This window comes from Anolis sagrei, chromosome 2 (genome assembly GCF_037176765.1).
Source record: "Anolis sagrei isolate rAnoSag1 chromosome 2, rAnoSag1.mat, whole genome shotgun sequence".
Lineage (NCBI taxonomy): Eukaryota > Metazoa > Chordata > Lepidosauria > Squamata > Dactyloidae > Anolis > Anolis sagrei.
Genome location: NC_090022.1, coordinates 16906713 through 17049199, shown reverse-complemented (window position 1 = coordinate 17049199; position 142487 = coordinate 16906713). Strand labels below are relative to the sequence as shown.

The 142487-nt window shown below is 43.6% G+C and overlaps 7 protein-coding genes and 1 pseudogene across 9 annotated transcripts in view; all 8 read right to left on the bottom strand.

Moving 5' to 3' along the window:
• Positions 1–7305, bottom strand: part of LOC132765706 (zinc finger protein RFP-like) — a 10252-nt gene extending 2947 nt beyond the window's left edge. Inside the window, exons 1-6 of the mRNA XM_067465509.1 lie at positions 6898–7305; positions 6266–6281; positions 3872–3954; positions 3290–3520; positions 2069–2091; positions 1632–1750 (exon numbers count right to left, since the gene is read on the bottom strand). Of these exons, the coding sequence (XP_067321610.1) occupies positions 1632–1750; positions 2069–2091; positions 3290–3520; positions 3872–3954; positions 6266–6281; positions 6898–7305 (880 nt within the window). The remainder of the gene's footprint in view (positions 1–1631; positions 1751–2068; positions 2092–3289; positions 3521–3871; positions 3955–6265; positions 6282–6897) is intronic.
• A 6057-nt stretch (positions 7306–13362) lies between these two features.
• Positions 13363–30119, bottom strand: LOC137096335 (zinc finger protein RFP-like; annotated as a pseudogene).
• A 4029-nt stretch (positions 30120–34148) lies between these two features.
• On the bottom strand, positions 34149–51400 carry LOC137096342 (zinc finger protein RFP-like). The gene is made up of 7 exons (XM_067465501.1): positions 50949–51400; positions 42449–42544; positions 41094–41324; positions 40039–40061; positions 39549–39667; positions 37198–37230; positions 34149–34815 (listed from the first exon to the last, which is right to left on the bottom strand). Exons 1-7 carry the CDS (start codon positions 51354–51356, stop codon positions 34295–34297), a joined length of 1431 nt encoding a protein of 476 aa, XP_067321602.1. The 5' UTR covers positions 51357–51400; the 3' UTR covers positions 34149–34294.
• A 4924-nt stretch (positions 51401–56324) lies between these two features.
• On the bottom strand, positions 56325–68956 carry LOC137096295 (zinc finger protein RFP-like). The gene is made up of 7 exons (XM_067465399.1): positions 68440–68956; positions 65123–65218; positions 64587–64817; positions 63410–63432; positions 62920–63038; positions 60643–60675; positions 56325–57031 (listed from the first exon to the last, which is right to left on the bottom strand). The coding sequence occupies exons 1-7, from the start codon at positions 68842–68844 to the stop codon at positions 56514–56516; spliced, it is 1425 nt and encodes a 474-aa protein (XP_067321500.1). The 5' UTR covers positions 68845–68956; the 3' UTR covers positions 56325–56513.
• A 3987-nt stretch (positions 68957–72943) lies between these two features.
• On the bottom strand, positions 72944–86519 carry LOC137096343 (zinc finger protein RFP-like). The gene is made up of 7 exons (XM_067465502.1): positions 86075–86519; positions 81236–81331; positions 79893–80123; positions 78835–78857; positions 78345–78463; positions 75963–75995; positions 72944–73578 (listed from the first exon to the last, which is right to left on the bottom strand). Exons 1-7 carry the CDS (start codon positions 86480–86482, stop codon positions 73058–73060), a joined length of 1431 nt encoding a protein of 476 aa, XP_067321603.1. The 5' UTR covers positions 86483–86519; the 3' UTR covers positions 72944–73057.
• Positions 86520–91682: 5163 nt separating this feature from the next.
• On the bottom strand, positions 91683–100074 carry LOC137094763 (zinc finger protein RFP-like). Its single transcript, XM_067465393.1, has 7 exons — positions 99551–100074; positions 97401–97496; positions 96876–97106; positions 96698–96720; positions 96208–96326; positions 94230–94262; positions 91683–92418 (listed from the first exon to the last, which is right to left on the bottom strand). The coding sequence occupies exons 1-7, from the start codon at positions 99956–99958 to the stop codon at positions 91898–91900; spliced, it is 1431 nt and encodes a 476-aa protein (XP_067321494.1). The 5' UTR covers positions 99959–100074; the 3' UTR covers positions 91683–91897.
• Positions 100075–101073: 999 nt separating this feature from the next.
• LOC137096354 (zinc finger protein RFP-like) lies at positions 101074–111372 on the bottom strand. Its single transcript, XM_067465518.1, has 7 exons — positions 110939–111372; positions 109271–109366; positions 108731–108961; positions 107598–107620; positions 107135–107253; positions 105817–105849; positions 101074–103501 (listed from the first exon to the last, which is right to left on the bottom strand). The coding sequence occupies exons 1-7, from the start codon at positions 111344–111346 to the stop codon at positions 102981–102983; spliced, it is 1431 nt and encodes a 476-aa protein (XP_067321619.1). The 5' UTR covers positions 111347–111372; the 3' UTR covers positions 101074–102980.
• Positions 111373–113520: 2148 nt separating this feature from the next.
• LOC132765707 (zinc finger protein 420-like) lies at positions 113521–129121 on the bottom strand. Of its 3 annotated transcripts, none has more exons than XM_067465360.1 (2): positions 129053–129121; positions 113521–115699 (listed from the first exon to the last, which is right to left on the bottom strand). In XM_067465360.1, the coding sequence occupies exon 2, from the start codon at positions 115499–115501 to the stop codon at positions 114788–114790; it is 714 nt and encodes a 237-aa protein (XP_067321461.1). In that variant the 5' UTR covers positions 115502–115699; positions 129053–129121; the 3' UTR covers positions 113521–114787. The 3 variants fall into 3 exon arrangements, with proteins under 3 accessions (XP_067321461.1, XP_067321460.1, XP_060615968.2); XM_067465359.1 differs by lacking the exon at positions 129053–129121 and adding an exon at positions 119760–119854; XM_060759985.2 differs by lacking the exons at positions 113521–115699; positions 129053–129121 and adding exons at positions 124110–125770; positions 126743–126862.
• Between the last annotated feature and the right edge of the window lie 13366 nt (positions 129122–142487).

Below are 142487 nucleotides of genomic sequence, written 5' to 3'. Positions count from 1 at the left end.
CTTAGATATGTCTCAGTGTATGAAACAATGAAGGCTGCTATCTAGAAATGCCAGCCAACTCTCAGACTGAAGTTAAGACCAGTAGATTTCATTATTTGTGGACTGACTACAATGCTCTCGCTAGGAATCACCAGGCTTTCTAGTATGACTCCATGGTCAGCTACCTCCAAAGAGTGTTCTTACAGCGGACATCCGTCCTGGCCACTTAAGTCAATTGGTTCCACAGTTTCCTATGAAATCTCCAGTTTTCCTCAATAAACTGGAGATTTCATAGGAGATTGTGGAACCATTTTGATGGTGATTGCTCAAATGACAGGGTGCAGATGCACATGGACTTTCCTTCACACACTTTTGTAGGAGTTTCTTGTTTAGCCACCATGGTTAGAAGCTCGCTTCAAACTGCACTAAATGGTTAATGTCAATGGGAGAAAAATCTAGAAGACCTGGAATTTCCTACAGAGAACACCTCTCTAGGGATCACTAGGTCCTCCAGCGTGACACCAGGCCAATGCCTGATAGAGGTTGGCTATAGAGTCACACTGGACAAATGGGTTTAATGGCCTGGCTCCGGTGGACATAAAGGGATTAATCTTAACACACCATAAGGTTCTCTCAGGTGTTGGCTGGTCAATAGATCTATCCCCAGGTCACATTAGAAAAGGAGTATCACAATGCTTGCCATGACATTTAGGGTGGATCTACATGCTATATATTCCAGATTATCAAAGGAGTTAATCCACGTTATCTACTTTGAACTGAATTATCTTCACTCCCATATAATCGAGTTCAAAGCAGATAATCTGGATTTTGTTTGGCAGTGTAGATGGGGCCTTAATGCCCCTTAAAAGCCTTGGGATCTTGAAGGAGCCCCTCTACTTACATACATATGCCTCTCCAAGTATTAGGCTCACACTAGTTTCATTTGGACAAAATAAAACATTTCTTAAAATCCTCAGGACCAAATTCCACAATATGTATACACATGGCTTCAGATGGTTTTAACATTTCTCCTTGTTGATCTATTTAAAGAATTTCAGTCTGTTTAATACAATTCAAGGTACAAATAATTTAATACATTAATACTGATTGTATTAGTACACCAGCAAGAAATCTCATGGTATATCTGGTGTGTGCGTATGTATACATTTGTGCAATGTAATTGGAAGACACATTGACACTATAGAATGAATGCAGTTTGGCACCAGTTTAAATGCCACAGCTCAATGTTATGGAATCAATGGAGTTGTAGTTTTACAATGTCTTTTGGCCTTCTCTGCCACATAATGCTGGTGCCTCGCCAACTACAACTCCCAATATTCCATAGCGTTCAGCCATACATATTATAATGGTATCAAACAGTATTAATTCCACCGTGTTGATGATCCCTGAGGCACATGAACAGGTTTAAGTTGGTCAGGGAATTCTATATGTATATTTCATTTAGCTTCACAACTGAAATTTCAATCCACACATGACATAAAAATTAAAAAAAACAATAGAACAGAATAGACAAAATATAGTTTTGTTTCAAGTTTAAAATAAAATTGGCTGTTTCCTTACCTTAACTTTCCCAGTGCCATTCAAACCAGTGTTACATCTCCCTGAAAGTCCTTGTAGACAATCACGCTTACCTCTGAATTGCTTCATGACACCCTCCAGAAAGGGATTTATATCACAGAAGTCCCAGATCTTCCATTTGAGAGCAGGAGGAAAAGCCACAGGGGTCTCAAATTCCTCCTTTTCATTATAACTGCAGGAAAAAGAAAAATATCACAGGGTGCATCTTCTATAGAATTAATGCTGTTTGACACCACTTTGGCTGTCATGGCTTGATGCCTGGACTTGTTTTGCAAGGCCTTTTGCTTTCTCTGCAGTGATTGCAGTTAAAGGGTGGCCAAACTACTATAATTCCATGGTGTAGAAACATACCCACAAGATCACAGAGTTGGAAGGGGCCTCAGAGGGCATCAGGTCCAACACCACCATTCAACCCCAGACACCCATTTCTGCAAGAGGAGAGGGATGTGCTTCACATGCAAGTCCAAGCTTTTGTGGGAGAGTAACTTACCCCTGTAAGAAGCTTCTGATGTCCTGTAAATGAAGAGAAGAAAGAATTCAGGACAGGCATTTGCAGTGAGATTATGTGCATATTTACAAACATGTAATGTTTCTAGTTAACTTTTTAAAATCATGGTTTAATCATGTTCACCCATAGCTGGGGCTGACAGATGGGAGCTCACCCCATTTCACTGATTCAAAACTTTAGGTCAACAGTTCAGCTGGCGCAATGGTTTAACTCATTGTAGCTCCGTGGCCCTGAAGTAAAGCTTTGCCTCCACAAAGAAGGGTAGATTTACAAAATGGGTCATCTACTTCAATGCCATGGTTTTGCAAACTTTTTTTGGCAGAGTTTCCAAAATAATAATAAATAATAATAAACCTTTATTTATACCCCGCCAACATCTCCCGAAAGACTCAGTGCGGCTTACAAGAGGCCAAGGCCAAATACAACAGTAAAACTACAGTATAACAAATACAACAATAAATAAACTCATAAAACAAAGCAACAAACATTAAACAATAAGAATAAACATTAAGCAATAACACCACGACGCAATTAAAAATCTAAGACCGGGCCAAATGTAATGATTAAATGCCCTGCTGCTGCGTGGAGATCAGGACCAGAGTTAGATCGAACGATTGTATTGCGTGGACTCGGTATTCCACTACAGCCATGTTATCACTGATAGGAGGTACATACCAGGTTGCGCAACTTTGACATTACAGTTTATTGTCGAAGGCTTTCATAGTCAGAATCACTGGGTTGTTGGGTGTTTTCCAGGCAGTGCAGCCATGTTCTGGAACATGGCCATACAGCCTGGAAAACACACAACAACCCAGACATTATAGTTGTTTTCAATTGTGCAGTTCATGGTCCAGTGACCATACATCTAAACACCCTTGTCAACTCACCTTTCTTCACCATTGCTATTCCTTCATTTTAATTTTTTTTTGTGCAGTTGAGAAATCCCTGCATTTTAAAAAGGCAAATACACACATATATATATATACGAGAGAGGAAAGCAGGATGTCTTTTGCACACTTTAGTTCTGCGTTCAACACATTTCTTCCATACAGACTGGTGACTAAACTTATGGATCTTAGACTGTCATATTCGTTCCTGGATTATAAATATCCTGTCTGAACATTCCCAATTTGTATACATTGAACCATGACAAAGCTGAGGTGTCACTGTCTCATTCTTCCATGGGGACAATATGGGCCTTACCTGGAGGAGTTCACTTGCCGGCTGCTGATGCTTCTCTTCCATCTCTTGGATGAGTTTCGAGAGAGAGGAGAGTTCTTCAGAGAGTCTGGTCAGATGTTCCTCCCCTTTGGCTGAAATCTCCTTCTCCACCTCTTCCATTTTTGCCAGCAGATTCCTCTCTTGTTCTTCAAGGAACTGATGCATGAGCCTGAATGCAGCCACAGTGTTCTCCTTCTCTCTCTGGGTTTTCTCCTAGAATAAAGGAAAGGAGAAACAGGAGTGAGAGGCAGAAAGAAACTGTCGCAGAACTGAATTCTCCACGTGCCCTTGGAAAGTGCAGGGAGAAAGTGCAGGAAGGAGACGTCAGGCCAAATACGCACCTGATGAACCTGGTGGAGATTACCAAGGAACTGGGGAGAAAAAGTGTTGCAAAAAGACTGGCAAGGGCCCACCACTGGAATGAATCTGGTTCAATACTGTCTGTAGGCTATTAGGACTTTATACATGATGAGTATTTTTGGCAAAGCACTTTCTTCCCTGTTTATCCAGACTCACACTCAGAGAGATCATACTTTCCCATTTTCCAGTAGGAATGTCACTTACAAGCAAATCCTGACTTTCCCACGCTGCATCTGCTTTGTAGGCCAGAATTTTCTCTCTCTCCTTCTTCAGAGTCTCCAGCAAATCTGATCCTAAAGAGGAAGACAAAGTACTTGCTCACTTCTTTTGTGTAAGGTTTACAGTTTTTCTAATAAAATGCCTAGCAATGAGGGCTGGGCTTTAACACAACAGGTTAAAACACCAGCTGCAGTAAATCTTGTTGATCAAGAGGTTGACAGTTGAAAGCCCGGGTCAGGATGAGCTCCTGACCTTTAGCCGAGCTGCCACCTACCTAGCAGTTTGAAAGCAACATGTAAGTAGATAAATGGGTACAGTTTAAAAGCAAGGAGGTATTTTAAAGGCACCCATAAGGAAATGCCAGAAAAAATTCATCTATTGTTCAAGCAGGAAGTTTACAAGGAAAGCTCTTTGGCAGGGAGATTGAGTGACAGCACCCCCCTGTGGCTGGAACCAAGCACGAGCCTCCAAGATGCTGAAGAAGGGAAAGCCTATATACCGTTTTATTCCAAAGGATCTCTAGTTGCTTAGATTTGCACAAGTTCTGTCACAAAGACCCAGTTGTAGGACCTCCTTGGGAACCCCATAGGTCAGGCACAAAACCCCATGAATGACTCATGCCAACAAAACCCTATGAGAGTGTTATTATAGATCAGAAATTATTTGAAGGCACACAACATCAAATTGTTCTTCTTTTGAAATAAAGAAAACGCATAGCATATCGAAAAGAGATCTATTAATGTCCAAAGACGTTCTGTAGTCATTGCACATATTTCAAATCTGTTATTGCACTGCACAATTCTCTGAAAGCCTGATCTCAAATCCAAGTTTTTGCTTTTCTTTTAAAGACTTGGAGGGAGGGAACTGATCTAATGTCACTGGGGAGAGAGCTCCATAGCCAAGGTGTCACCACTGAAAAGGCCCTGTCCATCATCCCTACCAGTCATGCTTCTGAGGAAGGTGGGACTGAGAGCAAGAACTCCCTAATCTTAATCTCTGTGGTGATTAATAGGGGGAGATACGTTCTTAATCTACGATCTTAATCTTCGAGGCGGTTTCAATGGAAATAAAGAAGTCTCTGTGGAAATTAGGGGAGCTTTTGCATAATTAAAGCTTGTGTGCCAGTTGTGCTGGTAGCTTGGGAAGTTTGACTTGGCCACAGTGATCCATGCTCTTGTTGCAGTGCAATGCACTCTATGTGGGGTTGCCTTTGAAGACTGTTTGAAAGCTTCAAATGGTCCAACAGGCAGCAGCCAGGTTTCTCACCGGAGCAGCGTACAGGGAGCACACAACTATTGGATGTGAGGGGGATCTGGTGCACCATCTGTCACCCCATTGATCGCCAGGGTTGATTCAGCTGATCTGGCTGGCTAGGCGGGTGTCCCTTTCCTCCCTCACTGCTCCATGTGCATTCCTCCCGAAGCTGAGCACTTGGTGGAAGAGGACAACATCCCAGGGATTGAAGGAGTGTACCGAGGTTTCCAGTCTTCGGTCCCAGGTATACGATAGCTGCGCTCCCCTGCTAGATCCTCCAAACAAACAACTCCCCTGTTATGCCATCTCCACTGGTCCCAGTGTTACTGAGCACAATTCAAAGTGCTGGCTTTAGCCTATAAAGCCCTATACGATTCCGGCCCAGCTTACCTGTCCGAATGTATCTCTCTCTATTAACCATCACATAGGTTACTATCATCTGGGGAAGCCCTGCTCTCAGTCCCACCTGCTTCGGAAGTGTGGTTGGTGGGGATGAGAGACAGGGCCTTCTCAGTGGTGGCTCCTTGACTCTGAAACTCTCTCCCCAGTGATATTAGATCAGCACCCTCCCTCCTAGCCTTTAGAAAGAGAACAAAGACATGATTATGGAACCAAGCTTTTGACTAGTAAAGTAACGCCGTACAAGACGAAAATATGGAGTATGTGCAATCGACATTTGGAATGGCCTGGGCTACAAGTTTGGATCATGTGATTTTAATGTTATTATTAGGTGTTTTAATGTTTATGTTTCATGTTTTAAACATCCTCTTTTCTTAGGCTGAATTGTCTTACTGAATTTATTATTAATTATTTATTTATTATGAGTTTTTATATACCGGCCTTCTCCACCTCCTAAGAGGGACTCAGGCCAGTTTACAACAATATAAAACAGCATCCACATAATACAAAACAATTACATTAAAAATACATCAGAAAAAAAATACATAGGTCAGGTCGTCAAAAAGTCATTGTTCATTACCATCCTCCCGTGTGATCGGAGTCATTACCTCAGTCTTCAAATGCCATATTCCATAGCCAGGTTTTTACTTGTTTCCTGAACGACAGGAGGGAAGGGGCAAATCTAGTCTCTAGTGGGAGAGAGTTCCAAAGCCAAGGGGCCACCACCGAGAAGGCCCTGTCCCTCGTCCCCACCAACCACGACTATGAGGGAGGTGGGACCGAGAGCAGCCCCCCCCCCCGGAAGATCTTAATAACCTTGATGGTTCATAGGGGAGAATCCGTTCAGACAGGTAAATTGGGCGAGAGTGAATTTATGCTTAGTTATATGTTGCTTGATTTATGATTTGGTTTATGCATGTAAGGCATTGAATTTTGCCATTATTTTTTGTAAACCACTTTGAGTCCCTCCAAGGGTGAGAAAAGGGGCATGTAAATACTGTAAATAAATAAATGAATGTCTGAAAAAGAGTTGCCAAATATCAAGACCTGGGCCAGATTATCAATTTTGTGGGCCATCTCCAGGTGGGAGATAAGGGTGCAATTTCTTTATTTTTTCATGGGCTCAGCTGCAGATAAGATGAAAGGGCTCTATGCAAATTTCCAGAAAACCTACTAGAAGTCAAGCTTGGTAAAATTGGCACACCTTTAGTCATTCCATGAGTCAATGTACAAACACTCTTGGGAGAAGTGCTGTTGGGTTGCAATTCCCATTATCCTAAGTCTGGCATGGTGGAAAATATTGAATAGCTAACCACAAACCTGTATTGTAGGGTAGTCTCTATTTTAGCAGTTCCTACCTTGTACTCCTTTGATGCCTCATCCAAAGGGATCACCTGGTGGTTTTTGTGCTCCTTCGACCTGTCGCACACCACACAGATGGGGGCTTCGTGGTCCTTGCAGAAGAGTTTCAGGGGCTCCTGGTGCCTCTGGCAGACTTTGCCCTTTTCTTCCTCTTTCTGGCTCCCCAGTTCCTTGGCGATCTCCACCAGGTTCGCCAGCTGCCTATTTGGCTTGACGTCTCCTTCTTGCACTTCCTCCCTGCACTGTGGACAGGAGGCCTCTTTCTCCTCCCAGCATTGATCCAGGCAGGATTGGCAGAAATTGTGCCCACAGGAGATGATCATCACAGGCTCCTTGAAATACTCCAAGCAGATGGGACAGGCAAGTTCCTCACAGAGCTTCTTCATAGAGTTTCCAGAGGCCATGGCTATCCTTGCTGCAGAGTCAAGACAGAGCTAATAGTTTTACTTTCGTTTCTCAGACTTTCTCTTCCCGGAAAGCAGCTGACGACTCCACCTCTGCCCAGCCTCTGGCGCTGCAGTGTCAGAGCTCTTCCAATGCCTCACCCTTTGGGAAACTGAACATGAAACCCTTTCCTTTCTCTGCCTTCCTGGGCACCATGCAACTTATTCTCTAAGCATATCACTCCCTTGCTTTGAAATGCTTCTTTGGCTACTGGTGTGCTTCCAGGCACAATTCAAAGGGCTAGTTGTGACCTATAAATCCCTTTGCAGCTTAGGTCCAGCCTTTCTAAAAGGCCAAATATCCCCATTCTTTCTCTTGGCCTATCTCCATTTGCATGCTCGTGTGCCCCCCATTGTTGCTAAAAAAAAAAAAAAAAAACAAGAAAAAAACAGATGGGTAGGAAACTAAGAGATAATAGGGTCCAGTTTGGGAGGCAAAAGGGGTGTATCTTGGTGAGTGCCGGTGTTTGGCGAAGCACGGGACTCACCAAGAGAAGGCTGAGTATCTTCTAAAACTCCAACTCCCATGAATCCATAGCATTGAGCCACGGTGGCTAAAGTTATGTGAAACCCCATTAAATATACTGTGTAAGGCCTTTGCACACAGCCATCTAACCCAGAATATCAAGGCAGAAAATCCCACAGTATCTGCTTTGAACTGGGTTGTCTGAGTCCACACTGCCATACATTCCAATTCAAAGCAGATAATGTGGGATTCTATTCAGCTGTGTGGAAGGGGCTGTAGATGCACCCTGGGTTGCAGCAGGGAGAGAAAGACAGGTAAGAGGGAGGAAGGTGGGAGCCCCAGGGAGAAGCAGGATCAGTAGGGCATAAGCAGGCATCTTAGGGTCGGGGTGGCCTTGGGAACCAGAATACTAAGGGGAGGGAAAGGCTGGCTGGAGGGTCTTCTTTATCTAACTCTGGATTAATAAGAAAGTGATGTTGGGAGCCCCCGCCCAGCAATTGGTCCGCACCACAGCGGAGAGTTCCGCAGTTCCTGGAAGTCAGAAATTGGAAAAACGGATGGAATGTGCCCCAGTCAACAGCTCAAACTAGAACTGCTTTCAACCTTTTTACTTTCCCCCCAAGCCCTGACTTTGTAACTAATCCCTAATAAAGGTACTTGAGTTTTGCAACTTTAAAACTTTTCCGCTTGTTACTTTGTGTCCTTTCCTTGCCTGAAACTTCTCTGCAGGAAATTAAACCCTTTTCCAGGCTCTGGAGAGCCGTGAGCCTGCCGGGGATGCCCTTGTGGCACCCTCAGGAGGCTGGATCTGCGGTCGTTAAAACCGCGGATACTGAAACCGCCATTTTGGACCCCCTTATCTGCTAAAACTTCAAGATGGCGGATCGGCTCCGTTTTAATTTTATATTTTTCTGCGATTAACTCTAAGCATGACTGCTATATCGCTTTTCTTGTTTTGGACTCCTCCGCCTGGAAAATAATCATTTTGTTTTAAGAAATATAATTTGACAGAGATCAGCTGATTGTCAAACTCCACCGGCTCCGCGCAAATAGCCCATTTCTCCTGGCTGCCGTTCATTCCTGCCAAGCCCCGCTGCCGGGGACTTGCTGTGGATGCCCCCAGGAGGCCTCTGAGGAGGGGGGCCGGGCAGGAGGCCAGTCCTTGGGGAGGAGTTGTAGTTCCCCAAGGGCTTAGCCATGGATGTTGCCACAAATCAACCCAGCGCCCAGCTGCTGTCTCAAACCAAGGAAAATGGCTTTCCGCTGCCTGTCTTGGACTTCAAGCCACCTCCGTTTCCGCAAACTTTCCCCAGGGGCTGCGGACCTCAAGTTTCTAATAAATATTAATAAAATGACTAGGATGTGGGCTGGGAAGGGATCTTTTTCTATATAAATTCTGTATAAATAATAATGTATGAAATGTTGCCCGTTTCCCTGCCTTCCCTTTGACCTTTGCCCTACAAAAGAGGCGACCAGGAACTGTTGATTTGCTCGAGGGGGAACCCCTGCCTCCCTCGAAATCTATCATATTGATTAACCCATCTGCATGGGACAATAGCCATTTATGATTCCCTTATCTCGCCCTCTGAGCATGTCTAGTGAGATGAGGAAATCTATGAGACCCTGGAAAGAAAAGATTGAAATTACAAAGGGCAATGTTGACCCCCCCGGAGGTCCGTGGCCCGGATCAGTTTATCTTCTTCACCCAAACCCATCAAAAGACAGGAAAACCTTTGTTTATAGGAGTCACACCCTGCCTGCCAAAGACAAAGCCTCACATTCCAGCTGGCAGGCAACTCCTAATCCCATCATTTCCCCCCATTGTCCACGGCCGTCCCGCCTCCTCTCTTCTGATTCGTCCATCCTGGGAAGCGAGCGGAGGACACGGATTGCCCTCTGGAGGCGAAGAAGCACGCTGATTGGTTCGAAGCAGGGGCGGGCCGCCAAGCCTCCTCCCAGCTGTTTCAGCCCCAGCCAATCAGCAGGAAGCCGGCCGGCGAGGGGCGGGCGGGACTTTTGAATTGTTTTCCTCTGTATTTTTCCTATAAATATGCCTGTATTCTTTGTATTGGTATGCTTGTGGTGGATCTATCCCTGCAATGCATCCGATCTCAGCTGAATCGCAAATAAAGAAACCTCGGTTGCTGAACTTCTTCCGCTTTGGTGGGGATTTATTATTTTTAATATTTTTATCACTGAAATTGGCTTCGCTGGCCTCACCAAGGTTTCCAGGACCCTCTTTGGTGCGGTCCTTGGGGATCTCCTCGGCAGGGGATCCCCCCCTAAAAGCAGCTTGATATCAAAAGGACCCTAGTTCATTGTGACATTGGACCTCCTAACTTCTGATTGTGTACATTGTGCAAGGAAGGAAAAAAGACTCCTATGTATGTGCATGCGCCTGTTGACTTAAGTTTACCCCATGGATATCACACAGTTTTCTTAGACAAGGACTCATCAGAGATGGATTTGCTACTTTTTTCCACAGACATGTAACCTACGGCACATAGGATTTACTTTTGGGCTTCCACCCTTAACAGGAATGGCACTGCTTAGCATCCAAGATTGGAAGGTAATTGGGTGCCACTCAACATTGTCAAATGGGATGAAATCTTGGAAAATATTTGCAGTCTGTTGTCTATATATGTAATGTGCAAATTACTGATTGTTGGATCTGGTAACATCTGTGGTGTTGCCTTCAAATCAGTTATCCTTAAAAAAAATGAAAACCTATTTTTTGAACTGAATCAGCCTATAAACAGTCCATCTCCTGTGAATCCCTCCAAAACACCTGGGGACTCACAGGTTGAGAACCACTGCTATAGACAGGCCACCTCCTGTGAATCCCTCACTGCTGAACATACAGACCCTGGAAAGGTCCACCTGCTATATCATATCTGATTTGTATCTATAGTTGTGAAAAGTGAAGAAAGCAGGCAGGAAGAAAATCAACTCAATTGAAATGTTTTGGAATCAGCCACAGAAAGCTCAAGATACAAATTTATTTATTTATTTGTTGTATCAGGGCAACCAGTCAATTGTATTACATTTCTAACAGAACAAAACAAACAAACAAACAGACAAAATACATATTTTGCGAGTTTGGTAGTTGATTAAATGTCCTTTGACCAGTATCTGGCCACTTGGAGTGCTTCTGGTGTTGCTGCAAGAAGGTCCTCCATTGGGCATGTGGCGGGGCTCAGGGTGCATTGCAGCTGGTGGTCAGTGGTTTGCTCTTCTCCACACTCGCATGCCGTGGATTCCACTTTGTAGCCCCATTTCTTGAGGTTGGCTCTGCATCTCGTGGTGCCAGAGCGCAGTCTGTTCAGAACCTTCCAAGTTGCCCAGTCTTCTGTGTGCCCTGGGGGGGGGGGGTTCCTCTCATTTGGAATCAGCCATTGGTTGAGGTTCTGGGTTTGAGCCTGCCACTTTTGGACTCTCGCTTGCTGAGGTGTTTCGGCGAGTGTCTCTGTAGATCTTAGAAAACTATTTCTAGATTTAAGCCGTTGACGTGCTGGCTGATACCCAAACAGGGGATGAGCTGGAGATGTCTCTGTCCTGGTCCTTTCACTATTGGCTGCTACTTCCCGGCGGATGTCAGGTGGTGCAATACCAGGTAAGCAGTGTAATTTCTCCAGTGGTGTAGGGCGCAGACACCTCGTGATAATGTGGCATGTCTCATTAAAAGCCACATCTACTGTTTTAGTGTGGTAAGATGTATTCCACACTGGGCATGCGTACTCAGCAGCAGAGTAGCATAGCGCAAGGGCAGATGTCAAGATACAAATAAATGTGTCCAAATCTGGACAGAATCCTCCCTAGAAACCAAAACAAAGGTCTGTATTGTGGACATACCAGATCAAGACAGGAAAAGAGGGAGACCACACTATGGGTGGATAGATTAAGGCTGAATTTATATATTCCAGGTGAGCAAAACAGTGTGGTACTATTACTTCCCTCAATCTAGATATTATGCTATTGATGCTACCTAGAATTGCATTGGGCTGTTTTAGCTGTTATATAACACTTGATTCATGTTCACCTTGTGGTCTGCTAAGACCCCTAGAGCCTCTTCATATGTACCGCATTCCACATAATCTGTTTGAATGGTTTTATGTATGTGTTAGATCAGGGGTCCTTAAACTTTTTAAACAGAAGGCCAGGTCACAGTCCCTCAAACTATTGGAGGGCCGAATTATAATTTGAAAAAAACATTAATGAATTCCTATGCACACTGCATATATCTTATTTGTAGTACAAAAAACACTTAAAAACAATACAATAATTAAAATGAAGAACAATTTTAATAAATATAAACTTATTAGTATTTCAATGAAAAGTGTGGGCCTGCTTTTGGCTGATGAAATAGGATTGTTGTTGTTGTTGTGTGCTTTCAAGTTGTTTCAGACTAAGGTTGACCCTGAGCGAGGGCCAGGTAAATGGCCTTAGAGGGCTGTATTCGGCCCTCAGGCCTTAGTTTGAGCGCCCCTGTGTTAGATACTGTGGTGGGCAGAACTAAGCTCTGAGGTATTTCACAGTCAAAGGGATTGAACAGGAGTTTCCCAGTGCTAGAAAGGAAGGAAGTCACTCCAAATCCTCCCCAGGAAGCAGCTTCCTCTTGGCACATTTCCCCCTTTCGCCCACTATTGGGCCTCTTCAAAATTCATAGAACTGTTGGTAAAGCTGAACTCCACTTCTAATGCTCAAGGGCCAGGGCTTCCCAGTTCTCAGTGTATATTCCACCTTTTTTTTTTTAAAAAAAAAAGTGGGCTTTAATCGCATGTTTAAATCTTTTTTGCTATCCATCGACATTCTGTTATCCATTCCTGACCTGAAAGTAAAATAACTGCTTTGGGAGACAGTGATTGGGCATTCAGACAATGTGGCCAATCCAGCAAAGTGGATGTCGGAGGATCATGGCTTCAGTGCTGGAGGTCTTTGCGTCTTTTGGAATGTGGGCGCTCTTCCCAAGAAATTTGCAGAATGTTTTAAAATTATTTAAACTTTTAATCAAGTTATTTGCAATTGATTTCACCTGGTGCAGATACACATAAAAAGGCATCACATAGTCATATTCTTGAATATTGATGTTAACAGTTAGATCAGTGGTTCCCAACCTTTGGGCCTCCAGGTGTTTTGGACTTCAACTCCCAAAAATCCCAGCCAGCCTACCAGCTGTTAGGAACTGTGGAATTACTGACTAAATATGAACTTGGGTCTTTTATTCCCTCTTTGCTGTTGTCATTGTTGCTGATCTTTCCAGAGGGAATAAGTCCCTGAATCAGGCCCGTAGCCAGGATTTTGATTCGGGAGGGGCTGAGTTTGATTCAGGGAGGGGGGGGGGGGTTGCTGAGTCGGAGTGAAAGAGGGTCTACCCTAGCAAACCTTCTGTATCGTTGCCCCAATACCCCCATGCATATGGGATATATTGAGCATGGCGATCAGATCATGATATGAATAAACACAACAGTTTAAATAATGTACCAGTAAGGCCTTCTCGCAGACCACCATGAGAATTTCGGGGGGGGGGGGGGCTGAAACTCCTCAAGCACCCCCCCCCCCCCCTCGGCTACATGCCTGCCCTGAATGGTCCATGGGTGGTGCAGAAAGCCTTCATCATTCACACTACAGCCTCCCAGTCCCTTTTTGGCAAATATGTAAAGAGAGAGCAGGAGGAATCCACAACGAGAGGAAAGAGAATGAATAGTCCCAGATCTATGGAGATAAAGCTCCTCTTGCATCTCAGCTGCTTTGGACATTGCTCCCCATCCTTAGGGAGAGAGCTTCAGTTGGCATTTTTTATTCACAGAAAAGATGGGAAGGAGGGTCTCTCCTGAGAAAGAGGCTGGTGGGTATTCGAAGATCAGGGCTGCTGAGTCTGCATCGTAAAAGGCAACCCGACCCCCTTCATAGTTCAGTGTCACCCGAACCCTTTTGGGCTCCTCATACAGAGTCATACGTAGGTACGCACCATTGTCAGAGGAGGACCAGTAGTCACTCTTGTTCTTTCCCACTGGCCAGATACCAGCACAAGGACCAAAGCTGACTGAGTCTTTTCTCAGCACAGACTTTCTGGCAACTCCCACAGACCATTGTTCTCCACTCTTCACAAGGACTTCCCAAAAATGCCTGCCTCCTGTGAATCCCTCTTGGCCCAGCACACAAGGATAGCGAGTGAATCTCTCAGGATTGTCAGGAAGATTTTGCCATTTCTCTCCACATGTCACATGCCTGTGATCTTCAGAGAGGATGAGCACAGGATTGGCTGTGTCGGGATCCAGAATCACATGTGCTGTTGGTGGTGGAAACAGATCAGGAGTGAAGTGAGAAAGAAAGAAAGAAAGAAAGAAGTTAAATGTAAATTGCAGGAGGGTTCAGCTTCTATCTTGCATTCTTATGAAATGACAGGGAAATCCTCCCTTGTTTCTTCAAATCTAGATAGGTTCAATGTTACATTATATCCCTTCTTCATAAGATTAATATTTGAATGTCTGGTGATTTGAGCACTGGATTTTGATTCTGGAGACCAGGGATTGATTCCCAGCTCAGCCACGAAACCCTCGAGGGGCCTTGTGTCATTGATTCACCCTATGCCCTGCCAGCAATGACACTTCCCCATCACGCATCTTCCACTCAATGGTATGGAGAAAGAAAGAGATTTGGACTTCTTGTTTGATATAGCAATATTATTGTATCCTAGCTAATGATAACTACTTTCATTAGGAGAAAAATATTGTTTTCAGATCTAAAACATTTTGCAGCATTGGTCCAGCATAGTAAATTGTTTAATTTAGAAGGACATAATCTGAGATTTGGCTGGCATGCATACTTATGATATGACAAAGCTAAAATAAATTCAGGAGCACTTTGCTGAGAATTTGGGGTAAATATATCCAGATTATTTTGTTTTTTATTTGTGTTTTTTGTGTTAAAATTTGATTTTAAAGGACAAAAAAAGAAGAAATTCTTTATTGTAATTAAAATGGGCAATCTTGGGTGCTGGTTGTTATTTTTTAAATCTCTGGGATATTAGAGATTTGAGTTTCCTTTGAATGTCATTTTTATTTGACCGGTTTTGACCTGTCAACTATCCCGATATTTGCTGGAAAACAAACTCGGCCAAGAGTACAAGGTCCAACAAATTCCTTGCTTGCCTTGCAGACAATTTCATGGTCCAGAAGGTAGAAGAGGCAACAAGGGGATTGGCTACTCTTGATCTCATCCTAACAAATGCGGAGGACCTGATCGATGCGGTCAAAGTGGTAGGATCCTTAGGGGCAAGTAACCATGTGCTCCTGCAATTTGAGGTACAAAGGAAGGCCGAAACTAAGACAAGTCAAACCCGCACTTTGGACTTTAGGAGAGCCGATTTCCAAAAAATGAAGGAAACACTGAGCAGCATTCCGTGGACACAGATACTAAAAGACAAGGGAGTTACAGATGGATGGGAATTTCTCAAGAGTGAAATACTCAAGACGCAATTGCAAACCGTGCCAACAAAGAGAAAAAATAGGACAAGTGCAAAGAAGCCAGAATGGATGTCCAAAGAACTTCTAACTGTGCTAAGACACAAAAGAGACATGCACAAGAAGTGGAAAAAGGGAGAAATCACCAAAGAAGAATTCAAACAAATAGCCAACACCTGTAGGGAAAAGGTCCGCAAGGCTAAAGCAAAAAACGAGCTCAGACTTGCCAGGGACATTAAAAACAATAAAAAGGGCTTCTATTCTTATGTCAGTAGAAAAAGGAAAAACAAAGAGGCAATAGGACCTCTTCGCGGAGAAGATGGGGCAATGCTGACAGGGGATAGGGAAAAGGCAGAACTACTTAATGCCTTCTTTGCCTCGGTCTTCTCACAAAAAGAGAGTCTTCAACCTCAGCAAGATGGAGTGGATGAGGGATTGGAGGACATCCAACCCCAAATTGGGAAAGAAGTCGTCCAGGAATACCTGGCCGCTCTTAATGAGTTCAAGTCCCCAGGGCCAGATCAACTACACCCCAGAGTATTGAAGGAACTAGCGGAAGTCATTTCGGAACCATTGGCAACCATCTTTCAGAGTTCTTGGAGAACGGGAGAAGTTCCAGCAGATTGGAGGAGGGCCAATGTGGTCCCAGTCTTCAAGAAGGGAAAAAAGGATGACCCAAACAACTACCGTCCGGTCAGCCTCACGTCGATACCGGGCAAGATTCTGGAAAAGATTGTTAAGGAAGTGGTCTGCAAACACTTAGAAACAAATGCAGTCATCGCTAATAGTCAACATGGATTTATCAAAAACAAGTCATGCCAGACTAATCTGATCTCTTTCTTCGATAGAGCTACAAGCTGGGTAGATGCGGGGAATGCCGTGGATGTAGCGTACCTGGATTTCAGTAAGGCCTTCGACAAGGTCCCCCATGACCTTCTGGCAAGGAAACTAGTCCAATGTGGGCTAGGCAAAACTACGGTGAGGTGGATCTGTAATTAGTTAAGTGGACGAACACAGAGAGTGCTCACTAATGCTTCCTCTTCATCTTGGAAAGAAGTGACAAGTGGAGTGCCGCAGGGTTCCGTCCTGGGCCCGGTCCTGTTCAACATCTTTATTAATGACTTAGATGAAGGGCTAGAAGGCATGATCATCAAGTTTGCAGACGACACCAAATTGGGAGGGATAGCCAATAGTCCAGAGGACAGGAGCAGAATTCAAAACGATCTTGACAGATTAGAGAGATGGACCAAAACTAACAAAATGAAGTTCAACAGTGACAAATGCAAGATACTCCACTTTGGCAGAAAAAATGAAATGCAAAGATACAGAATGGGGGACAATGCCTGGCTCGAGAGCAGTACGTGTGAAAAAGATCTTGGAGCCCTCGTGGACAACAAGTTAAACATGAGCCAACAATGTGATGTGGCGGCAAAAAAAGCCAATGGGATTTTGGCCTGCATCAATAGGAGCATAGTGTCTAGATCTAAGGAAGTAATGCTACCCCTCTATTCTGCTTTGGTTAGACCACATCTGGAATACTGTGTCCAATTCTGGGCACCACAATTCAAGAGAGATATTGACAAGCTGGAATGTGTCCAGAGGAGGGCGACTAAAATGATCAAGGGTCTGGAGAACAAGCCCTATGAGGAGCGGCTTAGGGAACTGGGCATGTTTAGCCTGAAGAAGAGAAGGCTGAGAGGAGATATGATAGCCATGTATAAATATGTGAGAGGAAGCCACAGGGAGGAGGGAGCAAGCTTGTTTTCTGCTTCCTTGGAGACTAGGACGCGGAACAATGGCTTCAAACTACAAGAGAGGAGATTCCATCTGAACATTAGGAAGAACTTCCTGACTGTGAGAGCCGTTCAGCAGTGGAACTCTCTGCCCCGGAGTGTGGTGGAGGCTCCTTCTTTGGAAGCTTTTAAGCAGAGGCTGGATGGCCATCTGTCAGGGGTGATTTGAATGCAATATTCCTGCTTCTTGGCAGGGGGTTGGACTGGATGGCCCATGAGGTCTCTTCCAACTCTTTGATTCTATGATTCTATGATTCTATGTTTGTTAATAAATATTGATGTGAGCAGAATGTGAGAACATTATTTTTGGGACTACACAAGCCCTGTGGTTGTGATTGTTGCAGGATTTTGGAACATTGGGAGTTCTCAAAAATGGACTTTTCTAAACTTAGGCCTTTTTACCCCCATCAGGCTTTTTATAATGATATCACACTGGGTGGGTAAAGTGTGGCCCGTGGGTTATTTTTGTAATCTGTGGACCGCCTCCCACCAGCATTTTTAAAAATACAGAACAACCTTTACGAGGGGATTTTATCCAATTGGAGGCTTCCTGGGCTCTTTAGGATCAAAACACATTCTTGCAATTTTCCTTTAAAAGTATTATTTTCCCTCTAAAGTCCCTTGGAGTGCCAATATGCCCCCCACGTAGCCTTCCACTGTTGCCCCAGGCTTAGACTGTGGGGTATAGTAAGATGCAGGATTATTTCTAAAGACAATAAGATAGGAAATTCACCAAGGAGGTTCTGCTATTCATGAGAAAATCTAAACTCATCTAGGGATGCATCTACACTGTTGAATTACTGCAGTATAAAACTGCCATGGCCAATGCTGTGGAATCCTGGGAGTTGTAGTTTCACAAGTTTTTAACCTTCTGCTGATGCTTCACCAAAATACAACTCCTTGGATTCCATAGCTTTAAGCCATAGCAGTTAAAGTGGCATCAACCCACATTCAGTCTATGGTGTAGATGTCACCTGAGAAATAGGGAGATTGGTTGGTTGGTTTGGTTTGGTTGGCTCTGCTATATTTTTGTGGAATCATGGTTAAGGCTGAGTAAAAATATTTAGGAGAGTCCAAAAAGAAAAATAAATACAGCTAACTCAAGCCTGACTTCTCCCTAAAAGCCAAGACGAGTAAACAAAGACCATTGTAATTTGAACCAGCATGACCCAGAGTTGGACTAGGGCTCTTGGAGACCAGGGACCCTATCCTGCCTCAGAGAGAATGCAATGGCAAACCCTCTCTGAAGAAAATCTTTCCTGTTTACCTTTTTGTTGCTGAAGACCAGATTCCAGGGAGTCTAAAGAGAGAAAGGAAAGAGAGAGACTTAGTAGGACATGGTGACTCTCAGAAATCAGGCGGAAACAACTCAAGTTGGCTGAGATCCTTCACCCAAGAGATGAAGCATAACTTCAACCACCTCATATAGTTATGCCTCATTCAGGAATGGTGGCATTGGTTGTCCAATGTGCATCACCGCATTGACATGCAATGTCGCAATGTGCAGTCTCCATAGCAGTATATCAGGGTAAACTTTGGACAAAAGTGACTGAGTGGAAAGGGCCACTCTTCCCTAGTTCACACTGGAAGGTGACAAAGGATGGGTTGCAGGAAAGAGAGCTCTGCCTCCTTCATCACTTAGATATGTCTCGATGTATGAACAATGAAGGTTGCTATCTAGAAATGCCAGCCAACTCTCAGATTGAAGTTAAGACCAGTAGATTTCATTATTTGTGGACTGACTACAATGCTCTCTCTAGGAATCATCAGGCTTTCTAGTATGACTCGATGGTCAGCTACCTCCAAAGAGTGGTCTTACAGAGGACATCCATCCTGGCCACTTAAGTCAATTTTAAACTCTATTGAGGAAAACTGGAGATTTCATAGGAAATTGTAGAACCATTTTGATGGCGATTGCTCAAACGACAGGGTGCAGATGCACATGGAGGACTTTCCTTCACACACTTTTGTAGGAGTTTCTTGTTTAGCCACCACGGTTAGAAGCTCGCTTCAAACTTCACGAAATGGTTAATGTCAATGGGAGAAAAATCTAGAAGACCTGGAATTTCCTACAGAGAACGCCTCTCTAGGGATCACTATGTTCTCCAGCGTGACACCATGGCCAATGCCTGATAGAGGTTGGTTACAGAGTCACACTGGACAAATGGGCTTAATAGTCTGGCTCCAGTGGACACAAAGGGATGAATCTTAACATACCATAAGGTTCTCTGAAGTGTTGGCTGGTCAATAGACCTATCCCCAGGTCACATTAGAAAAATGAGTATCACGATGCTTGCCATGACATTTAGGGTGGATCTACACGCTATGTATTCTGGATTATCAAAGGAGTTAATCCACATTATCTACTTTGAACTGGATTATCTTCACTCCCATATAATCGAGTTCAAAGCAGATAATCTGGATTTTGTTTGGCAGTGTAGATGGGGCCTTAATGCCCCTTAAAAGCCTTGGGATCTTGAAGGAGCCCCTCTACTTACATACATATGCCTCTCAGAGTATTAGGCTCACACTAGTTTCATTTGGACAAAATAAAACATTTCTTAAAATCCTCAGGACCAAATTCCACAATATGTATACACATGGCTTGAGATGGTTTTAACATTTCTCCTTGTTGATCTATTTAAAGTATTTCAGTCTGTTTAATACAATTCAAGGTACAAATAATTTAATACATTAATACTGATTGTATTAGTACACCAGCAAGAAATCTCATGGTATATCTGGTGTGTGCGTATGTATACATTTGTGCAATGTAATTGGAAGACACATTGACACTGTAGAATGAATGCAGTTTGACACCAGTTAAAATGCCACAGATCAATGTTATGGAATCAATGGAGTTGTAGTTTTACAATGTCTTTTGGCCTTCTCTGCCACATAATGATGGTGCCTCGCCAACTACAACTCCCAATATTCCATAGCGTTTAGTCATACATATTATAATGGTATCAAACAGTATTAATTCCACCGTGTTGATGATCCCTGAGGTTTAAGTTGGTCAGGGAATTCTATATTTATATTTCATTTTGCTTCACAACTGAAATTTCAATCCACACATGACATAAAAATTAAAAAAACAATAGAACAGAATAGACAAAATATAGTTTTGTTTCAAGTTTAAAATAAAATTGGCTGTTTCCTCACCTTAACTTTCCCAATGCCTTGGAGCCTTTCATTTCCCCATTCAGACCGGTCTTACATCTCCCTGAAAGTCATTGTAGACAATCACGCTTACCTCTGAATTGCTTCATGACACCCTCCAGAAAGGGATTTATATCACAGAAGTCCCAGATCTTCCATTTGAGAGCAGGAGGAAAAGCCACAGAGGTCTCAAATTTCTCCTTTTCATTATAACTGCAGGAAAAAGAAAAATATCATAGGGTGCATCTTCTATAGAATTAATGCTGTTTGACACCACTTTGGCTGTTATGGCTTGATGCCTGGACTTGCTTTGCAAGGCCTTTTGCTTTCTCTGCAGTGATTGCAGTTAAAGGGCGGCCAAACTACTATAATTCCATGGTGTAGAAACATATCCACGAGATCACAGAGTTGGAAGGGGCCTCAGAAGGCATCAGGTCCAACACCACCATTCAACCCCAGACACCCATTTCTGCAAGAGGAGAGGGATGTGCTTCACATGCAGGTTCAAACTTTTGTGGGAGAGTAACTTACCCCTGTAAGAAGCTTCTGATGTCCTGTAAATGAAGAGAAGAAAGAATTCAGGACAGGCATTTGCAGTGAGATTATGTGCATATTTACAAACATGTAATGTTTCTAGCTAACTTTTTTAAAATCATGGTTTTTTCATGTTCCCCCATAGCTGGGGCTGACAAATGGGAGCTCACCCCATCTCACTGATTCAAAACTTCAACATTCAGGCCAACAGCCGACGCAAGGATTTAACCCATTACAGCATCGTGGTCCCTGAAGTAAAGCTAGTTGGATGAAAAGGCCTTGCCTCCACAAAGAAGGGTAGATTTACAAAATGGGGCATCTACTTCAATGCCATTGTTTTGCAAACGCTTTTTGACAAAGCTTCCAAAATACTGTTAAATGCAAGTCTTCAGGCTCCAGATCTGGGGAAACTGGAATATTTCAAGGCCACGCACTTGAATACATGATGAAGGCAATGTTGGTGTGGTGAGGAGTCCCAGACTGAGGTGAGTTCCAGCTTCAGCCAATGCCCTGGTGCTGGGTGGCGATCAGTACCAGAGTTAGATCGAACGATTGTATTGCATGGGCCCCCATTCCACTATTGTCATTTATAGGAAATACATACCAGCTTGCGCATCTTCGACATTACAGTTTATTGTCAAAGGCTTTCATGGTCAGAATAACTGGGTTGTGTGTTTTCCAGGCTGTGTAGCCATGCTTGCTTGCTTGCTTACTTACTTACTTACTTACTTACTGAGGGACATGAGAGAAGCCTCCTCGCAGGATTGCAAGACATCCGGGCGTCCCCTGGGCAACGTCTTCGTAGACGGCCGATTCTCTCAACCCAGAAGCAACCAGAGATGACTTGAAGCATGCAAACAAGGAAGCAAAACAACCAACGGTCCTTTTCAGGACCAACCATGACAATAATCGCAATCAACATCGAAGGCATGTCAGCTGCCAAAGAACAACTGCTCTATGAACTGTGCCGAGATAAGAAATGTGACGTGCTGTGTGTCCAAGAAACACACAGGGATGAACGACAGAAACGACCCAAAGTTCCAGGAATGATCCTAGTAGCGGAAAGACCACATGCGCAGTATGGAAGTGCTGTCTTTGTCAAACCAGGCCTCCAAGTCAGCAGTGCCCACAACACTGAAGAAAACAATATCGAGGTTATAACAGTAGAGCTTAATAACATCACCATCACCTCTGTGTACAAGCCCCCAAATGAAGATTTCTGCTTCTCCTCCCCCGAGAACTTTGACAGGCACCAAAGGGCGGTAGTAATTGGTGACTTCAACAGCCATAGCCATGTATGGGACTATGCCCAAGAGGACAGAAATGGGGAGGCTGTCCTGTCCTGGTCTGAACTGCACAAACTATCACTCATCCATGATAGCAAGCTCCCACCATCCTACAACAGCGGGAGATGGCACCGAGGTTATAACCCAGACCTCTTATTTGTGAGCGACAGCATCGTACAGCAATGCACCAAATCAGTGGGACCACCAATCCCAAACACACAGCACCGACCAATAATATGCCAACTGTTCCCAACAATAAGGCCTCAGGAAGTTCGATTTAAACGAAGATACAACTTCAGAAAGGCAGATTGGACTAAATTCTCAGACATGTTAGACGACATGATCACATCGGTCGCGCCAATCCCTGAGGAATACGAACATTTTATTGAAATAGTGAAAACCTGCTCACGGGCCTCTATACCGAGAGGCTGCAGAACCCACTACCTCCAGGGCATTACTCCTGAAACAGCTGCCTTGTTGGAAAACTATTACAGGCTCCACAACGAAGACCCATTCAGTGAGCAGACTCTTCAGGCAGCGCAGAGCATTGTGTCCTCCATCTCTGAAGCCAAGAAAGAACAGTGGATCAAGTTGATCACAGAGGTCGACATGGGCAGGAGCAGCCAGAAGGCGTGGAGGCTGCTGAGACAGCTGAGCAACGATCCCTCACAAACTAATACCCATGCCAACATAAAGGCAGATCAGATAGCACACCAACTCTTGAAGAATGGGAAACCCAACTTTGCCACCAAAGTAGGAAAGAAACCAATAGCCAGACAACCAGAGATTGAGAACAATAACCTCCATGAACCTTTTACATCTACTGAATTGGACATGGCTCTCAACAAATGTAAGAATGGCAAAGCAGCTGGCTTGGATGATCTACGGATGGAACAAATCAAGAACTTTGGTCCAAAAGCAAGGCGCTGGCTGCTGGAGCTGATGAACAACTGCACTGCATCCTGTCAGATCCCCAAAATCTGGAGGAAAGCAAGAGTCATCGCCATCTTGAAGCCAGGCAAAGACCGTAATGACCCAAAAAGCTACAGACCAATCTCCCTGTTGTGCCACCTCTACAAAGTTCTGGAGAGACTTATTTTGCATAGAATTATGGAAAATATAGACCCCTGTCTGATCCCACAGCAAGCTGGCTTCAGAAAAGGCAAAAGCTGCACATCGCAAGTGCTGAACCTCACCCAGCACATAGAAGATGGCTTTGAAAGGCAGCAGATCACAGGAGCTGTCTTCATAGACTTGTCAGCAGCCTATGATACTGTGAACCACCGCCTCCTCCTGAGAAAAATGTATAATATCACAAAGGACTACCACCTCACCCGCCTCATAGGAAACCTGCTACAAAACAGGAGCTTTTTTGTTGAGTTCCAGGGCCAGAGAAGCAGATGGCGGAAACAGAAGAACGGCCTGCCTCAGGGGAGCGTGCTTGCTCCATCCATGTTCAACATCTACACAAATGACCAGCCACTGCCAGAAGGGACAGAGAGTTTCATCTATGCTGATGATCGTGCCATTACCGCTCAAGCAGGGAGCTTTGAGATGGTAGAACAGAAGCTCTCCGAAGCTCTAGGTGCTCTTACTGCCTATTACAGGGAAAACCAGCTGATCCCTAATCCATCTAAAACACAGACATGCACCATTCACCTTAAGAACAGACAAGCATCCCGAGCTCTGAGGATTACCTGGGAAGGAATCCCACTGGAGCATTGCAGCGCACCCAAATACCTGGGAGTCACTTTGGACCGTGCTCTGACCTACAAGAAGCACTGCCTGAACATCAAACAAAAAGTGGGCGCTAGAAACAACATCATACGAAAGCTGACTGGCACAACCTGGGGATCACAACCAGACACAGTGAAGACATCTGCCCTTGCGCTATGCTACTCTGCTGCTGAGTATGCATGCCCAGTGTGGAACACATCTCATCACACTAAAACAGTGGATGTGGCTCTTAATGAGACATGCCGCATTATCACGGGGTGTCTGCGCCCCACACCACTGGAGAAATTACACTGCTTAGCCGGTATTGCACCACCTGACATCCGCCGGGAAGTAGCAGCCAATAGTGAAAGGACCAAGGCAGAGACATCTCCAGCTCATCCCCTGTTTGGGTATCAGCCAGCACGTCAACGACTTAAATCAAGACATAGTTTTCTTAGATCTACAGAGACACTCGCTGGAACACCCCAGCAAGCGAGAGTCCAAAAGTGGCAGGCCCAAACCCAGCACCTCAATTCATGGGTGATACCAGATGAGAGACTCTCCCCTGGGCACTCAGAAGACTGGGCGACTTGGAAGGCACTGAACAGATTGCGCTCTGGCACCACGAGATGCAGAGCCAATCTTAAGAAATGGGGCTACAGGGTGGAATCCTCGGCATGCGAGTGCGGAGAAGAACAAACCACTGACCACCTGCTGCAATGCACCCTGAGCCCTGCCACATGCACAATGGAGGACCTTCTTGCGGCAACCGCAGAGGCACTCCAAGTGGCCAGATACTGGTCAAAGGACATTTAACCAAATACCAAATTTACAAAATCTGTGTGGTTTTTCTTTCTTTCTTTTTTTTCTTTTTCTTTTTAATCTCTGTGTTTGTTTTGCTCTGTTAGAATTATAATACTATGGTTGCTGATGACACGATAAATAAAAAAAACTTACTTACTCGTGGCCATAGAGCCCAGAAAACACACAACAACCCAGACATTATAGTTGTTTTCAATTGTGCAGTTCATGGTCCAGTGACCATACATCTAAATACCCTTGTCAACCTGCCTTTCTTCACCACTGCTATTCCTTCATTTTAAATTAATTTTTTGTGCAATTGAGAAATTCCTGCATTTTAAAAAGGCAAATACATGCACACACACACGCACACACACGCACACACATATATGAGAGAGGAAAGAAGGATGTAAGGATGTCTTTTGCAGACTTTAGTTCTGCGTTCAACACAATCCTCCAATACAGACTGGTGACTAAACTTATGGATCTTAGACTGTCATATTCGTTCCTGGATTATAAGTATCCTGTCTGGATGTTCCCAGTTTGTGTACACTGGACCATGATGAAGCTGAGGTGTCACTGCCTCAGCCACCTTTGGGGACAATATGGGCCTTACCTGGAGGAGTTCACTTGCTGGCTGCTGATGCTTCTCCTCCATCTCTTGGATGGGTTTCGAGAGAGAGGAGAGTTCTTCAGAGAGTCTAGCAAGATGTTCCTCCCTTTTGGCTGAAATCTCCTTCTCCACCTCTTCCATTTTTGCCAGGAGATCCCTCTCTTGTTGTTCTAGAAACTGGTGCATGAGCCTGAATGCAGCCACAGTCTTCTCCTTCTCTCTCTGGGTTTTCTCCTAGAAGAAAAGAAAGTAGAAACAGGAGTGAGAGGCAGAAAGAAACTGTCATTGGGCTGAATTCTCCACATTCCCTTGTAAAGAGGCCCTTCATACAGAAAATGTCAATATCCAGTAGAGAAAGACTCACAAGTGCCCGCCACTGGAATGGGCCTGGATCAATATTGTCCATTTTCCACTGTCTGTAGGCTATTAGGACTTTATACATGATGAGTATTTTTGGCAAAGTACTTTCTTCCCTGTTTATCCAGAGTTGCACTCAAAGAGGTCATACTTTCCCATTTTCCAGTACGAATGCCACTTACAAGCCAATCCTGGATTTCCCGCGCTGCATCTGCTTTGTAGGCCAGAATATTCTCTCTCTCCTTCTTCAGAGTCTCCAGCAATCCCGAAATCCGATCCTGAAGAGGACGGCAAAGGCCTTGCTCACCTCTTTTGTTCAAGGCTTACAGTTTTTATAATAAATAGCATAAAAATGCCTAGCAATCCCAAGTGTCCAATAAGGAAGACTAAGTGGAAATGAGTGAAAATCAGTTTCTGAAACAGAGTTGCCAAATATGAGGACCTGGGCCAGATTATCCCATTGTTGTGGGAGAGAAAGGTGCAATGTCTTCATTGTTTCTGGGCTCAGCTACAGATAAGACAAAAGGGCTACATGAAAATTTCCAGCAAAGCTACTATTTATTTATTTATTTATTTATTTATTTATTTACTTCACTTGTATACCGCCATTCTCAGCCCTAAGGCGACTCATAGCGGTTTACAACACTCAAGCAAAACAAGGCGAACAATCAAGGCAAAAATTCAATGCAACAGGTACTTAAAAACAGTTAACATAGGAACAGGTTAAGCAATTAACAATAATAGACAGTCAATCAATTGGCGTCTCATAACTAGAATCATGATCCAAACTCGTCAGTCGTAGTTCCATTTCCTGAAATTCATTGCACTTTGTATTCAAACGCCTAAAAGCCGTTACTAGAAGCCAAGCTTGTTAAAATTGGCACACCCTTTAGTTATTCCATGATTCAACACACAAAAGCTCTCAAGGGGGTGGAGATGTCTATGTACTTAGCACTAGGACCACACCTTCTGCTCTGCTTTGTATCCACATTGAGCCTAGAAGAATGGAGGTTGGAATCTTTAACTCATCTCCTAAAGGCACATGTGTTAATAAACTCAAGGCCCACAGGCCAAATCCAGCCTGCCATGTGGTTTTCTGTGGGATGCTAGACTAAAAGTCCTGTATTTCTCATCATGACAAGAGCCAATGGAATTTGTGGTACAGGAACAGGCTGCAGTTTGTTCTATTTAGTCAGGATATTGGGGTGTGAATTGAGATATTAGGATTGTGGATATAATGCCTGATGTTAATATGATGTCATTTCACCTTTCCCAAATCTCAGAGCCACAAGTGCTGTTGGGTTGTAATTCCCATTATCCTCAGTCTGTAATTCCAATTATCCTCAGAAATGAACCACCTAAACTGGGCTCTACAGGCCAATGGAGACTCCGCCTCAGACATCAGAAGAGCTGCAAGACTGAGAACAAGCCACAAGAGTAATGACAAAGATCCACCCAGAGGAAAAGTGTTGTTGTCATACATCCAAGGGAACCACTGACCGCATAGGAAAGCTGATGAGGAAACGCAACATACAAACTATCTACAGACCCACCAAGAAAATCCAATAAATGCTACGTTCAGCAAAGGACAAGAGGGATCCTCTCACTTCTGCAGGAGTCTACCGTGTACCATGCAGCTGTGGACAAGTCTACATAGGGACCACCAAACGCAGCAGCATTGCCCAAACACGAATCAAGGAACATGAAAGGCACAGCAGGCTACTTCAACCAGAGAAGTCAGCCATAGCAGAGCACCTGATGAACCAACCTGGACACAGCATATTATTTGAGAACACAGAAATGCTGGACCACACCAACAACCACCATGTCAGACTACACAGAGAAGCCACTGAAATCCACAAGCATGTGGACAATTTCAACAGAAAGGAGGAAACCATGAAAATAAGGAGCCCCCGGTGGCGCAGTGGTTTAAAGCCCTGTGCTGGCAGGACTGAAGACCGACAGGTTGCAGGTTCGAATCCCGGGAGAGGCGAATGAGCTCCCTCCATCGGCTCCAGCTCCTCATGCGGGGACAAGAGAGAAGCCTCCCACAAGGATGACAAAACATCAGAAATCATCCGGGCGTCCCCTGGGCAACGTCCTTGCAGATGGCCAATTCTCTCACAACAGGAGCGGTTGCTCCTGACACGACAAAAAAAAAAAAAAAAACCATGAAAATGAACAAAATCTGGCTACCAGTATTAAAAAAAACCTCTAAAATTACAACAGCAAAACAACAGAGAGGAAACAATCTGGGACATTTAATCACCTCTCAACAAAAGATTGCTCCAGGCACTGGCAGGCCATTATATGCTAATCAAGGTGGTCAGTTGAAACATTCACACCTAGCTCCAACAGAAAAGAGTTCTTTGTCCCACCCTGGTCATTCCACAAATATATAAATCCATTTTTCTAGTTCCAACAGACCTCACTACCTCTGAGGATGCTTGCCATAGATGCAGCCGAAACGTCAGGAGAGAATGCCTCTAGAACATGGCCATATAGCCCGAAAAAACCTACAACAAACCATTTATTTATTTATTTACCATATTTGTATACCACCTTTCTCAGCCCAGAGGCGATTCAAGGCGGTTCACAGTCGGCAACAATTCAGTGCCACAACAATTAAAAAACAAAACAGTGATGAAATACTATTAAAACATTTAGCACATAATATAAAAACAGTACAAAGCCATAAAAGCATTATCATAAGTGTCTCCTTACTAAAGTCATTATCCAATGGTGGATCATTCAAAGTTGTGGGAGTTGTCAGGTGGTTGTTGTGATCCTTGATGAAAATGAGTGACACCGCAGCCTTAGGAAATAGGGACTTCATTTCACTTGGCCCTTGGGTGCATAGATCAGAGAGTTGGAAGAGAGCAAAGGGCTCTCTAGTCCAACTTCATCCTGCCATTCATGAACACACAATCAAAGCATTCCCTGACAGAAGGCCATTCAGCCTCTGTTCACAAATCACAAGAGGAGGAACTCCAAGAAAGCAAATTCCACCATGAATCTATTCTTGCCATTAGGGAGTCCTTTCCATACTGTTCCATAACCAGGGCAGAGACCACAAGCGAGCACTAGAGAGAGAGGGATAATCCATGTTATGGGGCGAAGGGTGGGGTGAAGGAGAAAAGCTATTTCCTGTTATTCCCCCCCCCCCCCTGTAATTCTGCCCACCCACATCCTCATTGTGGAAACAGCCCTCCTTTGTAATATAGGAAATGGAGAGGGGGAATAACCAGCAAAAGTTGGGAAATGGTGTTCCTCCTTCAACTTCTCCCCTGTAAAATGGACCATTCCACTCTCTCGAGCACCACCTTGTGGCCTCCACTCTGATAATGGAACAGTATTGAACTTCCTAATGTTCAGGCAGAATCTCTTTTCCCATAGTTTGATTCAATTGCTCCATGTTTTAGGATGAATCTACGCGTAGAATTAACATAGTTTGACACCAAATTAATTCCTAGGGAACTGGTATTTGTACAGGATCGTATCCATTTCTGTTTGTTTCATTTATATGGCTTGGTTTTTGTTTTTGATCGCTGCTTCCAAAAATTGGGTGCCTTTCTGAATGAGATATTTTGTCTTACTCGGCTCCTTACTCAGCGCTCAGCTGCAGGCCCTGGCAGCCTGCTGTGGCTTTTTCTCCTGTCAGGACTTTTCTGAGCAAGGACACTGGCAAACGTGATGGACAGCAAGCCCCGGCAAGCTGCCAGCAATTATGCTGAAAAGCAGGTTTGAAGCTGGTACCTGCTCCTCCCTGCTTTCGTTTTGAGTTTATTTTTATGTCGGAAGGGCCTTCCCATTTCGTGCCTCCGAAAGAATGAAAGAAATAGACAAAATGGGAGAAACGAATTTCACGCACATGACTATAGGGCACAAGGCACTAATACTCTGGCAGAAAAAGTTGAAGACTTGGTAAAACTACCATCTCAATGATTTGTAGCATAGGTGCTGGAGCATGTGAAGTAATGCCAAACTGCATGAATCCTACAGTTTAGATGGCCCCCAGGTCCCTGAAAATCTCAGGGCTTGGGGAAAGTATCGAGCTGCCAGCCACAGACCTGTATTGTGGGGTGGAGATGCACCACAACACCTTTTTAGGAGCCCCTATTTTATCCCTCCTACCTTGTACTCCTTTGATGCTTCATCTAGCGGAATCACTTTGTGGTTTTCATGCTCCTTTGACCTGTCACACCAGACAGATGGGGATTCCGTGGTCCTTGCAGAAAAGCTTCAGGGGCTCCTGGTGCCTCTGGCAGACTTTCTCCTTTTCTTCTGCCTTCTGGCTCCCAAGTTCCTTGGCTATTTCCACCAGATTTGCCAGCTGCCTGTTTGGAATGATGCCACCTTCCTGCACTTTTTGCCTGCATTGTGGGCAGGAGGCCTCTTTCTCTTCCCAGCATTGATCCAGGCAGGCTTGGCAGAAATTGTGCCCGCAGGAGATGGTCACAGGCTCCTTGAAATACTCCAAGCAGATGGAACAGGCTAGTTCCTCACAGAGCTTCTTCACAGAGTCTCCAGAAGCCATTGCTGGTGTTGCTGCTCCACCGCAGAGTCAAGACAGTGTTAATGGCTTAACTTTCGTTTCGTTTCGCAGACGGTCTCTTCCTGCCAGGAAAGCAGCCTAGAACTCCGCCTCTGCCCAACCTCTGGCACTCCAACCTCTGAGCTCTTTCAATGCCTCAGCTTTTGGGAATCTGGACATGAGATCCTCCCCTTTCTCTGCCTTTCTGGACTTATGCAACTAATTCTCCAAGCATATAACTCCCTTGCTTAAAAATGCTTCTTTGGCCACTGGTGTATTCTGAGGCACAATTCAATGGACTAGTTGTGAGCTATGAATCCCTTTGCAGCTTAGGTCCAGCCTATCTAAAAAGCCTTAAAAACTTGGCAGGGCTTTCTTTCTCTTGGCCCACCCACATTCATGTACCCGTGTGCCTCCAAATGTTGCTAAAAAACAGGTGGACAGAAAACAAAGAGATAATAGGGCCCAGACTTTGGAGACATAAAGAGTGCTTCGACATTAGGAGTTGTTTGGTGAGGAACTAGCACTCACCAAGGGAAGACTGAGGACCTTGTAAAGCTACAACTCCCGTGAATCCAGAGCATTGAGCCATGGCAGGTAAAGTAATATGAAACTCCATTAAATCTACAGTGTAGATGCACCCTGAGTTGCAGCAGGGAGAGAACGACAAGCCAGAAGGAGGAAGGTGGGAGACCCAGGGAGAAGCAGGGATAGGAGGGCATAAGCAGGCATCTGGAGGGGGGGGGGGCTTGGGGCCCCAGATACCAAGAAGAGGGTTCAGGAGATGAGCTGGGGAAGTTCCTCAGAGATATTTGTTGACAAGTGCCGGGAGTCTTCTCTATCTTCCTGTGGATTCCCAGAGGAAAGGACCTCAGTTCATTGTGACACTGGAGCTCCTAACCTCTGGTTGTGAACATTGTGCAAGGAAGGAAAAAAGACTCCTTTATATCTATCTGTTGACTTCAGATTACTCCATGGATATCATATAGTTTTCATAGTCAAAGAGTCCTCGGAGGTAGATTTGCTACTTCCTTCATCGGACATATAACCCACAGCACCCGGGATTCACTTTTGGGCTCCCATTCGAATCCTTCACAGGAATGGCACTGCTTAGCTTCCAGGATCGGAAGGTAAACTGGTGCCTCCATATTGGCAAATGGGATGAAATCTTGGAAAATATTTGCAATCGGTTGTCTATACATATAATGTACAAGTTACTGATTGTCAGACCTGGTATCATCTGTGGTGTAGCCTTCAATTCTGTTATCCTTTTTTTCGAAATGAGAAACAGATTTTCTGAACCTAATCAGCCTATAGCAGTCCCTTACTGCTGAACATATAGGCATCAGAAAGGTCCACCTGCTATAGCATTTCTGATTTGTATCTATGGTTGCAAAAGCTTAACAGTGAAGAAAGCAGGCAGGAAGAAAATCAACTCAATTGAAATGTTTTGGAAGAGCTCCACAGACAATTCAAGATAGAAACAAATGTGTCCAAATCTGGGCCAAACTCTCCCTAGAAGCCAAAACGAAGGTATTGTACTGTGGAAATGAAGGAGATGGCACTACAGGTAGATAGATTAAGGTTTAATTTACAAGATCCACTCTATAGGCTCCGTCTCCAGTTAGACCCTTTTACTGCCAAATGCATTTGTTTTAATGGAAACTAAAATTAGTTTGGAAAGTCACACAGAATCCCTAGGTCCTCCAGTGCAATTCTGTGTTGAATTTCCGCTGGATGATGCACAAAGAGCCACACAGGAGGACCTAAGATTGCCAGACAGAAGACCTTTGTAAGAATCTTTAGGCCCTCAAGCTGACTTTGGCTATAAAGTTCTGCAGGGGACCTAGAGATTACTAGAAAGGTATTCTCTCAGGTTACAAAAGAGCTTTTTCATTTACTTCCTTCGCATGGCCATTTCAAGTCACACTTTCTCAGCCTCAGAGGAAGGCAATGAAAAACTTCTTTAGCTATCATGGTGTAAATTCAAGAAATTTCTCTTGAATTTCAAAAGAAGTGCCAAGAGACCCCCCTCTGCCATCATAAAGACATTTTATGAGGGCCTGTTAATTGCTTCCTCCTGATATATCAAGGCTGGGAGAGGATTCTAGTAAAAACATTGTTATTCTGATAAATTGTAGATACCGTGAGAACTTGTAAATAATAAAGAGATGAAGGGAATATGGAGGGCTGGTGAGGGTATAACTTGGGGCCAGGTTTCAGTGCAGCTGGTAAATCACCAGCAATGATAAGTCCTACCAACTGAAAGGTTGCCAGTTTGAAATTCGGGGTCGGTGTGAGCTCCCGACTGTCAGCCCAGCTCACTATTTGAAAACAGGTTAGAACTATAAGTAGAGAAATTAGGCACCACTAAACAAGCGGGGGAGATATTTTACGACCCATAAAGGAAACATACCTCCTTTCTGTTCTGTCTGTCTCTGTCCTGTTTGTCCAAAAATGGCATTGCATGTTTGTGGTGTATGTGTAATGTGATCTGCCCTGAGTCCCCTTGGGGAGATAGGGCGGAATATAAATAAAGTGTTCTTATTATTTTCTGGTGATTCTACTTGGTTTAGAAATAAGGAGCATGTTTCCAGCTTTTCAGGCTGTGAGTGAATTCCTATTCCAAAAGGTCTCCAGTTCCTAAGATTTGCACGAGTTCCACCCCAAATACCCAGTTGTAGAGCCTCCTTGGAGTCCCCGTAGGTCAGGCACAAAGGCACACATCAATGACAAAGTTCCAGCCTTTGAGGGAGGAGGTGGCAAAACCCCATGAACGACTCATGCCAACAAAACCCTGTGATAGGGTTATTATAGGTCAGAAATGATTTGAAGGCACACAATACCAAATTGGTCTTCTTTTGAAATTAAGAAAATGCACAGCATATCAAAATGAGAGCTATTAAGAGTTTTTGCCTCTTTTCTTTTTAAAGTGATAATTATGTGGATTTCCACAGTTGATACAGGAGGCCTGCCACTCTTTGACATGCGATTGCGGACCCTGAGTTGAGGCCCAAATTATTATCTGAAACTCAAGTGTGGTTTGACAGTCGGACTGTGACTCTGGAGACCAGGCTTTGAATCCTGACTCAGCTAGGAAAGGCAATGGGTGATCTTGGGAAAGTCACAATCTCTCAGCCTTAGAGGAAGGCAATGACAAACCTCCTCTGAACACACTTTGTCAAGCTAACTCCATGGTAGGTCAGAAACAAATTGAGGCCTCACGACAAGCAAATCTTTCATATTTGTTGCATTATTTATTGACTGCAGTCCAGATTGCAAGCAGGCTGGACAGAGACACAGTGTAGCCTAGCCCATGCCGAGTCAGGTCTCATTGATTAAAATGTTATCTCCAGAAGTCTTCAAATCCTCCAGTGTGACTCAATTGTAAGACAGTCTCAGAAATTGGCTATAGAATCATGCTGGAGGAATAGAGATTCCTACGGAGAAGACCTCTTCAAGAATTTCTGGGTCCTTCAGTGGGTGCAACTTCTTTCATTTAAATCTCATTAAACATGGATGGTCCTGGAGTAACGGCCTGTCTGGAAAGGCCCTAAGTAGCAGAAATGGTTAACAAAAGTTGATAGTGTCTTCTTCTTGACTTGGTTCCCTCAGAGAAGCAGCCGGACAGTTTCTTCCGACCTAGAACCTCCCCATTTCAGTTCAAGGCTGTGGAAGCAGAGCTGTATCTCAGGCCTCTTTATAGCACAATTATATTTCAGGCTTCTGCTGAGTGCATCTGGTTGTGCCTTCAGTTGTATAACGCTGCCCTTCAACACAAGAATTCCTCAGCAAAAACAATGAGTGACTCTGTGCCATGTGACAACCATAACATTTGGTGTGAAAACCAAAAGCTTCCCAGGCAAATCCAACTTACATCCCTTGGAAAGACCAAGAAAGAGGGCCAAATACACTGCTCACTTACTACTGGAATTCCAGTATCTGGAATTATTTACTAAATATGAATTTGGGTCTTCAATTCCCTCTTTGCTGTGGTCATTGCTAGTGATCGTTCCACAAGGAATAAGTCCTTGAACAGTCTATGGGCGGAGGGGAAAGCCATCACTCATACCCCAGTACCCAGTTGGTTTTTGGCAAATATGTAAAAGAGAGAGCAGAAGGAATCCACAATGAGAAGAAACAGAATTAAGATCCCCAGATCTTGGGAGATAAAGCTCCTCTTGCATCTCAGCTGATGAGTGTCTTCGGACATTGCTCTCCATCTTTAGAGGGAGAGCTCCAGTTGCGCTTTTTCATTCACATAAAAAAGGGGGAGGAGGGTCTCTCCTGAGAAAAAGGCTGGAGGGTATTCAAAGATTAGGGCTGCCGAGTCTGCATCGTAAAAGGCTACCCGACCCCCTTCGCAGTTCAGTGTCACTCGGACCCTCTTGGGCTCCTTGCTCAGAGTCAGACGTGGGAATGCACCTTTGTCAGAGGAAAACCAGTATTCATTCTTCAACTTTCCCATTGACCAGATCCCAGCATCAGGACCAAAGTGGCCTGAGTCTTTTCTCTGCACAGACTTTCTGGCAACTCCCACAGACCATGCACCTCCACTCTCCACAAGGACTTCCCAAAAATGCCTGCCTCCTCTGAATCCCTCCTGGCCCAGCACACAAGGATAAGAAGTGAATCTCTTGGGACTGTCAGGAAGATTTTGCCATTCCTCTCCATCTGTCACACATCTGTGATCTTCAGAGAGGATGAGCTCAGGATGGGCTGTTTTTGGATCCAGAGTCACATGTGCTGTTGGTGGCAGGAAGGAAGGAAGGAAAGAAGGAAAGAAGGAAAGAAAGAAAGAAAGAAAGAAAGAAAGGAAAGAAAGAGAGAGAGAGAGAGAGAGAGAGAGAGAGAGAAATGTAAACTGCTGGAGTGTTGAGCTTCCAACTTACATTCTTATGAAATGACAGGGAAATCCTCCCTTGCCATCTCACATCTAGACAGGTTCAATGTTACATTACATTCCTCTCCTTAAGATTAACATTTGAATGTTTGGTGATTTGAACACTGGATTTTGATTCTGGAGGCCAGGGAGCAATTTCCCGCTCAGCCATGAAACCTATGAGGTACCCCATCACATTGTTTCACCCTGCGCCCAGTCCCGCCAGCAGTGACACTTCCCTATCGCGCATTTTCCTCTCAATGGTATAGAGAAAGATATTTGGACTTCTTGTTTGATATTGCAATATTATTTATTCTAGCTAATGAGAACTAATTTCCATTAGAAATAAAGTGCTGATTTCAGATCTAAAGCATTTTGCAGCATTGGTCTGACATGGTAAATTGTTTAATTTAGAAGGACATAATCTGAGATTAGACTTATATGACAAGCTAAAACAAATTCAGGAGGGCTTGGCTGAGAATTCAGGGTAAATATATCAGATTATTTTGTTTTTTATTTGTGTTTTTGTGTTTCGATTTAAAAAAACAAAGTCGGACTTTGCCACGGTGATCCACGCTCTGGTTACATCCCATATAGTCTACAACAACGCTCTCTGTGTGGGGTTGGCTATGAAGACTGCCTGGAAGCTGCAATTAGTCCAACGCTCGGCAACCAGACTACTAAGAGGGGCAGGGTACAGGGAGCGTACAACTCCCTTGTTGCACCAGCTCCACTGGCTGCCAATTAGCTTCCAAGCACAAACCCTATACGATTCCGGCCCAGTTTACCTGTTCAAAGGTATTCCCTATGAACCATCAAGAGTGTTAAGATCATCTGGTGGGGATGAGACAGTGCTTTTTCTGTGGTGGCCCCTCGGATATGGAATTCCCTCCCAAATGAAATTAGATCTGCCCCCTCCCTCCTGACCTTTAGGAAGCTAGTGAAAATCTGGCTGTGGAACAAAGCGTTTGCAGAATAATGTCTGAGACCGGCAATCGAACAAAGTTACTGACCACAATATATGGACTGAATATATGGACTGAGTTGGACACGATTTTATTCTGGCGAATGGCTTTTATGTAATTTATCCTATATGTATTTGGTAATTTAATGTTGTTGTATTATGTTTTAGATTTTTAATACTAGCATTGAATCTTTGCTGTCAGTCAGTCTGAATCCCTCTGCAGAGATAGAGAAGATCAGGATATAAAAGATTTAAATAAATAAATAAAAATGAAGAAATTGCTTACTTCTGTCAGTCTAATGAGCAAACTTGGGTGCTGGTTGTTATTTTTTGAAATCTCTGGGGTATTTGAGATTTGAGTGTCCTTCGGGAATGATAAAGCAGAGTAGGAATAAATATAATAATAAATGTATTTTTAAAAACTGTTTGTTAATAAATATTGATGTGAGCAGAATGTGAGAATATTATTTTTGGGACTACACTGAGCTCTGTGGCTCAGGCCAGGAGAGGTAGTCAAAATCGTCTATTTACTCCCACCTGGCCTTTTATAATGATACCACACTGGGTGGGCAAAGTGTGGTCCAAGGTTTTTTGTTAAAATTAACTGTGGACCACCCCACCAGCATTTTAAAATACAGAATAAGCTTTAAGGGGATTTTATGCAATTGGAGGCTTCCAGGGTTCCTCAGGATCAAATCACATTTCTGCAATTTTCTTTTTAAAGTATTATTTTTCCTCCAAGCTCCCTAGGGGTGCCAATATGCCCTTCTAGCCTTCCACTGTGACCCCCGACTTAAATTGTGGGGCATAGCAAGATGCAGGATTATTTCTAAGGACAATAAGAGAGGAAGTTCACCAACAAGGTCCTGCTAGTCAAGAGAAAATCTAAATCCATCTCGGGATGCATCAATACTGTTGAATACATGCAGTATAAAACAGCCATGGCTCAATGCTATGAAATCCTGGGAGCTGCAATTTCATAAGATTTTTAGCCTTCTGCTGATGCTTCACCCAAATATAGGAGTGTCTAAAAAGAAAAATAAATAGAGCTAACTCACGCCTGATTTCTTCCTAGAAGCTAAGACTAGTAAACAAAGACTACTGTAAATTGAACCAGCATGACACATTAGTTTTAGAGTTGGACTAGGGCTCTTAGAGACTAGGGTCCGAATCCCGCCTCTGCAGTGGAAAGGCCTTGGTTGGCCTTGGGCAAGTCCCACTCTCTCAGCCTCAGAGGGAAGGCCATGGCAAACCCCCTCTGAAGAAAATCTTTCCCGTTTACCTTTTTGCTGCTGAAGTCCAGATTCCAGAGAATCTAAAGAGAGAAAGGAAAGAGGGAGACTGAGCAGGACATGGTGACTCTCAGAAATGGAGAGGAAACAACTCAAGATGGCTGTGATCCTTCACCCAAGAGATGATGTGTCACTTCAACCACACACAGTTATGCCCTATTCAGGAATGGTGGCATTGGTTGTCCAATGTGCATCACTGCATTGACATGCAATGCATGGCCAGGGAAGGAACTGAGCCAATACATTCTGTATTGCAATGTGCACTCTCCATAGAAAGCCCCTGAGTAGAGCCAGACAATATAGTTTCCCAAAGGCTCGGGCATGCCATCACACTGCTATCTAATAATGCCAAGCAGACTGAGATTAAGACCAGTAGATTTCATTCTTTGTGGACTGACTACAATGCTCTCTCTAGGCTTTCCGGTATGACTCGATGGTCAGCTACCTCCAAAGAGTGTTCCTACAGCGGACATCCATCCTGGCCACTTAAGTCAGTTTCAAACTCTATTGAGGAAAACTGAAGATTTCATAGGAAATTTAGGAACCATTTTGAGATCTGGTTGGTGGTTGCTCCATGTGTAGAGATGCACATGGAGGCCTTTCCTTTGCACACTTTTGTGGGAGTTTCTTGTTTATCCACCACAGTTAGAAGCCCACTTCAAACTGCACTAAATGGTTAATGTCGATGGGAGCAAAATCTCACTAGAGAACCTAGAATTTCCTACAGAGAAAACCTCTCTTGGGATCTCTAGGTCCTCCAGTGTGACACCATGGCCAATGTCTGATAGAGGTTGGCTAGAGTCGAACTGGATCAATGGGCTTTATGGTCTGGCTCCGATGGACACAATGGGATGAGTCTTAACACACAATAAGTTACTTTCAGGTGTTAGTGGATCAACAGACTTCTTCCCAGGTCACATTAGAAAAGGAGCATCACTGTCTCCCTGCACCAGAAGGCCTGAGATGCACTGGGCTCAAGTCCCAAATAGATTATTGTAAGGTGGTCTACATGGGGCTGAATTCAAGATGCTTGCCATGACATTTAGGGTGGATCTACACTGCCATATATTGCAGAATATCAAAGGAGATAATCCACATTATCTACTTTGAACTGAATCTATACTGTCATATAATCCAGTTCAAAGCAGATGATCTGGATTTCATATGGCACTGTAGATGGGATCTTAGTGCCCCTAAAAGTCGGGATCTTGAAGGACACCCTCTCCCTATACACATATGCCTAACTGAATATAAGTCTCACACTAGTATTTTTTGGGACCAAATAAAATGTGTCAATTTCTTAAAACCTTCAGGACTGAATTCCAAAATATTTAAATGCATGGTTTCAGATGGTTTTAACTTTATTAACCTGAATAATAAAATAATTATTATAATAGTAATAATAATATACATCACACAGTCCTAAACATTTGGGAAGTGTTTGGCTTGTGATTTTGTGATATGAAATCCATATATATCTCGTTTGCTGTGTCATACTGTATTTTGTGTCAGTAAAATAATAATAATAATAATAATAATAATAATTTCTAGGCCACCCTCTCTCCCCAAAGGGGACTCAGGGTGGTTTACATACATATAAAAAGGCAAGCATTCAATTAATTTAAAATCACACTACATCAAATATGCAAAATGGACAGAAATAAATTAATTACCTGAAAAGAATTAAGGTTAAAGTAATATGAAATACAGCTACTTAAATAAAACATAATTACACTAATAGAACATAATTGCATAGAAAACATATTTCCTAGACAATTAGACGATTAAAATGTAAACAGTGCTTGACCATAGTTGTGAATTGAATTAGACCACCACAGGCATAAAGTGCTAATTAAATTGTGCTAGTGCTCCTCCTCTCCATGCGCTAAAGTGCATAGGTGTGTTTTCAGAAGTTTTCTGAAGGGGAGGAGAGTTTCCCTTGTCAACTTATTTAAAGTATTTTAGTCTGTTTAATACAACTCAAAACAATAAAAATAATTTAACATATTAATACTGATTTTATTCATGCACCAGCCCGAAATCTCATGGTATATCTGGTGTGTGTGTGTGTGTGTGTGTGTGTGCACTTATTCGGTGAAGAACACAGACTGGTTTAGGACTGGCCAGGAAATTCTGTATTTATATTTCACTTTGCTTCATAACTGAAATTGAGATTTTTTAAAAAAAACAAACAATAGAACAAAATAGAATATAATTTTGTTTCAAGTTTAAAATAAAATTGGCTGTTTCCCCACCTTAACTTTCCCAATGGAGCATATCACTTGCCCTTTCAGACCAATGTAACATCTCCCTGAAAACCCTTGCGAACAATCACCCTTACCTCTGAATTGCTTCATGACACCCTCCAGAAAGGGATTTATATCACAGAAGTCCCAGATCTTCCATTTCAGGGCAGGAGGAAAAGCCACAGAGGTCTCAAATTTCTCCTTTTCCTTAGAACTGCAAGAAAGAGAATAAAATCATGGGGTGCATTTTCTATAGAATTAATGCATTTCACACCACTTTGAATGTTATGGCTTGATGCCTGGGCTTGTTTTGCAAGGCCTTTTGCTTTCTCTGCCAAAGAGTGCTGATGCCTCATCCAACAACTATTCCTATGATTCCACAGCATTGAGCCATAGCAGTTAAAGTGCGGTCAAACTGCTACAATTCCATGGTGTAGCGACATACCCACAGGATCACAGAGATGGAAGCAGCCTCATGGACCACTAGGTCCAACTCCACCAATGAATCCCAGGCACGCATTTATGCAAGGGGAGAGGGGATGTGCTTCACATGCAAAGCCAAGTTTTTATGGGTGACTAACTTACCCCTGTAAGAAGCTTCTGATATCCTGTAAATGAGGGGAAAAGAGAATTCAGGACAGGCATTTACACAGAGACTATGTGCATATTTCTGAAAATTAGTGTAACTGAAATGGTTGAAGGAAAGCTAATCTGGTGAAACAGCCCTCTCTCCACAAAGAGGGGTAGATTTACTTTCATGCCATTGTTTGCAAAAGCTTTTTGGCAGAGCCACCAAAATACCGTTAAATTCAAGCCTTCAGACTCCAGGATGTTGGGAAACTGGAAGTAAGGCCACGTACTTCATAAATACACTATGAAGGCAATGTTGGTGTGGTGAGGGCTCCCAGGCTGAGGTGAGTTCCAGCTTCAGCCAATGCCCTGGTCCTGATGAGCAAGACCAGAGTTTGGATCGAAGGATTGTATTGCATGGGCTCCCTATTCCACTATAGTCATGTTATCACTGATAGCAGATACATATCAGGTTGCAAACCTTTGACATTACAGTTGTTTTCAAATGTGCAGTTCATGGTCCAGTGACCATACATCTAAACACCCTTGTCAAACTGCCTTTCTTCACTACTTTTGTTCCTTTTCTTCCATTTGAAACACATACACATATACGGAAAGCAGACTGTTTGCTTCTAGCTTCTCAATTACCAGTTCCCTACTGGTAATTTTCAGGGCTACAGACAAGTGGCACTCAATTCCATCATCTTGAAGTGTCTTGAAAATTTGGTCTGTAGGCATATTGTTTCTTGCCTTCCACACACATTGGACAAACATCAGTTTGCATATAGAGCGAACAGATTGACAGAGGACGCCATAGCCATCCACACTGCTGACCCATCTGGAATGACGAGGGAACTCTGTGAGGATATTTTTTGCAGACTCTAGTTCTGCATTCCACACAGTCTTCTGACATATATGGTGTCTAAACTTATGGATCTTGGGTTGCCATAGTCAATCTTTTCCTGGATTATGAATATCTTGTTGGGAGATTCCCAGTTTCTGTACATTGAACCATGAGAAAGCTGAGGTGCCACTCTCTCAGCCCCCCATGGGGACAATCTGGGCCTTACCTGGAGGAGTTCACTTGCCGGCTGCTGATGCTTCTCCTCCATCTCTTGGATGAGTTTCGAGAGAGAGGAGAGTTCTTCAGAGAGTCTGGCCAGATGTTCTTCCCCTTTGGCTGAAATCTCCTTCTCCACCTCTTCCATTTTCGCCAGGAGATTCCTCTCTTGTTCTTCTAGAAACTGGTGCATGAGCCTGAATGCAGCCACAGTCGTCTCCTTCTCTCTTTGGGTTTTCTCCTACAATATAGAAAAGGAGAAACAGGAGTGAGAGGCAGAAAGATATTGAGTTGCCCGTGGGCTGAGAAAGGCGGTATACAAATTGTTCTGTCACGTGCTGGGCCTGTAAAGAATTGTCTTTAAAACAGGACGTGCAACCTTTGCCCAGCGGGAAGCCAGGGGGCCCAAAGAGAAGTTCTCAGAGGTTTCCAGCACAAACAGTCTTTAGATGGCTTGAAAAGTACAACAAAGTCTTTTATTAATGAACAATCAAACAGAAGCTTCTCTTGTCTTCAGTAAAGTTAAGCAAATGATTCCAAGCTTTTAGGCAACTGGTGAATTCCTAATCTTGCCCACGAAGGACAAGCAACTATCTTCAATAACTTCTTCTTTAAAGGAAAATCCCCCTTTTAACTTCTCCCAGGCTGACTGTAATCTAACCCTTACTGATGTGGGCTCCACTACCGGGTCAAACTGCTTCTCGAACGCCAAGTGAACCTACCAGTAAAGGCTTAGATCCTTTCCAGCTGGAGTTCTTTGGTCTTTAGGGCTGTTTTCCTGGAAATTCTTAAAAGTTGAAGCTTTTGTACAGGGGAAGTTTACACACATCCTGTACATAGCTTTCCTTGCTGAGACTAACTAAATAATGGCTCCCTTCCCTTCCCAATCGCTCTGAGCAAGGGGCGGGACCAAAACTTAATGATGATGGACAGGTGACTTGCCCTATGACTGCAGCCAAAAGAAGCCACCTATCTGCAGAGTCCCTGAAACCTAGGACTGCAATCAAACATTTAATGCAAAGCAAACAAAATTGGAGCTCCTGGTACAGCTGTACCAGAACACAAATATAGTAAATAAATAAAGTAAATATAGGTAAATACTGTCTTTGGGCTGAATTCTCCACATTCCCTTGAAAAGAGACTTGTGTCCCTTCATATAGAAAATGTCAATATCCAGTAGAGAAATGGTCTTATGAAGACCCGCAAGAGCCCTCCACTGGAATGGGCTTGGATTAATATTGTCTGTAGACTATTAGGACTTTATAAATGGTAGATATTTTTGACAAAGCACTTTCTTCCCTATTTATCCAGTGTCGTGCTCTAAGAGGTCATACTTTCCTGTTTTCTAGTACGAATGCCACTTACAAGCAAATCCTGGCTTTCCTGTGCTGCGTCTGCTTTGTAGGCCAGAATATTCTCTCTCTCCTTCTTCAGAGTCTCCAACAAATTCCAAATAAGATCCTGAAAAGGAAGACAAAGGCCTTAATCACTTGTTTTGATCAAGGTGTACAGTTTTTATAATAAAGAACATTACAAATTGCCTAGCAATGCCAAGTGCCCCAATACAGAAGTATCAGTGGAAATGAGTGAAAACCAATTTCTGAAACTGAGTTGCCAGAGATCAGGACCTGGGCCAGATGATTCCACTTTTGTGGGAGATAAAGGTGTAATTTCTTCATTTTTCTGGGCTCAGCTGCAGACAAGCCAAAACGGTTGCAGACAAGACTAAAGAGCTGCATGCAAATTTCCAGCAAAACTACTAGAAGTCGGGTAAAGTAGGTAAAGGTTTTCCCCTGACATTAAGTACAGTCGTGTTCGACTCTTGAGGTTAGTGCTCATCTCCATTTCTAAGCTGAAGAGCCAGCGCTGTCCGTAGACACCTCCAAGGTCATGTGACTGGCATGACTGCATGGAGTACAGTTACCTTCCCACCAGAGTGGTACCTATTGATCTACTCACATTTACATATTTTAGAACTGCTAGGTTGGCAGAAGCTGGAGCTGACAGCTCACGCTGCTCCCCGGATTCGAACCTGTGACCTTTCGGTCAAAAGGCTCAGAAGCTCAGAGGTTTAACCCAATGCGCCATGGGGGCTCCAAGCTTGGTAAAATTGACACACCTTTTGTCACCAGGGAGGCCCTCCTCTCGCTCCCATCACCGTCTCAAGCCCGGTTGGTGGGGACGAGGGAGAGGGCCTTCTCAGTGGTGGCCCCTTGCCTGTGGCTGGCCCCATCCCTCACCTCTTTCCGTAAGAACTTGAAGACTTGGTGGTTTCATCAGACCTTTGATAATGACTAGTCTCAAGTCTCAAGCCCTTGGTCCAACAGTTAGCGCTTGGCCTTGTACTCCATCCATTCCCCAGTTCCCTGTCATCTGAGGGCATCATTTCTTCCAGGCCAGACCTTTTTTTTATAGTACTTTAATTGGTCCTGGAATTGAGTGGCCCTAGTCCTCTAGTAGGGCCTTTGCTGAGACTGATCCTTGCACTGTAGCATTCAGCCAGCCCCATTTTCCCCTTCTCCTTGCACAAGCCTTGGCCCAGCTTGTTCCAAATGGTCCAGGCCCCTTATTGAAATCTTTGCCCTGGGCAGCTTATCTTGCATGAAGAAGAGAGCGGGACTGGTTTTAAATGGATTTTAATGTATATTTTGTGTTAACAGTTTATGCCTATGTTTTTGTTTTATATTGTATGTTTTTGTATTATTTTGCATATGTGGAAACCGCTCTGAGTCCCCTAGGGGAGATAAATAAAGTTATTGTTATATTATCATTATCATTATCATTATCATTATTATTATTATTATTATTTGCAGTGTGCATAGGAATTCATTCTTGTTTTTTTCCTCCAAATTATAATCCAGGGAGAAACCGTGGAGGCCGTGACAGACTTTGTATTTCTAGGTGCAAAGATTACTGCAGACGCAGACTGTGGCCAGGAAATCAGAAGACGCTTACTTCTTGGGAGGAGAGCAATGTCCAGTTTCGATAAAATAGTGAAGAGACATCAGACTTGCAACAAAGATCCGCCTAGTCAAAGCCATGGTATTCCCTGTAGTCACCTACGGATGTGAGAGCTGGACCTTAGGGAAGGCTGAGCGAAGGAAGATCGATGCTTTTGAGCTGTGGTGTTGGAGGAAAGTGCTGAGAGTGCCTTGGACTGCGAGAAGATCCAACCAGTCCATCCTCCAGGAAATAAAGCCCGACTGCTCACTGGAGGGAAAGATACTAGAGACAAAGCTGAAGTACTTTGGCCACATCATGAGGAGACAGGAAAGCCTAGAGAAGACAATTATGCTGGGGAAAGTGGAAGGCAAAAGGAAGAGGGGCCGACCAAGGGCAAGATGGATGGATGGCATCCTTGAAGTGACTGGACTGACCTTGAGGGAGCTGGGGGTGGTAACGGCCGACAGGGAGCTCTGGCGTAGGCTGGTCCATGAGGTCACGAAGAGTCGGAGACGACTGAACAAATGAACAACAACAACAATAATCCAGCCCTCCAACAGTTTGAGGGACTGTGATCTGGCCTTCTGTTTAAAAAGTTTGAGGACCCCTGATATAGATGGTGTCATTGTGACATAGATAGTAAATATTAGTAGTCACATCTAATATCTATATAGTAAAACCACAGCAGTCACATTTTGAGTTAAGTACAGGGCTGCAGAAGCTGGTAGGATTTCCTTTTCATAAAGACTTTTCAGTGGCAGCTAGGGAAAGAGAAATTCAGTTTGTTTCAATAAAAAGATGTTTACTTTACATATAGCTTCTGATGTTTTTGTGTTATAATTCCTTCCAAATCACCCTCCTAGCAAAACAGAGGCAGAACACCGGCCTTGAGATACAGTCACATCAGTCAACCTGAAATGGTGGAATGCAATGCGAGGAGGAAAGAGGGAGAGAGCAACTGAAGCTGATAAGGGCCAACTGGCCTTGCTTATTGTAGGAAAGTAGGGAGTAGAGGAATCGCAAGGGATCAAGAGAATGTCACAAAAAATAATATGCAGATTTGAGAAATGTGGATTTGATATAATGATGTGTGGGAATGAATGGAAGAATGGAAGGATGTATGAATGGAGTTAATAATTTTGGCAACACCAGTAAAAGACCCAGGCCTGCAATGATTAACTACCTGCTTGCTGGACTGTAATTAAAAGTAAACTCTGATAAGAATTGGGGCAGTAATAACAGTAATGTTTACAGTGTTAAGAAGGAAGTCGACATAAGATCATCACCAATCAGGAAGATTCACATTTGGCCAGGAAAGTGAGATGGAGCCAGGATGGAAGACGTCTATCATTCATTTACAACTTTGGGACAACAGCAGAATATTTCTATAAAAGACTCAGTCTAATAATGCTCAAATTGTGACAGACTGAAACGCTGTTCACACGCTATGCTCTGCTCCATGGGAAGGAGAGAGATAGTGTACCTATGGAGAGTGGCAGATTTGCAAGGGAGCAGCTTGGTCACTTTGGGGCTTCTTTCTCAAGGGAAGAGGAAGGAGTGCACTTTTGGAGTCTTGGATTTTGTGCAGGGAGCCAGGTTCTGCTGTATGGAAAACAGAGATCTGGTCCTTGACATTGTGTTTAGGTTACGGAACTATGCGCTGGCAGGCTGCAGGAAAGAAGGGTCTGGCCTAACAGGTGCTTCTCCAAGGAGAGAGAATATTTGGGTGCATGAGGATGAATGCATGTATATGTGTGTGAATGTTGTGTGAAAAGGTAATTCCCCTTTGTTTGTTAGCCATGTAATTGTAAATCCAATGTAGTTGCATGGAATCTGTATGTCTATATGTCTAAATGTTTTTCTGTAATCTGATATACCCTCTCACAATGGAAATTGCAGTAAAAAGAACCTATGCCTTAAAGTCATTGAAAAGTCATTCATGACAAGAAAAGGGGGTGGTGTGCCAAATACTATAAAACCTGCTATGTTAATCGCTTCATTAGCACTGTCTTGTTTGTTCTGTGGTGACCAAGAATAGATGGTATCCAGTGTTTGCTGAACGTTGTGAGCTGTAATTCTGAGAGGTTCCATGATTTGACACCTTTAGTCATTCCATGATTCAATGTACAAAGGCTCTCAAGGGGGAGGAGGTGTCTATGTATTTGGCACCAGGATGTACTCTGTGCTCTGCTTTGTATCCACATTGGGTCTGAAAGAAAGGAGACTGGATTCTTTAATTCATCTCCTTAAGGCACATGTATTATCCGGCTCTCCATGTGATTTTCTGTGGGACGCATACCCCATATTATCTTCATCCTAATACAGACCTGTCCTCTTGAGGCACTTTCTCGTGTTCCTTAGTGAATGTAAACCCCACTGTTCGCCCCTTTTGAGTTCTCCCCTCAGACCCATACTACTCCATTTACCTATCTCACCCACAGTTTTAACAATTTTATTCCATGCATTTGGCCCACCCACTCTGTTCCCCACCCCCCCCCCTACTATTTTTGCTACGTTTGTTTATTGCATATCTGTTATTGTTTGTATTTTATTTTGATGTTATTACTTATTTGTTATATTTTAATTTGCTGTATTGTAATTTTTGGGCTTGGCCTGTTAGCCGCCCTGAGTCTCTTCAGGGAGATGGTGGTGTATTATAAATAAAGGTTATTATTATTATTATTATTATTATTATTATTATTATTATTATTACAACTCCTGTATTCATAGAATCATAGAATCAAAGAGTTGGAAGAGACCTCATGGGCCATCCAGTCCAACCCCCTGCCAAGAAGCAGGAATATTGCATTCAAATCACCCCTGACAAATGGCCATCCAGCCTCTGCTTAAAAGCTTCCAATGAAGGAGCCTCCACCACACTCCGGGGCAGAGAGTTCCACTGCTGAACGGCTCTCACAGTCAGGAAGTTCTTCCTCATGTTCAGATGGAATCTCCTCTCTTGTAGTTTGAAGCCATTGTTCCGCGTCCTAGTCTCCAAGGAAGCAGAAAACAAGCTTGCTCCCTCCTCCCTGTGGCTTCCTCTCACATATTTATACATGGCTATCATATCTCCTCTCAGCCTTCTCTTCTTCAGGCTAAACATGCCCAGTTCCCTAAGCCGCTCCTCATAGGGCTTGTTCTCCAGACCCTTGATCATTTTAGTCACCCTCCTCTGGACACATTCCAGCTTGTCAATATCTCTCTTGAATTGTGGTGCCCAGAATTGGACACAATATTCCAGATGTGGTCTAACCAAAGCAGAATAGAGGGGTAGCATTACTTCCTTAGATCTAGACACTATGCTCCTATTGATGCAGGCCAAAATCCCATTGGCTTTTTTTGCCGCCACATCACATTGTTGGCTCATGTTTAACTTGTTGTCCACGAGGACTCCAAGATCTTTTTCACACGTACTGCTCTCGAGCCAGGCGTCACCCATTCTGTATCTTTGCATTTCATTTTTTCTGCCAAAGTGGAGTATCTTGCATTTGTCACTGTTGAACTTCATTTTGTTAGTTTTGGCCCATCTCTCTAATCTGTCAAGATCGTTTTGAATTCTGCTCCTGTCCTCTGGACTATTGGCTATCCCTCCCAATTTGGTGTCGTCTGCAAACTTGATGATCATGCCTTCTAGCCCTTCATCTAAGTCATTAATAAAGATGTTGAACAGGACCGGGCCCAGGACGGAACCCTGCGGCACTCCACTTGTCACTTCTTTCCAAGATGAAGAGGAAGCATTAGTGAGCACTCTCTGTGTTCGTCCACTTAACCAATTACAGATCCACCTCACCGTAGTTTTGCCTAGCCCACATTGGACTAGTTTCCTTGCCAGAAGGTCATGGGGGACCTTGTCGAAGGCCTTACTGAAATCCAGGTACGCCACATCCACGGCATTCCCCGCATCTACCCAGCTTGTAGCTCTATCGAAGAAAGAGATCAGATTAGTCTGGCATGACTTGTTTTTGATAAATCCATGTTGACTATTAGCGATGACTGCATTTATTTCTAAGTGTTTGCAGACCGCTTCCTTAACAATCTTTTCCAGAATCTTGCCCGGTATCGACGTGAGGCTGACCGGACGGTAGTTGTTTGGGTCGTCCTTTTTTCCCTTCTTGAAGATTGGGACCACATTGGCCCTCCTCCAATCTGCTGGAACTTCTCCCGTTCTCCAAGAACTCTCAAAGATGGTTGCCAATGGTTCCGAAATGACTTCCGCTAGTTCCTTCAGTACTCTTGGGTGTAGTTGATCTGGCCCTGGGGACTTGAACTCATTAAGAGCGGCCAGGTATTCCTGGACGACTTCTTTCCCAATTTGGGGTTGGATGTCCTCCAATCCCTCATCCACTCCATCTTGCTGAGGTTGAAGACTCTCTTTTTGTGAGAAGACCGAGGCAAAGAAGGCATTAAGTAGTTCTGCCTTTTCCCTGTCCCCTGTCAGCATTGCCCCATCTTCTCCTCGAAGAGGTCCTATCGCCTCCTTGTTTTTCCTTTTTCTACTGACATAAGAATAGAAGCCCTTTTTATTGTTTTTAATGTCCCTGGCAAGTCTGAGCTCGTTTTTTGCTTTAGCTTTGCGGACCTTTTCCCTACAGGTGTTGGCTATTTGTTTGAATTCTTCTTTGGTGATTTCTCCCTTTTTCCACTTCTTGTGCATGTCTCTTTTGTGTCTTAGCACAGTTAGAAGTTCTTTGGACATTCATTCTGGCTTCTTTGCACTTGTCCTATTTTTTCTTTTTGTTGGCACGGTTTGCAATTGCGCCTTGAGTATTTCACTCTTGAGAAATTCCCATCCATCCGTAGCTCCCTTGTCTTTTAGTATCTGTGTCCACTGAATGCTGCTCAGCGTTTCCTTCATTTTTTGGAAGTCAGCTCTCCTAAAGTCCAAAATGCGGGTTTGACTTGTCTTAGTTTCGGCCTTCCTTTGTACCTCAAATTGCAGGAGCACATGGTCACTTGCCCCTAAGGATCCTACCACTTCAACCGCATCGATCAGGTCCTCCGCATTTGTTAGGATGAGATCAAGAGTAGCCAATCCCCTTGTTGCCTCTTCTACCTTTTGGACCATGAAATTGTCTGCAAGGCAAGCGAGGAATTTGTTGGACCTTGTACTCTTGGCCGAGTTTGTTTTCCAGCAAATATCGGGATAGTTGAAATCGCCCATGACTACTACATCTCTTTTCTGTGCCTGTTTGGTCAACTGTTGGCAGAAGACTTCATCAAGATCTTCCTCCTGGCTTGGGGGTCTGTAGTAGATGCCTACAACGACATCTTTTTGAGTCCCAGTTCCCTTGATTCTTATCCAGATGATTTCAAGCTGGTTTCCCAGATTGCTGTCTTGAATTTCTTCTGCCGCATAAGAGTTTTTGACATATAAGGCTACTCCGCCTCCTCTCCCTTTTGTTCGGTTTCTGTGAAAGAGGTTATACCCCTCGATATCTACATTCCAGCGATAGGAGTCATCCCACCAGGTTTCAGTGATGGCTATGATATCATATTTGTGGTGTAGTGCTAGAAGTTGGAGTTCATCTTGTTTATTTCCCATGCTCTGTGCATTAGTGTAAAGACATGTGAGCCCCTGGGATCTTCCCTTGAGCTGTTTAATTGGGATTATTGTGCTTTTGGTACTTGGTCCTTGTTGTGTTTGTGCAGCCCTCCGTTTAGCCTTCTGGCGATTCCCAGACATTATGGGTAAAGTAGTGTTCGCAAGGCTGTTGTCCCCCACCCCCGGTGGACCTAGTTTAAAGTCCTCATCATTAAACATCATGACAAGAGCCAATGGGACTTGAAGTACAGTAACATCTGGAAGGCTGCAGTTTGTTGTTTAGTCAGGATACTGGGGTGTTAATTGAGAAACAAGGTTTGTGTATATAATGCCTGATGTTAATATGTCCTTTAACCTTTCCCAGAACTTGGATCCACCAGTGCTGTTGGGTTGCAATTCCCATTTTCCTCCCTCTGGTATGCTGGATAATCAAAAGTGATGTGAGTAGTCATGTGGTTGTTGTGGCCTTTGAGGAAAATGAATGACACCCAGCCAGAGGCGGCCCCAGGTAATTTTCAATGGTAAGCAAACAATATTTTGGTGCTCCCCCCAATCAATCATTGATATATATTTTCTGTTCATCATGGGAGTTCTATGTGCCATATTTGGTTCAATTCCATCATTGGTGGAGTTCAGAATGCTCTTTGATTGTAGGTGAACTATACATTCCAGTAACTACAACTCGCATATGTCAAGGTCTATTTTCCCCCAAGAGCGCCTCAAGAGCACCCCTGGGCAAAATCAACTATACTGCGAATGCTTACTTTGCGCAATGGTTGAGCCGCCCCTGCACCCAGCCTTAGGGGATAGGGACTTCATTTCACTTGGACCTTCCCCAGTTGGAAGGGAGCAATGGGCTCTCTAGTCCAACCTCATTCCGCCATTCAGGAACAAATAATCAAAGCATTCCCCGACAAAAGGTCATTCAGCCTCTGCTTAGAAATCTCAAGAGGAGGAGCTCCAAAAATCAAATTCCACTATGGATGTCTTCTTGCCATCAGGGAGTCCTTCCTAATATTCAGGCGGAATCTCTTTTCCTGTACCTTGATTCCATTGCTCCATGTATTAGGAGGTTTTTACATCTAGAATCAACACAGCTTGACACCAACTTAACTGCCAGGGCACAAGCCTATGGGATTCTGAGAGTTGTAGTTGGGCAAGGCACCAATACTCTGGCAGAGAAAGCTGAAGACTTTATAAAACTACCACCTCAATGGTTTGGAGCATAGGTGTTGGAGCATGCAAAATGGTACCAAACTGCATTTATTCTACTGTTTAGATCCCCCAGGGTCTGGGAAAATATTGAACCGCCAGCCACAGACTATGGGGTGGAGATGCACCACAACACCTTGTTAGGGGCCCCTATTTTATCCTTCCTACCTTGTACTCCTTTGATGCCTCATCAAGAGGAATCACTTTGTGGTTTTCATGATCCTTTGCCTTGTCACACACCACACAGATGGAGGCTTCGTGGTCTTTGCAGAAGAGCTTCAGGGGCTCCTGGTGCCTCTGGCAGACTCTCCCCCTTTCTTCTGCCTTCTGGCTCCCCAGTACCTTGACTAACTCCACCACGTTTTCCAGCTGCCTATTTGGCATGATGCCCCCTTCCTGCGCTTTCTCTCTGCATTGTGGGCAGGAGGCCTCTTTCTCCTCCCAGCATTGATCCAGGCAGGACTGGCAGAAATTGTGCCCACAGGAGATGATCATCACAGGCTCCTTGAAATACTCCAAGCAGATGGGACAGGCCAGTTCCTCACAGAGCTTCTTCATAGAGTCTCCAGAGGCCATGGCTGCTGATGCTGCTCCACTGCAGAGTCAAGACAGAGTTAATGCCTTAACTTTCGTTTCTCAGACTTTCTCTTCCTGGAAGGCAGCTGGCGACTCTGCCTCTGCCCAACCCCTGGCATTGCAACCTTTGAGCCCTCCCAGTGCCTCCACCTTTGGGAATCTGGGCATCAGACTCTTCCCCTTTCTCTTCCTTTCTAGGCGGCTTGCAATTTATTCTCTTAAGCATATAACTCCCTTGCTTTAAAATGCTTCTTTAGGTACTGGTGGATTTTGAGGCACAATTCAAAGGGCCTGTTGTGACATATGAATCCCTTTGCACCTTAGGTTCAGCTTATCTAAAAGGCCCAATCTCCCCATAAGAACTTGGCAAAGTTTTTTTTTCTCTTGGCCCATCCACATGCCTCCCAATGTTGCTAAAATCTTTCAGATGGACAGGAAACAAAGAGATAAATAGGGTCCAGGCTTGGGGGGCATAAAAAGTACTTCAACATTAGAAATTGTTTGGTGAGGCACCAGCATTCACCAAGACAAGGGTGGGCAAAAGTATGTCAGCTGGGACCCAATGCTGATTGCGCAACGGGGGGGGTCAGAATTAGAGAAGCGAAGACATGCGCGAGACAGCGTTAAGTTTATAGCACGCTTCATCCACATGTAACTAAGTTAAGTTTGAGTGATAGTTTAAGGATGGTAAAAAATGGCAGTTAGCAATAGTTAAGTTTATAGCACACACCAGCGTCTCTCACTCGCTGCATAAGTGTAATTCTGACCCGCATTGCGCAACCAGCATTGGGTCATAGAATCATAGAATCATAGAATCAAAGAGTTGGAAGAGACCTCATGGGCCATCCAGTCCAACCCCCTGCCAAGAAGCAGGAATATTGCATTCAAATGACTGATGGCCATCCAGCCTCTGTTTAAAAGCTTCCAAAGAAGGAGCCTCCACCAGGGTCCCAGCTATCATACTTTTGCTGAAGGCTGAATAACTTGTAAAACTACAACTCCCATAGCATTGAGCCATGGCGGCTAAAGTGATGTGGAACCACATTAAATCTACAGTGTAGATGCACCCTGAGTTGCAGCAGGGAGAGACATCCAAGAGGGAAGAAGGTGGGAGATGTTACAGTAAGTTGTAACAGGATCAAGTATATATATATTCCCATCTTCCCCAACCCCACCAGTATTCAAATTCCCATCTTCCCCAACCCCACCAGTATTCAAATTTGGGCATATATATATATATATATATATATATATATATATATATTATTTACGGCATTTATATGCCACTCTTCTCACCCCGAAGGGGACTCAGAGCAGCTTACAAGATATATTTTCATACAATGTATTATATTATCATAGTACAATATCAGTATTACATATTACTATATTGCACTATACCATTATATTGTAATATTATTAGTAATATTACATGTAATGTAAATATATCATTATAATATTGTATTATTATTACTAGTATTATATTGTATTACATTATGATATCATAAATACTATATGTATATACAATATACTATATTATATTATTAGTAAAGACAAGATGGATATGTCTTCTGATCCCCTCTGTCTTCAGAGTATATATGTGTGTTAAAGAATATATATATGTGTGTGTGCGTGTGTGTGTGTGTTAAAGTATATGTGTGTGTGTGTGTGTTAAAGAAAACCTTATACTGCTAATAATAATGTGAACCTGCTAATGTAGGTCAGCAAGTAAGTTTGGACCACACCCAGTGGGGTATAACTGTATGTGTTTTAGAATACAGTTCAGCTTTGCTCTGAGGAGCCTATGCTCAGGGTTTATGCTGCAATAGCATTTTGCTCAGGTATTTTGCTCTACCATTTGTTCTGCTCCTTCATTTGGATGAAGATAAAGAAGGCTTATTCTGTATTACTTACAAGGACTAGGTAAGTTTGCTGCACTGTTTGATTTTATATGCAACACTGCAAGCTTATGTTTAACTCTGCTGATAAGAGTAAAGTTTTTCTGCTCCTTTTCCTCTTGCCTGTGTGCAATGTTATTGCGTATTCTGCATTGGACCAGACTGAAATCCGCTAAACGCAACAGGGAGAAGCAAGGAGAGGAGGGCTTAAGCAGGCACGGAAGGGGGCAGGATACCAAGGTGAGAGGAAGGGTGGCTGGAGGTTCAGGAGAAGAGCTGGGGATGATGGTTCCTCAAACACAGTTGCTGACAAGTGCTGGGGGTCTCCTCTGTTTTCCTGTGCATTCCCAGGGAAAGGACCTCTGTTCATTGTGACACTGGAGCTTCTAACCTCTGGCTGCGAACATGATGCGAGGAAGGAAAAAGACTCCTGTGTATGTGCATGCGCCTGTCGACATGGATATCATACAGTTTTCTTAGGCAAGGTGTCCTCACAGGTGGATTTCATAGAATCATAGAGTTGGAAGAGACCTCATGGGCCATCCAGTCCAACCCCATTCTGCCAAGAAGCAGGAAAACTGCATTCAAACCACCCTCGACAGACGGCTATCCACCCTCTCTTTAAAAGCCTCCAAAGAAGGAGCCTCCTCCACACTCCGGGGCAGAGCGTTCCACTGCTGTATGGTTCTCAGAGTCAGGAAGTTCTTCCTAATGCTACTTCCTTCCTCCGATATATAACCTGCAGCACCAGGGATCCACCTTTGGGCTCCCATTCAAGCCCTTAACAGGAATGGCACAGCCTAGCTTCTAAGATCAGATGATAACCTGCTGCCTTTACAACACGGGTCCTCGAACTTTTAAAACAGAGGGCCAGGTCACAGTCCCTCACACTGTTGGAAGGCCAGAATATAATTTGGACAAAAAACATGAATGAATTCCTATGCACACTGCACATATCTTATTTATAGTTCAAAAAACACTTAAAAACAATACAATAATTAAAATGAAGAACAATTGTAACAAATATAAACTTATTAGTATTTCAATGGGAAGTGTGGGCCTGCTTTTGGCTGATGAGATAGGATTGTTGTTGTTGTTGTTGTTGTTGTTGTGTGTGTTCAAGTCGTTTTAGACTTAGGTTGACCCTAGCGAGGGCCGGGTAAATGACCTTGGAGGGCCCTATCCCTCGGGCCTTAGTTTGAGGACCCCTGTTTTAGGATAACAACATATTATCCATTCAGATAATCAATCGTATTTGAAAAATAGCAGATAAATTGGGTTGTTGTTGGTTTTTTCGGGCTATATGACCATGTTCTAGAGGCATTCTCTCCTGACGTTTCACCTGCATCTATGGCAAGCATCCTCAGAGGTAGTGAGGTCTGTTGGAACTAGGAAAATGGGTTTATATATCTGTGGAAAGACCAGGGTGGGACAAAGGACTCTTGTCTGCTGGAGCTAGGTGTGAATATTTTCCTAGTTCCAACAGACCTCACTACCTCTGAGGATGCTTGCCATAGATGCAGGCGAAACGTCAGGAGAGAATGCCTCTAGAACAATGGTTCTCAACCTTCCTAATGCCGTGACCCCTTAATACAGTTCCTCATGATGTGGTGACCCCCAATCATAAAATTATTTTCATTGCTACTTCACAACTGTAATTTTGCTCCTGTTATGAATTGTAATGTAAATATCTGATATGCAGAATGTATTTTCATTCACTGGACCAAATTTGGCACAAATACCCAATATGCCCAGATTTGAATACTGGTAGGATTGTGGGGACCTGGGGGAGGGATTGATTTTGTCATTTGGGAGTTATAGTTGCTGGGATTTCTAGTTCACCTACAATCAAAGAGCATTCTGAACGCCCACCAATGAAAGAATTGGGTCAAACTTCCCAAACAGAACCACCATGACCAACAGAAATTGCTGTGTTTTCTAATGGTCTTTGGTGACCTCTCTGACATCCCCCTGGCGACCCCTCCAGGGGTCCTGAGCCTCAGGTTGAGAAACACTGTGTTAGATAGTGTGGTGGGCAGAACTACGCTCTGACGTATTTTGCAGTCAAAGGGATTGAGGAGGAGTTTCCTAGTGCTAGAAAGGAAGTCACTCCAAATTCACCCCAGGAAGCTTCTTCTTGGCACATTTTCCCCTTTCGCCTATTCTTTGGGCCTCTTCAAAATCCATAGAACTATTGGTAAAGCTGAACTCCAGTTCCAATGCTCGAGGGCCAAGGCTTCCCAGTTCTCAGTGTATATTCCACCTTTTTTTAAAAAATGGCCTTTAATCCCATGTTTAAATCTCTTTTGCTGTCCATCGACATTCTGTTATCCATTCCTGACCTGAAAGTAAAATAACTGCTTTGGGAGATTGTGACTGGGCATTCAGACAGTGTGGCCAGTCCAGCAAAGTGGATGATGGAGGATCATGGCTTCAATGCTGGAGGTCTTTGCGTCTTCTGGAATGTGGGCGCTCTTCCCAAGAAATTTGCAGGATGCTTTAAAATTATTTAAACTTTTATTCAAGTTATTTGCAATTGATTTCACCTCATGCAGATACACATAAAAAGGCATCACATAGTCATATTCTTGAATATTGATGTTTACAGTTAGATCAGTGGTTCCCAACCTTTGGGCCTCCAGGTGTTTTGGACTTCAACTCCCAAAAATCCAGCCAGCCTACCAGCTGTTAGGAACTGTGGAATTACTGACTAAATATGAACTTGGGTCTTTTATTCCCTCTTTGCTGTTGTCATTGTTGCTGATCTATCCAGAGGGAATAAGTCCCTGAATCAGGCCCGTAGCCAGGATTTTGATTCAGGAGGGGCTGAGTTTGATTCGGGGGGGGGGGGGGGCTGAGTCTGAGTGAAAGAGGGTCAACCCTAGCAAGCCTTCTGTATCGTTGCCCCAATACCCCCATGCATATGGAATATATTGAGCCTGGCGATCAGATCATGATATGAATAAACACAACAGTTTAAATAATGTACCAGTAAGGCCTTCTCGTGGACCACCATGAGAATGGGGGGGGGGGGTCAAGCCCCCCCCCCCCCCCCCCCCGGATACATGCCTGCCTGAATGGTCCATGGGTAGTGCAGAAAGCCTTCATCATTCACACTCCAGCCTCCCAGTCCCTTTTTGGCAAATATGTAAAGAGAGAGCAGGAGGAATCCACAACGAGAGGAAAGAGAATGAACAGTCCCAGATCTATGGAGATAAAGGTCCTCTTGCATCTCAGCTGCTTTGGACATTGCTCCCCATCCTTAGGGAGAGAGTTCCAGTTGGCATTTTTTATTCAAAGAAAAGATGGGAAGGAGGGTCTCTCCTGAGAAAGAGGCTGGAAGGTATTCAAAGATCAGGGCTGCTGAGTCAGCATCGTAAAAGGCAACCCGACCCCCTTCATAGTTCAGTGTCACCCGAACCCTTTTGGGCTCCTCATACAGAGTCATACGTAGGTACGCACCATTGTAAGAGGAGGACCAGTAGTCACTCTTGTTCTTTCCCACTGGCCAGACCCCAGCACAAGGACCAAAGTGGGCTGAGTCTTTTCTCTGCACAGACTTTCTGGCAACTCCCACAGACCATTCTCCATTCTTCACAAGGACTTCCCAAAAATGCCTGCCTCCTGTGAATCCCTCTTGGCCCAGCACACAAGGATATTTAGTGAATCTCTGAGGATTTTTAGGAAGATTTTGCCATTTCTCTCCACGTGTCACATGCCTGCGATCTTCAGAGAGGATGAGCACAGGATTGGCTGTGTCGGGATCCAGAATCACATGTGCTGTTGGTGGTAGAAACAGATCAGGATTGAAGTGAGAAAGAAAGAAAGAAAGAGAGAAAGAAAGAAAGAAAGAAAGAAAGTAAGTTAAATGTAAATTGCTGGAGGGTTCAGCTTCTATCTTGCATTCTTATGAAATGACAGGGAAATCCTCACTTGTTTCTTCAAATCTAGATAGGTTCAATGTTACATTATATTCCTTCTTCATAAGATTAACATTTGAATGCCTGCTGATTTGAGCACTGGATTTTTATTCTGGAGACCAGGGACTGATTCCCAGCTCAGCCATGAAACCCATGGGGGACCTTCTGTCATTGATTCACCCTATGCCCTGCAACAATGACACTTCCCCATCACGCATCTTCTTCTCAATGGTATGGGGAAAGAAAGAGATTTGGACTTCTTGTTTGATATAGCAATATTATTGTATCCTAGCTAATGATAGGAAACAGGGATAAGGGGAGATATGCCCAGTTAAATGCACAATTCCAGAGGTTAGCCAGAAGAGATAAGGAACTATTTTTAAATAAGCAATGCATGGAAGTGGAAGAAGACAACAGAATAGGAAGGACAAGAGACCTCTTCCAGAAAATTAGAAACATTGGAGGCAAATTTCAGGCAAAAATTGGTATGATAAGAAACAAAGATGGCAGGGACCTAACAGAAGCTGAAGAGATCAAGAGAAGGTGGCGAAACTATACAGAAGATCTGTATAGGAAGGATAACAATATCGAGGATAGCTTTGACGGTGTGGTGAATGAATTAGAACCAGACATCCTGAGGAGTGAGGTTGAATGGGCCTTAAGAAGCATTGCTAACAACAAGGCAGCAGGAGACGACGGGATCCCAGCTGAACTGTTTAAAATCTTAAAAGATGATGCTGTCAAGGTGATGCATGCCATTTGCCAGCAAATATGGAAAACACAAGAATGGCCATCAGACTGGAAAAAATCAACTTATATCCCCATACCAAAAAAGGGAAATGCAAAAGACTGCTCCAACTTCCGTACAGTGGCCCTTATTTCTCATGCCAGTAAGGTAATGCTCAAGATCCTGCAAGGAAGACTCCAGCAATACATGGAGAGAGAGTTGCCAGATGTTCAAGCTGGGTTTAGAAAAGGCAGAGGAACCAGAGACCAGATTGCCAATATCCGCTGGATAATGGAGAAAGGCAGGGAGTTTCAGAAAAACATCTACTTCTGCTTCATTGACTATTCTAAAGCCTTTGACTGTGTGGATCATAATAAATTGTGGCAAGTTCTTAGATTCTCCTGAGGAATCTGTACAAGGACCAAGTAGCAACAGTCAGAACTGACCACGGAACAACAGACTGGTTCAAGATTGGGAAAGGCGTACGGCAAGGCTGCATCCTCTCACCCAACCTTTTTAACTTGTATGCAGAACACATCATGCGATGTGCGGGGCTGGATGAACGCAAAGCTGGGGCGAAAATAGCTGGAAGAAACATTAACAACCTCAGATATGCAGATGACACCACTCTGATGGCCAAAAGCGAGGAGGAGCTGAGGAGCCTTCTAATCAAGGTGAAAGAAGAAAGCGCAAAAGCCGGGTTGCAGCTAAACGTCAAAAAAACCAAGACTATGGCAACAAGAATGATTGACAACTGGAAAATAGAGGGAGAAACCGTGGAGGCCGTGACAGACTTTGTATTTCTAGGTGCAAAGATTACTGCAGATGCAGACTGTAGCCAGGAAATCAGAAGACGCTTACTTCTTGGGAGGAGAGCAATGTCCAGTCTCGATAAAATAGTAATGAGCAGAGACATCAGACTGGCAACAAAGATCCTCCTAGTCAAAGCCATGGTATTCCCTGTAGTCACCTACGGATGTGAGAGCTGGACCTTAGGGAAGGCTGAGCGAAGGAAGATCGATGCTTTTGAGCTGTGGTGTTGGAGGAAAGTGCTGAGAGTGCCTTGGACTGCGAGAAGATCCAACCAGTCCATCCTCCAGGAAATAAAGCCTGACTGCTCACTGGAGGGAAAGATACTAGAGACAAAGTTGAAGTACTTTGGCCACATCATGAGAAGACAGGAAAGCCTGGAGAATACAATTATGTTGGGGAAAGTGGAAGGCAAAAGGAAGAGGGGCCGACCAAGGGCAAGATGGATGGACGGCATCCTTGAAGTGACTGGACTGACCTTGAGGGAGCTGGGGGTGGTGACGGCCGACAGGGAGCTCTGGCGTGGGCTGGTCCATGAGGTCACGAAGAGTCGGAGACGACTGAACGAATGAACAACAACAACAGCTAATGATAACTACATTCATTAGAAGTAAAATATTATTTTCAGATCTAAAACATTTTGCAGCATTGGTCCGACATGGTAAATAGTTTAATTTAGAAGGACATAATCTGAGATTTGGCTGGCATGCATACTTATGATATGACAAAGCTAAAATAAATTCAGGAGCACATTGCTGAGAATTTGGGGTAAATATATCCAGATTATTTTGTTTTTTATTTGTGTTTTTTGTGTTAAAATTTGATTTTAAAAGACAAAAAAGAAGATATTCTTTATTGTAATTAAAATGGGCAATCTTGGGTGCTGGTTGTTATTTTTTAAATCTCTGGGATATTAGAGATTTAAGTTTCCTTTGAATGTCATTTTTATTTGACCTGTTTGTTAATAAATATTGATGTGAGCAGAATGTGAGAACATTATTTTTGGGACTACACAAGCCCTGTGGTTGTGATTGTTGCAGGATTTTGGAACATTGGGAGTTCTCAAAAATGGACTTTTCTAAAGTTATGTCTTTTTACCCCCATCAGGCTTTTTATAATGATACCACACTGGGTGGGCAAAGTGTGGCCCATGGGTTATTTTTGTAATCTGTGGACCACCTCCCACCAGCATTTTTTAAAATACAGAACAACCTTTATGAGGGGATTTTATCCAATTGGAGGCTTCAAAACACATTCTTGCAATTTTCCTTTAAAAGTATTATTTTCCCTCTAAAGTCCCTTGGAGTGCCAATATGCCCTCCTAGCCTTCCACTGTTGCCCCAGGCTTAGACTGTGGGCCATAGTAAGATGCAGGATTATTTCTAAAGACAATAAGATAGGAAATTCACCAAGGAGGTTCTGCTATTCAAGAGAAAATCTAAACTCATCTAGGGATGCATCTACACTGTTGAATTACTGCAGTATAAAACTGCCATGGCCAATGCTGTGGAATCCTGGAAGTTGCAGTTTCACAAGTTTTTAACCTTCTGCTGATGCTTCACCAAAATACAACTCCTTGGATTCCATAGCTTTAAGCCATAGCAGTTAAAGTGGCATCAACCCACATTCAGTCTACAGTGTAGATGTCACCTGAGAAAAAGGGAGATTGATTGGTTTGGTTGGCTCTGCTATATTTTTGTGGAATCATGGTTAAGGCTGAGTAAAAATATTTAGGAGGGTCCAAAAAGAAAAATAAATACAGCTAACTCAAGCCTGACTTCTCCCTAAAAGCCAAGATGAGTAAACAAAGACCATTGCAATTTGAACCAGCATGACCCAGAGTTGGACTAGGGCTCTTGGAGACCAGGGACCCTATCCTGCCTCAGAGAGAACGCTATGGCAAACCCTCTCTGAAGAAAATCTTTCCTGTTTACCTTTTTGTTGCTGAAGACCAAATTCCAGGGAGTCTAAAGAGAGAAAGGAGAGAGAGAGACTTAGTAGGACATGGTGTCTCACAGAAATCAGGCGGAAACAACTCAAGTTGGCTGAGATCCTTCACCCAAGAGATGAAGCATAACTTCAACCACCTCATATAGTTATGCCTCATTCAGGAATGGTGGCATTGGTTGTCCAATGTGCATCACCGCATTGACATGCAATGTCGCAATGTGCAGTCTCCATAGCAGTATATCAGGGTAAACTTTGGACAAAAGTGACTGAGTGGAAAGGGCCACTCTTCCCTAGTTCACACTGGAAGGTGACAAAGGATGGGTTGCAGGAAAGAGAGCTCTGCCTCCTTCATCACTTAGATATGTCTCGATGTATGAACAATGAAGGTTGCTATCTAGAAATGCCAACCAACTCTCAGATTGAAGTTAAGACCAGTAGATTTCATTATTTGTGGACTGACTACAATGCTCTCTCTAGGAATCATCAGGCTTTCTAGTATGACTCGATGGTCAACTACCTCCAAAGAGTGGTCTTATAGCGGACATCCATCCTGGCCACTTAAGTCAATTTTAAACTCTATTGAGGAAAACTGGAGATTTCATAGGAAATTGAGACCTGGATGGTGATTGCTCAAACGACAGGGTGCAGATTGTCAGTGTGCTGCAGAAGCTTTTGAAGCTCTGAAGAAATGGACGCCCGAGACTTCAGTAGAAAACAGATATTTAGTTTTACTAAGCAGCTCAAATATACAGCATACACCATCAGTAGACAGACAGGAACAAGAAGAATGAACAACACACTCACTGAAGCTATAAGGACTTATCTCTGTGTCCTCCTTACTCGCTCAAGGCAACACTCAGGGTCACATCTTCACAGCTTATTAACTCTACTGTTTAACCCTTTCTGTGTCAGAATACTCTCTTGCAATACAATCCTGTTACAATCACAGCTATTGTACATAAAATTACATTTAAACACACACTATACATTAATCTTACACTGACACAGATGCACATGGAGGACTTTCCTTCACACACTTTTGTAGGAGTTTCTTGTTTAGCCGCCATGGTTAGAAGCTCGCTTCAAACTGCACTAAATGGTTAATGTCAATGGGAGAAAAATCTAGAAGACCTGGAATTTCCTACAGAGAACACCTCTCTAGGGATCACTAGGTCCTCCAGCGTGACACCGTGGCCAATGCCTGAAAGAGGTTGGCTATAGAGTCACACTGGACAAATGGGTTTAGTGGCCTGGCTCCGGTGGACATAAAGGGATTAATCTTAACACACCATAAGGTTCTCTCAGGGGTTGGCTGGTCAATAGACCTATCCCCAGGTCGCATTAGAAAAGGACTATCACGATGCTTGCCATGACATTTAGGGTGGATCTACATGCTATATATTCCAGATTATCAAAGGAGTTAATCCACATTATCTACTTTGAACTGGATTATCTTCACTCCCATATAATCGGGTCCAAAGCAGATAATGTGGATTTTGTTTGGCAGTGTAGATGGGGCCTTAATGCCCCTTAAAAGCCTTGGGATCTTGAAGGAGCCCATCTACTTACATACATATGCCTCTCAGAGTATTAGGCTCACACTAGTTTCATTTGGACAAAATAAAACATTTCTTAAAATCCTCAGGACCAAATTCCACAAAATGTATACACATGGCTTCAGATAGTTTTAACATTTCTCCTTGTTGATCTATTTAAGTCTGTTTAATACAATTCAAGGTACAAATAATTTAATACATTAATACTGATTGTATTAGTACACCAGCAAGAAATCTCATGGTATTTCTTGTGTGTGCGTAGGTATACATTTGTGCAATGTAACTGGAAGACACATTGACACAGTAGAATGAATGCAGTTTGACACCAGTTTAAATGCCACAGATCAATGTTATGGAATCAATGGAGTTGTAGTTTTACAAGGTCTTTTGGCCTTCTCTGCCAAATAATGATGGTGCCGCGTCAACTAAAACTCCCAGTATCCCATAGCGTACAGCCATACATATTATAATGGTATCAAACAGCATTCATTTCACAGTGTTGATGATCCCTGAACATAAACCTGTCATAAACATTTAAAAAACAATAGAACAGAATAGACGCAGCATACGGTAGTTCTGTTTCAAGTTTAAAATAAAATTGGCTGATTTCTCACCTTACCTTTCCCAGTGCCTTTGAGCCTTTAATTTCCCTATTCAGACCAGTGTTACATCTCCCTGAAAACCCTTGTGAACAATCACGCTTACCTCTGAATTGCTTCATGACACCCTCCAGAAAGGGATTTATATCACAGAAATCCCAGATCTTCCATTTGAGAGCAGGAGGAAAAGCCACAGAGGTCTCAAATTTCTCCTTTTCATTATAACTGCAGGAAAAAGAAAAATATCACAGGGTGCATCTTCTATAGAATGAATGCTGTTTGACACCACTTTGGCTGTTATGGCTTGATGCCTGGACTTGTTTTGCAAGGCCTTTTGCTTTCTCTGCCAAAGAGTGCCGATGCCTTACCTAACTACAACTCCTTTGATTCCATAGCAATGAGCGATTACAGTTAAAGGGCAGTCAAACTACTATAATTCCATGGTATAGAAACATACCCACAAGATCACAGAGTTGGAAGGGGCCTCAGAGGGCATCAGGTCCAACACCACCATTCAACCCCAGACACCCATTTCTGCAAGAGGAGAGGGATGTGCTTCACATGCAAATCCAAGTTTTTATGGGAGATCAACTTACCCCTGTAAGAAGCTTCTGATGTCCTGTAAATGAAGAGAAGAAAGAACTCAGGACAGGCATTTGCAGTGAGATTATGTGCATATTTACAAACATGTAATGTTTCTAGCTAACTTTTTAAAAATCGTGGTTTTTTCATGTTCCCCCATAGCTGGGGCTGACAAATGGGAGCTCACCCCACCTCACTGATTCAAAACTTCAACATTCAGGCCAACAGCCGACGCAAGGATTTAACCCATTACAGCATCGTGGCCCCTGAAGTAAAGCTAGTTGGGTGAAAAGGCCTTGCCTCCACAAAGAAGGGTAGATTTACAAAATGGGGCATCTACTTCAATGCCATTGTTTTGCAAACTTTTTTTTGGCAAAGCTTCCAAAATACTGTTAAATGCAAGTCTTCAGGCTCCAGATCTGGGGAAACTGGAATATTTCAAGGCCACGCACTTGAATACATGATGAAGGCAATGTTGGTGTGGTGAGGAGTCCCAGACTGAGGTGAGTTCCAGCTTCAGCCAATGCCCTGGTGCTGGGTGGCGATCCGTACCAGAGTTAGATCGAACGATTGTATTGCATGGGCCCCCATTCCACTATTGTCATTTATAGGAAATACATACCAGGTTGCGCATCTTTGACATTAGGGTTTATTGTCGAAGGCTTTCATGATCAGAATAACTGGGTTGTTGAGTGTTTTCCAGGCTGTGTAGCCATGCTTGCTTGCTTGCTTGCTTACTTACTTACTTACTTACTCGTGGCCATAGAGCCCAGAAAACACACAACAACCCAGACATTATAGTTGTTTTCAATTGTGCATGGTCCAGTGACCATATGTCTAAATACCCTTGTCAACCTGCCTTTCTTCACCACTGCTATTCCTTCATTTTAAATTTATTTTTTGTGCAATTGAGAAATTCCTCCATTTTAAAAAGGCAAATACATGCACACACGCACACACATATATGAGAGAGGAAAGCAGGATGTAAGGATGTCTTTTGCAGACTTTAGTTCTGCGTTCAACACAATCCTCCCATACAGACTGGTGACTAAACTTATGGATCTTAGACTGTCATATTCGTTCCTGGATTATAAATATCCTGTCTGGATGTTCCCAGTTTGTGTACACTGGACCATGATGAAGCTGAGGTGTCACTGCCTCAGCCACCTTTGGGGACAATATGGGCCTTACCTGGAGGAGTTCACTTGCCGGCTGCTGATGCTTCTCCTCCATCTCTTGGATGGGTTTCGAGAGAGAGGAGAGTTCTTCAGAGAGTCTGGCAAGATGTTCCTCCCTTTTGGCTGAAATCTCCTTCTCCACCTCTTCCATTTTTGCCAGGAGATTCCTCTCTTGTTCTTCTAGAAACTGGTGCATGAGCCTGAATGCAGCCACAGTCTTCTCCTTCTCTCTCTGGGTTTTCTCCTAGAAGAAAGGAAAGGAAAAACAGGAGTGAGAGGCAGAAAGAAACTGTCATTGGGCTGAATTCTCCACATTCCCTTGAAAAGAGGCCCTTCATACAGAAAATGTCAATATCCAGTAGAGAAAGACTCACAAGTGCCCACCACTGGAATGGGCCTGGATCAATATTGTCCATTTTCCACTGTCTGTAGGCTATTAGGACTTTATACATGATGAGTATTTTTGGCAAAGCACTTTCTTCCCTGTTTATCCAGAGTTGCACTCAAAGAGGTCGTACTTTCCCATTTTCCAGTACGAATGCCACTTACAAGCCAATCCTGGATTTCCCGCGCTGCATCTGCTTTGTAGGCCAGAATATTGTCTCTCTCCTTCTTCAGAGTCTCCAGCAAACCCGAAATCCAATCCTGAAGAGGACGGCAAAGGCCTTGCTCACCTCTTTTGTTCAAGGCTTACAGTTTTTATAATAAATAGCATAAAAATGCCTAGCAATCCCAAGTGTCCAATAAGGAAGACTAAGTGGAAATGAGTGAAAATCAGTTTCTGAAACAGAGTTGCCAAATATGAGGACCTGGGCCAGATTATCCCATTGTTGTGGGAGAGAAAGGTGCAATGTCTTCATTGTTTCTGGGCTCAGCTACAGATAAGACAAAAGGGCTACATGAAAATTTCCAGCAAACTTACTAGAAGCCAAGCTTGTTAAAATTGGCACACCCTTTAGTTATTCCATGATTCAACACACAAAAGCTCTCAAGGGGGTGGAGATGTCTATGTACTTAGCACTAGGACCACACCTTCTGCTCTGCTTTGAGCCTAGAAGAAAGGAGGTTGGAACCTTTAACTCATCTCCTAAAGGCATATGTGTTAATAAACTCAAGGCCCACAGGCCAAATCCAGCCTGCCATGTGGTTTTCTGTGGGATGCTAGACTAAAAGTCCTGTATTTCTCATCATGACAAGAGCCAATGGAAGTTGTGGTACAGGAACAGGCTGCAGTTTGTTCTGTTTAGTCAGGATATTGGGGTGTGAATTGAGATACTACGATTGTGGCTATAATGCCTGATGTTAATATGATGTCATTTCACCTTTCCCAAATCTCAGAGCCACAAGTGCTATTTGGTTGTAATTCCCATTATCCTCAGCCTGTAATTCCCATTATCCTCAGAACTAAACCACCTAAACTGGGCTCTACAGGCCAATGGATACTCTGCCTCAGACATCAGAAGAGCTGCAAGACCGAGAACAAGCCACGAGAGTAAAGACAAAGATCCATCCAGAGGAAAAGTGTTCTTGCCCTACATCAAGGGAACCACTGACCGCATAGGGAAGCTGATGAGGAAACACAACATACAAACTATCTACAGACCCACCAGAAAATCCAACAAATGCTACGTTCAGCAAAGGACAAGAGGGATCCTCTCACTTCTGCAGGAGTCTACCGTATACCATGCAGCTATGGACAAGTCTACATAGGGACCACCAAACGCAGCGCCCAAACACGAATCAAGGAACATGAAAGGCACTGCAGACCACTTCAACCAGAGAAGTCAGCCATAGCAGAGCACCTGATGAACCAACCTGGACACAGCATATTATTTGAGAACACAGAAATGCTGGACCACTCCAACAACCACCATGTCAGACTACACAGAGAAGCCATTGAAATCCACAAGCATGTGGACAATTTAAACAGAAAGGAGGAAACCATGAAAATGAACAAAATCTGGCTACCAGTATTAAAAAACTCTAAAATTACAACAGCAAAACAAGAGAGAGGAAACAATCTGGGACATCTAATCACCTCTCAACAAAAGATCGCCCCAGTCACTGCCAGGCCATCAAATGCTAATCAAGGTGGTCAATTGAAACATTCACACCCAGTTCCAGCAGAGAAGAGTCCTTTGTCCCACCCTGTCATTCCACAAATATATAAACCCATTTTCCTAGTTCCAACAGGCCTCACTACCTCTGAGGATGCTTGCCATAGATGCAGGTGAAATGTCAGGAGAGAATGCCTCTAGAACATGGCCATATAGCCCGAAAAAACCTACAACAACCCATTTATTTATTTATTTACCATATTTGTATACCACCTTTCTCAGCCCAGAGGCGACTCAAGGCAGTTCACAGTCGGCAACAATTCAATGCCACATTTAAAAAACAATTAAAATAGTCATGAAATACTATTAAAACATTTAGCACATAATATAAAAACAGTACAAAGCCATAAAAACATTATCATAAGCGTCTCCTTACTAAAGTCATTATCCAAAGGTGGGAGTTGTCATGTGGTTGTTGTGATCCTTGATGGAAATGAATGACACCACCGCCTTAGGAAATAGGGACTTCATTTCACTTGGCCCTTTGGTGCAAAGATCAGAGAGTTGGAAGAGAGCAAAGGGCTCTCTAGTCCAACTTCATCCTGCCATTCATGAACACACAATCAAAGCATTCCCTGACAGAAGGCCATTCAGCCTCTGTTTACAAATCACAAGAGGAGGTACTCCAAGAAAGCAAATTCCACCATGAATCTATTCTTGCCATTAGGGAGTCCTTTCCATACTGTTCCATTACCAGGGCAGAGACCACAAGCGGGCACTAGAGAGATGTTATGGGGTGAAGGGTGGGATGAAGGAGAAATGCTATTTCCTGTTATTCCCCCCTGTAATTCCGCCCACCCACATCCTCATCGTGGAAACAGCCCTCCTTTGTAATATAGGAAACGGGGAGGGGGAATAACCAGCAAAAGTTGGGAAATGGTGTTCCTCCTTCAACTCCTTCCCTGTAAAATGGACCATTCCTCTCTCTCGAGCACCACCTTGTGGCCTCCACCCTGATAATGGAACAGTATTGAACTTCCTAATGTTCAGGCAGAATCTCTTTTCCCATAGTTTGATTCAATTGCTCCATGTTTTAGGATGAATCTACGCGTAGAATTAACATAGTTTGACACCAAATTAATTCCTAGGGAACTGGTATTTGTACAGGATCGTATCCATTTCTGTTTGTTTCATTTATATGGCTTGGTTTTTGTTTTTGATCGCTGCTTCCAAAAATTGGGTGCCTTTCTGAATGAGATATTTTGTCTTACTCGGCTCCTTACTCAGCGCTCAGCTGCAGGCCCTGGCAGCCTGCTGTGGCTTTTTCTCCTGTCAGGACTTTTCTGAGCAAGGACACTGGCAAACGTGATGGACAGCAAGCCCCGGCAAGCTGCCAGCAATTATGCTGAAAAGCAGGTTTGAAGCTGGTACCTGCTCCTCCCTGCTTTCGTTTTAAGTTTATTTTTATGTCGGAAGGGCCTTCCCATTTCGTGCCTCCGAAAGAATGAAAGAAATAGACAAAATGGGAGAAATGAATTTCACGCACATGACTATAGGGCACAAGGCACTAATACTCTGGCAGAAAAAGTTGAAGACTTGGTAAAACTACCATCTCAATGATTTGTAGCATAGGTGCTGGAGCATGTGAAGTAATGCCAAACTGCATGAATCCTACAGTTTAGATGGCCCCCAGGTCCCTGAAAATCTCAGGGCTTGGGGAAAGTATCGAGCTGCCAGCCACAGACCTGTATTGTGGGGTGGAGATGCACCACAACACCTTTTTAGGAGCCCCTATTTTATCCCTCCTACCTTGTACTCCTTTGATGCTTCATCTAGCGGAATCACTTTGTGGTTTTCATGCTCCTTTGACCTGTCACACACCAGACAGATGGGGATTCCGTGGTCCTTGCAGAAAAGCTTCAGGGGCTCCTGGTGCCTCTGGCAGACTTTCTCCTTCTCTTCTGCCTTCTGGCTCCCAAGTTCCTTGGCTATTTCCACCAGATTTGCCAGCTGCCTGTTTGGAATGATGCCACCTTCCTGCACTTTTTGCCTGCATTGTGGGCAGGAGGCCTCTTTCTTTTCCCAGCATTGATCCAGGCAGGCTTGGCAGAAATTGTGCCCGCAGGAGATGGTCACAGGCTCCTTGAAATACTCCAAGCAGATGGAACAGGCTAGTTCCTCACAGAGCTTCTTCACAGAGTCTCCAGAAGCCATTGCTGGTGTTGCTGCTCCACCGCAGAGTCAAGACAGTGTTAATGGCTTAACTTTCGTTTCGTTTCGCAGACGGTCTCTTCCTGCCAGGAAAGCAGCCTAGGACTCCGCCTCTGCCCAACCTCTGGCACTCCAACCTCTGAGCTCTTTCAATGCCTCAGCTTTTGGGAATCTGGACATGAGATCCTCCCCTTTCTCTGCCTTTCTGGACTTATGCAACTAATTCTCCAAGCATATAACTCCCTTGCTTAAAAATGCTTCTTTGGCCACTGGTGTATTCTGAGGCACAATTCAATGGACTAGTTGTGAGCTATGAATCCCTTTGCAGCTTAGGTCCAGCCTATCTAAAAAGCCTTAAAAACTTGGCAGGGCTTTCTTTCTCTTGGCCCACCCACATTCATGTACCCGTGTGCCTCCAAATGTTGCTAAAAAACAGGTGGACAGAAAACAAAGAGATAATAGGGCCCAGACTTTGGAGACATAAAGAGTGCTTCGACATTAGGAGTTGTTTGGAGAGGAACTAGCACTCACCAAGAGAAGACTGAGGACCTTGTAAAGCTACAACTCCCGTGAATCCAGAGCATTGAGCCATGGCAGGTAAAGTAATATGAAACTCCATTAAATCTACAGTGTAGATGCACCCTGAGTTGCAGCAGGGAGAGAACGACAAGCCAGAGGGAGGAAGGTGGGAGACCCAGGGAGAAGCAGGGATAGGAGGGCATAAGCAGGCATCTGGAGGTGGGGGGGGGGGGCTTGGGGCCCCAGATACCAAGAAGAGGGTTCAGGAGATGAGCTGGGGAAGTTCCTCAGAGATATTTGTTGACAAGTGCCGGGAGTCTTCTCTATCTTCCTGTGGATTCCCAGAGGAAAGGACCTCAGTTCATTGTGACACTGGAGCTCCTAACCTCTGGTTGTGAACATTGTGCAAGGAAGGAAAAAAGACTCCTTTATATCTATCTGTTGACTTCAGATTACTCCATGGATATCATATAGTTTTCATAGTCAAAGAGTCCTCGGAGGTAGATTTGCTACTTCCTTCATCGGACATATAACCCATAGCACCCGGGATTCACTTTTGGGCTCCCATTCGAATCCTTCACAGGAATGGCACTGCTTAGCTTCCAGGATCGGAAGGTAAACTGGTGCCTCCATATTGGCAAATGGGATGAAATCTTGGAAAATATTTGCAATCGGTTGTCTATACATATAATGTACAAGTTACTGATTGTCAGACCTGGTATCATCTGTGGTGTAGCCTTCAATTCTGTTATCCTTTTTTTCGAAATGAGAAACAGATTTTCTGAACCTAATCAGCCTATAGCAGTCCCTTACTGCTGAACATATAGGCATCAGAAAGGTCCACCTGCTATAGCATTTCTGATTTGTATCTATGGTTGCAAAAGCTAAACAGCGAAGAAAGCAGGCAGGAAGAAAACCAACTCAATTGAAATGTTTTGGAAGAGCTCCACAGACAATTCAAGATAGAAACAAATGTGTCCAAATCTGGGCCAAAGTCTCCCTAGAAGCCAAAACGAAGGTATTGTACTGTGGAAATGAAGGAGATGGCACTACAGGTAGATAGATTAAGGTTTAATTTACAAGATCCACTCTATAGGCTCAGTCTCCAGTTAGACCCTTTTACTGCCAAATGCATTTGTTTTAATGGAAACTAAAATTAGTTTGGAAAGTCACACAGAATCCCTAGGTCCTCCAGTGCAATTCTGTGTTGAATTTCCGCTGGATGATGCACAAAGAGCCACACAGGAGGACCTAAGATTGCCAGACAGAAGACCTTTGTAAGAATCTTTAGGCCCTCAAGCTGACTTTGGCTATAAAGTTCTGCAGGGGACCTAGAGATTACTAGAAAGGTATTCTCTCAGGTTACAAAAGAGCTTTTTCATTTACTTCCTTCGCATGGCCCTTTCAAGTCACACTTTCTCAGCCTCAGAGGAAGGCAATGAAAAACTTCTTTAGCGATCATGGTGTAAATTCAAGAAATTTCTCTTGAATTTCAAAAGAAGTGCCAAGAGCCCCCCCCCCCCCCCCCCCCCGCCATCATAAAGACATTTCACGAGGGCCTGTTAATTGCTTCCTCCTGATATATCAAGTCTGGGAGAGGATTCTAGTAAAAACATTGTTATTCTTATAAATTGTAGATACCGTGAGAACTTGTAAACAATAAAGAGATGAAGGGAATATGGAAGGCTGGTAAGAGTATAACTTGGGGCCAGGCTTTAGTGCAGCTGGTAAATCACCAGCAATGATAAGTCCTACCAACTGAAAGGTTGCCAGTTTGAAATTCGGGGTCGGTGTGAGCTCCCGACTGTCAGCCCAGCTCACTATTTGAAAACAGGTTAGAACTATAAGTAGAGAAATTAGGCACCACTAAACAAGCGGGGGAGATATTTTACGACCCATAAAGGAAACATACCTCCTTTCTGTTCTGTCTGTCTCTGTCCTGTTTGTCCAAAAATGGCATTGCATGTTTGTGGTGTATGTGTAATGTGATCTGCCCTGAGTCCCCTTGGGGAGATAGGGCGGAATATAAATAAAGTGTTCTTATTATTTTCTGGTGATTCTACTTGGTTTAGAAATAAGGAGCATGTTTCCAGCTTTTCAGGCTGTGAGTGAATTCCTATTCCAAAAGGTCTCCAGTTCCTAAGATTTGCACGAGTTCCACCCCAAATACCCAGTTGTAGAGCCTCCTTGGAGTCCCCGTAGGTCAGGCACAAAGGCACACATCAATGACAAAGTTCCAGCCTTTGAGGGAGGAGGTGGCAAAACCCCATGAACGACTCATGCCAACAAAACCCTGTGATAGGGTTATTATAGGTCAGAAATGATTTGAAGGCACACAATACCAAATTGGTCTTCTTTTGAAATTAAGAAAATGCACAGCATATCAAAATGAGAGCTATTAAGAGTTTTTGCCTCTTTTCTTTTTAAAGTGATAATTATGTGGATTTCCACAGTTGATACAGGAGGCCTGCCACTCTTTGACATGCAATTGCGGACCCCGAGTTGAGGCCCAAATTATTATCTGAAACTCAAGTGTGGTTTGACAGTCGGACTGTGACTCTGGAGACCAGGCTTTGAATCCTGACTCAGCTAGGAAAGGCAATGGGTGATCTTGGGAAAGTCACAATCTCTCAGCCTTAGAGGAAGGCAATGACAAACCTCTTCTGAACACACTTTGTCAAGCTAACTCCATGGTAGGTCAGAAACAAATTGAGGCCTCACGACAAGCAAATCTTTCATATTTGTTGCATTATTTATTGACTGCAGTCCAGATTGCAAGCAGGCTGGACAGAGACACAGTGTAGCCTAGCCCATGCCGAGTCAGGTCTCATTGATTAAAATGTTATCTCCAGAAGTCTTCAAATCCTCCAGTGTGACTCAATTGTAAGACTGTCTCAGAAATTGGCTATAGAATCATGCTGGAGGAATAGAGATTCCTACGGAGAAGACCTCTTCAAGAATTTCTGGGTCCTTCAGTGGGTGCAACTTCTTTCATTTAAATCTCATTAAACATGGATGGTCCTGGAATAACGGCCTGTCTGGAAAGGCCCTAAGGAGCAGAAATGGTTAACAAAAGTTGATAGTGTCTTTTTCTTGACTCGGTTCCCTCAGAGAAGCAGTCGGACAGTTTCTTCCGACCTAGAACCTCCCCATTTCAGTTCAAGGCTGTGGAAGCAGAGCTGTATCTCAGGCCTCTTTATAGCACAATTATATTTCAGGCTCCTACTTCAGTTGTACAACGCTGCCCTTCAACACAAGAATTCCTCAGCAAAAATAATGACTCTGTGCCATGTGAAAACCATAACATTTGGTGTGAAAACTAAAAGCTTCCCAGGCAAATCCAACCTACATCCCTTGGAAAGACCAAGAAAGAGGGCCAAATACACTGCTCACTTACTACTGGAATTCCAGTACCTGGAATTATTTACTAAATATGAATTTGGGTCTTCAATTCCCTCTTTGCTGTGGTCATTGCTAGTGATCTTTCCACAAGGAATAAGTCCTTGAACAGTCTATGGGCGGAGGGGAAAGCCATCACTCATACCCCAGTACCCAGTTGGTTTTTGGCAAATATGTAAAAGAGAGAGCAGAAGGAATCCACAATGAGAAGAAACAGAATTAAGATCCCCAGATCTTGGGAGATAAAGCTCCTCTTGCATCTCAGCTGATGAGTGTCTTCGGACATTGCTCTCCATCCTTAGAGGGAGAGCTCCAGTTGCGCTTTTTCATTCACATAAAAAAGGGGGAGGAGGGTCTCTCCTGAGAAAAAGGCTGTAGGGTATTCAAAGATTAGGGCTGCCGAGTTTGCATCGTAAAAGGCTATCCGACCCCCTTCGCAGTTCAGTGTTACTCGGACCCTCTTGGGCTCCTTGCTCAGAGTCAGACGTGGGAATGCACCATTGTCAGAGGAGAACCAGTATTCATTCTTCAACTTTCCCATTGACCAGATCCCAGCATCAGGACCAAAGTGGCCTGAATCTTTTCTCTGCACAGACTTTCTGGCAACTCCCACAGACCATGCACCTCCACTCTCCACAAGGACTTCCCAAAAATGCCTGCCTCCTCTGAATCCCTCCTGGCCCAGCACACAAGGATAAGAAGTGAATCTCTTGGGACTGTCAGGAAGATTTTGCCATTCCTCTCCATCTGTCACACATCTGTGATCTTCAGAGAGGATGAGCTCAGGATGGGCTGTTTTTGGATCCAGAGTCACATGTGCTGTTGGTGGCAGAAACAGGAAGGAAAGAGAGAAGGAAAGAAGGAAAGAAAGGGGGGGGGGGGGAGAGAGAGAGAGAGAGAGAGAGAGAGATGTAAACTGCTGGAGTGTTGAGCTTCCAACTTACATTCTTATGAAATGACAGGGAAATCCTCCCTTGTCATCTCAAATCTAGACAGGTTCAATGTTACATTATGTTCCTCTCCTTCTTAAGATTAACATTTGAACACTGGATTTTGATTCTGGAGGCCAGGGAGCGATTTCTCGCTCAGCCATGAAACCTATGAGGGACCCCATCACATTGTTTCACCCTGTGCCCCGTCCCACAAGCAGTGACATTTCCCTATCACGCATTTTCATCTCAATGGTATGGAGAAAGAGATTTGGACTTCTTGTTTGATACTGCAATATTATTTATTCTAGCTAATGAGAACTAATTTCCATTAGAAATAAAGTGTTGATTTCAGATCTAAAACATTTTGCAGCATTGGTCTGACATGGTAAATTGTTTAATTTAGAAGGACATAATCTGAGATTTGGCTGGCATGCATAATTATATGACAAGCTAAAATAAATTCAGGAGTGCTTGGCTGAGAATTTGGGGTAAATATATCAGATTATTTTGTTTTTTATTTGTGTTTTTGTGTTAACATTTGATTTAAAAAGACAAAGTCGGACTTGGCCATGGTGATCCACGCTCTGGTTATATCCCGTATAGACTACTGCAATGCTCTCTACGTGGGGTTGCCTATGAAGACTGCCTGGAAGCTTCAATTAGTCCAACGCTCGGCAGCCAGGCTACTAACAGGGGTGGGGTACAGGGAGCGTACAACTCCCTTGTTGCACCAGCTCCACTGGCTGCCAATTAGCTTCCAAGCACAAACCCTATACGATTCCGGCCCAGTTTACCTGTTCGAAGGTATTCCCTATGAACCATCAAGAGTGTTAAGATCGTCTGGAGAGTCCCCACCAGGCGCGTCTGGTGGGGATGAGACTGCTTTTTCTGTGGTGGCCCCTCGGATATGGAATTCCCTCCCAAATGAAATTAGATCTGCCCCCTCCTTCCTGACCTTTAGGAAGCTAGTGAAAACCTGGCTGTAGAACAAAGCTTTTGCGGAATGTCTGAGACCGGCAATTGACCAGAGTTACTGACCACAATATATGGACTGAATATACGGACTGAGTTAGACACGATTTTATCTTGGCGAATGGCTTTTATGTAACTTATCCTATATGTATTTGGTAATTTAATGTTGTTGTATTATGTTTTAGATTTTTAATGCTAGCATTGAATCTTTGCTGTCAGCCGGTCTGAGTCCCTCTGCGGAGATAGAGAAGATCAGGATATAAAAGATTTAAATAAATAAATAAATAAAAATGAAGAAATTGCTTGCTTCTGTCAGTCTAATGGGCAAACTTGGGTGCTGGTTGTTATTTTTTTAAATCTCTGGGATATTTGAGATTTGAGTGTCCTTCGAGAATGATAAAGCAGAGTAGGAATAAATATAATAATAAATGTATTTTTAAAAACTGTTTGTTAATAAATATTGATGTGAGCAGAATGTGAGAATATTATTTTGGGACTACACAAGCCCTGTGGCTCAGGCCAGGAGAGGTAGTCAAAATCGTCTATTTACTCCCACCTGGCCTTTTATAATGATACCACACTGGGTGGGCAAAGTGTGGTCCAAGGTTTTTTTTAAAATGATCTGTGGACCACCCCACCAGCATTTTAAAATACAGAATGAGCTTTAAGGGGATTTTATCCAATTGGAGGCTTCCAGGGTTCCTCAGGATCAAATCACATTTCTGCAATTTTCTTTTTAAAGTATTATTTTTCCTCCAAGCTCCCTGGGGATGCCAATATGCCCTCCTAGCCTTCCACTGTGGCCCCTGACTTAGATTGTGGGGCATAGTAAGATGCAGGATTATTTCTAAGGACAATAAGAGAGGAAGTTCACCAACAAGGTCCTGCTATTCAAGAGAAAATCTAAATCCATCTCGGGATGCATCTATACTGTTGAATTCATGCAGTATAAAACTGCCATGGCTCAATGCTATGAAATCCTGGGAGTTGCAGTTTCATAAGATTTTTAGCCTTCTGCTGATGCTTCACCCAAATATAGGAGTGTCTAAAAAGAAAAATAAATAGAGCTAACTCATGCCTGATTTCTTCCAAGAAGCCAAAACTAGTAAGCAAAGACTACTGTAAATTGAACCAGCATGATACATTAGTTTTAGAGTTGGACTAGGGCTCTTGGAGACTAGGGTCCGAATCCCAACTCTGCAGTGGAAAGGCCCTGGTTGGCCTTGGGCAAATCCCACTCTCTCAGCCTCAGAGGGAATACCATGGCAGACCCCTCTGAAGAAAATCTTTCCCGTTTACCTTTTTGCTGCTGAAGTCCAGATTCCAGAGAATCTAAAGAGAAAAGGGAAAGAGAGAGACTGAGCAGGACATGGTGACTCTCAGAAATCAAGAGGAAACAACTCAAGATGGTGGAGATCCTTAACCCAAGAGATAATGTGTCACTTCAATCTCACACAGTTATTCCTTATTCAAGAATTGTGGCATTGGTTGTCCAATGTGCATCACTGCATTGATATGCAATGCATGGCCAGGGAAGGAACTGAGCCAATACATTCTGTATTGCAATGTGCACTCTCCATAGAAAGCCCCTGAGTAGAGCCAGACAATATAGTTTCCCAAAGGCTCGGGCATGCCATCACACTGCTATCTAATAATGCCAAGCAGACTGAGATTAAGACCAGTAGATTTCATTCTTTGTGGACTGACTACAATGCTCTCTCTAGGCTTTCCGGTATGACTCGATGGTCAGCTACCTCCAAAGAGTGTTCCTACAGCGGACGTCCATCCTGGCCACTTAAGTCAGTTTCAAACTCTATTGAGGAAAACTGAAGATTTCATAGGAAATTTAGGAACCATTTTGAGACCTGGTTGGTGGTTGCTCCATGTGTAGAGATGCACATGGAGGCCTTTCCTTCGCACACTTTTGTGGAAGTTTCTTGTTTATCCACCACAGTTAGAAGCCCACTTCAAACTGCACTAAATGGTTAATGTCGATGGGAGCAAAATCTCACTAGAGAACCTAGAATTTCCTACAGAGAAAACCTCTCTTGGGATCTCTAGGTCCTCCAGTGTGACACCATGGCCAATGTCTGATAGAGGTTGGCTAGAGTCGAACTGGATCAATGGGCTTTATGGTCTGGCTCCGATGGACACAATGGGATGAGTCTTAACACGCAATAAGTTACTTTCAGGTGTTGGTAGATCAACAGACTTCTTCCCAGGTCACATTAGAAAAGGAGCATCACTGTCTCCCTGCACCAGAAGGCCTGAGATGCACTGGGCTCAAGTCCCAAATAGATTATTGTAAGGTGGTCTACATGGGGCTGAATTCAAGATGCTTGCCATGACATTTAGGGTGGATCTACACTGCCATATATTGCAGAATATCAAAGGAGATAATCCACATTATCTACTTTGAACTGAATCTATACTGTCATATAATCCAGTTCAAAGCAGATGATCTGGATTTCATATGGCACTGTAGATGGGATCTTAGTGCCCCTAAAAGTCTTGGGATCTTGAAGGAGACCCTCTCCCTATACACATATGCCTAACTGAATATAAGGCTCACACTAGTATTTTTTGGGACCAAATAAAATGTGTCAATTTCTTAAAACCTTCAGGACTGAATTCCAAAATATTTAAATGCATGGTTTCAGATGGTTTTAACTTTATTAACCTGAATAATAAAAATAATTATTATAATAGTAATAATAATATACATCACACAGTCCTAAACATTTGGGAAGTGTTTGGCTTGTGATTTTGTGATATGAAATCCATATATATCTCGTTTGCTGTGTCATACTGTGTTTTGTGTCAGTAAAATAATAATAATAATAATAATAATAATTATTATTATTATTATTATTATTATTTCTAGGCCGCCCTCTCTCCACAAAGGGGACTCAGGGTGGTTTACATACATATAAAAAGGCAAGCATTCAATTAATTTAAAATCACACTACATCAAATATGCAAAATGGACAGAAATAAATTAATTACCTGAAAAGAATTAAGGTTAAAGTAATATGAAATACAGCTACTTAAATAAAACATAATTACACTAATAGAACATAATTGAATAAAAAACATATTTCCTAGACAATTAGACGATTAAAATGTAAACAGTGCTTGACCATAGTTGTGAATTGAATTAGATCGCCACAGGCATAAAGTGCTAATTAAATTGTGCTAGTGCTCCTCCTCTCCATGCGCTAAAGCGCATAGGTGTGTTTTCAGAAGTTTTCTGAAGGGGAGGAGAGTTTCCCTTGTCAACTTATTTGAAGCATTTTAGTCAGTTTAATACAACTCAAAACAATAAAAATATTTTAACATATTAATACTGATTTTATTAATGCACCAGCCAGAAATCTCGTGGTATATCTGGTGTGTGTATGTATATGTGTGTGTGTGTGTATGCACTTATTCGGTGAAGAACACAGACCGGTTTAGGACTGGCTAGGAAATTCTATATTTATATTTCACTTTGCTTCATAACTGAAATTGAGATTTTTTTAAAAAAAACAAACAATAGAACAAAATAGAATATAATTTTGTTTCAAGTTTAAAATAAAATTGGCTGTTTCCCCACCTTAACTTTCCCAATGGAGCATGTCACTTGCCCTTTCAGACCAATGTAACATCTCCCTGAAAACCCTTGTGAACAATCACGCTTACCTCTGAATTGCTTCATGACACCCTCCAGAAAGGGATTTATATCACAGAAGTCCCAGATCTTCCATTTCAGGGCAGGAGGAAAAGCCACAGGGATCTCAAATTTCTCCTTTTCCTTATAACTGCAAGAAAGAGAATAAAATCATGGGGTGCATTTTCTATAGAATTAATGCATTTCACACCACTTTGAATGTTATGGCTTGATGCCTGGGCTTGTTTTGCAAGGCCTTTTGCTTTCTCTGCCAAAGAGTGCTGATGCCTCATCCAACAACTATTCCTATGATTCCACAGCATTGAGCCATAGCAGTTAAAGTGCGGTCAAACTGCTACAATTCCATGGTGTAGGGACATACCCACAGGATCACAGAGATGGAAGCAGCCTCATGGACCACTAGGTCCAACTCCACCAATGAATCCCAGACACGCATTTCTGCAAGGGGAGAGGGGATGTGCTTCACATGCAAATCCAAGTTTTTATGGGTGACTAACTTACCCTTGTAAGAAGCTTCTGATATCCTGTAAATGAGGGGAAAAGAGAATTCAGGACAGGCATTTACACAGAGACTATGTGCATATTTCTGAAAATTAGTGTAACTGAAATGGTTGAAGGAAAGCTAATCTGGTGAAACAGCCCTCTCTCCACAAAGAGGGGTAGATTTACTTTCATGCCATTGTTTGCAAAAGCTTTTTGGCAGAGCCACCAAAATACCATTAAATTCAAGCCTTCAGACTCCAGGATGTTGGGAAACTGGAATACTTCAAGGCCATGTACTTCATAAATACACGATGAAGGCAATGTTGGTGTGGTGAGGGCTCCCAGGCTGAGGTGAGTTCCAGCTTCAGCCAATGCCCTGGTCCTGATGAGCAAGACCAGAGTTTGGATCGAAGGATTGTATTGCATGGGCTCCCTATTCCACCATAGTCATGTTATCACTCATAGCAGATACATATCAGGTTGCAAACCTTTGACATTACAGTTGTTTTCAAATGTGCAGTTCATGGTCCAGTGACCATACATCTAAACACCCTTGTCAAACTGCCTTTCTTCACTACTGTTGTTCCTTTTCTTCCATTTGAAACACATACACATATATGGAAAGCAGACTGTTTGCTTCTAGCTTCTCAATTACCAGTTTCCTACTGGTAATTTTCAGGGCTACAGACAAGTGGCACTCAATTCCATCATCTTGAAGTGTCTTGAAAATCTGGTCTGTAGGCATATCGTTTCTTGCCTTCCACACACATTGGACAAACATCAGTTTGCATATAGAGCCAACAGATTGACAGAGGACGCCATAGCCATCCACACTGCTCACCCACCTGGAATGATGAGGGAACTCTGTGAGAATGTTTTTTGCAGACTCTAGTTCTGCATTCCACACAATCTTCTGACATATATGGTGTCTAAACTTATGGATCTTGGGTTGCCATAGTCAATCTTTTCCTGGATTATGAATATCTTGTTGGGAGATTCCCAGTTTCTGTACATTGAACCATGAGGAAGCTGAGGTGCCACCTCTCAGCCCCCCATGGGGACAATCTGGGCCTTACCTGGAGGAGTTCACTTGCCGGCTGCTGATGCTTCTCCTCCGTCTCTTGGATGAGTTTTGAGAGAGAGGAGAGGTCTTGGGAGAGTCTGGCCAGATGTTCCTCCCTTTTGGCTGAAATCTCCTTCTCCACCTCTTCCATTTTTGCCAGGAGATTCCTCTCTTGTTCTTCTAGAAACTGGTGCATGAGCCTGAATGCAGCCACAGTCTTCTCCTTCTCTCTTTGGGTTTTCTCCTACAATATAGAAAAGGAGAAACAGGAGTGAGAGCCAGAAAGATATTGAGTTGCCCGTGGGCTGAGAAAGGCGGTATACAAATTGTTCTGTCACACGCTGGGCCTGTAAAGAATTGTCTTTAAAACAGGACGTGCAACCTTTGCCCAGCGGGAAGCCAGGGGGCCCAAAGAGAAGTTCTCAGAGGTTTCCAGCACAAACAGTCTTTAGATGGCTTGAGAAGTACAACAAAGTCTTTTATTAATGAACAATCAAACAGAAGCTTCTCTTGTCTTCAGTAAAGTTAAGCAAATGATTCCAAGCTTTTAGGCAACTGGTGAATTCCTAATTTTGCCCACGAAGGACAAGCAACTATCTTCAATAACTTCTTCTTTAAAGGAAAATCCTCCTTTTAACTTCTCCCAGGCTGACTGTAATCTAACCCTTACTGATGTGGGCTCCATCTGCTTCTCGAACGCCAAGTGGACCTACCAGTAAAGGCTTAGATCCTCTCCAGCTGGAGTTCTTTGGTCTTTAGGGCTGTTTTCCTGGAAATTCTTAAAAGTTGAAGCTTTTGTACAGGGGAAGTTTACACACATCCTGTACATAGCTTTCCTTGCTGAGACTAACTAAATAATGGCTCCCTTCCCTTCCCAATCGCTCTGAGCAAGGGGCGGGACCAAAACTTAATGATGATGGACAGGTGACTTGCCCTATGACTGCAGCCAAAAGAAGCCACCTATCTGCAGAGTCCCTGAAACCTAGGACTGCAATCAAACATTTAATGCAAAGCAAACAAAATTGGAGCTCCTGGTACAGCTGTACCAGAACACAAATATAGTAAATAAATAAAATAAATATAGGTAAATACTGTCTTTGGGCTGAATTCTCCACATTCCCTTGAAAAGAGACTTGTGTCCCTTCATATAGAAAATGTCAATATCCAGTAGAGAAATGGTCTTATGAAGACCCGCAAGAGCCCTCCACTGGAATGGGCTAGGATTAATATTGTCTGTAGACTATTAGGACTTTATAAATGGTAGATATTTTTGACAAAGCACTTTCTTCCCTATTTATCCAGTGTCGTGCTCAAAGAGGTCATACTTTCCTGTTTTCCAGTACGAATGCCACTTACAAGCAAATCCTGGCTTTCCTGCGCTGCGTCTGCTTTGTAGGCCAGAACATTCTCTCTCTCCTTCTTCAGAGTCTCCAACAAATTCCAAATAAGATCCTGAAAAGGAAGACAAAGGCCTTGGTCACTTGTTTTGATCAAGGTGTACAGTTTTTATAATAAAGAGCATTACAAATTGCCTAGCAATGCCAAGTGCCCCAATACAGAAGTCTCAGTGGAAATGAGTGAAAACCAATTTCTGAAACTGAGTTGCCAGAGATCAGGACCTGGGCCAGATGATTCCACTTTTGTGGGAGATAAAGGTGTAATTTCTTCATTTTTCTGGGCTCAGCTGCAGACAAGCCAAAACGGTTGCAGACAAGACGAAAGGGCTGCATGCAAATTTCCAGCAAAACTACTAGAAGTCGGGTAAAGTAGGTAAAGGTTTTCCCCTGACATTAAGTACAGTCGTGTTCGACTCTTGAGGTTAGTGCTCATCTCCATTTCTAAGCTGAAGAGCTGGCGTTGTCCGTAGACGCCTCCAAGGTCACGTGGCCGGCATGACTGCATGGAGTACAGTTACCTTCCCACCGGAGTGGTACCTATTGATCTACTCACATTTACATATTTTAGAACTGCTAGGTTGGCAGAAGCTGGAGCTGACAGCACAAGCTCACGCCGCTCCCCGGATTCGAACCTGTGACCTTTCGGTCAAAAGGCTCAGAAGCTCTGAGGTTTAACCCAATGCGCCATGGGGGCTCCAAGCTTGGTAAAACTGACACACCTTTTGTCACCAGGGAGGCCCTCCTCTCGCTCCCATCACCGTCTCAAGCCCGGTTGGTGGGGACGGGGGAGAGGGCCTTCTCAGTGGTGGCCCCTTGCCTCTGGCTGGCCCCATCCCTCACCTCTTTCCGTAAGAACTTGAAGACTTGGTGGTTTCATCAGACCTTTGATAATGACTAGTCTCAAGTCTCAAGCCCTTGGTCCAACAGTTAGCACTTGGCCTTGTACCCCATCCATTCCCCCGTTCCCTGTCATCTGAGGGCATCATTTCTTCCGGGCCAGACCTTTCTTTTTATAGTACTTTAATTGGTCCTGGAATTGAGTGGCCCTGGTTCTCTAGTAGGGCCATTGCTGAGACCGATCCTTGCACTGTAGCATTCAGCCAGCCCCATTTTCCCCTTCTCCTTGCACAAGCCTTGGCCCAGCCCGTTCCAAATAGTCCAGGCCCCTTATTGAAATCTTTGCCTCTGGCAACTTACCTTACATGAAGAAGAGAGCGGAACTGGTTTGAATTGGATTTTAATGTATATTTTGTGTTAACAGTTTATGCCTATGTTTTTGTTTTATATTGTATGTTTTTGTATTATTTTGCGTATGTGGAAACCTCTCTGAGTCCCCTAGGGGAGATAAATAAAGTTATTGCTTTATTATTATTATTATTATTATTATTATTATTATTATGTGCAGTGTGCATAGGAATTCATTCATGTTTTTTTTCAAATTATAATCCAGCCCTCCAACAGTTTGAGGGACTGTGATCTGGCTTTCTGTTTAAAAAGTTTGAGGACCCTTGATATAGATAGTGACATTGTGGCATAGATAGTAAATATTAGTAGTCACATCTAATATCTATATAGTAAAACCACAGCAGTCACATTTTGAGTTAAGTACAGGGCTGCAGAAGCTGGTAGGATTTCCTTTTCATAAAGACTTTTCAGTGGCAGCTAGGAAAAGAGAAATTCAGTTTGTTTCAATAAAAAGATGTTTACTTTACATATAGCTTCTGATGTTTTTGTGTTATAATTCCTTCCAAATCACCCTCCTAGCAACACAGAGGCAGAACACCGGCCTTGAGATACAGTCACATCAGTCAACCTGAAATGGTGGAATGCAATGCAAGGAGGAAAGAGGGAGAGAGCAACTGAAGCTGATAAGGGCCAACTGGCCTTGCTTATTGTAGGAAAGTAGGGAGTAGAGGAATCGCAAGGGATCAAGAGAATGTCACAAAAAATAATATGCAGATTTGAGAAATGTGGATTTGATATAATGATGTGTGGGAATGAATGGAAGAATGGAAGGATGTATGAATGGAGTTAATAATTTTGGAAACACCAGTAAAAGACCCAGGCCTGCAATGATTAACTACCTGCTTGCTGGACTGTAATTAAAAGTAAACTCTGATAAGAATTGGGGCAGTAATAACAGTAATGTTTACAGTGTTAAGAAGGAAGTCGACATAAGATCATCACCAATCAGGAAGATTCACATTTGGCCAGGAAAGTGAGATGGAGCCAGGATGGAAGACGTCTATCATTCATTTACAACTTTGGGACTACATCAACAGAATATTTCTATAAAAGACTCAGTCTAATAATGCTCAAACTGTGACAGACTGAGACGCTGTTCACACGCTATGCTCTGCTCCATGGGAAGGAGAGAGATAGTGTACCTATGGAGAGTGGCAGATTTTTAAGGTAGCAGTCTGGTCACTTTGGGGCTTCTTTCTCAAGGGAAGAGGAAGGAGTGCACTTTTGGAGTCTTGGATTTTGTGCAGGGAGCCAGGTTCTGCTGTATGGAAAACAGAGATCTGGTCCTTGACATTGTGTTTAGGTTATGGAACTATGCGCTGGCAGGCTGCAGGAAAGAAGGGTCTGGCCTAACAGGTGCTTCTCCAAGGAGAGAGAATATTTGGGTGCATGAGGATGAATGCATGTATATGTGTGTGAATGTTGAGTGAAAATGTAACTCCCCTTTGTTTGTTTGTTAGCCATGTAATTGTAAATCCAATGTAGTTGCATGGAATCTGTATGTCTATATGTCTAAATGTTTTCTGTAATCTGATATACCCTCTCACAATGGAAATTGCAGTTAAAAGAACCTATGCTTTAAAGGCATTGAAAAGTCATTCATGACAAGAAAAGGGGGTGGTGTGCCAAATACTATAAAACCTGCTATGTTAATCGCTTCATTAGCACTGTCTTGTTTGTTCTGTGGTGACCAAGAATAGATGGTATCCAGTGTTTGCTGAACGTTGTGAGCTGTAATTCTGAGAGGTTCCATGATTTGACACCTTTAGTCATTCCATGATTCAATGTACAAAGGCTCTCAAGGGGGTGGAGGTGTCTATGTATTTGGCACCAGGATGTACTCTGTGCTCTGCTTTGTATCCACATTGGGTCTGAAAGAAAGGAGACTGGATTCTTTAATTCATCTCCTTAAGGCACATGTATTATCCGGCTCTCCATGTGATTTTCTGTGGGACGCATACCCCATATTATCTTCATCCTAATACAGACCTGTCCTCTTGAGGCACTTTCTCGTGTTCCTTAGTGAATGTCAACCCCACTGTTCGCCCCTTTTGAGTTCTCCCCTCAGACCCATACTACTCCATTTACCTATCTCACCCACAGTTTTAACAATTTTATTCCATGCATTTGGCCCGCCCACTCTGTTCCCCACCCCCCTACTATTTTTGCTACGTTTGTTTATTGCATATCTGTTATTGTTTGTATTTTATTTTGATGTTATTACTTATTTGTTGTATTTTAATTTGCTGTATTGTAATTTTTGGGCTTGGCCTGTTAGCCGCCCTGAGTCTTTTCAGGGAGATGGTGGTGTATTATAATGGTGATGGTGGTTATTATTATTATTATTATTATTATTATTATTACAACTCCTGTATTCCTCATCATTAAACATCATGACAAGAGCCAATGGGACTTGAAGTACAGTAACATCTGGAAGGCTGCAGTTTGTTGTTTAGTCAGGATACTGGGGTGTTAATTGAGAAACAAGGTTTGTGTATATAATGCCTGATGTTAATATGTCCTTTAACCTTTCCCAGAACTTGGATCCACCAGTGCTGTTGGGTTGCAATTCCCATTTTCCTCCCTCTGGTATGCTGGATAATCAAAAGTGATGTGAGTAGTCATGTGGTTGTTGTGGCCTTTGAGGAAAATGAATGACACCCAGCCAGAGGCGGCCCCAGGTAATTTTCAATGGTAAGCAAACAATATTTTGGTGCTCCCCCCCAATCAATCATTGATATATATTTTCTGTTCATCATGGGAGTTCTATGTGCCGTATTTGGTTCAATTCCATCATTGGTGGAGTTCAGAATGCTCTTTGATTGTAGGTGAACTATACATTCCAGTAACTACAACTCGCATATGTCAAGGTCTATTTTCCCCCAAGAGCGCCTCAAGAGCACCCCTGGGCAAAATCAACTATACTGCGAATGCTTACTTTGCGCAATGGTTGAGCCGCCCCTGCACCCAGCCTTAGGGGATAGGGACTTCATTTCACTTGGACCTTCCCCAGTTGGAAGGGAGCAATGGGCTCTCTAGTCCAACCTCATTCCGCCATTCAGGAACAAATAATCAAAGCATTCCCCGACAAAAGGTCATTCAGCCTCTGCTTAGAAATCTCAAGAGGAGGAGCTCCAAAAATCAAATTCCACTATGGATGTCTTCTTGCCATCAGGGAGTCCTTCCTAATATTCAGGCGGAATCTCTTTTCCTGTACCTTGATTCCATTGCTCCATGTATTAGGAGGTTTTTACATCTAGAATCAACACAGCTTGACACCAACTTAACTGCCAGGGCACAAGCCTATGGGATTCTGAGAGTTGTAGTTGGGCAAGGCACCAATACTCTGGCAGAGAAATCTGAAGACTTTATAAAACTATCACCTCAATGGTTTGGAGCATAGGTTTGGAGCATGCAAAATGGTACCAAACTGCATTTATTCTACTGTTTAGATCCCCCAGGGTCTGGGAAAATATTGAACCGCCAGCCACAGACTATGGGGTGGAGATGCACCACAACACCTTGTTAGGGGCCCCTATTTTATCCTTCCTACCTTGTACTCCTTTGATGCCTCATCCAGAGGAATCACTTTGTGGTTTTCGTGATCCTTTGCCTTGTCACACACCACACAGATGGAGGCTTCGTGGTCTTTGCAGAAGAGCTTCAGGGGCTCCTGGTGCCTCTGGCAGACTCTCCCCCCTTCTTCTGCCTTCTGGCTCCCCAGGGCCTTGACTAACTCCACCACGTTTTCCAGCTGCCTATTTGGCATGATGCCCCCTTCCTGCGCTTTCTCTCTGCATTGTGGGCAGGAGGCCTCTTTCTCCTCCCAGCATTGATCCAGGCAGGACTGGCAGAAATTGTGCCCACAGGAGATGATCATCACAGGCTCCTTGAAATACTCCAAGCAGATGGGACAGGCCAGTTCCTCACAGAGCTTCTTCATAGAGTCTCCAGAGGCCATGGCTGATGTTGCTGCTCCACTGCAGAGTCAAGACAGAGTTAATGCCTTAACTTTCGTTTCTCAGACTTTCTCTTCCTGGAAGGCAGCTGACGACTCTGCCTCTGCCCAACCCATGGCATTGCAACCTTTGAGCTCTCCCAGTGCCTCACCCTTTGGGAATCTAGGCATGAGACTCTTATTATTTATTTATTTATTATTTGCACTTATTGACCGCCACTCTCAGCCCTAGGGCGACTCGTGGCGGTGAACAGCAACATGGAAAAGACAGTGTACAGCAAATCACGACAACACATACCAAACTACTACTACATAACATACACTAAAAATCCGCTTCGTCGAAATCCTGGGGTCATAGTCAATTTCGTAGTCATAATCCATTCCAGTATCGTTCCAATGTTACACTCAGTTGAAGGCCTGCTCGAAGAGCCATGTTTTCAGGCTCCTACGAAAGGCCATCAAGGAGGGCGCCTGTCTAACTTCAGCAGGGAGGGCGTTCCACAGCCGGGGGGCCACCACCGAGAAGGCCCGCTCTCTCGTCCCCGCCAGACGTGCCTGTGAGGCGGGCGGGACCGAGAGAAGGGCCTCCCCGGATGATCTCAAGGTCCTCGTGGGCTCGTAGGCCGAGATGCGGTCTGCAAGGTATTTTGGGCCGGAACCGTTTAGGGCTTTGTAGGATAACACCAGCACCTTAAATTGGGCCCGGTAGCAAATCGGCAGCCAATGGAGCTGGGACAGCAGGGGCGTTGTATGCTCTCTGCGCCCTGCTCCTGTTAACAACATGGCTGCCGCGCGTTGGACTAGCTGAAGCTTCCGGGCCGTCTTCAAGGGCAGCCCCACGTAGAGAGCGTTGCAGTAGTCGAGGCGGGATGTGACCAAAGCGTGTACCTGTGACCAAAGCGTGTACCTGTGACCAAAGCGTGTACCCTTCCCCTTTCTCTTCCTTTCTAGGCGGCTTGCAACTTATTCTCTTAAGCATATAACTCCCTTGCTTTAAAATGCTTCTTAGGTACTGGTGGCTTTTGAGGTACAATTCAAAGGGCCTGTTGTGACATATAAATCCCTTTGCACCTTAGGTTCAGCTTATCTAAAAGGCCCAATCTCCCCATAAGAACTTGGCAAAGCTTTATTTCTCTTGGCCCATCCACATGCCTCCCAATGTTGCTGAAATCTTTCAGATGGACAGGAAACAAAGAGATAAATAGGGTCCAAGCTTGGGGGGCATAAAGGGTACTTCAACATTAGAAATTGTTTGGTGAGGCACCAGCATTCACCAAGACAAGGGTGGGCAAAAGTATGTCAGCTGGGACCCAATGCTGGTTGCGCAACGGGGGTCGGAATTAGAGAAGCGAAGACATGCGCGAGACAGCGTTAAGTTTATAGCTCGCTTCATCCACATGTAACTAAGTTAAGTTTGAGTGATAGTTAAGGATGGTAAAAAATGGCAGTTAGCAATAGTTAAGTTTATAGCACACACCAGCGTCTCTCACTCGCTGCGCAAGTGTAATTCTGACCCGCATTGCGCAACCAGCATTGGGTCCCAGCTATCATACTTTTCTCAGTTCTTGTGGGTTTTTTCGGGCTATATGGCCATGTTCTAGAGGCATTTCTCCTGACGTTTCGCCTGCATCTATGGCAAGCTTCCTCAGAGGGTGAGGTCTGAGGTACTTTTGCTGAAAGATGAATAACTTGTAAAACTACAATTCCCATAGCATTGAGCCATGGCAGCTAAAGTGATGTGGAACCACATTAAATCTACAGTGTAGATGCACCCTGAGTTGCAGCAGGGAGAAAGAGACATCCAAGAGGGAAGAAGGTGGGAGATGTTACAGTAAGTTGTAACAGGATCAAGTATATAATTTATTTACGGCATTTATATGCTGCTTTTCTCACCCCGAAGGGGACTCAGAGTAGCTTACAAGATATATTTTCATACAATGTATTATATTATCATAGTACAATATCAGTATTATATATTACTATATTGCACTATACCATTATATTGTAATATTATTAGTAATATTACATGTAATGTAAATATATCATTGTAATATTGTATTATTATTACTAGTATTATATTGTATTACATTATAATATTATAAATACTATATGTATATACAATATACTATATTATATTATTAGTAAAGACAAGATGGAAATGTCTTCTGATCCCCTCTGTCTTCAGAGTATATATATGTGTTAAAGAATGTGTGTGTGTGTGTGTTAAAGTATACGTGTGTGTGTGTGTGTGTTAAAGAAAACCTTATACTGCTAATAATAATGTGAACCTGCTAATGTAGGTCAGCAAGTAAGTTTGGATCACACCCAGTGGAGTATAACTGTATGTGTTTTAGAATACAGTTCAGCTTTGCTCTGAGGAGCCTATGCTCAGGGTTTATGCTGCAATAGCATTTTGCTCAGGTATTTTGCTCTACCATTTGTTCTGCTCCTTCATTTGGATGAAGATAAAGAAGCCTTATTCTGTATTACTTACAAGGACTAGGTAAGTTTGTTGCACTGTTTGATTTTATATGCAACACTGCAAGCTTATGTTTAACTCTGCTGATAAGAGTAAAGTTTTTCTGCTCCTTTTCCTCTTGCCTATGTGCAATGTTATTGCGTATTCTGCATTGGACCAGACTGAAATCCGCTAAACGCAACAGGGAGAAGCAAGGAGAGGAGGGCTTAAGCAGACACGGAAGGGGGCAAGATACCAAGGAACAAAACAAACAGACAGACAAAATACAAATTTTGCAAGTTTGGTAGTTAATTAAATGTCCTTTGACCAGTATCTGGCTACTTGGAGTGCCTCTGGTGTTGCTGCAAGAAGGTCCTCCATTGTGCATGTAGCAGGGCTCAGGGTGCATTGCAGCAGGTGGTCAGTGGTTTGCTCTTCTCCACACTCGCATGCCATGGATTCCACTTTGTAGCCCCATTTCCTGAGGTTGGCTCTGCATCTCATGGTGCCAGAGCGCAGTCTGTTCAGCACCTTCCAAGTCGCACAGTCTTCTGTGTGCCCTGGGGTGGGGGTGGGGGGTCTCTCATTTGGTATCAGCCATTGATTGAGGTTCTGGGTTTGAGCCTGCCACTTTTGGACTCTCGCTTGCTGAGGTGTTTCGGCGAGTGTCTCTGTAGATCTTAGAAAACTATTTCTAGATTTAAGTCGTTGATGTGCTGGCTGATACCCAAACAGAGGATGAGCTGGAGATGTCTCTGTGTTGGTCCTTTCACTATTGGCTGCCACTTCCTGGCGGATGTCAGGTGGTGCGATACCGGCTAGACAGTGTAATTTCTCCAGTGGTGTAGGGCGCAGGCACCCTGTGATAAAGCGGCATGTCTCATTAAGAGCCACATCTACTGTTTTAGTGTCGTGCGATGTGTTCCACACTGGGCATGCATACTCAACAGCAGAGTAGCATAGCGCAAGGGCAGATGTCAAGACACAAATAAATGTGTCCAAATCTGGACAGAATCCTCCGTAGAAGCCAAAACAAAGGTCCTGTATTGTGGACATACCAGATCAAGACAGGAAAAGAGGAAGACCACACTACGAGTGGATAGATTAAGGCTGAATTTATATATTCCAGGTGAGCAAAACAGTGTGGTACTATTACTTCCCTCAATCTAGATATTATGCTATTGATGCTACCTAGAATTGAATTGGGCTGTTTTAGCTGTTATATAACACTTGATTCATGTTCACCTTGTGGTCTGCTAAGACCCCTAGAGCCTCTTCATATGTACTGCATTCCACATAATCTGTTTGAATGGTTTTATGTATGTGTTAGATCAGGGGTCCTTAAACTTTTTAAACAGAGGGCCAGGTCACAGTCCCTCAAACTATTGGAGGGCCGAATTATAATTTGAAAAAAACATTAATGAATTCCTATGCACACTGCATATATCTTATTTGTAGTACAAAAAAACACTTAAAAACATTACAATAATTAAAATGAAGAACAATTTTAATAAATATAAACTTATTAGTATTTCAATGAAAAGTGTGGGCCTGCTTTTGGCTGATGAAATAGGATTGTTATTGTTGTTGTGTGCTTTCAAGTTGTTTCAGACTAAGGTTGACCCTGAGCGAGGGCCAGGTAAATGGCCTTAGAGGGCCGTATTTGGCCCTCAGGCCTTAGTTTGAGCGCCCCTGTGTTAGATACTGTGGTGGGCAGAACTAAGCTCTGAGGTATTTCACAGTCAAAGGGATTGAACAGGAGTTTCCCAGTGCTAGAAAGGAAGGAAGTCACTCCAAATCCTCCCCAGGAAGCAGCTTCCTCTTGGCACATTTCCCCCTTTCGCCCACTATTTGGGCCTCTTCAAAATTCATAGAACTGTTGGTAAAGCTGAACTCCACTTCTAATGCTCAAGGGCCAGGGCTTCCCAGTTCTCAGTGTATATTCCACCTTTTTTTTTTTTTTTAAAGTGGGCTTTAATCGCATGTTTAAATCTTTTTTGCTATCCATTGACATTCTGTTATCCATTCCTGACCTGAAAGTAAAATAACTGCTTTGGGAGACTGTGGTTGGGCATTCAGACAATGTGGCCAATCAGGCAAAGTGGATGATGGAGGATCATGGCTTCAATGCTGGAGGTCTTTGCGTCTTCTGGAATGTGGGCGCTCTTCCCAAGAAATTTGCAGGATGTTTAAAAATTATTTAAACTTTTATTCAAGATATTTGCAATTGATTTCACCTGGTGCAGATACACATACAAAGGCATCACATAGTCATATTCTTGAATATTGATGTTTACAGTTAGATCAGTGGTTCCAAACCTTTGGGCCTCCAGGTGTTTTGGACTTCAACTCCCAAAAATCCCAGCCAGCCTACCACCTGTTAGGAACTGTGGAATTACTGAATATGAACTTGGATCTTTTATTCCCTCTTTGCTGTTGTCATTGTTGCTGATCTTTCCAGAGGGAATAAGTCCCTGAATCAGGCCCGTAGCCAGGATTTTGATTCAGGAGGGGCTGAGTTTGATTCGGGGGGGGGGGGGTGCTGAGTCTGAGTGAAAGAGGGTCAAGCCTAGCAAACCTTCTGTATCGTTGCCCCAATACCCCCATGCATATGGGATATATTGAGCATGGCGATCAGATCATGATATGAATAAACACAACAGTTTAAATAATGTACCAGTAAGGCCTTCTCACAGACCACCATGAGAATTTCGGGGGGGGGGGGGGCTGAAACTCCTCAAGCACCCCCCTCCCTCGGCTACATGCCTGCCCTGAATGGTCCATGGGTGGTGCAGAAAGCCTTCATCATTCACACTACAGCCTCCCAGTCCCTTTTTGGCAAATATGTAAAGAGAGAGCAGGAGGAATCCACAACGAGAGGAAAGAGAATGAATAGTCCCAGATCTATGGAGATAAAGCTCCTCTTGCATCTCAGCTGCTTTGGACATTGCTCCCCATCCTTAGGGAGAGAGCTTCAGTTGGCATTTTTTATTCACAGAAAAGATGGGAAGGAGGGTCTCTCCTGAGAAAGAGGCTGGTGGGTATTCGAAGATCAGGGCTGCTGAGTCTGCATCGTAAAAGGCAACCCGACCCCCTTCATAGTTCAGTGTCACCCGAACCCTTTTGGGCTCCTCATACAGAGTCATACGTAGGTACGCACCATTGTCAGAGGAGGACCAGTAGTCACTCTTGTTCTTTCCCACTGGCCAGATACCAGCACAAGGACCAAAGCTGACTGAGTCTTTTCTCAGCACAGACTTTCTGGCAACTCCCACAGACCATTGTTCTCCACTCTTCACAAGGACTTCCCAAAAATGCCTGCCTCCTGTGAATCCCTCTTGGCCCAGCACACAAGGATAGCGAGTGAATCTCTCAGGATTGTCAGGAAGATTTTGCCATTTCTCTCCACATGTCACATGCCTGTGATCTTCAGAGAGGATGAGCACAGGATGGGCTGTGTCGGGATCCAGAGTCACATGTGCTGTTGGTGGTGGAAACAGATCAGGAGTGAAGTGAGAAAGAAAGAAAGAAAGAGAGAGAGAGAGAGAAGTTAAATGTAAATTGCTGGAGGGTTCAGCTTCTATCTTGCATTCTTATGAAATGACAGGGAAATCCTCCCTTGTTTCTTCAAATCTAGATAGGTTCAATGTTACATTATATCCCTTCTTCATAAGATTAATATTTGAATGTCTGGTGATTTGAGCACTGGATTTTGATTCTGGAGACCAGGGATTGATTCCCAGCTCAGCCATGAAACCCACGAGGGACCTTGTGTCATTGATTCACCCTGCGCCCTGCCAGCAATGACACTTCCCCATCAGGCATCTTCTTCTCAATGGTATGGGGAAAGAAAGAGATTTGGACTTCTTGTTTGATACTGCATTATTGTATCTTAGCTAATGATAACTACTTTCATTAGAAGAATAATATTGTTTTCAGATCTAAAACATTTTGCAGCATTGGTCCAGCATAGTAAATTGTTTAATTTAGAAGGACATAATCCGAGATTTGGCTGGAATGCATACGTATGATATGACAAAGCTAAAATAAATTCAGGAGCGCATTGCTGAGAATTTGGGGTAAATATATCCAGATTATTTTGGTTTTTTATTTGTGTTTTTTGTGTTAAAATTTGATTTTAAAAGACAAAAAAGAAGAAATTCTTTATTGTAATTAAAATGGGCAATCTTGGGTGCTGGTTGTTATTTTTTAAATCTCTGGGATATTAGAGATTTAAGTTTCCTTTGAATGTCATTTTTATTTGACCTGTTTGTTAATAAATATTGATGTGAGCAGAATGTGAGAACATTATTTTTGGGACTACACAAGACCTGTGGTTGTGATTGTTGCAGGATTTTGGAACATTAGGAGTTCTCAATGTTCTCAAAAATGGACTTTTCTAAACTCTGATCAGGAGTAGTCGAAATTGTCTTTTTACCCTCATCTGGCCTTTTATAATGATATCACACTGGGTGAGTAAAGTGTGGCCCGTGGGTTATTTTTGTAATCTGTGGACCGCCTACCCACCAGCATTTTTTAAAATACAGAACAACCTTTACAAGGGGATTTTATCCAATTGGAGGCTTCCTGGGCTCCTCAGGATCAAAATACATTCTTGCAATTTTCTTTAAAAAGTATTATTTTTCCTCTAAAGTCCCTTGGAGTGCCAATATGCCCTCCTAGTCTTCCACTGTTGCCCCAGGCTTTACTGTTGTGGGGTATAGTAAGATGCAGGATTATTTCTAAAGACAATAAGATAGGAAATTCACCAAGGAGGTTCTGCTATTCAAGAGAAAATCTAAACTCATCTAGGGATGCATCTACACTGTTGAATTACTGCAGTATAAAACTGCCATGGCCAATGCTGTGGAATCCTGGGAGTTGCAGTTTCACAAGTTTTTAACCTTCTGATGATGCTTCACCAAAATACAACTCCTTGGATTCCATAGCTTTAAGCCATAGCAGTTAAAGTGGCATCAACCCACATTCAGTCTACAGTGTAGATGTCACCTGAGAAAAAGGGAGATTGATTGGTTTGGTTGGCTCTGCTATATTTTTGTGGAATCATGGTTAAGGCTGAGTAAAAATATTTAGGAGAGTCCAAAAAGAAAAATAAATACAGCTAACTCAAGCCTGACCTCCCTAAAAGCCAAGACGAGTAAACAAAGACCACTGTAATTTGAACCAGCATGACCCAGAGTTGGACTAGGGCTCTTGGAGACCAGGGACCCTATCCTGCCTCAGAGAGAATGCTATGGCAAACCCTCTCTGAAGAAAATCTTTCCTGTTTACCTTTCTGTTGCTGAAGACCAGATTCCAGGGAGTCTAAAGAGAGAAAGGAAAGAGAGAGACTTAGTAGGACATGGTGACTCTCAGAAATCAGGCGGAAACAACTCAAATTGGCTGAGATCCTTCACCCAAGAGATGAAGCATAACTTCAACCACCTCATATAGTTATGCCTCATTCAGGAATGGTGGAATTGGTTGTCCAATGTGCATCACCGCATTGACATGCAATGTCGCAATGTGCAGTCTCCATAGCAGTATATCAGGGTAAACTTTGGACAAAAGTGACTGAGTGGAAAGGGCCACTCTTCCCTAGTTCACACTGGAAGGTGACAAAGGATGGGTTGCAGGAAAGAGAGCTCTGCCTCCTTCATCACTTAGATATGTCTCGATGTATGAACAATGAAGGTTGCTATCTAGAAATACCAGCCAACTCTCAGATTGAAGTTAAGACCAGTAGATTTCATTATTTGTGGACTGACTACAATGCTCTCTCCAGGAATCACCAGGCTTTCTAGTATGACTCGATGGTCAGCTACCTCCAAAGAGTGGTCTTACAGCGGACATCCATCCTGGCCACTTAAGTCAATTTTAAACTCTATTGAGGAAAACTGGAGATATCATAGGAAATTGTGGAACCATTTTGATGGTGATTGCTCAAACGACAGGGTGCACATGCACATGGAGGACTTTCCTTCACACACTTGTGTAGAAGTTTCTTGTTCAGCCACCATGGTTAGAAGCTCACTTCAAACTGCACTAAATGGTTAATGTCAATGGGAGAAAAATCGAGAAGACCTGGAATTTCCTACAGAGAACACCTCTCTAGGGATCACTATGTTCTCCAGCGTGACATCATGGCCAATGCCTGATAGAGGTTGGTTACAGAGTCACACTGGACAAATGGGCTTAATAGTCTGGCTCCAGTGGACACAAAGGGATGAATCTTAACACACCAGAAGGTTCTCTGAGGTGTTGGCTGGTCAATAGACCTATCCCCAGGTCACATTAGAAAAAGGAGTATCACGATGCTTGCCATGACATTTAGGGTGGATCTACACGCTATGTATTCTGGATTATCAAAGGAGTTAATCCACATTATCTACTTTGAACTAGATTGTCTTCATTACCATACAATCGAGTTCAAAGCAGATAATCTGGATTTTGTATGGCAGTGTAGATGGGGCCTTAATGCCCCTAAATAGCTTGGGATCTTGAAGGAGCCCCTCTACTTACATACATATGCCTCTCAGAGTATTAGGCTCACACTAGTTTCATTTGGACAAAATAAAACATTTCTTAAAATCCTCAGAACCAAATTCCACAATATGTATACACATGGCTTGAGATGGTTTTAACATTTCTCCTTGTTGATCTATTTAAAGTATTTCAGTCTGTTTAATACAATTCAAGGTACAAATAATTTAATACATTAATACTGATTGTATTAGTACACCAGCAAGAAATCTCATGGTATATCTGGTGTGTGCGTATGTATACATTTGTGCAATGTAATTGGAAGACACATTGACACTGTAGAATGAATGCAGTTTGACACCAGTTTAAATGCCACAGATCAATGTTATGGAATCAATGGAGTTGTAGTTTTACAATGTCTTTTGGCCTTCTCTGCCACATAATGCTGGTGCCTCGCCAACTACAACTCCCAATATTCCATAGCGTTCAGCCATACATATTATAATGGTATCAAACAGTATTAATTTCACCGTGTTGATGATCCCTGAGGTTTAAGTTGGTCAGGGAATTCTATATTTATATTTCATTTTGCTTCACAACTGAAATTTCAATCCACACATGACATAAAAATTAAAAAAACAATAGACACAATATAGTTTTGTTTCAAGTTTAAAATAAAATTGGCTGATTTCTCACCTTACCTTTTCCAGTGCCTTTGAGCCTTTAATTTCCCTATTCAGTCCAGTGTTACATCTCCCTGAAAGTCCTTGTAGACAATCACGCTTACCTCTGAATTGCTTCATGACACCCTCCAGAAAGGGATTTATATCACAGAAGTCCCAGATCTTCCATTTCAGAGCAGGAGGAAAAGCCACAGAGATCTCAAATTCCTCCTTTTCATTATAACTGCAGGAAAAAGAAAAATATCACAGGGTGCATCTTCTATAGAATTAATGCTGTTTGACACCACTTTGGCTGTTATGGCTTGATGCCTGGACTTGTTTTGCAAGGCCTTTTGCTTTCTCTGCCAAAGAGTGCCGATGCCTTACCTAACGACAACTCCTTTGATTCCATAGCAATGAGCGATTACAGTTAAAGGGCAGTCAAACTACTATAATTCCATGGTGTAGAAACAAACCCACAAGATCACAGAGTTGGAAGGGGCCTCAGAGGGCATCAGGTCCAACACCACCATTCAACCCCAGACACCCATTTCTGCAAGAGGAGAGGGATGTGCTTCACATGCAAGTCCAAGCTTTTGTGGGAGAGTAACCTACCCCTGTAAGAAGCTTCTGATGTCCTGTAAATGAAGAGAAGAAAGAATTCAGGACAGGCATTTGCAGTGAGACTATGTGCATATTTACAAACATGTAATGTTTCTAGTTAATTTTTTGAACCATGACAAAGCTGAGGTGTCACTGTCTCATTCTTCCATGGGGACAATATGGGCCTTACCTGGAGAAGTTCACTTGCTGGCTGCTGATGCTTCTCCTCCATCTCTTGGATGAGTTTCGAGAGAGAGGAGAGTTCTTCGGAGAGTCTGGCCAGATGTTCTTCCCCTTTGGCTGAAATTTCCTTCTCCACTTCTTCCATTTTTGCCAGCAGATTCCTCTCTTGTTCTTCTAGAAACTGGTGCATGAGCCTGAATGCAGCCATAGCCTTCTCCTTCTCTCTCTGGGTTTTCTCCTAGAAAAAAGGAAAGGGGAAACAGGAGTGAGATGCAGAAAGAAACTGCCTTTGGGCTGAATTCTCCACATTCCCTTGGAAAGAGGCTTGTGTCCCTTCTTACAGAAAATGTCAATATCCCTTAAAGAAAGAGTCTTATGAAGATTTGCAGGGGCCTGACACTGGAATGGGCCTGGATCAATATTGTCCATAGGCTATTAGGACTTTATAAATGGTAGATATTTTTGACAAAGCACTTTCCTCCCTCTTTATCCAGATTTACACTTAAAGACACAATACCCATTTTCCACTTACAAGCAAATCCTGGTTTTCCCATGCTGTTTTTGCTTTGTAGGCCAGAATTTTCTCTCTCTCCTTCTTCAGAGTCTCCAGATAATTCCAAATATGATCCTGAAGAGGAAGAAAAAGGCTTTGCTCAATTCTTTTGTTCAAAAAATAAAGTTTTATAATATATAGCATTATGCAATACCTACCAATATCAAGTGCCCAGTAGCAAATTCTCAATGTGAAAATTGATGTCCTGAAACAGAGTTTCCAGATATCAGGACCTTGGCTGGATTATCCCATTTTTGTGGGCCATCTCCAGGTGGGAGATAAAGGTACAATGTCTTTTCTGGGCTCCGCTCCAGATAAGACAAAAGGGCTGCATGCAAATTTCTAGCAAACCTACTAGAAATCAAGCTTGGTAAAGTTGGCACACCTTTAGTCATTCCATTATTCATTGTACAAGACATTCAAGGGGTGGAGATGTCTGTCTATTGAGCTTCCTCCTCTCTATTGTTGTAGCACCAGGATGTACCCTCTGCTCTGCTTGCATCCACATTGGGGCTGGAAGAAAGGAGGCTGGATTCTTTAACTCATCTACTAAAGCAGTGTTTCTCAACCTGGGAGTGGGACCAGGGTGGGGGTCGCGATGGGGGTGTCAGAGGGGTCGTCAAAGACCATCAGAAAACACAGTATTTTCTGTTGGTCATTGGGGTTCTGTGTGGGAAGTTTGACCCAATTCTCTCATTGGTGGGGTTCAGAATACTATTTGATTGTAGGTGAACTATACATCCCAGCAACTATAACTCCCAAAAATCAAGGTCTATTTTCCCCAAACTACACCTGTTTTCTCATTTGGGCATATTGAGTATTTGTGCCAAATTTGGTCCAGATCCATCATTGTCTGAATCCACAGACTACAACTCCAAAAGTCAAGGTCAATGCTCACCAGACCCAGTATTTTCTGTTTTTCAAGGGAGTTCTATGTGCCAAGTTTGGTTCAATTCAGTTGTTGGTGGAGTTCAGAATGCTCTTTGATTGTAGGTGAACTATAAACTGTGGTGTTGAAGGAAATTTCTGAGAGTGCCTTGGACCGTGAGAAGATCCAACTAGTCCATTCTCCAGGAAATAAAGCCTGACTGTTCATTGGAGGGAAGGATATTAGAGGCAAAGTTGAAGTACTTTGGCCACATAATGAGAAGACAGGAAAACTTAGAGAAGACAATGATGCTGGGGAAAATGGAAGGAAAAAGGAAGAGGGGCCGACCAAGAGCAAGATGGATGGATGGATGGATGGTATCCTTGAAGTGACTGGCTTGACCTTGAAGGAGTTGGGGGTGGTGACGGCCAACAGGGAGCTCTGGCATGGGCTGGTTCATGAGGTCACGAAGAGTCAGAAGAGACTGAATGAATAAACAAAGCAAGTACTATAAATCCTAGCAACTACAACTCTCAAATGAAATAAATCCCTCCCAACCTCACCAGTATTTACATTTGGGCGTATTGAGTATTTGTGCCAAATTTGGTCCAACAAATGCAAATATATCCTGAGTATCAGATATTTAAATTATGATTAATAACAGTGGCAAAATTAGTTATGAAGTAGCAATGAAAATAATGTTGTGGTTGGGGGTCACCACAACATGAGGAACTGTATTAAGGGGTCGCGGCATTAGGAAGGTTGAGAAACACAGTTCTAAAGGCACATGTGTTAAACTCAGGCCCATGGGCCGAATCCAGCCCTCCATGTGTATTTTGTGGCTGTCCTGATGCTGGACTACAACTCCTGTCCTCGTCATGTATTAAACTCAAGGCCCACAAGACAAATCCATCTCTCTATGTGATTTTATGGGGGATGCTGGACTACAACTGTCTTTCTCATCATTAGATATCATGACAAGAGTTGCAGTACAGTAACATCTGCAAGGCTGCAGTTTGTTCTGTTTTGTCAGGATACTGGGATGTGATTTGAGATACAAGGATTGTGGCTACAATGCTTGATGTTAATATGTCCTTTAACCTTTCTCAAATCTCAGAGCCACAAGTACTGTTGGATTGCAATTCCTATTATCCTCAGTCTGGCATGGTAGAAAATATTAAACCACTAACCACAGACCTGTATAGTGGGGTAGAGATGCACCACAACACCCTATGAGGTGTCTCTATTTTACCCCTCCTACCTTGTACTCCTTTGATGCCTCTTCCACAGGGATCACCTGGTGGTTTTTGTGCTCCTTTGACCTGTCGCACACCACACAGATGGGAGCTTCGTGGTCTTTGCAGAAGAGCTTCAGGGGCTCCTGGTGCCTCTGGCAGACTTTCCCCTTCTCTTCTGCCTTCTTGCTCCCCAGGTCCTTGGCAATCTCCACCAGGTTTGCCAGCTGCCAATTCCGCTTGATGTCCCCTTCCTGCACTTTCTCCCGGCACTGTGGGCAGGAGGCCTCTTTCCCCTCCCAGCATTGATCCAGGCAGGATTGGCAGAAATGGTGCCCGCAGGAGATGATCATCACAGGCTCCTTGAAATACTCCAAGCAGATGGGACAGGCCAGTTCCTCACAGAGCATTTTTATAGAGTCTCCAGAGGCCATAGCTGCCAATGCTGCTCTACTGCAGAGTCAAGACAGAGTTAATGCCTTAACTTTCGTTTCTCAGGCTCTGCCTCAGCCCAACCCCTGGCGTTGCAACCTTTGAGCTCTCCCTGTGCCTAAGGCTTCGGGGAAACTGAACGTTTTGTGCCAAATTTGTCCAGTCAATGAAAATACATCCTGCAGATCAGTTATTTACATAACAGTAACAAAATTACAGTTCTGAAGTAGCAACAAAAATAATTTTATGGTTGCGGGTTGCCACAACATGAGAAACTGTATTAAGAGATTGTGGCATTAGGAAGGTTGAGAAATACTCCATTACATGGTGTGGTAGACAGAACTAAGCTCTGAGGTATTTTGCAGCCCAGGCCTAGAAAGGAAGGAAGTCATTCTCAATCCACCCCAAGAAGCAGATTCCTCTTGGCTCATTTCCCTTTTTGCCCACTGTTTGGGCCTCTTCAAAATTCATAGAACTGTTGGTTTATTTATTTATCGAGTCATCAGCAACCAGTCATTTATATTACATTTCTAACAGAACAAAGCAAACAAACAGACAAGATACAAAAATACAAAATACAGAATACAAAATTTATGAGTTTGGAAGTTGATTAAATGTCCTTTGACCAGTATCTGGCCACTTGGAGTGCTTCTGGTGTTGCTGCAAGAAGGTCCTCCATTGTGCATGTGGCAGGGCTCAGGTTGCATTGTAGCAGGTGGTCAGTGGTTTGCTCCTCTCCACACTCGCATGTCGTGGATTCCACTTTGCAGCCCCATTTCTGAAGATTGGCTCTGCATCTCGTGGTGCCAGAGCGCAGTCTGTTGGTAACAGCAGACCTCCAGTTCCAATGCTCAAGGACCAGGACTTCCCAGTTCTTGATGTATATTCCACCCTTTTCAAAGTTATCTTTAATTCCATCTTTAAATCTCTTTTGCTGTCTATCGACATTCTGTTTTCTGTTCTTGAGCTGAGATTAAATAACTGATTTCGGAGATCAGGCATTCGGACAAGGTGGCCGGTCCAGCAAAGTGGATGGCGGAAGATCATGGCTTTGATGCTGGAGGTCTTTGCTTCTTCCAGAATGCTGATGCCCAAAAAATTTGCAGGATTTTAAAAACATTATTAAACTTTTAATCATGTTGTTTACAATTGATTTCATCTGGTGCAGATACACAGAAAAAGGCACCACATAGCCATATTCTTGGATATTGATGTTAACAATTAGATAAACACATATAATGCATACATTTACCAGTCTTGTGACTGCACCTTATCTTTTTATACATTCCTTTAATTGACTCCCCATTGTCACTCCATTATAACTAAATAAAGATTCGAAACCACCCTTTACTTTATACTTTGTTCTATTTAACATTTTCCATTTCTATTAACTTTCCAAACTCAATCATGGCTTTGATGCTGGAGGTCTTTGCTTCTTCCAGAATGCTGATGCCCAAAAAAATTGCAGGATTTTAAAAACATTATTAAACTTTTAATCATGTTGTTTACAGTTGATTTCATCTGGTGCATATACACAGAAAAGGGCACCATATAGCCATATTCTTGGATATTGATGTCAACAGTTAGATAAACACATATAATGCATACATTTACCATTCTTGTGACTGCACCTTATATATTTTTATACATTCCCCATTGTCACTCCATTATAACTGAATAAAGATTCAAAACCACCCTTTACTTTATACTTTGTTCTAACATTTTCCATTTCTATTAACTTTCCAAACTCAATCAGAAATAATAAAAGGGGGTTGTATTAATTGCCAAAACCTGTTAAGATCCAATTCTTTCTTGGGTGTTTTAAATACAATCAGAATGGTGTCCAATTGTTCTGAAGGCTCTGAACAGATTTGTCTTAAAATATACAAGTGTTGTATTGTCGAAGGCTTTCATGGCCGGAATCACTGGGTTGTTGTAGGTTTTTTCGGGCTATATGGCCATGTTCTAGAGGCATTCTCTCCTGACGTTTCATGCTTGCCATAGATGCAGGTGAAACGTAAGGAGAGAATGCCTCTAGAACATGGCCGTACAGCCTGAAAAAACCTACAACAACCTATGCAAGTGTTTATCCATCTCTGTTTTTAAGGCAAAGCTGTTGGAGTTTTTCCAGACATTGAGAGTGACATTTGCTGATGTTCCATGTTTTTCACAGGCATACAATAGAGTTGGAAGGACAATAGCTTTATACACAAGCATCTTGGGATCTCTATGAATGTCCTGATCTTCAAACCATGTGTGCTGCATTTTAAAAAATGCTGCACTCAGAGTTCAGATGGTGTTTTTCAGCATCAAAGTTGACTTTTGTGGAAAAATGGCTGTCTTGGTAGCAGAAATGGTCAACAAAAGCTGAAAGTGTTTTGATTTCAGCTTGACTCAGTTCTTTCACGTTAGCAGCCGGAAAACTTTCTTCCGACCTGCAACCTCCCCATTTCAGTTCAAGGCTGTGGAAGCAGAGCTGTATATCTGGCCTCTTTATATCAGCATTATTCTTGTATATGAGGCTCCTGCTGAGTGCATCTGATTATGCATGCAATTATACAGCGCTATTATAATTGCATAATTTTGCCAAACAAGGCAAAACAATGAGTGACTGTGCTATGTGAAAACTGTAACACTTGTGTGAAAACCAAAAGCTTCACGGGCAAACCCAACCAACATCCCTGGCAGAGGTCAAGAAAGAGGACCAAATACATTGCCCACTTACTATTGGAATTACAGTACCTGGAATTATTGACTAAATATTAATTTGGATCTTTTATTCCCTCTTTGCTGTTGTCATTGTTGCTAATCTTTCCAGAGGGAATTAGTCCCTGAACGGTTCATGGTCGGAGGGGAAAGCCTTCATCATTTACACTCCAGCCTCCCAGGTTTTGGCAAATATGTAAAGAGAGGGCGGAGGGATTTCACAAGAAGAGGAAAGAGAATTAACAGCCTCAGATCAATGGAGATAAAGCTCCTCTTGCGTCTCAGCAGAGGAGTGCCTTTGAACATTGCTCTCCATCTTTAGGGGGAGAGCTCCAGTTGAGCTTTTTCATTCACATAAAAGACAGGGAGGAGGGTCTCTCCTGAGAAAGAGGCTGGTGGGTATTCAAAGATCAGGGCTGCTGAGTCTGCATTGTAAAAGGCTACCCGACCCCCTTCACAGTTCAATGTCACTCGGACCCTCTTGGGCTCCTCGCTCAGAGTCAGACGTGGGAATGCACCGTTGTCAGAGGAGAACCAGTATTTACTCTTCAACTTTCCCACAGACCAGATCCCAGCATCAGGACCAAAGTGGCCTGAGTCTTTTCTCTGCACAGACTTTCTGGCAACTCCCACAGACCATTCTTGCCCATTCTTCACAAGGACTTCCCAAAAATTCCTGCCTCCTCTGAATCCCTCCTGGCCCAGCACACAAGGATATCCAGTGAATCTCTCAGGATTGTCAGGAAGATTTTGCCTTTTCCCTCCACATGTCACACGTCTGTGATCTTCAGAGAGGATGAGCACAGGATGGGCGGTTTTTGGATCCAGAGTCACATGTGCTGTTGGTGGCAGAAGCAGATAAGGGATGACAAAAAAAGAAAGAAAGAAAGAAAGATCTAAGCTGCTGAAGGGTTGATCTTTTATCTTACATTCTTATGAAATGACATGGAAATCCTCTCTTGTCTCCCCAAATCCAGACAGGTTTGGTGATTAGAGCACTGGATATTGATTCTGGAGACCACGGATCAATTTTCAGTTCATCCATGAAACCCACGAGGGACCTTGTCACATTGACTGGCCCAGCACCCCGCCTTCCCCATCTTGCATCTTCCTCTCACTGGAATGGAGGAAGAGATTTGGACTTCTTGTTTGATATTGCAATATTATTGTTTCCTAGCTAATGATAACTAATTTACCATGCAGCATTTGTCTGACATGGTAAATTGTCAGACAAATGCTGCATAAATATGCATGCCAGCCAAATCTCAGATTATGTCCTTTTAAATTAGAGATTTGACTGGCATGCATACTTATGCTAGGAGAAAGCTAAATAAATTCAGGAAAGCTTTTCTGAGAATTTGGGGTAAATAAAGGTAAAGGTTTTCCCCTGACATTAAGTCCAGTTATGTCCGACTCTGGAGGTTGGTGCTAATCTCCTAAACTGAAGAGCTGGCGTTGTCCATAGACATTTCCAAGGACATGTGGCCGGTATGGCTGCATGGAACACCGTTACCTTCCCACCAGAGCGGTACCTATTGATCCATTCACATTTGCATGTTTTCGAACTGCTAGGTTGTCAGAAGCTGGGGCTGACAGTGGGAGCTCATGCTGCTCCCCGGATTCGAACTGGCAATCTTTGGTCAACAAGTTCAGTTGCTCAGTGGTTTAACCCACTGTGACACTGGGGGTTCCTGGGGTAAATATATCAGGTTATTTTGTTTTTATTTGTATTATTTCTGTTAAAATTTGATTTTAAAAGTCAAAAAAGGAAGAAATTATTGTTTATTGTTGTCATTAAAATGGGCAATCTTGGGTGCTGGTTGTTATTTTTGAAATCTCTGGGATATTAGAGATTTGAGTCTCCTTTGAGATTGATAAAGCAGGGTAGGAATAATAATAATAATAATAATAATAATAATAAGTCATTTTTATTTAACCTGTTAATGAATATTGATGTTAGCAGAATGTGAGAATATTATTTTTGGGACTACACAAGCCTTGTGGCTCAGGTCAGGAGAAGTAGTCAAAATTGTCTTTTTACCCCCACTGGCCTTTTATAATGATATCACGCTGGGTGGGCAAAGGGTGGTCCATGGGTTATTTTTGTGATCTGTGGACCACCCCATCAACATTTTTTTGACAATACAGAATAACCTTTAGGAGGGGATTTTATCCAATTGGAGGCTTCCTGGGCTCCTCAGGATGAAAAACACATTTTTCAATTTTATTTTAAAATATTATCTTTCATCCAAGCTACCTTGGGGTGCCAATATTATTTATTTATTTAAAAAAATTATATGCCGGGACAAGAATTCATATACGCATTCATAAACATTAAAAACATTTATCTCAATATTAAAATACACCATTTAAAATAATCCTGGCCATCCGCGTCAAATCTAATTGGCATGGTAATCTTGCCTATTGCTGCTTTATTGCCCTGTCTCGAAAGCTTGGTCCCACAGCCAAGTTTTTACCATCCTTCTGAAGGACAGGAGGGAGGGGGCCCATCTGATCTCACCAGGAAGGGAGTTCCATAGCCAGGGGGCAATCACTGAGAAGGCCCTGTCTCTCGTCCCCACCAATCGCGTGGGGACGAGACAGTGGAAGGTTAGGCCCTCCTAGCCTTCCACTGGGGCCCCCGTCTTAGATTGTGGGGCATAGCAAGATGCAGGATTATTTCTAAGGACAATAAGAGAGGAAGTTCGCCAAGGAGGTTCTGTTATTCAAGAGAAAATCTAAACCCATCTAGGGATGGATCTACACTATTGAATTCATGCAGTATAAAACTGCCATGGCTGAATGCAGTGAAACTCAATCTAGTTTAACTCAATCCTGGGAGTTGCAGTTTCACTAGATTTTTAGCCTACTGCTGACGCTTCACCCAAATACAGAGAGTCTAAAAAAGAATATTAACAGAGCTAACTCAAGCCTGATTTCTTCCTAGAAGCTAAGACTAGTAAACAAAGACTATTGTAAATTGAACCAGCATGATGCATTAGTTTTAGAGTTGGATTAGGGTTCTTGGAGACTAGGGTCCGAATCCCATCTCTGCAGTGGAAAGGCCCTGGGTGACCTTGGGCAAGTCCCACTCTCTCAGCCTCAGAGGGAAGACCATGGCAAACCCCCTCTGAAAAAAAACTTTCCTGTTTACCTTTGTGCTGCTGAAGTCCAGAATCCAGAGAATCTAAAGAGAAAAGGGAAAGAGAAAGACTAGAATGACATGGTGACTCTCAGAAATCGAGAGGAAACAACCCAAGATGGCTGAGATCCTTCACCAAGAGATGAAGCGTTACTTCAACCACACACTGTTTCACCTTATTCAGGAATTGTGGCATTGGTTGTCCAATGTGTGTCAGTTGATTAACATGCAATGTATGGCCAGGAAAAGAACTGAGTCAATGCATCCTGTGTCGCAATGTGCAGTCTCCATAGCAGTAGATCAGCAGAAACATTTCAGAGGGAACTCGGCAGTTTACATACATATAAAAAGGTAAACATTCAGTGCCATAATATAAAATCACAAAACATCAAAAATGCAAAATGGACAGTAATAGACTTTGTTGTTGTTGTTCATTCATTCAGTTGTTTCCGACTCTTTGTGACCTCATGGACCAGCCCACACCAGAGCTCCCTGTCGGCCGTCACCACCCCCAGCTCCTTCAAGGCCAATCCAGCCACTTCAAGGATGCCATCCATCCATCTTGCCCTTGGTCGGCCCCTCTTCCTTTTTCCTTCTATTTTCCCCAGCATAATTGTCTTCTCTATGCTTTCCTTTCTTCTCATGATGTGACCAATTAAACTAATTACCAGAAAATAATTAAGGTGAAGGTAATGCAAAATACAGCTACTGAAATAAAATATAATTACACTAATAGGACATAATTGCACAAAATACATATTTCCTAGACAATTAGATGATTAAAATGTAAAGAGTGCTTGACCGCAGTTGTGAATTGAAATAGACCGCCACAAGCATAAAGTGCTAATTAAATTATGCTAGTCCTCCTCTCCATACGCTAAAGTGCATAGGTGTGAAGGAGAGGGAGTTTCCCCTTGTTGACTTATTTAAAATATTTTAGTTAATACAACTCAAAACAGTAAAAAATAATTTAACACATTAATACTAATTTTATTAGTACACCAGCCAGAAATCTCATGGTATATCTGGTGTGTGTGTATTTATATGTGTGCAAATATTTATTTGGTGAATTACCCAGACATGTTTAGGGCTGATCAGGGAATTCTATATTTATATTTCACTTTGCCTCACATCTGGAATTTTAATCCACACATGAGATAATTTTTAAAAAAACAATAGAACAGAATAGACACAATTTAATTGTTTCCAGTTTAAAATAAAATTGGCTGTTTCCTCACCTTAACTTTCCCAGTGCCCTTGGAGTGTTTCATTTCCCCATTCAGACCAATGTAACATATCCCTGAAAACCCTTGCAGACAATCATGCTTACCTCTGAATTGCTTCATGACACCCTCCAGAAAGGGATTTATATCACAGAAGTCCCAGATCTTCCATTTCAGAGCAGGAGGAAAAGCCACCGGGGTCTCAATTTTCTCCTTTTCCTTATAACTGCAGGAAAGAGAATAATATCACGGGGTGCATTTTCTATAGAATTAATGCATTTGACACCACTTTGAATGTTATGGCTTAGTGCCTGGGCTCATTTCGCAAGGCCTTTTGCTTTCTCTGCCAAAGAGTGCTGATGCCTCACCCAACAGCTATTCCTATGATTCCACAGCTTTGAGCCAATGCAGTCAAATTGCTACAATTCCATGGTGTAGCGACATACCCACAGGATCACAGAGATGGAAGCGGCCTCATGGACCACCAGGTCCAACTCCACCAATGAACCCCAGACAGGAGAGGGATGTGCTTCACATGCAAATCCAGGTTTTTATGGGTGACTAGCTTACCTCTGTAAGAAGCTTCTGACATCCTGTAAAAGAGGGGGGGGGGGGGAAGAGAATTCAGGACAGGCATTTGCACAGAGACTATGCGCATATTTCTGAAAATGCAGTGTTTCCAGGTGACTGAAATGGTTGAAATAAAGCTAATCTGGTGAAACAGCCCTCCCTCCACAAAGAGGGGTAGATTTACATAATGGGGTATCTGCTTCAATGCCATTATTTTGCAAAAGTGTTTTTGGCAGAGCCACTTAAATACTGTTAAATGCAAGCCTTCAGTCTCCAGGATGTTGGGAAACTAGAATACTTCAAGGCCACGCACTTCATAAATGCATCATGAAGGCAATGTTGGTGTAGTCCAGGGTCCTAGGCAGAGGTTAGTTCCAGCCTCAGCCAATGACCTGCTGCTGGATGGTGAAGAGAACCAAAGTTGGATCGAAGGATTGTATTGCATGGGCTCCCTATTCCACTATAGTCATGTTATCACTGATAGCAGATACATAACAGGTTGCACACCTTTGACATTACAGTTGTTTTCAAATGTACAGTTCATGGTCCAGTGACCATACATCTAAACACCCTTGTCAAACTGCCTTTCTTCACTACTGTTGTTCCTTCTTTCTTTAATTTTAATTTTAGTGCAATTGAGAAATTCTTGCATTTGGATAGATAGATAGATAGATAGATAGATAGATAGATAGATAGGGGTGGGGGAAGCAAACTGTTTGCTTCTAGCTTCTCAATTGGAAATTTTCATGGCTACAGACCAGTGGCACTCACTTCCATAATCATGAAGTACCTTGAAAATCTGGTCTGTAGGCATACCATTTCTTGCCTTCCACATACATATACAAATACTAGTTTGCATAGAGAGCCAAAGACATCATGCTTCACAGAGCTCTGACCCACCTGGAATGATGGGGGAACCATGTGAGGACACTTTTTGTAGACTCTAGTTCTGTGTTTAACACAATCCTCCCACCTATACTTGTATCTAAAATTGAGGATATTGGACTGTCATATTCAGTCTGTTCCTGGATTATGGCTATCTTGTCTGGACATTCCTAATTCATGTATACTGAACCATGAGAAAACCGAGGTGTCACTGTCTCAGCCACCCACGGGGACAATATGGGTCTTACCTGGAGGAGTTCGCTTGTCGGCTGCTGATGCTTCTCCTTCATCTCATGAATGAGTTTTGAGAGAGAAGAGAGTTCTTCAGAGAGTCTGCCCAGATGTTCCTCCTCTTTGTCTGAAATCTCCTTCTCCAGTTCTTCCATTTTTGCCAGCAGATTCCTCTCTTGTTCTTCTAGAAAGCGGTGCATGAGCCTGAATGCAGCCACAGTCTTCTCCTTCTCTCTCTGGGTTTTCTCCTGGAATAAAAGAAAGGAGAAACAGGAGTGAGAGGCAGAAAGAAACTGTCTTTGGGCTGAATCCTCCACATTCCCTTGGAAAGATAATGGTTTCTCTTCATATAGAAAATGTCAATATCTAGTAGGGAAAGAGTTTATGAAGACTTGCAAGAGTCTGCCACTAGAATGGGCCTGAATCAATATTGTCCATAGGCTGTTAGAACTTTATAAATGTTAGATATTTTTGACAAAGCACTTTCTTTCCTGTTTATCCTAAGTCACACTCAAAGAGGTCATACTTTCCCATTTTCCTGTAGAAATGCCACTTACAAGCAAATCCTGGCTTTCCCGCGCCGTGTCCGCTTTGTAGGCCAGAATTTTCTCTCTCTCCTTCTTCAGAGTCTCCAGAAAATTCCAAATCTGATCCTGAAGAGGAAGACAAAGGCCTTGCTCACCTCTTTTGTTCAAAGCTTACAGTTTTTATAATAAATAGCATTACACAATGCCTAGCAATGCCAAGTGCCCAAATAAAGAAGTTTCAGGGCCCTTCCACACAGCCACACAATCCAGAATATCAAGGCAGGTAATTCACAATAGTAGCTTTGAACTGGGATATCTGAGTCCACACTGCCATATAATCCAGTTCAATGTGGATTTTGTACAGCTGTGTGGAAAGGGCCTCAGTGGAAAGGACTCAATATCAATTTCTGTAACAGAGTTGCCTGATATCAGGACCTGGGCCAGATCACCCACTTTTGTGGGAGATAAAGGTGCAATGTCTACATGGTTTCTGGGCTCAATTGCAGAAAAGATGAAAGGGCTGCATGCAAATTTCCAGCAATCCTACTAGAAGTCAAGTTTGGTAAAATTGGCACACCTTTAATCATTCCATGATGAAATGTACAAAGAATCTCGAGAGGGTGTAGGTGTCTATGTATTTGGCACCAGGACATATCCTCTGTTCTGTTTTGTATCCACATTCGGTCTGGAAGAAATGAGGCTGGATTCTTTAACTCATCACCTTAAGGCACATGTATTAAGGCCCGCAGGCCAAATCCAGCTCTCCATGTGATTTTCTGGGGGATGCTGGACTACAACTCTTGTCTTTCTCATCATTAGGCATCATGACAACAGCCACTGGGAGTTGCAGTACAACATCATTTGGAAGGCTGCAGTTTGTTGTTTAGTCAGGATACTGGGGAGTGAATTGAGATATAAGAACTTAGGCTGTAATTCCTAATGTTAATATGATGTCCTTTCCCAAACTTTAACTGTTGGGTACGATTCCCATTATCCTCAGTCTGGCATGGTGATCATCAAAAGTGATGGGAGTTGTCATGTGGTTTTTGTTGTCCTCAGGGAAAATGGCTGACACTCCAGCCTTAGGGGATAGTGACTTCATTTCACTTGGACCCAAGGAGAGAGTTGGAAGGGAGCAAAGGGCTCTCTAATCCAACCTCATTCTACCATCCAGGAATACACAATCAAAGTGTCCCCAAAAGAAGGCCATTCAGTCTCTGCTTAGAAATCTCAAGAGAAGGAGCTAAACAAGCAAGCGAGCGAGCAAGCAAATTCCACCATGGATCTCTTCTTGCCATCAGGGAGTCAATCTTAATGTTCAGATGGAATCTCTTTTCCTGAAGCTTGATTCCATTGCTCAATGTTTTAGGATGTGTGTTTACATGAGGAATTAACACAGTTTGACACCACCTTAACTGCCAGGGCGCAAGGCAATGGGATTGTGAGAATTGTACTTTGCCAAGGCACCAATACTCTGGCAGAAAAGTCTGAAGACATTGTAAAACTACCACCTCAATGGTTTGTGGCATAGGTGTCGGAGTGTGTCCAACCTCATTAATCCTACAGTTTATATGACCCCAGGTCTCTGAAAATCTCAGGGCCTGAGGAAATATTGAACCGCCAGCCACAGACCTGTATTGTGGGGTGGAGATGCACCACAACACCTTGTTAAGCATTTCCAACTTTACCCCCTCCTACCTTGTACTCCTTTGATGCTTCCTCCAGAGAGATCACCTTATGGTTTTCATGTTCCTTCAACACTTTGCACACCACACAGATGGAGGCTTCGTGGTCCTTGCAGAAGAGCTTGAGGGGCTCCTGGTGCCTCTGGCAGACTCTCCCCTTTTCTTCTGCCTTCTGGCTCCCCAGTTCCTTGGCGATCTCCACCAGGTTCGCTAGCTGCCAATTCCGCTTGATGTCTCCTTCCTGTACCTTCCCCCTGCATTGTGGGCAGGAGGTCTCTTTCTCCTCCCAGCATTGATCCAGGCAGGATTGGCAGAAATTGTGCCCGCAAGAGATGATCATCACAGGCTCCTTGAAATACTCCAAGCAGATGGAGCAGGCCAGTTCCTCACAGAGCTTCTTGACAGAGTCTACAGAGGCCATGGCTGCCCTTGCTGATCCACTGCAGAGTCAAGATGGAGTGGAAGCCTTAACTTTCGTTTCTCAGACTTCTCTTCTTGGGAAGTAGTAGATGACTCAGCCTCTGCCCAACCTCTGGGGCTGCAACCTCTGAGCTCTCCCAATACCTCAGCCTTCGGGAATCTGGACATAAGACCCTTCTCCTTTCCCTGCCTTCCTGGGCACCATGCAACGTATTCTCTAAGCATATAAATCCCTTGCTTTGAAACACTTCTTTGGGTGCTGGTGTTTTTTCCAGGCACAATTCAAAGGGCTAGTTGAGACCTATGAATCCCTTTGCAGCTTATGGAGATATTTATGGGGCCAAATCTCCCCATAAGAACTTGGAAGCTTTATTTCTCTTGGCCCATCTACATTTGCATGCTTGTGTGCCTCCCAATGTTGCTAAAAAACAGGTAGACAGGAAACAAAGAGATAACAGGGTCCAGGCTTGGGAGGCATAAAGGGTGCATCTACATTAGGAGTTGTTTGGTGAAGCACTGACACTCACCAAGAGAAGACTGAGTACTATGCATGGACAATATATGGTTCTAAAGTACTTACAATACTAGGGGGCACTGATGCTTTGTTTCTAAAGTGTTGCTAAAATTCTGGTAGTTAAAATTTCAGAACTCTTACAAAACTTTGAAACTTTCATTATTATTTCGTTATTGGCGTTTTTATGTTAGAACCAATTAGGAACTGCCATTTATAATGAAATTTTGAAAGTTTTGTTAGAGTTCTGAAATGTTCACTATCAGAACTTTAGCAACACTTTAGAAGCAAAGCACCAGCACACCCTATTTTTGTAAGTATTTTAGAACCATTTAGAACTATGGTGGTGTTAGAGACTGGGAATTTATGGTGACAGGCCCAGAAGGCAGGGAGGACATAAGATTCCGATGAGGTTTTTCCAACAAGGCTTTATTTCAAGTTGATCAACATGAGATGAATAGCCTTTGACCACCCTGGTCAAAGAACAAAGACTATTCATCTTTTGTGGCGCACTTAACAATGTTTTATATCAAACTTATAAAAACAACACATAAGCAACTTCTGATTGGTTGTTCTGTTTCTAACATCACAGCATGAGCTGTGACTTATCAATCTGCAAGTTGATTGTCTAAGGCAGAAAGAATTCGTGGGAGTGTAGGAGTACATCTGCTTGTGTCTGACTGAACAAGGAACACAGACAATTAAATATTCTTTTCTTATCAGTAGCAGCTCTTTGGCAAGCAAGGTTTTCTCTATAGACAGAGATTCTGGGACTTGTAATAATTGAAAACTTATTTTTCTTAATCATGTCCCTATATTGGTAAAACTCCAACTCCCGTGGATCCATAGAATTGAGCCATAGTGGCTAAAGTGATGTTCTACATTTTTTTTGGTCATGTCAGGAGCAACTTGAGAAACTGCAAGTTGCTTCTGGTGTGAGAGAATTGGCCGTCTGCAAGGACGTTGCCCAGGGGACGCCCGGATGATTTGATGTTTTTATCATCCTTGTGGGAGGCTTCTCTCATGTCCCCGCATGAGGAGCTGGAGCTGATAGAGGGAGCTCATCCGCCTCTCCCTGGATTCGAACCTGCGACCCGTCGGTCTTCAGTCCTGCCAGCATAGGGGTTTAACCCACTGCGCCACTGGGGGCTCCTACATATGGCGTGAGCAGAGTGAATTCTAAATAAGTATGCTCAGTCATGGATACAGCAAGTGAATTGCTCAATGGCCTTGGGCCTTGAGTTAAAACAAATGAATCCATATGCACGTTCTTGTGCCAGTCCATGGCTAGGAGCTCCCAGATATTACAGTCCTGCTCCTGTCACCACTCGCCAATTTCCATTGGACTTATGCTATTTTTCTTTTAATTGGGGGACGTCTCTCTGTGGACTTGTTTTATGTGTGGACATCAGTGCACAGCGATCAACACTTAGTATTAAAAGAGACAGGAACTAATCCAGTTTTGAAACATTAAAGAATAAAAAATATTTTTAAAAAAGAAAAGTTCACAAATCATCTCTACATTGACCCAAAATGCAGGCCAGATCTGGGTTCCCTAGATGCTACCCCTTGCCCTCGTGGGAGAGGAGAAACAAGACCAATGTAGGTGTTGCGACTCAGAGCAGGAAACTGGACCCTCAGACAAACAATCCACCACACTGGACTTCAGGAAAAACCAATCCTTTTTATTGATGAAAGATGAGTACAAAATATAATAAATATGCAAAGGTAAAAAGCCACAGGTAAAATCAGCAACAAGAAATGTCCATGAACAGGATCAAAAACCCACAGCAAAACTGCTGAGACCTGGAACTTGTTAGCAATCTACTAACCATACTTGGAAACACTAGAAAAACTCCTTGGAACAAAGCCACTGGAAGCAGGAGAACTGCAAGAGTCTGCACATGAATCTGAAACGATGCCTGGACTGAATGGGAATCCAGGCCAAGTGTTTTTAAAGCACAGAAATCTATTTTGTGACACGCCTGCAGGCTTTGTTTGCATTTATCTTAATCTAGCTGACCTCCGTAAACTCTGTGCTTCTCCTCTGCTTTGCCAAATCTGCTCCCGTCTATCCTCGTTAGAGGGACCAGGTGTCAGATTATCTGGAGAGCTAAATCTGAGAAGCAAAGGGAGTGAAAGTTCATCGCTTGGCTCTGAATCATTCTCATGGGAATTTGGACTTTTGCTTTCCAAAGCACCAGGATTTTCACTACACAAACCGTCATCTTCTACATTGACCTCAGCATAATTGACATCAGAAAATACAATCAGAGAGTCAGGTACAGGTTCACACACAGGCTGAAACCCCAACAGTAGGTGCTGTCTTGTGGCTGGGGACTGCAATGGCATGGGGATAAACATGGGCTGATGTCCCCTGTCCCTGGAATACCTAGCCCGGGAAAGGGAGGCTGTTGTAGACACACCACTTAGAGGCGTAGTCTCAAAACAAAGAGCAGAATGTCAGCAGACCAGAATCAAAGCACAAAATCTAAGCAACAACTGTTAAGGGTAAGGAAATTCCGTAATCCAAGATTCAATTACTGAAATTAAGCTGGAGAATTAGTCAGGTCAGGAACAAACAATAACCAAGGTCTGAAATGTCAAGCATCCGAAGAGAAGCAGGATCAGGAAACAATTGTCACAACAAACTTCAACACTAAGCTTCTTTATCCTAAGATCTCAACTGTTGCATGTTGAGCACCTGAGAAACTCAGCACTCAAAGGTGGAGGTATGTTTAACACCTCACTAACTGGTTCTGATGTATTTGTCTCAGCTTGCTCGGCTACTGCTGAAGGCTGAGCTAGGGTGAAGTGACTGCTGGGAGCTGCTGACCTTTACTTCCTCCGCTCATCCTTCCAGTTACTCTTCATCCTTGCTGTCAGAGCTGGCCATGACAGAAGCCCATACTCTAGGATTCCATAGGGTTTCTACCTAGTATGAGTTCTTTGATGTCTGTGTAGACTTCCATTACGAGCAAAGCTCTTTCCACACTCGAGGCATGTATAGGGTTTCTCTCCAGTGTGAGTCCTTTGGTGTGTACGCAGATGTCCACTATAAGTGAAACTCATTCCGCACTCCTGGCATGTATAGGGTTTCTCCCCTGTGTGAGTTCTTTGATGTAAATATAGATCTCCACTCTGAGCGAATCTCATTTCACACTTGATGCACTTATAAGGTTTCTCCCCTGTGTGAATCCTTTGATGTCTATGTAGACTTCCACTCTGTGTGAAATCCATTCCACACTCCATGCACTTATAGGGTCTCTCCCCAGAGTGAGTTCTTTGATGTGAATGTAGATGTTCATTCACAGCGAAGCTCTTTCCACACTCTGGGCATTCATAGGGTTTTTCACCAGTGTGAATTCTATGATGTCTCTGTAGATGTCCACTGTCCGTGAATCTCATTCCACATTCTATGCATTTATAGGGTTTCTCCCCAGTGTGAGTTCTTTGATGTTTATGTAGATGTCCACTCTGAGTGAAACTCTTTCCACACTCCAGGCATTGATAGGGTTTCTCCCCAGTGTGAGTTCTTTTATGTAATTGCAGGCGTCCCTGCTGACTAAAGATCTTTCCACATTCAGTACATTTATATGCTTTCTCCTCCATGTTGACACTGATCTGTATGTTTAACTGCAACATGAATGCTTGAATTTCCTTTTTTTCTTTTCTGATCCAAAGTGGTGTTAAGAGTTTAGCTAGATCAGCACCTTGCAGGGATTGTTTCTTTTCTTACAACTCTTTTCCTTACTGTACTTTTGGTCTCCAAGTTCCACAATATCCACTAGATGCTGATTTGTTTCTCATCATGCCAGATGTGACTTCATAGACTTCATTTCCCTGGTCAAGAAAAAGGAAGCAAAATATTAACTATGAATCCCCAAATCTACTTTACCTCCAAGATTAACCTCTTTGCCCTTCATGGGTCATTTTGAAAATGGAAATTCCAAGAAATGCAGATGTGAATGGTCTCAATGACATACACAGATTGCACCAACCACCATCACAGATGTATAAACAAGGAAAAAGAAAGAAAGAAAAGATGGCAGGCAGAGAAGAATGAATGAATGAATGAATGAATGAATGGGTACTTCAAATATTAGAGAGCCGCATTGATTTCATTGGGTCAATTCCAAATGTGCCTAAAGGAACAGAAGGTAGGCAGAAAGATAAAAATGACTCCTTGCCAAATAAAGGGGTGACATTCACTCCTGGGTTGCATTGAATTTCCACCATGTACTAAATAGTGAGATACACAAGGATTTAGTTAGTAATTATCTATGAATTTCTGGGTTCCCTCTAGACAAGTGGTTCTCAACCTGTGTGTCCCCAGGTATTTTGGCCTACAACTCCCAGAAATCCCAGCCAGTTTACCATCTGCTAGGATTTCTGGGAGCTGTAAACCAAAACATCTGGGGACTCACAGATTGAGCACCTAGACTACATGATCCATTCCCTGAGCATTCCAAATTAGACACTTGCTGCCATCATATTTCCTGGAATTCCGAAAGGAATCCTCCAAGCAATCAAGAATCTGCTTTCAGACTTTGCTATATCAAAACCACATTTTGTCATGTTGGGATGTTCACAAAATTGAGCCCTTCACTTCCTCAGTTAAGCCTCGTGATGGGATGCAAGTACAGTTGTAGCTCAATTAATAGAGACAACAACAGACTAGTTTTTGGAGGGAGGAAGGAAGGAGCCTTGTAGCACACCCAATTACCTGGGAGTTACCCTGGACCACGCTCTGACCTACAAGAAGCACTGCTTGAATAGCAAGCAAAAATTGGGTGCTAGAAACAATATTGTACAAAACCTGACTAGCACAACCTGGGGATCACAACCAGATACAGTGAAGACATCTGCCCTTGTGCTTTGCTCCTCTGCTGCTGAGTATGCATGCCCAGTGTGGAACACATTTCACCATGTTAAAACAGTGGATGTGGCTCTTAATGAGACATGCTGTATTATCACAGGACGTTTACTCTCTACATCACTGGAGAAATTATACTGTTTAGCCGGTATTGCACTACCTGATATCCACCAGGAAGTAGCAACCAATAATGAAAGGACCAAGGTACTGACATCTCCGGCCCATCCTCTGTTTGGATATCAGCCAGCACACCAACATCTTAAATCAAGAAATAGAGATCTACAGAGATGTTGGCAGGAACACCTCAGCTAGCAAGAGTCCAAAAGTGGCAAGCTAAAACCAGGAACCTCAAGCCATGGCTGATATTGGATGAGAGATTCTCTCCTGGGCACACAGAAGACTGGGCAACTTGGAAGGCACTGAACAGACTGCAGTTTGGCACCACGAGATGTAGAGCCAATCTTAAGAAATGGGGCTACAAAGTGGAGTCCATGACAAGTGAGTGTGGAGAAGAGCAAACCACAGGCCACCTATTACAATGCAGTCATAGCCCTGCCCCATCCACAATGAAGGACCTTACATCAACACCAGAGGTACTAAAATTGCCAGCTTCTGGTCAAAGGACATTTAGTATAATGCCAAGTTTTTACAATTTTGTATTTTTTTAAATACAGTAGAATTGTACCCTCGGTACTCTTCTGATATGATAAATAAAAGATATAAAACAAGTTCTTTTATGGAAGAGTATATATTTTGGGGCACTGAAAAACACTTCTAAAGCTCTGCTACTTTTTATGCACTGGCAAATCTCTGTATGGTGTTCCTTCGCTACTTTGCAGTTTGCTTTTTGTGGACTCGCTGTTTCGCGGGTTTTTGCCTCCCAGTTTATGAATGGTTGCTGTTGCCCAGAGTGGCATTCTAATCCCACCACCTAGCAACGATGGAGTGTGGAAGGGGGTTTCATCCTCTCCCTCGGGAGGGAGGCAGCCAATCAAGAGAAATTGCAAGCAAAGCAGAGAGAGATAGCAAAAAAAAGTGTGCTGTGCCTTTAAATCTCTTCTCACTTCTGCCTCACCCTTGGAACTCAATATACATATATAGCATCCCTACTTTGCGGATTTTCACTTTTTTGGGGTGGTTCCGGAATGTAACACCCATGATAAGTGAGGGAATAGTGTATTCCTAACACATCAGAGATAACAGATTATTCAGTCTAACAACTGAAACCATTGCCTTGAATAACTGTATCTGGTTACTTTCCATCTTCATCACTATGATACTTCATCTTGTTGATGGGAAGCTTCCCACCAGAGTGGAAATCATCTATCAAACAGATCGCAAGCTATTTAACCTCAGCAGACTGAAAGCCAAAACCAAGGTTACAACATCCATTATAGAACTCCAATATGCTGATGACGTTGCCTGTGTGCATTCAGAAGAAGACCTACAAGCCACTCTAAACACCTTTGCAAAAGCATACGAGAAGCTCGGCCTGTCATTGAACATTGATAAAACCAAAGTGCTCTTCCAGCAGTCACCAGCCAATCCCTCTCCAATGCCAGAAATACAGCTTAAGGGTGTAACATTAGAAAATGTGGACCATTTCCGTTCCCTTGGCAGCCACCTCCCCACAAAAATCAACATTGACACCGAAATACCACACCGCCTGAGCTCTGAGAGTGCAGTTTTTCCCCCAAATGAAGCAGAGAGTGTTTGAGGACCGGGACATCCGTAGGGAGACCAAGGTGCTTGTTTAAAAAGCTATTGTCCTCCCAACCCTGCTATACGCCTGCGAGACATGGACTGTCAACAGACGTCACATGCAACTCCTGAAACGATTCCATTAGCGCTGCCTCTGGAAAATCCTGCAAATCTCTTGGGAAGACAAGTGGATAAATGTCAGCGTGCTGGAAGAAGCAAAGACCACCAGCATTGAAGCGATGGTCCTCCGCCATCAACTCTGCTGGACCGGCCACGTTGTCCGGATGCCCGACCACCGTCTCCCAAAGCAGCTGCTCTATTCCATACTTCAGAATGGAAAAGAGAATGTTGGTGGGCAGGAAAAGAGATTTAAAGATGGGCTCAAAGCCAACCTTAAAAACGCTAGCATAGACACTGAGAACTGGGAAGCCCTGGCCCTTAAGCGCTCCAGCTGGAGGTCTGCTGTGACCAGCAGTGCTGTAGAATTTGAAGAGGCACGAGTGGAGGGTGAAAGAGAGAAACATGCCAAGAGAAAGGCGCATCAAGCCAACCCTGACTGGGACCGCCTTCCACCTGGAAACTGATGCCCTCACTGGGGGAGAAGATCCAGATCAAGAAAAGGGCTCCACGGTCACTGACGGACCCACCAGAACACTGATCCTGGAAGACTATTCTACTCAGACAACGAAGGATCACCCAAGTAAGTAAGTGTATACCACAAGAGAAGAGTCTCCTCTAAAGGGTTTTTTGGCTCTTCCCTGAAAGGCCATGGTTTTCTTTAAAAAGCTATGATCTCCAGGAAGTGTTTTTTCCCAAAAGGTTATGAATGCCATTTTCCAAAAAGCTTGGAAAAAAGAAGGCTGAGGGAATGGGACATGAGAGCCATATTTCAATATCAGAAAGGATGTCACATTGAGGGAGGAGACACAGTGGAGCAGTGGATCCAAATGGCAACAAAAGAGATTCAACTTAACGATTAGGAACCTCACTACCTCTGAGGATGCTTGCCATAGATGCAGGCGGAACATAAGGAGAGAATGCCTCTAGAACATGGCCATATAGCCCGAAAAAACCTACAACAACCCAGTGATTCTGGCCGTGAAAGCCTTCGACAATATATTGATTGGGAAGAGCTCCCTAAGGGCAAGAGGCTGGGACTGAAGGAAGCTTTGCCCTGCTTTACCTTCGCTTCCCAGGGCTAAAGCTTCCCTCCTCCTTGAAAGAGGAGCTCTTTCCTTTTCTGCTGGGATACCATCCATGGGGACCCCTCTCATCTCTAGGAATACCCCCTCCCTCCTCCTGCTCCTCCTAAATGCTGTCTCTTACCTCTTTCCTTTCTTTCTCCCCCTCCTTTGGTTTTCTTCTCCTAAATATGGCAAAGGCGGAAGCTTTTGCCAAAGAAGCCTCTCTGGGAAGCTGAGCTTTTCTCTGGCTAAAAGTCCCCTCCTTCCCTCCTCCTTAACTGTTTCATCTCCTCAATGCCCTCCCTCCCCAGGCAGGGATTCCTCCTGGCATCCCATAATAGCCCCCCTTCACTGGAAGTCAGGAATAGAGAGCGAAAAGGAGACATGTGCCAAGAGGAAGAAGGAGCCTCAAGCAAACCCTTGTCTGGACGGTTTTCCATCTGGAAATACATGTTCTCATTTTGAATAATCATGTGGATTCAGAATATGTCTTCATAGTCACTTATAGACCCACTGAATCAATCAGGGCCAGCTAACACCCCCGCCCCCAACAAAGGATTTCCCTCAGGCAGCAACCAGCCAGGCCTTGAAACTGCAAGGCCATTAAATGCTAATCAAGACAGAGGTACTCCGTGCTGGTCAGTCATAAGGCCGAACAGGGCATAGGGTTACAATCTGTGTTGGATGGGGTTACACTCCCCCTGAAGATGCAGGCTCGCAGCTTGGGTGTGATCCTGGACTCATAGCTGAGCCTAGAACCCCAAGTTTCGACGGTGACCAGGGGAGCATTCGCACAATTAAAACTTGTGCGCCAGCTCCGCCTGTACCTTGAGAAGCTTGACTTGGCCACGGTAGTCCACGCTCTGGTTACATCCTGTATAGACTACTGCAACACACTCTACATGGGGTTGCCTTTCAAGACTGCTCGGAAGCTTCAAATGGTCCAGCAGACAGCCAGATTGCTAACAGGAGTGGCGCTCAGAGAGCATACAACTCCTCTGTTTTGCCAGCTCCACTGGCTGCTAGTCTGCTACCGGGCACAATTCAAAGTGCTGGCTTTAGCCTATAAAGCCCTAAACGGTTCTGGCCCAATTTACCTGTCCAAATGCATCTTCCCATCTAGGACTTTAAGAAAGCCAGAGTCCCTGCAAGAAGTCAGATCAAGTCTAGGAAGCCTTGCCAAATGGAGGTGGTTGATGCTCTCCCTGTGGAGAAGGCTTCATAGAATCATAGAGTTGGAAGGGACTACAAGGTCCAACTAGTCTAATCTCCTTCCTCCATGCCAGAAAAGCAGGATCCAAGCTTCCCCAACAGATGGCCATCCAGCCATCTGATTAAAAGCCTCCAATGAAGGACCTTCCACGCTCTCACAGTCAGGAAGTTCTTCCTAATGTTCGGGTGGAATCTCCTTTCTTGTAATTTGAACCCACTGCTCCAAGTCTTACTCTCCAGGACAGCAGAAAAGCCTGCTCTCTCTTACTTATGACAACATTTCCAACATGCAGACATGTATCCCATGTCTCCTCTCAGCCTTCTCTTATGCAAACTGCACATACCCAGCCTTGTTCTCCCTCCCTCCCTTCTCCTCTGATTAGATGGAAGGGGCCTTTTAGCAAAGGGGAAGGCAGACTTGAACTCACTTCATCACATTGAAGCTGGAAAGTGTAGAGCTCAGTCTGACTCAGTGTTGGAATGAAACAGATAATTTCCCTACCTTCATCACACTATTAAATGTATCAGTGGCACTCAACATTATTTTGGTACATTTGCCATCACACTGTAATTGCTAGGCACATCCCACCCCCACCCCCTTCTTTGTGGGGAAAAAACCTCCTTTCTTTGAAATGTCAGCTGTTATATGTGTCTTCAATTCCGGAAGTAAGGAAGCAGGGAGGGAGGGATGGAAAGTGGCAATGCTCTCCCCCCCCCCCCCCCAATGGGGTCCAATAACATTCATTCCATAATGCAAATGCACCAAGAGAAGGGTATGGACATTGGGAAACTATTACTCCTAGGACTGCACAGCATGGAGACATGACATAATAATAATAATAATAATAATAATAATAATGATGATGATGATGATGATGATGATGTATTGTTGAAGGCCAGAATCACTGGGTTGTTGTAGGTTTTTTCGGGCTATATGGCCATGTTCTAGAGGCATTCTCTCCTGACGTTTCACCTGCATCTATGGCAAGCATCCTCAGAGGTAGTGAGGTCTGTTGGAACTAGGAAAAAGGGTTTATATATCTGTGGGATGACCAGGGTGGGACAAAGTACTCTTGTCTGCTGGAGCCAGGTATGAATGTTTCAACTGACCACCTTGATTAGCATTTGATGGCCTGACAGTGCCTGAAGTAATCCTTTGTTGAGAGGTGATTAGATGTCCTTGTTTGTTTCCTCTCTGTTGTTGTGCTGTTCTAATTTTAGGGTTTTTTTTAAATACTGGTAGCCAGTATTTTGTTCATTTTCATGGTTTCCTCCTTTCTATTGAAATTGTCCACATGCTTGTGGATTTCAATGGCTTCTCTGAGGATGCTTGCCATAGATGCAGGCGAAACGTCAGGAGAAAATGCTTCTAGAACATGGCCGTATAGCCCGAAAAAACCTACAACAACCCAATAATAATAATAATAATAATAATAATAGCATGTAAAATGGGTCCCTACTGCATTTATTCCCCAGTGCAGATACATCCAGAGAAGGATATGAACCTTGGGAAACTATAACTCCCAGGACCATACAGTAGGGAGCTATGGTTTTTAAAGTGGGGTCCAATAGCATTCATTCCATAATGTAAATGCACCAAGAGAAGGATATGGAGCTTAGAAAACTTCAGGACTGCACAGCATGGAGACATGGTATCCTTCTCTCCAAAATGCTTATGGCAGCAAGGAGAAGCAGGTTTTACCTATGTCTATACAGAGGTGGCTAGTATTTTTGCTCTTGTTCCACACTGAAAGAGCCCTTTGAGTTAGCCATAAAATCTTTACTGAAGTCTCAGCTGTGTGTGCGATCTATGTTTTTACTCAAGCATTGCTTGTTCCATATTTCACACTAGTGGGCACTTCTGAGCATACCAAAAGTGCTTTTGGAGAGGAAGGGTTGAAATTGTAAGAATTGCCTTCAAGCCTTCCCGACAGAAGGCCATTCGGCCCCTGCTTGAAAAGCTCCAGAGAAGAAGAAACCCAAGAATGCATATTCCACAGCTCTTAATATCAAAACATTCATAATGTTAAGATGGAATCCAATTTCCTGCAATGCCTCCAACTAGCTCAACTCTGCTCCTCTCATGTCCTCTCTCCTTTCCATTCAGGGACAAGGGAGAGAGGTGGCTGGAAGAAAAAATGAAATGCAAAGATACAGAATGGGGGACAATGCCTGGCTCGAGAGCAGTACGTGTGAAAAAGATCTTGGAGTCCTCGTGGACAACAAGTTAAACATGAGCCAACAATGTGATGTGGCGGCAAAAAAAGCCAATGGGATTTTGGCCTGCATCAATAGGAGCATAGTGTCTAGATCCAGGGAAGTCATGCTACCCCTCTATTCTGCTTTGGTTAGACCACATCTGGAATATTGTGTCCAATTCTGGGCACCACAATTCAAGAGAGATATTGACAAGCAGGAATGTGTCCAGAGGAGGGCGACTAAAATGATCAAGGGTCTGGAGAACAAGCCCTATGAGGAGCGGCTTAGGGAACTGGGCATGTTTAGCCTGAAGAAGAGAAGGCTGAGAGGAGATATGATAGCCATGTATAAATATGTGAGAGGAAGCCACAGAGAGGAGGGAGCAAGCTTGTTTTCTGCTTCCCTGGAGACTAGGACGCAGAACAATGGCTTCAAACTACAAGAGAGGAGATTCCATCTGAACATTAGGAAGAACTTCCTGACTGTGAGAGCCGTTCAGCAGTGGAACTCTCTGCCCCGGAGTGTGGTGGAGGCTCCTTCTTTGGAAGCTTTTAAGCAGAGGCTGGATGGCCATTTGTCAGGGGTGATTTGAGTGCAGTGTTCCTGCTTCTTGGCAGGGGGTTGGACTGGATGGCCCATGAGGTCTCTTCCAACTCTTTGATTCTATGATTCTATGAAGACAAGGTATCCTTAGAAGAGACATCTGGCTGACCCTCACTGCTTTGCTCGCCTGCCACTGAGTCTTTATAGAAGGAAAAGTGACAATGGTAGGGAGGAGTGCCGGAAGGGGTTGGTCACAAACCCCAGATTTTGAATCAATTTGAAATTTATTTATTTGTTTTCGAACACTTGTACCCCACCCTTCTCAACCCCCCGGGGGGGGGGGGGGACTCAGGGCTGCTTCCAATCGGCAGCAATTAGATGCCACAATAAGTACATAATAAAAACAAGCAATCAATTATAAATAGTTAAAAAACATTAAAACAATACAATTAAAAACTACTAAGAATTGCCATTATTAGCCGAAAACTAGTTGAATGAAATAATAAATCACACATTTAAACAAAAGGATTTCATGATGTTTGTGTTCTCATACACTTTACTATTACAATTTATGCATATATATCTTTTATATAGGCTTGTATATAAGATTTCTCCCCAGTGTGAGTTCTGTGATGTCTATGGAGATGTGAATTCTGACTGAAGCTCATTCCACACTCCAGGCATGTAAAAGGTTTCTCCCCCGTGTGGGTTCGATGATGTGAATGTAAATGTGAATTCTGACTGAAGCTCATTCCACACTCCAGGCATGTGAAAGGTTTCTCCCCAGTGTGAGTTTTGTGATGTGAATGTAGACTTGCAGTGTGAGTGAAGCTCTTTCTACATTCCCAGCACATAAAAGGTTTCTCCCCAGTGTGAGTTCTATGATGTCTATGCAAATGTGAATTCTGACTGAAGCTCATTCCACATTCCAGGCATGTATATGGTTTCTCCCCAGTGTGGGTTCTAAGATGGGAATGCAGATGTGAATTCTGACTGAAACTCATTTCACACTCCATGCACATATAGGGTTTTTCCCCAGTGTGGATCTTGTGATGTGAACGTAGACCTGCAGTGTGAGTGAAGTTCTTTCCACACTCAAGACATTTATAAGGTTTCTCCCCAGTGTGAGTTCTTTGATGCTTCTGTAGGGTTCCACTCTCATTGAAGCTCTTTCCACACTCCATGCATGTATAGGGTTTCTCCCCAGTGTGGGTTCTTTCATGTGAATGTAGACTTTGACTTGAAGTGAAGCTCTTTCCACACTCTGGGCATGTATAGGGTTTCTCCCCAGTGTGAGTTCTGTGATGTCTATGGAGATGTGAATTTTGACTGAAGCTCATTCCACACTCCAGGCACCTATAAGGTTTCTCCCCAGTGTGAGTTCTTTGATGTGAATGCAGACTTGCAGTGTGAGTGAAGCTCCTTCCACATTCCAGGCATTTATAGGGTTTTGCCCCAGTGTGCGTTCTTTGATGTGATTGTAGACTTCCACTCTCGGAAAAGCCTTTTCCACACTCCAGGCATGTATAGGGTTTCTCCCCAGTGTGTATCCTTTGATGTTTATGCAGATGTCCACTGTCAGTGAAGCTCTTTCCACATTCCATGCATTTATAGGGTTTTTCTCCAGTATGACTTCTTTGATGTCTATGTAGGTTTCCACTCTCAGCAAAGCTCTTTCCACACTCCAGGCATGTATAGAGTTTCTCTCCAGTGTGAGTTGTTTGATGTTTGTGTAGATTTCCACTCTGAGTGAACCTCTTTCCGCACTCTGGACATGTATAGGGTTTCTCCCCAGTGTGACTTCTTTGATGTTTATGTAAGTTTCCACTCCGAGTGAAGCTCATTCCACACTCCAGACATACGTAGGGTTTATCTCCAATGTGAGTCCTTTGGTGCAAATATAGAGTTCCACGCTGAGTGAAGCTCATGCCACACTCCAGGCATGAATAGGGTTTCTCCCCAGTGTGAGTTCTTTGGTGTGATTGTAAACTTCCTTTCTGAGTGAAGCTCTTTCCACATTCCTCGCATTTATAGGGTTTCTCGCCAGTGTGAGTTCGTTCATGTACCTTCAGATTTCCTCGCTGAGTGAAGCTCTTTCCACATTCAGTGCATTTATAAGCTTTCTCCTCCATATTGACAATGATATGTATGCTTAACTGCACAATGGATATGACTCTTCTTTTTTTCCCCCTTTCTTATCTGCAAGTGAGGTAAGTATACAGCAAAATTAGCATTTTGGGACAATTTCTTCTTCCTATATTTGGTTTCCTTACTGCATTTCAAATTCCTCAATATTCACTGCATGTCAGTGTTTTTCATCTCATCGCAATTGTCATTTCCTTGTCCAGGAAAGAAGCAAAAGAACAGGCACGAAACCCAAATCTCTTGTTTACAGTGTTCCCTCACTTATCGCAGGAGTTACGTTCTAGGACCACCCGCAGTAGCAAAGTAGCAATAAGTGAAAAACCGTGATGTAGGGATGCTATACTGTAGATGTACTGTATAGCTCCGCCCACTCTTCTCTCCCCCTCCTCTTCCTTTCCTCTTTCCCCTTCCTCCCTCCCTGTTGGGGATTCCTCATCTTCAGAAGGGGAAGGGAAGCAGGGAAGTGCTCAGGAATTCCAGGGAGAAGAAGAATCAGACAATGAGAGTTTGAAAATGCCCGCATTTCTAGAGAGATGAAAAGAGACAGAGCAAAGACGTCGTTCAGCCAGAATAGCTGCTAAAAACGCGGAGCTAATTGAGAGACGCCCTAGCACCTCCTGCATGGGGAATTCACGGCTATAAATCAGAGGCAGGAGTAATCAGCTTTCGCTGGTAACAACGACCATGATACTGCTGTTTTCACTCCAACGGAATCTGTTTTGTGTCTGCTGCTAAGGAATTAGTTCATTGCCTGTTGTCTGATGGAAGACTGGTGTTTATTTTGGGACCTTGTAAGAGACTTTAATTTGTGTCTGGATTAAGACTTCCTTACTTTCTCTTGCACTTTTCAATTGTATTTGCTTATCCTTTGTGTTTGCTGAAGTAAAGCATTTGTAAGGCTGTTTTTGAAGGGCAACTCAGGACACTCCCTCCTTCTCTCCCTCCCTTCCCCCCCCCCCCCCCCCATCTAGCTGGAGCCACTCTTCTCTTTCCCTCCCTGCTTCCCCACTGGCATGGGGCTCTCACCTGGTTGCCTGAGGAAGAAGTTGCAGTGGAAGCTGCCTTGATGGCCCTCTCCAGGCTCTTTGCCAGCCACACACATGCCTGTCTGTGAGTAACTCTGCAACTCAAGCCTGTGGCAGCATCTATGCTGGAGAAACAACATACTTTGATAATGGGTATACAGTGTTTCCCCGCTACTTGTATTTTAAATTCTTTTTTTCTTAAACTGCGAAACAGTGAGTCTGCCTGAAGCGAACCACGAAACAGCAAGGTAACACTGTATGAACAAGAACGCTGCCCCCCCCCCCCCGGTCATGTTGAAAATGGAAATATCAAGGTTTTTGGCTACTGTTTACAGATTAAATAGACTGTTAATGACTCTTAAGTGTTAACCAAAGCTAAGCCAAAACTACACTGTGGGCCTAGACAACTGCTCCTCTGGAGGAAGAGGAGGTCTGTGCTAGTCAGAGCTGAATCGGGTCTGGAGGACAAGCCCTATGAGGAGCTTTCCATTTTAAAAGGTGGGCATGTTTAGCCTGCAGAAGAGAAGGCTGAGAGGTGACATGATGAGGGCCCTATATCAAGATGTGAGGGGAAGTCATAGGGAGAAGGGAGCAGGCTTGTTTTCTGCTGCCCTGGAGACTAAGACGTGGAACAATGGCTTTAAACTACAGGAAAGGAGATTCCATCTGAATATTAAGAACTTGCTAATTGTGATAGCTGTTCAGCAATCAAAAACCAAAGCCAAAACCAAGGTCAGAATAACATCTGTTATAGGATTCCAATATGCTGATGATAATGTCACCTGTGTGCATTCCAAAGCAGACCTACAAGCCAGTCTAAACACCTTCACAGATGCATATGAGCTCAGCCTGTCACTGAACATCGAGAAAACCAAAGTGCTTTTCCAGCAGTCACCAGCCAATCCCTTTCCAATGCCAGAAATACAGCTTAATTGTGTAACATTAGAAAATGTGGACCATTTCTGCTATCTTGGCAGCCACCTCACCACAAAAGTCAACATTGACACTGAAATACAACACCCCCTGAGCTCTGTGAGTGTAGCATTTTTCTGAATGCAGCACAAGACTGTTTGAAGACCAGTAGGGAGACCAAGGTGCTTATTTGTAAAGCTATTGTCCTCCCAACCCTGTTATAGGCCTGCGAAATGTGGACTGTCTACAGATGTTACACTCAACTCCTGGAAGGATTCCATCAGCATTGTCTCTGAAAAATCCTGCAAATCTTTTAGGAAGATAGGCAGACAAATGTCAGCGTGCTGGAAGAAGCAAAGACCACCAGCATTGAAGCGATGCTCCTCCACCATCAACTGTGCTGGACTGGCCATGTCAAGTGCCCAATCGTGGTCTCCCAAAGCCGTTACTCAAGAACGGGAAATATAATGTTGGAAGACAGAAAAAGAGATTGAAAGATGGGTTTAAAACCAACCGTAAAAACTTTTTTTTTGTCATGTCAGGAGCGACCTGAGAACCAAGTCACTTTAGGTGAGAGAGAATTGGCCGTCTGCAAGGATGTTGCCCAGGGGACGCCTGGATGATTTGATGTTTTATCATCCTTGTGGGAGGCTTCTCTCATGTCCCTGCATGAGGAGCTGGAGCTGATAGAGGGAGCTCATCCACCTCTCCGCGGATTCGAACCTGCGACCTGTTGGTCTTCAGTCCTGCCGGCAAAGGGGTTTAACCCACTGCGCCAACACCACAGAGAACTGGGAAGCCCTGGCCCTTGAGCGCTGTAGCTGGAGGTGAGCTGTGACCAGCAGTGCTGCAGAATTCAAAGAGGTACAAACGGAGGGCGAAAGGGAGAAATGTGCCAAGGGGAGGGTGCGCCAAGACAACCCTCACAGTTGGAGAACATGTGGATCAAGAATGTCTACAGCCACCTATGGACCTGTCCCCAAGACACTACACTTGGAGGACCATCATCCTCGGACTACAAGGGGTTGCCTAAGTAAGTAAGTAAATCAGCAGTGGAACTCTCCGCCCCGGAGTGTGGTGGAGGCTCCTTCTTTGGAGGCTTGTAAACGGAGGCTGGATAGCCATCTGTCAGGGATGCTTTGAATGTGATTTTCCTGCGTCTTGGTGGGGGTTGGACTGGATGGCCCACAAGTTCTCCTCCGACTATGAAAAGACAGAAAGGAACCTCCTCTGCACAGAAGGAAAGCTTCTTGGGGAAGAAAGCAATGAGAGGCCCCTACAGTCCTTTCTATCTCCAGGGAGGGGGTCTTTCCTTTCCCCTGGGGTGGCCTAGAGAGGGACCTCCTCCTCCTCCCCATCCCTTGGACCAGCCCTCCCCGCAAACACCGCCCCTTCTCACCTCCTTACTTCCTTCCCAAGAGGCTTGCTTTCTCTCTCCTTTTGTCTGGTTCCTTCCTGCTCTCCTGCTGGTCCCTCCCACCAAATAGGCATCTCCTCCCCAACCCCTCCCCTCCCTTAAAGGCATCCCATAATATTCCCTCTCCAGGAAAAGACTGCGCGCACTCCCCCGCCCCCCCAATCTCAGCCTCCCCCCCCCCTGCTGTCAGGAGCGACTTGAGAAACTGCAAGTCGCTTCTGCTTTGAGAGAATTGGCCGTCTGCAAGGACGTTACCCAGGGGTCGCTGAGATGTTTTACCATCCTGTGGGAAGTCTCTCTCATGTCCCTGCTTGGGAAGCTGGAGGGTTTCGGCCAGCAGTCCTGCCGGCACAGTAGAGGATACAGGCTGCCTCCAACTTCCTCCTGCTCTGCCTCTTGCCTTCCTACCTCCCCACTGAAGATCACCTGGGAAGGAATCCCACTGGAGCACTGCAGTGCACCCAAATACCTGGGAGTCACTCTGGACCATGCTCTGACCTACAAGAAGCATTGCCTGAACATCAAGCAAAAAGTGGGCGCTAGAACAATATCATACAAAAGCTGACTGGCACAACCTGGGGATCACAACCAGACACAGTGAAGACATCTGCCCTTGCGCTGTGCTACTCTGCTGCTGAGTATGCATGCCCAGTGTGGAACACATCTCACCACGCTAAAACAGTGGATGTGGCTCTTAATGGGACATGTCGCATTATCACGGGGTGTCTGCACCCTACACCACTGGAGAAATTACACTGTCTAGCCAGTATTGCACCACCTGACATCCACCGGGAAGTGGCAGCCAATAGTGAAAGGACCAAGGCAGAGACATCTCCAGCTCATCCCCTGTTTGGGTATCAGCCAGCACGTCAACGACTTAAATCCAGACATCGTTTTCTAAGATCTACAGAGACACTCGCTGGAACACCTCAGCAAGCAAGAGTCCAAAAGTGGCAGGCTCAAACCCAGAACCTCAACCAATGGCTGATACCAAATGAGAGACTCCCCCCCCCCCCCCCCCGGGGCACACAGAGGACTGGGCGACTTGGAAGGTGCTGAACAGACTGCGCTCTGGCACCACAAGATGCAGAGCCAACCTCAAGAAATGGGGCTACAAAGGGGAATCCTCGACATGCGAGTGTGGAGAAGAGCAAACCACTGACCACCTGATGCAATGCAACCTGAGCCCTGCCACATGCACAATGGAGGACCTCCTTGCAGCAACACCAGAAGCACTCCAAGTGGCCAGATACTGGTCAAAGGACATTTAACCAACTACCAACTCACACATTTTGTATTTTATCTGTTTGTTTGCTTTGTTCTGTTAGAAATGTAATATAATTGACTGGTTGCCCTGACACGAGAAATAAATAACCTCCCCACTTGTCCTGACTCCATCCTCCCACTAGATGGCAACAAAGCCAAAGGAAAGGGAAACACTCCAACATTGAACTTGAGAATCTCTGTTTGCTTAAACCAGGCACCCTCAAACTGCACCCTCAATGGCCAGGAATTCAAGGTGTTGGAGGCTCAAACAGCTGGAAGGCCTAGTTTGAGGATGCCTGACATAAATGCCAGAACAGAGGTGTCAAGTTTATTTCCATTGAGGGCCACACCAGCCTTATCCTTGCCTTCAAAGGTCCATTGAGTCCATGAACACAGAATCATGGATACAGAGGGCATGTTTTTTTGTCTTACATAGCCGGGACTGTGGCGCAGCTGGCTGGGAGTCAGCTGCATTAAGATCACTACTGACCAGAAGGTCATGAGTTTGAAGCCAGCCCGGGTCGGAGTGAGCTTCCGACCAATTTTGTGTAGCTTGCTGTTGACCTTTGCAGCCCGAAAGACAGTTGCTTCTGTCAAGTAGGAAATTTAGGTACCGCTTATGGGGAGGCTAATTTACAAAGCCATAAAAATCTCTAGCAAGCAGGGTGGATTACAATGTACATATCCATGGCAAACATTCAATTCCATAGACACACAACATACATGGACAGACACACAGAGGCAATTTAACATTCCAGCTTCATGAGGGCATTCTGGCCACCAGGAGAGCAGTTGCTTCACCATCCATTTGTGACACTGATGGAGTACTTCCTCATTTTTACCATGCTTGCTAGATATTTTTATGACATTGTAAATTTGTTAAATTAGCTTCCCCGCATAAGCGGTACCTAAATTTCCTACTTGACAGATGTAACTGCAAAAGTCGACAGCAAGCTACACAAATTGGTTGGAAGCTCACTCCAACTTGGGCTGGCTTCGAACTTCCTCATTCTTAGCATGCTTGCTAGAGATTTTTATGGCGTCATAAATTTGTTCAATTAGCCTCCCCGCATAAGTGGTACTTAAATTTCCTACTTGACAGATGCAACAGCAAAGGTCGACAGCAAGCTACACAAATTGGTCGGAAGCTCACTCCAACTTGGGCTGGCTTTGAACTTCCTCATTCTTAGCATGCTTGCTAGAGATTTTTATGGTGTCATAAATTTGTTAAATTAACCTCCTCGCATAAGCGGTACTTAAATTTCCTACTTGACAGATGCAACAGCAAAGGTCAACAGCAAGCTACACAAATTGGTCAGAAGCTCACTCCAACCCGGGCTGGATTCGAACTCATGACCTTTTGGTCAGTCATGATGTAATGCAGCTGACTCCCAGCCAGCTGTGCCACAGTCCCGAGTGACACAGAGAGCCAGATTTACTCTATGGCTCTTGAGTTCGACATACATGTGCCAGGGGAAACTTCTGGAAAAGTGGTACAAGTTGAGTGTTGTATGTCTGAAATGTTTGGGATCAGAAGTATTTGAGGGTTTTTTTCCCCCCAGGATGTCCTCCTTGGTAAAAAAAAAATTCCACCAATTTTCACAACTGTATGCCTAGAGGAGACAATGATGCTGGGGAAAGTGGAAGGTAAAAGGAAGAGGGGCCGACCAAGGGCAAGATGGATGGATGGCATCCTTGAAGTGACTGGCTTGACCTTGAAGGAGCTGGGGGTGGTGACGGCCGACAGGGAGCTCTGGCGTGGGCTGGTCCATGAGGTCACGAAGAGTCTGAGACGACTGAACGAATGAACAACAACAACAATGAGAAACATAGGGTTGCCCATCCCTAACCTTTCTGTTTCATGTAATTGTATTGTTTTCCCTCTCTTTTGGATTAGTCTGCTGCCATCTTCTGTTGACATATAAAAATGTCAAGCAGTGTGCTTCCAAGACAGAAGAGTCAATGAGCTGACAGGATGAAGGAATGATTCACGTCCTGAATTTCACTTTCTGGGACTCTCCAGGTATTTCACATAGGCCTCAGCTTTCTGAGTGGGGTCACTAGGGGTTGGAAACTGCACCTTGGCACCCCATCAGATGGAGGGCACTAATGACGGTGTATACAATCTTTGTGCTGTGTTTTATCAAACTAACTCTCGAGTTAGAAATAACCACAAACATTTTTAATAAACCAAGCTTATATCAAAATACATACTAGGATAAAACTGTATCCTCATTTACTTTTTTGACCTTCTAATGGAGTGTTTCTCAGCCTTCCAAATGCCACAACCCCTTAATACAGTTCCTCATGTTATGGTGGCCCCCAACCATAAAATTATTTTCATTGCTACTTCATAACTGTAATTTTGCTACTGGTATGAATCGTAATGGTAATACCTGATATGCAGGATGTATTTTCATTCATTGGACCAAATCTTGCACAAATACCCAATATGCCCATTTGAATACTGGTGGGGTTGGAGGGGATTGATTTTGTCATTTGGGAGTTGTAGTTGCTGGGATTTATAGTTCTCCTACAATCAAAGAGCAGTTTGAACTCCACCAGTGATGGAATTGAACCAATCTTGGCACTCAGAACTCCCATGACCAACAGAAAATACTGGAAAGGCTTGGTGGCCTTGAGTTTTTGAGTTATAGTTCACCTACATCCAGAGAGCACTGTAGAATCATAGAGTTGGAGGAGACCTCATGGGCTATCCAGTCCAACCCCCTGCCAAGAAGCAGGAATATTGCATTCAAAACACCCCCGATAGATGGCCATCCAGCTTCTGTTTAAAAGCTTCCAAAGAAGGAGCCTCCACCACACTCTGGGACAGAGTTCCACTGCTGAATGGCTCTCACCAGGCATGTAGCCAGTGGGGGGAGGCTTGGGGGGACTTCAGCCCCCCCCCCCCCCCGAAATTTTCATGGTGGTCCGTGAGAAGGCCTTACTGGTACATTATTTAAACTGTTATGTTTATTCATATCATGATCTGATCACCATGCTCAATATATCCCATATGCATGAGGGTATTGGGGTAACGATACAAAAGGTTTGCTAGGGTAGACCCTCTTTCACTCAGACTCAGCCCCCCCCCCCCCCCCCGAATAAAAATCCTGGCTACGGGCCTGGCTCTCACAGTCAGGAAGTTCTTCCTCATCTTCAGATGGTATCTCCTTTCTTGTAGTTTGAAGCCATTGTTCACACTGTAGACTCAAACAATGATGGATCTGGACCAAACTTGGCACGGATACTCAATAAACCCAAATGTGAACACTGGTGGAGTTTAGGGACAATAGATCTTCACATTTGGGAGTTGTAGTTCCTGGGATTTATAGTTCTCCTATAATCAAAGAGTATTCTGAACCCCACCAACGATAGAATTGGGCCAAAATTCCCACACAGAACCCCCATGGCCAACAGAAAATACTGTTTCTTCTGATGATCTTTGGCGATCCCTCTGACACCCCCTCACAACTTCCCCAGGAGTCCCAACCTCAAGGCTGAGAAACACTGTTCTAATGTATATGTGATCTGGTTAGAGCCACATGAGACAAGCATGTGCTGCTTTGTGCCCAGAGTCGAGGCAAAAGGAAAAGCATAATGATGATTATAATGATACAGTTGCTAATTTTGTCAAATTTTCTGGCATTTTAGCTACAATATTGAGGTATGTTCTGTTCCTTTCTGCTCTCACACCTTTGATGTCCTGTGCCGATTTCCCCTTCCTTCTCCAAGAAACTTCTTTATTTTCCCATGAACCTAGATTTACTTAGAGCTGGGTATGAGAGAAAGGACATGGCTGTCTTTTTTCCACAATTTAGTTTGTTGTGGTGCCTTTGTCACCGCAACAATATACAGTAATCCTATCATCCAATTCTCTTCTCATAATCTTCCTCTTAGTCTGAGAGAGCATGGCTTACACAGGAACACCCAAATGGTTTGTGTTTCAGCACAGGATTTGAATCCTGCTGCCACCTTCTGCTGAAATGCAAAAATGACAAGTAGTGCAGGGGATCCTGTCCTTCCAAGACAGAACAAGGAGTGGTAACCTTTCAGTTTCACTTGCTGGGACTCTTCAAGTATTTCTCTTTAAACTACTGGGCCCAGCATTCCCATCTTGCCATCTCACACCTTTAGGGCTCCGGGAGCCTGAAAGGACTGACTCCTGGGTAGTTGCGAGACTGCCTGTGGGTCAGTCCCCACAGGCCCCATACCTTATTAGACCTAGGCCTTTCAGGAAGTCCTAGGTTTAATGGAGTATCTAATTAATTTGGGACAAAACAAGGTTTAGCTGCTTTGTCCTGAATTAATTTGCTTTTACCTGAGGTGACGTTTGGACACCTCAAGTAAAATCCAACATGGCCCTCATTTTGGGTGCTGTCTGGAAGGGTCCAGAGAGCCATGAGACTCTGGAGGTGGGCTTAAGGGCCAGCCACTTTCTCTGTGAAGGGAATGGAGAGAAGAACCAAATGTACTGAATCACTTCCCAGAAGTTGAAATATAAATACTAACTAATATAGAATCATAGAGTTGGGAGAGACCTCATGGGCCATCCAGTCCAACCCTATTCTGCCAAGAAGCAGGAAAATTGCCTTCAAAGCACCCCCGACAGATGGCCATCCAGCCTTTGTTTAAAGGCTTCTAGAGAAGGCGCCTCCACCACACTCTAGAGCAGAGAGTTCCACTGCTGAACAGCCTTTCTCACAGTTAGGAAGTTCTTCCTCATGTTCGGGTGGAATCTCCTTTTACATAGTTTGAAAACATTGTTCCATTACACCCCAGTCTCCAGGGCAGCAGAAAATAAGCCTGCTCCCTCCTCCCTATGACTTCCCCCCACCTCTTGATCCATGGCCCTCATCGTGTCTCCTCTCAGCCTTCTCTTCTGCAGGCTAAACACGCCCAGCTCTTTAAGCCGCTGCTCATTTAAAGACCAGAAGGGCTTAGGTTGGGCAAAGAGATATTCTGAGTAGCTCACTAGGGTTAGTGTCATTCAGTACTGTAGTTCCTTATGCCACCACCTGGTCCGACTCAGCAACCCTACACCACTCTCCGTTGCTTGTCATTTTCATTGTCCAACAGAAGATGGCAGCAGGAATCTCCAGCTGAGAGGCAAATACAACAACATTACACGAAACCAAATTATTGTAATTGTAACAATTCTGGCAATCCTATATTTGCCTTAATGTTGGGGAAATTGGCAAAAATTCTCATTGGTGAAAAATATTCCAACAATTTAAAAATTGTAAGCAGTGAGGAGGATCCTGTACTTCTGATAGACTAAGGGGTAGGTAAAGGTAGTCCCCTGACATTAAGTCCAGTCATGTCTGACTCTGGGGTGTGGTGCTCATCTCAATTTCTAAGCCGAAGAGCCAGCGTTGTCCGTAGACACCTCCAAGGTCATGTGGCCGGCATGACTGCATGGAGCACCGTTACCTTCCCGCCAGAGCGGTACCTATTGATCTACTCACATTTGCATGTTTTCGAACTGCTAGGTTGGCAGAAGCTAGAGCTGACAGCGGAAGCTCATGCCGCTCCCCGGAATCGAACCTGCGACCTTTCGATCAACAAGCTCAGCAGCTCAGTGCTTTTACCCACTGCGCCACCGGGGTAGATATAGGCAAAAAAAAAAAATGGTTCACCTACCAAATTTCACCTGCTGGCACTTTTCAAATATTACTCTTTAAAACACAGGAGCCAGCTTTCCCAGTGTGCCAAGGGTGCAAACTGCTTACTTACTTAGGCAATCCCTCGTTGCCTGAGTAGGATAGTCTTTCAGGATCAGTGTACTGGCGGTGGGTCCATAGGTGACTGTGGAGCCCTATTCTTGATCTGCATCTTCTCCTGCAGTGAGGGCACTGATTTCCAGGTGGAAGGTGAGCCCGGTCGGGGTTGGCTTGACACGTCTTCCTCTTTGAATGTTTCTCTCTTTCGCCCTCCATTTGTGCCTTTTCAAATTCTACAGCACTGCTGGTCACAGTTGGCCTCCAGCTGGAGCGCTCAAGGGCCAGGGCTTCCCAGTTCTCAACATGCATATGCAAATCCAAGTCTTCCAGTGCAAACTGCACTAGGTGACAATACCAGAAGGGGGCACCAAAATGATTGCCTATACCATTTTTATGTAGTGTTTAAGCATAAATTATTATTATTTAAATAAAAAATATCCCGCTATTTAAACTACAAAAATATTTTTCATGAACGAATCTGACATGTGCTTTCTAAGATGAAGAGGAAGCATTAGTGAGCACCCTCTGACTGGGTTCGTCCATTTAACCAATTACAGATCCACCTCACCATAGTTTTGCCTAGCCCACATTGGACTAGTTTGTTTGCCAGAAGGTCATGGGAGACCTTGTCGAAGGCGTTACTGAAGTCCAGGTACGCCACATCTAGGATTCTATGATTCTGTGTACTTGTCAATATGAGTAAAACGTCCATGACAATGGCACCATGGATAACTGCACTGAAGTAGTGCTTGAAAAGGCAAGATGTTGACAATGGGACTGAGACGGTTTTTGAAAATGTCTCTATTTTTTTTTCACCAATGAGAACATCCACCAGTTTTCATTACTTTCCGGTGAATATAGGAGTGCCAGAATTGTTACAAGCATAACCATTTAGTCAGTTCTTGTGGGTTTTTTCGGGCTATATGGCCATGTTCTAGAGGCATTTCTCCTGACGTTTCGCCTGCATCTATGGCAGGCTTCCTCAGAGGTCTGCTGGAGCTGGGAAAAAAGGGGTTTATATATCTGTGGACTGACCAGGGTGAGACAAAAGGCTTTTGTAAGTTGGGCTAGGTGTGAATCTTTTCAACTGACCACCTTGATTAGCATACAATGGGCTGACTGTGCCTGGAGCAAACTCTTAATGAAAGGTGCTTAGATGTCCCTGCCTGTTTTTCTCTCTGCTGTTTTAATTTTAGAATTTTTTAATACTGGTAGCCAGATTTTGTTCATTTTCATGGTTTCTTCCTTTCTGTTGAAATTGTCCACATGTTTGTGGATTTCAATGGCTTCTCTGTGTAGTCTGACATGGTGGTTGTGAGTGTGGTCCAGCAGCTTCATGTAACTTCATTGTTGTCTCTTTTCCCTTGGAGCTTTTTGCTGCCATCTTCTGGTGGAAAATGAAAATGACAAGCAATGGGGAGAATGGTACATGGAGAGGGAGTAGGACTGTGGGTGGCATAAGGAATTACAAGGCAGTAGTTGGTTACATCTTTTTTACTTTTATGTTGTATTATGTATAAGAAACTGGGAAATACAAAACAAAAAAGCCTCAGCCAAGAGAAAAAACTTACTTCTTCAACATCTCTTTCATCAAACTAACCATTTTGATCATTATAGCTTATTTACATTTTGATCTGTCATTGGAGTGTGATCCAGCACACTTGGCTCCGCTTTTCCATCAAGTCCACATCTAGAGGCTCTCTACGTCTTTGAGTCTTGAGCTCCCAAGCCATCACTGTAGCCAATTCATATTAATCAGTCGAAAGGCCAAATAGGGCTTAGGGTTACAATCTGTGTTGGATGGGGTTGCACTCCCCCTGAAGACGCAGGCTCGCAGCTTGGGAGTGATCCTGGACACATCACTGAGCCTGGAATCCCAGGTTTCAGCGGTGACCAGTGGAGCATTTGCACAGTTAAAATTTGTGCACCAGCTGCGCCCGTACCGTGGGAAGTCTGACTTGGCCACGGTAGTCCATGCTCTGGTCACATCCCATATAGACTACTGCAACACGCTCTATGTGGGGTTGCCTTTGAAGACTGTTTGGAAATTTCAAATGGTCCAGTGGGCGGCAGCCAGTTACTCAGGGAGCACACAATTCCTCTGTTGCGCTAACTTCACTGGCTGCCAATTTGCTATCAGGCACAATTCAAAGTGCTGGCTTTAGCCTATAGAGCCCTAAACGGTTCTGGCCCAGCTTACCTGTCTGAATGTATCTCTCCTTATGAACCATCTAGGAGCTTAAGATCATCTGGGGAGGCCCTACTCTCGATCCCGACTTCATCGCAGGTGTGTCTGGCAGGGATGAGAGACAGGGCCTTCTCAGTGGTGGCCCCCTGGCTGTGGAACTCCCTCCCCAGGGATATTAGATTGCCCCCCTCAATCCTGACTTTCCAAAAAATGTAAAAACTTGGCTCTTCGAGCAAGCTTTTGGAAATGCAGCAGAATAGATAAACATGAAACTATGAATAATGAACATGGAATGGCCAGATGATGCTATTGGAAAATGACTTTTAGCAGGATGACACTGGTGATTATATGTTTTAATGGTTTTTATATGTTTTATATTGTTATGCTAATTGTTTTAATCCTATTATTTTATGAATGTATGGCATCGAATTGTTGCTAATCTGTAACCCGCCTTGAGTTGCCCTAGGTCTGAGAAAAGCAGGCTGTAAATCCTGCAAATAAATAAATACATAAATACATAAATAAATAAATATTATAACCCACTAGCTTTCAGCATGGTTCTAAATATAGGCAGGATGCCCTATAGTGAGTAAAACACTGGTACATCAGGTTTAGGATTTCCTGCACTGCCTTTTCATGAGCCTGTATCCTCAGTGTTTGTGCTTGTTCTCTTTTTCCTCTGTCCTTTCCTTTCTTCTTTACCATCTTCTGCCTCTCAGGGTGACCTCCTCTTCTTCTCCAAGAAACCTTTCTTTCTTCTTGAATCAAGAGAGCGCTCCAAATGCCACGCAAAATGACCCCAACACAGTTGAAGTGAGCAAACTTATTTTCCAAATTTGACTTTGAGCTACAATAATAATAATAATAATAATAATAATAATAATAATAATCTTTATTTATACCCCGCCACGCCACCATCTCCCCAATGGGGACTCGGAGCGGCTTACATTGGGCCAAGCCCGAACAACAAACTACAATATACAAATACAAATTGCAGTAAAATAAACAACATAACATTGAAGTATAAAACATCAAAACATATACAACAATATACTCGGAACATAGAAAATCAAACATAATGACAGAGAGCGGGCCGCATGTACATAAAATGATTTCAAAACTCCGGGTGAGATAAGGGGGCAGAACTAATTGTAAGGGAGAACTCATAGAGAGACAGGAAAATAAGCAAACCTTATGTGCACCAGACTGGCAAGGGCGAAAGGAAGGCCTAGCCTGAAGATCGAAGAGTTCGGGCTGGTTCATGGAGAGACAGATATGGTAAGGCACCATAATAATCACCCTGGCCACATTCACATTGTCGCACTTCAGTGCAATTGACTTTTTATGACTAATGTGTCCTTGTGTTTTATGACTGCAGGGCTATTACTTGGAGTGATCCTGTTCTGTCAGTTAGTCCTCTCCCTCCAGTTCACAAAATATCATTGGCTGGGTGCTTATGTCCACCCTGACCTGGCAGGCTTTTCTGGCAGTGTACTGTCGAAGGTTTTCATGGCCAGAATCACTGGGTTGTTGTAAGTTTTTTTCGGGCTGTATGGCCATGTTCCAGAAACATTCTCTCCTGACGTTTCACCCACATCTATGGCAGGCATCCTCAGAGGTTGAGGATCTATTGGAAGCTAGGAAAATGGGGTTTATATATATGTGGAATATCCAGGGTGGGAGAAAGAACTCTTGTCTGTTGGAGGAAGGTGTGAATGTTTCAATTGGCCACCTTGATTAGCATTTAATGGTCTAGGACAGTGGTTCTCAACCTTCCTAATGCCTCGACCCCTTAATACAGTTCCTCATGTTGTGGTGACCCCCAACCTTAACATTATTTTTGTTGCTACTTCACAACTGTAATCTTGCTCCTGTTATGAATTGTAATGTAAATATCTGATATGCAGGATGTATTCTCATTCACTAGACCAAATTTTGCACAAATACACAATTTGAATACTGGTGGAGTTTGGGGGAAATAGACCTTGACATTTGGGAGTTGTAGTTGCTGGGATTTATAGTTCACCTACGATCAAAGAACATTCTGAACTCCACCAATGATGGAATTGAACCAAACTTGGCACACAGAACTCCCATGACCAACAGAAAATATGGAAGAGTTTGGTGGGCATTGACCTTGAGTTTTGGAATTGTAGTTCACCTATACCCAGAGAGCATTGTGGATTCAAACAATGATGGATCTGGACCAAACTTGGCACGAATACTCAATATGCCCAAATGTGGACACTGGTGGAGTTTGTGGAAAATAGATCTTGACATTTGGGAGTTGTAGTTACTGGGATTTATAGTTCACCTACAATCAAAGAGCATTCTGAACCCTACTAATGATAGAATTGGGCCAAACTTCCCACACAGAACTCTCATGACCACAGAAAATACAGTGTTTTTTGGTGGTCTTTGGCGACCCCTCTGACACCTGCTTGCGACCCTCCAAGTTGAGAAACACTGGTCTAGGAGTTTTCAAGGCGTGGCTTCTTACTGGCTGAAAGAATCCTTTGTTGAGAGGTGATTTGGAGGGCTGGGGAATTGAGACCCAGATTGGCATTGCCTGGTGAAGTAATAGGAAGCAGGAATTTGAACTGGGGGAGAGAGAACCATGTGGCAGAACTGGGGAAATTTGGGGGTGGGTTCAGTCACACAGAAATTCCACTCTTCCAGCTCCTTTTACAGACTAGGGAAATAGTGAAGGAGGATCCTTGCTGCTGCACAATGATAGGAATGCAATGCCACTCATAATGCCATATAACATTCTATGGAAACCAGGAAAATTGGAGAAATATTTATTTATTAATTCTCACGCAGACAACTCGTAGTGCCTTCCCAAACTACAAATCCCAGGATTCCAAAGAATGCAGCCATGGCTGCTAAAGTGGAATCCTAGTGCTGTCATTTCTGGTGTGCCAAGGCATGCTTAACTTGCAAAGGCCTTGTGCTGCCCCTCCTGACTGTGAGCAGAAATGACAAGATTCTGTTTTGTTTTATTTTTTACTTGACTGATCTATTTAAAAGCTTGATTAAAAAAAAAAACAGTTTTAAGTACTTAGCTGCTTTGTAATTGCCTTATATATTTTATTCTATTTTAATATTTGTAGGCCATTCATTTTTTTTACATTTGATTGGCTTTTAAAGACCTTCTTCTGCCAGCAGGCATTTGGGGAGGTTGTGCATGGGATTGGGGGGGGGGGGGGGGGGTGATTGCGAGTTGGCATACTTGTCAGTTTTTTACACAGAACACCAAAAAATATCAAAACACTGTAAATCTCTTTTAAGAGAGGAAAAAGCAGGATATAAATGACGTCATGTATAATTTATCTGTGTAAGTGCATACAAACACACAGAGAGAATTTACCTAACTGATCTATTTAAATAGTTTGATTTTATTTAAATACCAAAGCCTCCTGAATCACAGCTCCAATGTGGCCAAAGAGGTTCTCTCAGAAATCCTGCAGCAACAAACCAGGGATGAGGTTGCAGCACTGTCTAGTTTGGAAGAAGTCAGCAATGCCATCAGCCAACAAAAAAATAACAAAGCCAGCGGACCTGATGGGATCCCTGCTGAAATCTTTCGAGATGGAGGACCTGAGCTGACACACCAACTCCACCAGCTCATAGAAAAAGGGTGGGGGACCAAGAAAATCCCAGCAGACTTCAAGGATGCCACCTTCATCACCCTCTTCAAAAAAAAAGGGAAAGAACAGACTGCGGAAACTATCGAGGTATCTCCCTTCTAACCTCTGCTGGGAAAATCCTAGCAAGAATCCTTGCAAACCGCTTTCTACTCCTCTCAGAAGTCACCCTCCTAGAATCCCAGAATGGCTTCCGCCCCTCCAGAGGAACAGTGGACATGATCTTCGCTGCACGACAGCTCCAAGAAAAATGCAGGGAACAAAATCAACCTCTGTACATGGCATTCATTGACCTTGCAAAGGCATTTGACACAGTGAATCGCAGCGCTCTCAGGGACATCCTCCAAAAAATCGGGTGCCCTGATGAATTTGTGAACATCCTGTGGCTCCTCCACGATGATATGATGGCAACCATCTTGGACAACAATGGCTCCCAAAGTGACTCATTTAAGGTGGAATCATACACACAGAGAAACACAGAGACGTGTGTGTGTGAATTTTGGAGTTATATTTCAAAACAGGAGGAATAGGAATCAAGAACCACCTTTGAGACTCATTCATTTCAGGATGTGCTTTCATGGATTTCCATC

Excerpts from the sequence above, each read along its gene's own strand:
- LOC137096342 (XM_067465501.1), bottom strand. The coding sequence starts at position 51,356 with ATGGCCTCTGGAGACTCTATGAAGAAGCTCTGTGAGGAACTGGCCTGT. Across the intron at positions 42,545-50,948 it reads AGGCATCAAAGGAGTACAAG|GATCTTATTTGGAATTTGTT; the intron begins GTAGGAAGGATA and ends CTTCCTTTTCAG. Across the intron at positions 40,062-41,093 it reads CGGCAAGTGAACTCCTCCAG|GATATCAGAAGCTTCTTACA; the intron begins GTAAGGCCCAGA and ends CCTCATTTACAG.
- LOC137096295 (XM_067465399.1), bottom strand. The coding sequence starts at position 68,844 with ATGGCTTCTGGAGACTCTGTGAAGAAGCTCTGTGAGGAACTAGCCTGT. Across the intron at positions 63,433-64,586 it reads CGGCAAGTGAACTCCTCCAG|GACATCAGAAGCTTCTTACA; the intron begins GTAAGGCCCATA and ends CTTCATTTACAG. Across the intron at positions 63,039-63,409 it reads ATCAGAAGCTTCTTACAGGG|TTATAATGAAAAGGAGAAAT; the intron begins GTAAGTTGATCT and ends TTTTTCCTGCAG.
- LOC137096343 (XM_067465502.1), bottom strand. The coding sequence starts at position 86,482 with ATGGCCTCTGGAGACTCTATGAAGAAGCTCTGTGAGGAACTGGCCTGT. Across the intron at positions 78,464-78,834 it reads ATCAGAAGCTTCTTACAAGG|TTATAAGGAAAAGGAGAAAT; the intron begins GTAAGTTAGTCA and ends TCTTTCTTGCAG. Across the intron at positions 75,996-78,344 it reads TGTCATGAAGCAATTCAGAG|ATTCTCTGGAATCTGGACTT; the intron begins GTAAGCGTGATT and ends TTTTCTCTTTAG.
- LOC137094763 (XM_067465393.1), bottom strand. The coding sequence starts at position 99,958 with ATGGCCTCTGGAGACTCTATAAAAATGCTCTGTGAGGAACTGGCCTGT. Across the intron at positions 97,497-99,550 it reads AGGCATCAAAGGAGTACAAG|GATCATATTTGGAATTATCT; the intron begins GTAGGAGGGGTA and ends CTTCCTCTTCAG. Across the intron at positions 94,263-96,207 it reads TGTCATGAAGCAATTCAGAG|ACTCCCTGGAATCTGGTCTT; the intron begins GTAAGCGTGATT and ends TTCTCTCTTTAG.
- LOC137096354 (XM_067465518.1), bottom strand. The coding sequence starts at position 111,346 with ATGGCCTCTGTAGACTCTGTCAAGAAGCTCTGTGAGGAACTGGCCTGC. Across the intron at positions 109,367-110,938 it reads AAGCATCAAAGGAGTACAAG|GATCAGATTTGGAATTTTCT; the intron begins GTAGGAGGGGGT and ends CTTCCTCTTCAG. Across the intron at positions 108,962-109,270 it reads GGGAAAGCCAGGATTTGCTT|GAGAAAACCCAGAGAGAGAA; the intron begins GTAAGTGGCATT and ends CTTTTATTCCAG.
- LOC132765707 (XM_060759985.2), bottom strand. The coding sequence starts at position 125,703 with ATGGAGGAGAAAGCTTATAAATGCACTGAATGTGGAAAGAGCTTCACT.